Source organism: Emys orbicularis, chromosome 4, assembly GCF_028017835.1.
Source record: "Emys orbicularis isolate rEmyOrb1 chromosome 4, rEmyOrb1.hap1, whole genome shotgun sequence".
Classification (NCBI taxonomy): domain Eukaryota; kingdom Metazoa; phylum Chordata; order Testudines; family Emydidae; genus Emys; species Emys orbicularis.
The window spans coordinates 122,773,584-122,895,083 of NC_088686.1; the positions used below are offsets into that span (position 1 = coordinate 122,773,584).

General features: G+C 45.6%; 5 protein-coding genes and 1 long non-coding RNA gene across 9 annotated transcripts; 3 read left to right on the top strand and 3 right to left on the bottom strand.

Moving 5' to 3' along the window:
* The first annotated feature begins 16,191 nt into the window (after positions 1-16,191).
* Positions 16,192-19,432, top strand: LOC135877653 (uncharacterized). Its single transcript, XR_010561373.1, has 2 exons — positions 16,192-16,466; positions 19,207-19,432. It is a non-coding gene; the product is annotated as an uncharacterized LOC135877653 (long non-coding RNA).
* Positions 19,433-22,146: 2,714 nt separating this feature from the next.
* Positions 22,147-34,119, bottom strand: PSMD13 (proteasome 26S subunit, non-ATPase 13). Its single transcript, XM_065402371.1, has 13 exons — positions 33,912-34,119; positions 32,358-32,436; positions 31,265-31,299; positions 31,127-31,182; positions 30,683-30,726; positions 30,303-30,389; positions 28,999-29,170; positions 28,282-28,361; positions 28,068-28,193; positions 27,236-27,298; positions 25,275-25,355; positions 24,698-24,814; positions 22,147-22,935 (listed from the first exon to the last, which is right to left on the bottom strand). Exons 1-13 carry the CDS (start codon positions 34,004-34,006, stop codon positions 22,840-22,842), a joined length of 1,131 nt encoding a protein of 376 aa, XP_065258443.1. The 5' UTR covers positions 34,007-34,119; the 3' UTR covers positions 22,147-22,839.
* A 2,422-nt stretch (positions 34,120-36,541) lies between these two features.
* On the top strand, positions 36,542-44,725 carry SIRT3 (sirtuin 3). The gene is made up of 8 exons (XM_065403910.1): positions 36,542-36,617; positions 37,428-37,608; positions 40,057-40,257; positions 41,067-41,299; positions 41,458-41,558; positions 41,804-41,965; positions 42,611-42,820; positions 44,705-44,725. The coding sequence occupies exons 1-8, from the start codon at positions 36,542-36,544 to the stop codon at positions 44,723-44,725; spliced, it is 1,185 nt and encodes a 394-aa protein (XP_065259982.1).
* A 4,889-nt stretch (positions 44,726-49,614) lies between these two features.
* Positions 49,615-69,997, bottom strand: RIC8A (RIC8 guanine nucleotide exchange factor A). The gene is made up of 11 exons (XM_065403786.1): positions 69,902-69,997; positions 67,745-67,946; positions 59,262-59,309; positions 56,478-57,092; positions 55,653-55,747; positions 54,785-54,935; positions 53,553-53,648; positions 53,106-53,250; positions 52,280-52,424; positions 51,140-51,259; positions 49,615-49,735 (listed from the first exon to the last, which is right to left on the bottom strand). The coding sequence occupies exons 2-11, from the start codon at positions 67,826-67,828 to the stop codon at positions 49,615-49,617; spliced, it is 1,620 nt and encodes a 539-aa protein (XP_065259858.1). The 5' UTR covers positions 67,829-67,946; positions 69,902-69,997.
* A 1,745-nt stretch (positions 69,998-71,742) lies between these two features.
* BET1L (Bet1 golgi vesicular membrane trafficking protein like) lies at positions 71,743-82,462 on the top strand. 3 transcript variants are annotated; one of them, XR_010561369.1, is made up of 5 exons: positions 71,743-71,812; positions 73,591-73,682; positions 74,496-74,552; positions 80,193-80,581; positions 81,446-82,462. XR_010561369.1 is itself a non-coding variant. In XM_065402825.1 (4 exons), the coding sequence occupies exons 1-4, from the start codon at positions 71,794-71,796 to the stop codon at positions 80,358-80,360; spliced, it is 336 nt and encodes a 111-aa protein (XP_065258897.1). In that variant the 5' UTR covers positions 71,743-71,793; the 3' UTR covers positions 80,361-80,695. The 3 variants fall into 3 exon arrangements, 1 of the variants encoding a protein (XP_065258897.1); XR_010561370.1 differs by having other exon boundaries at positions 80,193-80,495; XM_065402825.1 differs by lacking the exon at positions 81,446-82,462 and having other exon boundaries at positions 80,193-80,695.
* Positions 82,463-84,497: 2,035 nt separating this feature from the next.
* Positions 84,498-98,570, bottom strand: CIMAP1A (ciliary microtubule associated protein 1A). Of its 2 annotated transcripts, XM_065404081.1 has the most exons (6): positions 98,462-98,570; positions 96,502-96,702; positions 95,973-96,074; positions 91,578-91,699; positions 89,991-90,128; positions 84,498-84,806 (listed from the first exon to the last, which is right to left on the bottom strand). In XM_065404081.1, exons 1-6 carry the CDS (start codon positions 98,568-98,570, stop codon positions 84,717-84,719), a joined length of 762 nt encoding a protein of 253 aa, XP_065260153.1. In that variant the 3' UTR covers positions 84,498-84,716. The 2 variants fall into 2 exon arrangements, with proteins under 2 accessions (XP_065260153.1, XP_065260154.1); XM_065404082.1 differs by lacking the exon at positions 89,991-90,128.
* Between the last annotated feature and the right edge of the window lie 22,930 nt (positions 98,571-121,500).

The window sequence follows — 121,500 nt, forward strand, 5'->3', positions numbered from 1 at the left end:
GTGCATGGCCAGCACTGCTGTCTGCAGGAAGAATCTTCTCTGCCCCTCTGAGAAAAATTTGGAAAAAACCTGAAACTAACCAGATGTGAGGCTTCAGCAGATTGCCCCGAACCAGGCTCCAAATCCTGGCCTAGAACGGCAACTCCGTCGCATGGCTCCAGGAGGCAGCCACCTGCCCTGCAGAGCTGTGCCATGCCCTGGCAGAGTGTCCTTACCTCCCCGACCCTGGCTGTGTTCTTGTAGCCCAGGAGCCTGCTGTCCTGGTGCCAGTCCCAGCACCAAAGGTCTTCGACCTCATGGATGTTCAGGTCTGGGAAAGAGAGAGACACACACACATTTGTCATTCTGCTTGCAGGGCTTGTGTCCTTCCAATCCCATTGGTGGCTGCACAGTGGGCAGAGCCCAACAGAACTGCGGGGGTGGTGGAGAACACAGAAAGAGATAGAGAGAGACTTATCCGCCAGCCGGGGTCACTCGGAGAGAAATTGGCTGGGGTCCCAGTCTCACTCGTCTAGCGGGTGCCAGTTCTCAGCCGGGTTCCTTACCCCTCTGGCGCAGCAGGAGCTGGTAGAGCCGGTAAACCCCCTCCCTGGCCTGCCGGCTGATGTCCTCGTCTGGGTCACCGACGAACAGAGCCAGCTGTGCCACGTGGTGACCCATCCTGGGGAATTCGGCTGAGTTCTAATGGAAGGGAGAGGCAGAGGGGACTCCATCAGCATTTTCCTGTCAGCTCCCAGTCCCCGCCTGGCCAGGACTCTCCTTCCCCTCAGCCCCTCTGCAGGAGATGCTAGAGAATAGGAGCTAGAGCTGGATCCTTAATTATCTCTGCCCGCAAGGGAGCCCGGAGAACAGGGATGTGGGCAGGGCCCTCCATGAGGATTTGCTTCCCCAGCTGCTCCAGGATGACAGGAAGGCAAGAACCTGGAGCATGCTCCCCTTAAAAGCGAGAGTCGCCACTTAACCAGGACAAGAAGAACTTGACTCAAGCCAGGCTCATTCTCTGCTCTGACTCTGCCTCCCCAAGAGGAACACTCCTAACCCACAGCCCCTGCAGCAGCAGATCCTCCAGCCCGTTGGAGCCAGCCCCCCTATGCCTGGAGTCAGGAAGCTGGGCTCAGAGGCCACTTACGTCAAAGTCAGGGAGGGAGATGACGGACGTGAGCAGGGCCGCGCTGCTCCTGATGGCCCTGGCTCTCTCTTGTGGCACCCTGGACACGGTCCAGTAGTTAATGTGCTGTGGGGAAAGGAGGCAGCTCAGGATTGATGGGGGGGGTGCATGTGTAGTGCTAATGGCCCCCCCCCATCCCAAGGGGGCTGAAACATTGCATGCGGTGGGGGTGGAATATCTGATTCATTGACTGCAAAGCTTTAGAAGGGGACCCTTGCCCCCAGGACGATGCTTGTATCCTGCAGGTCACAACTTGTCATTGTCTCTCTAGATTGGGACAATGCTCGGTGTCGGGGCTGGTCCCATCCTCCCTGAACTCCTGATTCCTGAACAGCTCCCCAGGAAGGAGACAGACCCCTCCCCCCTCCCTGGCTCTCAAGTGCTTGGCTGGGTGAAGGGACTGAGTGTGAGCACAATCCCCCCAGGAATCTCGGGGCCCGTCAGAGACAAGGGCTGATTCTCTGGGGCCCTCCTGTTTCTCTAGGAACGAGGCTGTGGCTGTTCTCTGAGGACCATCTTCTGGATCTCCCAGGAGGGGTTCAGACTCTCACTCCCCAAGCCAGCCGGGGGCCCTGTGGTTAGTGCTCAACAGAACCAGACAGAGCTCTGGCTTGAAGTCCCAGCTCCTTCCTCTGTCCTTCAAGGAGGAAGGGCCTGACCCTGCATTGCACTGACTGCCCTGACCAAGGATGGCCACTGGGGGCCCAGCTAGGAGGACAGACTGGAAAATGGATCTAAGAGTTAAGGTAAAATTGCCCCCACCCCCTCATCGGGCTCACCTCCAAGATGTAGTGGAGCTTGTCAGTGTCTGGGGTCTTTGCCAGCAGGTTCCCCAGCATGGCGTCCAGAAGGCCTGGTATGACCCTCTGCAGATCCTGCAAAGCAAGGGAGAGCCATGGGTCAGAGTTAGGGAAACTGGGGCTACACCTGCCACAGGATGGGAAGAGGGGTCTCTGGGAAGCACTGGTGAGACCCCCAAACACATATCCTGGCCTCTCTCATTCACATCCCACTGCAGGCAATTAGCAAGGATTCGGGCAGGATAACAGCTGGCTGATCTACCTGGACTTGATTGGTGTCCGTCTGCGTGCCCAGGGTGAAGACTGCGTGCAGGGCGGCGTGGAGGAGGTGGGTCTCCAGCTCCGGCTCCAGGGCAGGTGTCATGGTGCTGGCAAGAGAGAGGAGCCGGTATTAGACTGTGCAGTGCGGGGGTGGGACTGGCACCGACACAGACGTGAAACTGCAGGAAATAGGCAGAGGCTGGCGAGAATGGAAACTGAGGCACCGAGCCAGGGAATGATAAGGCGAAGGTTTCCCAGACAGACAGTGGCAGGGCAGGAATGGCGCCTGTTCCCTGGACCCTGCTGCCCCTCCTGTATCTGATCCTGGGAGACAGCCTCTCCCCAAAGCCATTGCAATGTGACTGGAGTGAAAAGAACAGAGCAGCCAGGAGAGGGAGTGACCCTTCCTGCCACCTCTACCAGAGGAGCCACCCTTGGGAGGTGACCTGGGAGTGGGAGGGGCAGTGACTCCCAGCCACGGGCGTGAGCAGCACCGGGGTTAGGGGAACCGGGCGGGAGGGTCTCGGAACCTGAGGTTGGCCACAGGAAAGAGGGAGTTGGCCAGGAGATGCAAAGGAGACAAAGGAGCGTGTGAGATTCGGGCCTCACTGACACTCCCCAAGGAGGAGATTACACAGCCAGCAGGATCCCCCCAGCTGCCTCCCGCTCCTCCGATTCCTGCCCACTAGTTCTCCCGTCTCCTCTCCCCAATCTTCAGCCCCAGCAATCCCTGCCCTCAGCTGCCCTCCAGCACCAGCCATCCCCCAACCATCGGCCCGGGGAGACCCCTGCCCCTCCCATATCTCTGTCCACCCTCCAGCTCCCGGGCGCCGTGTCTCACTCACCACAATCCTCTCCGCCACAGCCGCCTTCGAGCAGTGTGGCTCCAATGTGTAGTCCCCTCTCTCCTGGGCAGCAAGGCACGCGGGGTAGATGGCGTGCAGGAACTCGAGCTGCTGCGCCTTGTCCTGCACCCACCAGGAGTGGGGTTAGGGGAGAGAGAGCCAGTTAGCCAGGGACCTCCCTGCCCCAGCCACACCAGCTGCAGGACTTAGGCCTGAATGGGGGATAGTGGGGACCTGCCTATTGTTCAAATCACCCACGACTCCTCCCCAATCAGGGTCAGGAACTGGGACAGTGCCTGTGGGGGGAGGAGACCCCGGCTGGTGTGTGACAAACACCCCCATCTTGGGGGTCCCAGATCATGAAGGAGAAAGGTCCCCATTAGGGCCAAGACCTTCTGCAGGGGGTCAGGATGCTGGGAAGGAGCAGGACAATCTCAGTTCCAGCACAGCTGGGGAACGTTTGTACCTTTTCTCGGGCATGGAGCTGCTCTCGGATGTTCATGAGAGCAGCCTCCTCTGTTACCAAGTCTACCCCTTCTTCTTCCTCCTCCTCGTCCTCGGAGTCCCTGGCGGACGCTGTACCAGGGAGAGAAGGGGACAGGGTGACTCCTGCTACCACTCGGGGGAAGGACAGGGGCATGGTGGGACAATGTGTCCCCTTCCCACCTCCGGGACATAGGGCAGATTGGGCCCCACACTCCCCCCCTCAGTGATGGCATCAGCCCCCAACTCCTTCAGGAGCCCATAGCAAAGAGACCCTCCCCACTGTCCTGGACTCCCTTGAAGGTGCCTCCCCCCACCCTCGCCCAATGGAGCACCAAGGACCAAAATGGCAGCATCTAGTGTCCGTGGGGTTCACATGGCTCAGGGCAGACACCTGGGCTGGAGACCCGCCCCCATAGCACTGCTCGAGGGCCTGGGCCCAGGGTGTTCACAGCCCCCTCCTCACTCCTCCCTGAACCCAGCCTGGCTCCTCACCTGGAAGAAAGCAGAAGCGTCCGTCGGCCAGGGTGCTGTCCGAGTCGCAAGCGCTGCTGCTGTTGGATGGGGAGCGGCCCGAGCTGCTGGGGCTGGCAGAGGGATCCTCCACCTCCTGCCCTGGGGAGGCTGGAAGGTCCTCACTGACCGAGCAGGGCAATGCCCGCTCTTGGAAGTTGGGGCTGGGCTCCTGGGGCCGCTGCTGCCCACACAACAACAAGCCCCAGAGCCACCCTGCCCGGTTCCGCCCCTGGGCTGGGTCCTGCCTGCCCAGCCGCAGCCTGGCCCAGCTCCATTTTGGCCTGGGAGGTGATGCTCCCACCTCGGCGCCTGCGCCGGGAGTGGGTTTCCTCCGCCAGAAGGCTGGGCGCTTCCACCTCCTGGCACGGCCGGGAGCTTCTTCCCCGCCAGCGGGGACGGAGGGGCCGCTTCGCTCCTGGGGAAGATGGTGGCTGCTTCCCTCAGGCTCTGGGGCCACCTGCAGAGCCTTCTTCCTGAACATCCTCAGGAGCCTGGCCATCCTGGAACCCAGCGGGGAGCAGGCGTGAGTCTGGGGTCAAGGCAGCCTCTCACTAACCAGCCTGTTTGCTCCCTCCCCATCCCTGCCCCAGCCAGAGCAGCTCCTGCTCCCCCCACAGGGGTACAGGGAGGGCAAGCTACCCCCACTGGCAGGAGTTCATTGCATGATCTGCTCCCCCTCAACGCTCCCCCTCGTCATCCCTGGGGCTGCAAGAACTGGGGAGTCTCGTCCTTTTCGAACACTGGGGTCAGTCACAAAGAAACTGGTCACTTTGGACAAGCAGCTCCCTCCTGCGACCCCAGACCACACCCACACACCCCCACCTCCCGCCCAGGCTAGAGAAGGAACAGAACCCAGGCAGGGCCGGCTTTAGGTTGATTCGCCCGATTCCCCAGAATCGGGCCCCGTGCATAAGAGGGCCCCGCGCACTCACTCCAGCGGCAGTCATCTTCAGGAGCCCCACTCCCCTGGCCAGAGCGCCGGCCAGAGCGCCGGCCGGAGCGCAGCAGCCCCGCGGCCCCGCTCTCCCGGCTGGAGCTCCGGCGGAGCGTGGCAGCTCCGTGGCCCCGCAACCCAGGCCAGAGCGCGGCAGCCCTGTGACCCCGTGACCCCGTGACCACGGCAGCTCCACGACCCCGGCTGGAGCTCCAGCCAGAGCGTGGCTGCCCCACGGCCCTGCGACCCTGGCTCCAGCTCCAGCCAGCCCCGCGGCCCCGCAGCCCCAGCCGGACCGCAGCAGCCCTGCAGCTCCACGACCCCGGCCGGACCGTTGGCCGGACCGCGGCAAGCCCCATGGCCCTGCATTCCTGGCCAGAGCGCCATCCGGAGCGCGGCAGCCCCGCGGGGCCACCTCCCCCAGCCGGCAATCCGAAGTGCCGCAGCTACGGTATTCACGTAGCTGAAGTTGTGTATCTTAGGTCGGACCCCCGCTGCAGTGTAGACCTAGCCTAGAAGTCTGGATGCTCTAGGGCATTGCTGATCAACTACAGAGTCTTTCATCTTTAGGGCACCAGTTTAAGTCTTGTCCAGCTCTATAGAGATTAAGTCACATTGAAGTAAATGGATTACATCTTAGTCTGTTTACATCAGTGTAACTGAGCAGGATTTGGCCTCACATCTCTCCCAGATGGGTTTCCACTTCTTCAGTGTGTGCATACATATTAGCCAAAGGGGAAAGACTCAGAAATTGCAGTAACTTTAGGTTTTCTTACCTTTCTCTGTAGCCTTTCTGAGTTTAGCAGCAGAATCTCTCACACAGATCTTATAAAAAAAACTCAGAGTTGCATTCACTGCATCTTCACTATAGAATTCTATCAAAAGTTGCACAAGATCTGTGACATGAACAGCCTCCTCCAGCTGATGTTTGGAGATAGTCCCTTTTTCTTCAAAGTTAGTATATAACAACATGAATTTAAATTGTGTAAGGTTTTCCACTGAGAGATTCTCAAGAGCATTTAGAAGGAGTTCACCCATTTTCTTTGCTTGAGTTAAGGACACTAGAAATAATCTGGAAACATAGATAGAGGATGAGAATTAAATTACTTGAGGTTCACAAATTTTGTTGTTCACATAGGCCAACCTGTACAACTAGCCAGGACTTCAGCCCCACTATAGCTGGACCCCTCGCCCACCCATGCTGATCAGAACCCTATTGATTTGGGGGAAGGAGGAATCTGGAAATCCTGATTTCCACTAAAATCAGGCTTTCCTAGTTTTCAAATTTCTCCCCAAGCCAATAGAGTTCTGACCAGAGCAGTAGGATAGGGGTCCCAGCTGGGGGTATGGGGGCACGTTGGCCAGAGTTAGGGAGTGACAAAGGAAAATGCTGAAATTAAAAAATTCAGTAACACAAAATAATGTCTATCACCAAAACCAAGCATTAGCAGAGTTGACCTAGGGCAGAAAGTTTGACTCAAGGTTTAAGATTAATCTAAATAGTTCTGAAGGAGATTAATTTTATTTTCTATTGTTGATTACTGGCTTGTATTCTTGGGTATGAGAAAGGTTTAAAATGACAAAGAAAGGGAGTTTTGGAGTTAAGTCATGCAGCTCTTGGTCATCCAGTTCCTAGACAAGACCAGGCTGTGTTTGTGGGCAGCACTTCTGGGTGATCTTCAGTAAAACCCTTGTGCCTGTTTGTAGATGCACATCCATCTGTGTGCTGGTGGTGATAGGAAACCATTCCTTTTCAATCATTTCCCCTGCTGATCCACTATGCACAAGCAAAACTGATTTAGTTTGTGCCAAAAAAATCAGGCCTTGTAATTAGGCTATAATATATGCTAAGACAAAGCTGTAATGAGACTCTCCTTTCCAATTGGGTTAGCCAGGATGTTAATTACTTCTTCCTTTCCACTCTGCTACTCAAACCAAAAAAGGAACAAATTAGGGTTTGAGCCTGTAGTCCCTATTCACACAGCATTCCATTGACATTAGTGAGACATCTGTCTGAATAAGGACTTCAAAACTGGGTCTTAAGTTTTGAAAATGTTTAAACACATTGACAGCATGCACACAGAACAAGAACAGAATCAGAACAAGAACAGCATGCACACAGAATCAGAACAAGAACAGTGATTTTAGGTGTAGATTCATGACTAGTTCATGATTATTAACAATCTCAACCTATTTAATGTATTTTCAGTAGAAAACTTCACAGCAGATTGTCATTAATAACTTAAATGGCCCCGGCTCACCATTCCTCCCTCACATCAATTTTATACTGATAACATTGTCCTCAAAATATAAAACTAATATAAGTGTAGAAATACACTCGATATACTAATCACAATGATAAAGTACAGTATTGTATCCCATTTAGACGTCTGTTCTGAAAACAGTAGTTTTAACATATGCTCTGCTTTAAATAGAATCAAACTAGTTTTGTCCATCAAAGCCTTTATGTATTTGGAAGACCATAACATGAAAGTACATATTGCCTGTAGTAACAGTAGCAAATATTTATATTCAGATATTGCTCAAAAGTCCTGAAAGGGATTGGTACCCCATTCGCTGAATTTTACAATTATAAGCCTGGATGCAACAAAATGCTTAAGCACCTGCTTAACTTAAACCATACAAATAGTCCCACTGAAGCCAATCAGGCTATACGTGTGACTAAACATAAAGTATACGCTACATTTTAAGTACCAATTAAGTATGTTGCTGAATTTCAGCCTTAGAAAAGAGACAATCTCTGCCCCAGAGGACTTACAGTCTATAGGAAGGAAGTTGAGATAAAGTGAACACAATAGTTATAAATGTACCTCTTACTAATTTAACATTTCCCACAGTTATGGGGCACAATACTCCATGGGCACTCCCATCTCCAACAGATTCTGTAAAGTAATACATACCCCAACTTCATCGAATATGCACTGTCATGCAAAACAACAACTGTAGCCTCGAGTGTAAAAGCAGAATTACTTTCTAGTGACCTGACTGCTTGACAGTCAGATGTGCCAGTCTGTCGGTACAAGAAAGTATGAACCAGCCCCCAGATCCGAGAGGATAAACATATACAGTCACCTTAGATGGCCCTTGACTCCACAGCAAATGGCAGAGCTCGCAAATGCATCTTATTATGCTTTTGAGATTCCATATTCTCAAATGTAGTCACTATCTTCAGCAGTGCTTTGCCAAGTCCCTTTTTGTGTGTTGTAATCAGTGGTTTGTGATCAGTTTCTGCTTTGAAGCAATGGTCAGCAAGTGGTAAAATCTTGTACATCCGTTATTCCTGACCTAATCATTTTTTCAGTCTGTGCATATATTATCTCTGCAGCAGTCATCACCCTAGCTGCATTAGACTGGCACCATAATAGTCCTGCTGCCAGTGCCAGCCCTCCTTCTGAGGCATCTGTGGAGAGCTTGATGTCTTTCCATGGGTCAAAAAATTGCAGCACTGAAACGGATATCAGAAAGTGCTTTAAATTGCTCAACTCTTTTTCATGCTCTGGCCTCCATGCCCATTCAGTGCCCTCTGGAGGGGATGTCTTAAGTGAGTTGTGCGAGCTGTGTAGTTAGGTATGATCTTCAACATGCCTAGCAGCCTTTGAATTTCCTCTTTATCTTCAGGTCTTGGCATGTTCAGTATTGCCTGAATCTTTGATGCATCAGACCCTTTCAGGCCAGTCCGTCTCCCAAGCATGTTGTTTGAAGTTGACACTTGGCCTTACACAGTTTAAGGTCATCAGCTCTTACAATTTCTAATACTCCCCTCAGTCATGCCTGATGTTCAGTGGCAGTACTGCCCCCAATTTATGATGTTGTCAGTGCTCACTTTCATGCCTGCTAGATCTCCTCACATCTGGCTATTCTATAGTGAAACACTTCTGGGGCTGAACGTATTCCAAACAGCAGTCTTAGAAATACCAAATCACGTGCAGAAAGTGCAGATCTTGGTGCTCTCAGTGTCTAAAGGGATCTGCCAAAATCCTGCCAATGCATCTAATTTGCTGGAGAATTTTGCTCCTGCCTTCTCAGACAATAGTTCGCTTCTTGAGAGCAAGTGGAAGCATTTTCTTTTTATGGTTTTGTTCAGCTCCTTGGGGGTCCATACACAGATGTAGTCCCTGTCATTTCTTCTCTACAGTTATTAAGGAGTGAACCACGTGTGGTGGCTCTTCTATATGCCAAATTATACCATTTGCTGTCATGTGTCTTCTAGCTTCTTAAGTCTTGTGGAACTTTTTCTTTAGCATCTACCACAGGTTCTACATCTGCTCTTAATTGTATCTTGTGTTACTGGAAGGCACCCATTTCCTGTGCACACATCTTTCTACGAGGCTATTGATACTTTCATATCTGGTTCTATGTAGTATTTCTGTAAGGTTACCATACATCTGGGTTTTCCCAGACATGACCTCTTTTTTGGTCCTCCGGTCTCCATCCAGGCAGATTTTTGAAATAACAAATGTCCATGATTTTTCCTTGCTCGTCCTTTTTCTAACATCGATTCTTGTAGAACTGTGATTCCCGGTGTGCCATAATAGCAGTGTGCATGTTTACTGGCTTGCCACCCTTACTTCTGCGCTGCAGCTGGCTGTGGGGCTGACTTCAGAGCGGGGCTGCGAGAGAGCACTGTCTGGAGCGCTCTCAAATGTGCCTGGTGCTCTATGTCCCCATTGAAGTCTTAGCATAGCCGTGGAATAACATCATTTTACAGAGTCTTTCCACAGAGGAACAGAGGCAGCAACAGATCACAGCAGCTTAATAGAGACTGATCAATATGTGTACAACCACTCTGCTCTCCTTCCTTATGTTATTTTCCTTGTACTCTCCATCTCATACTGAACAAGCAGCTGATTAACAATCAAAGAAATATCCTATGACTAAATCCTGAGGAACCTGCTGTGATGGGTTCAGTTGGGGACCCCTTGGGGACTGTCACTTGATGTGCTGAGATACCACTGAGCCTACCTTTCTTCCTGTATGGGCACCCTTAAGTCTGTCTTGCTGAGCCAGGCCCTCCAGCACAGACCCAGGGATAGGGCCACACCCCTCTGCAGAATACAGATGCTGAGATCAGATCAGCTCTGGAAAAGCTCAGCTAAAGGGATTTGCCTCAGCACCCAAGTGCACAGCCCTTCTGGGAGCCTGAATCCTAGATAAATGTGTCTTATGCTGCATAGAAAACTATGCAGCATAAGCTCATAAGAATTCGCCCTTTCTCAAAGTAAACAGAGATATGCACAGACTCCTTGCCAACCCCCTCCCCCCCCCCCCCCCGGTAACAATTACTTACACTGGGTTTATTAATAAACAAAAGTGATTTTATTAAGTATAAAAGGTAGGATTTAAGTGGTCATAAACAGACAGAACAAAGTAGGTTACTAAGCAAAATAAAACAGACCATGCAAACTAAGCTTAATACACTAAGGAAACTTGTTACATGTAGTATCTCACCCTCACAGTTGTTCCAAGAATCTTTGCACAGACTGGATACCCTTCCAGTCTGGGTCCAGGGCTTGTCCCCAGTTCAGTCTTTAGTTGTTTCCAGCAGTCATCTTGGGTGGGGTAGCCAGGGAGCACTGATGACCAGGATTACTTCATTCCTCTCCCTTAAATAGGATTAGCATAAGCAGGAATCCTTTGTCTCCCAAACATGACCCCCTCCCTTCACTCCAAAAGTTACAAAAAGTCCCAGGTGGTGTTCAGTATCAGGTGACCAGACCATGTGACTGTAGTATCCCGGAGTCCATGAGTTAGCAGCATGGGACATCGGCAGGAAGGTAAGCCAAAATGTTTTCACAGCCTGTTGTACTAGCTGATGAGTCATTAGCACTGTCTGGCTTTTCCATTATTGTACCTGAAGTGTTAGCAGTGGGAGAGACCCAAAGCAGCAAATATGAAATACAGATACACAGGTCAATATTCCTAATTTCAGCTACAGAAATTATACATGCATACAAATAGGATAAACACATTCAGTAAATTATAACCTTTCCAATTATATGTTACATGAAGCATTTTGCATAAAGCATATTCCAGTTATGTCATATTCATATTCATAAGCATATTTCCACAAAGAATATGGAGTGCAACATCACACCTGCTTTTATTATTTTACATTTATAGTGTGGTAGTGCCTAGAAACCAGACAGGCTTCAGCCCCATTGTGCTGAGCACAATGCAAACATATAGTAAATGAAAGTCCCTGCCCCTTACAGATAAGAACTATGACTTGACTCATGAGCATATTGTCACCTGAGTTCTAATTACAGGGGATGAGGGCTATGAGCCATGTATGTAAGTGAATTTAGTGGTGGTGAAAAGTGCCAGATTAACAAACTGGGTGACCGAAGACCTATTGTTAATCTACAGAATTAGTACCACACCAGAACTGACCATACAATTTCCCCATGACACCATGTGTGTTCCCCAGCAATGACCTGGACATTACACCTTCAGGGGTTAAAGAACAGGTCATTCTGCATCCCCCATTCCCTCCCTGCTCTTTCTATGGAGAGTGTTAAAAAGGGGGATAATTAATGACAGTTGTAATAGTGGTCTGTGGCGTGGCCATCAGTCTGCTGGCCACGAAACAAGCCCCAACTAATGCATTTCATGTATGCTGCTGATCAGCCATCCCACTGTAACAGTCAGTAACTGAGCCACTGTACGCCATATCCCTTCCATCGCTCGGGGTCAGGACTGAACACAGCCGCTATAACCACCACCCACTGAGGAATCACCTGGATGGGGAGACTGACAATCATCCACTTTGCCACTGTCAGGGAATCCATTTCCCCCCCAAAATAGAACTAATCTAAAACCCAGTGAAGTGAATGGAAAGACACCAACTGATTTCTATGGACTTTGGCTCAGGCCCTCACTATACTAACTCACATGCCACAGAGATGAGCTCAGTCTAAGTAGACTAGACAGAAAGCCTAAATTTTCCATTTGGGTTCTTCCTCTTATCTATTGACAGGAAGGGCTCTGGCTTTTGTCTGCTCTTCTGGGAACTCCGCCTCCAGTGACTGAGCTGCTGCTAACAAAACCCACAGACAGATCCGTACATTTCTGCGAGCACAAATCATTCCCATTTACAAGAGCCCAATGCTGTGAGATGCTGAGTATCCTCAACTCCAAATGAAGTCAGTGGGAGTAGAGAGGACTCAATGTGCTTCAGGATCAGGCCAAAAATACACATTATAAAATATCTGAATTAATCAAATATATAGCACCCTATGAGATAAATGGTAAAATTGGATTATTAGCCCTTCTACTACTATTATATGAAAGGGTTTTTTGATGTATTGTATTGAAAGGGATGTAGGAGGAGTGCATATCCAGGGAAGGAGGGTGGCTAGGAATAGATTAGCCAAGGATGCTGAGAGACCAGAATGGAGATGAATTATCAATGTGGGTGGGTATAGAGAGGTTAACTGCAGTAGGAGTGAATTGTGAGAATTCAGATCAGCTCCCTGTGAATGGACAATCTCAGTAGCAAGAAGGGTGACCAGACAGCAAGTGTGAAAAATCGGGACAGGGGTGGGGGGTAATAGGAGCCTATATAAGAAAAAGACCCAAAAATCGGGACTGTCCCTATAAAATCGGGACATCTGGTCACCCTAGTAGCAAGGGTCAGATTTAAAAGTTCCTTTTAAATAAATAAAACATTTGAGCCCCATCTACAACCGTACTCACACGTACCACTCTTGGAAGTTCAAATATAATTACCCTAGTCACCATTAATGTTGTTTTTCTTCCCTTTGCACACACACATGCAGTCTTGGTAAATGGGGAACACAACCAGTGTTATTTTGGGTAACCAAACAAATCAATCACCAAACTAATTGATCATCTGGGTTGTGCTCAATTACCCACAATTCTGGTTCACAGCAAAGCACCAGCAGTGCCTCACCCTTAAATCCATCCCCATCTAACTCAAATTAATGCAGCAGGTCCGCTTTGCTGTAGATTTACTACAGCCCACTGATATTGGCTTCTTCCAGTTTGCTCAATTCTCCCACTTCACCTGTAGAGGGAACCAAAGAGCTCTCATTCCAACAACATTGCTAGCTCAAAGACAATACATTCATCTATTAGCGTTGGTTTTTAAAAAAATCCTATTTTATTGCAGTGAAAATTTTGTTAATAAAATCTTCCAGACAATTTTGATTTTTCAACAAAAAAATTAAATGAAAATTTTCATCTCATTTCAAATTGAAATGTTTGTTTGTTGTTTTGCTTTTCAAAAAACAAATTGAAATGAAAATTTACATGAAAAGCTAAATTACCGATTTTATTTAGTTTTGGTTTGAATATTTTTCACTGAAATACTGAAAATATAGTTGAAATTGAACTGTTTTTACTACACATTTAAATGAAACTGCATTTTTCAATGCAAAATCATTTTAACCAGCTCTCTGTTCTAATCTATCTGCGCTTGCTATTTATAGGGTGTCAAGCTGAGCCTTCCAGTGCTCTATGAAAGCAGCAGCTCTCTCTCTCCCTCCAAAGACAATGTACAAACATGTCCCACAAACTGCAGAGACAGAGATACCAGGAAATCATAACTGGTCTCCTAGCAGCTGTTAGGTGGAGGAGTTGTGCAAAGCAGAGGGTAAGGGAAAGTAATTGAAAACAGACTGCATTCTTGAGCCCAGAGGGGAGAGCTCTGTGTGGATTGTCAGCAGCTAAACAGACAGGGCTGTTTTGTACCTTGACTTGTTTTAACACCTCGCTGCAGTGGAGTGGGGAGTAGAAGACTGGGGATTGCCTAATAATCATATGCACTTCTGGCCTTTGAAAGTTACAGGGATGCTGTTCCCCTTTCTCAGCGATGATCTTTGAGTTTATAGCTTCCTTTCTTAATCCTAAAAGTGCGCAGGGACTAGGCTCGAGCCTGGGGAACTTACCTCCCCTTGCAGTGACTTCTGTAGATAGGTTGGGGGCCAGTGTGGGATCGACCCTGAAATCGCTAGCACAGCCTGGCTCAATGTGATTAACAAAGCAGTGCTTTTCCAGCTCAGTAACCAGAGTTCCATTCCAGTCTGAGCTCCCATTAGACAGGAATTTGAAGGGGAGGGTGCCAGTGGGGAAGGTGATAGCACGGACAGTGAGCAATGCCTCATACACACAGGGAGCCTTCACTGAGTCTGTGCAGAGAACATCACTTAGCTTCAAGCCTGAATGTTTCACTACTGTGAAATGCAAACCTAACACACATAAGGGTAGGAACCCGATACATGGAATGGCTAATGGTGACCATCATTATGGCTCTGGGGAGCCTGTCCCTGCTCAGAGGCCATTCAGGGAAAGAGGGGTCTGAAAGAGAGGAAAACCTCTAGGTCACTAATGACCAGTCGCTGTAACCAGCCAGTGGTTGGTTTTTGGCCAATAGGAATGAGTTCACGGGCTCAGTTTTTCCTAATGGAGCAGTGTTCACCTCGCTCAGTAATACCCAGCACGGCTAGCACTCGCATGCGAGGATACAACAGGCCTGGAAACTGAAAGACTCTTTCAGCCCACCAAGTAGTTCTGCAGCTCAGCACGTTAGCGGAGCAGTGAGGGGAGAAGCTCAGATTGCCACTGCCTCTAGGCTGTGCCCTTTCCGTGAGCACAGGATTTCTCAAGTCCAGCACGAAACCCACTTTTTAACCATGAAACATGGAAAAGGAGAAGAAATTCAGGGTAAGCCAGAGGAAGTGACAGCAGCATCCTGGACACAGACTTTCCTGTGAGTAAAGGATCAGCCTTGGACTTTGGCTTTCCGACTAGTCCTTGTTTACCCAGCTCCAGTTCTGAAAGTGCCTGTTCATCGTATAAACATCGAGAGTGCTGGCAAGGCCGAGGGGAAGCAAAGTTCAGCTGCAGGGAATTCAAGAGGAAGGGTGGTAAGTCAGCTCTCCTGGCAGTAGCTCAGGTCGTTAAAGCAAACAGTTCTGATCGGCAGCAGGGTGGGAAGGAAAATGGTGGGGGACTCCACCTACCAAAGCCTGGGTTGCTATGTGCTCCTGGCCATAAAAACTGGGGCTGGGCAGAAATCCAAGCCCTCCCCACCAGCCACATTAAAAGCTGCTGACTGACCCCCAACAGTGCACATTCACTACAGCATGTCCAGGGTTGCAGTACCATCGCGGAGATTATTATGTCACCAGGTTATACTACAACTGTCTTCCCACGGCGCCACATGAGAAGAGGCTCAGCAAGGGTCTCGCTGAAGGCTCCAAAGCCCCGGCACTCTGGGGCCTGGCCCAGCAGCATAAGCTGAAGGAGGATGGGTTCAGGTGCAGCGTGCTCTGTGGTCGACAGCTAAGCACTCATTTCCCTGTATCTACTCGCTCCTCCTAAAAACTGTACCTGCAGCGTGTTCTCAGCTAACTCCCTCCTGTTGACTCATTCACAGAAGTCAGGTTTCAGACACATCCCAGTACAACGTGCTCCTAACAGAGGGGTTTGTTGCAGAGAGCTCCACTGTGTTGTGGACCATATTTGGGTTTGGCACACAAGCAATATATTTAATCCGTAGGTCAGGTCCGTTTTCTATTGCTTTTTCCCATCTGAAACATGCTAACTCTGGTGCCGTTCCTCTGAGGAGCTCCAAGCACCTCACAAACATTGGTCAACCATCCCACCACCCCTGTAAGGCATGTAGGATTATCCCCATTTTACAAAGGGGAAAACTGAGGCTCAGTTACCCAAAGTCCCACAACACACTAATGGCAAAGCCAGGAACAGAACTTAGGTTTCCTGACTCCTAGTCTCCCCACTTTAATCACTAGACTACACTCTCTTTCTTCAGAAACATTAATTCTGTTTTCTGTTTTCTTTAAAAGGACTTTATTCTATTTCTGTAGGTTAAATGCTTTCTTTAAGCAGATCTCTCCCTCATAGAGGTGCTTTTCAAAGGTCTGCTCCAATGCACTCGAATGTTTCCATCATACAGCCTTTATTGTCCCCCTTTCAGCTGTGAAATAGCACTAATCTCACACAGGCAAACTCACAAATGAAGCAAATTCAGACATTGTCATCCAGAAGTCCCCCTGTACTAAACTTAGGAAACCATATGTGGCTGCCTGTTCTTATCAGAGGGTGTGACCAAGCAACTCCCCAGCCAATCAGAACAAAATTAATTCTGCAGGCATGAAGCAACTGAACTTGTTTATCACTTTGACATCTGGCACCAGAGCAAAAACTTGCAAATCTTAAACTGCCTTCACACAAGGAACTTGTGACACAGACAGCTGCAGCCTCACAGCCCACAGGCTTGGACTAGCTACACTCCCTACAAAGGGTACAGAGCCTGGATTGGAAGAGAACACAGTAGAAGGGCCATGTTGGGTTTTCAACGTGCATTCAGGTTGCTCAATGCAACAGTGAGGAATCAGATTGTTCCCAGAGCAAATATTGTTTCTGGAGCACCAGAGGAGATTGTCACTCCAGCTGTGAGTAACCTTTTGTTTAGGGGAATAGTGATCATCTATTATTGTAAATGTAGCAATTTATTGTCTTCTGGGCACTCAAAATTGATTAAAAATATAGCTGATATCATTGGGATCGCCTAAAATGACAAGTATCTCCTGTGTGTGACAGCAAAAAGGGGCTCTGATGGAAAAGAAAATATAAATAATGCAGCGAGAAAGTTAAATACTGACACATTTTTTTAAGAAAAGGAGAAACTTAAGTAAGTTTTCCTTGGGGTGGGGAAAGGAGAAGCTGCGACTGGTGTTTTTCCATTTGTTGAATTTCATTAGGACGTGAAAGTAAAAGTATAAAGAAAGAGGGAAATGATGAGTTTCACTCAGGAATAAAACCAACCCTTTTCTTACAAATTGCCGATGGTCACATGATGGATCAAATTCTGCTCTCAGTGACCGCAGAGAAGTCAATGGGGCTGTATGGCTGTAACTGAAGTTGACTCACTTTGATTCCCAGGGGTTATCTTTCTTTATACTCTACTTTTTTCTCTCATCAGTCAAATGACAGAAAAGGGCCTCTTTTCATCTTGTGGGCAGGGCAGAGACGTTCTGGGTGCGAATGCCCAGCAGGCCTGAGCCTGTAACAGGCCAAACCACAATCCCACTTCTAATCGCAGGGAGAGTGGGATCTAGACCTGCACTGTGTGGCTTGGGCTCAACTCTGCTCCACTCAGTGCCATCACAGAAGCTAGTGCTGCTCCTGATTTTGATAGGAAATGTTCTTTCCCTGCAGAGGCAGTTCCCTGCTTTGTGAACTGCTTTGCATAGTTGGTAAGGTGAAGACCCCAAACAAAGACCTCTGATCCTGCAGAGATCTCCATGGGTGATATTGGAATCAATGGAACATTGCACAGATGCAGGGATCTGCCTACATGGAGTTCACTGAGGGATCGGGGACAAACTGTGTGAACAGAGACAAAAATCTCTCTACTTTTTACTCAACTTGGCATCTACCGGGTTAAAAAAAGAAGCCTCTTTGGAGGCTGTGACAGTGGTTAAGTCAGAATCCATTGTTGGTCAGATCTGTTACACGTACCAGGAAACAGTGGTGATCAGTCACCTGCAGGCTGACTTATGGTGTAACTTTAAACAAACAGACAGTGGCAGAAACTAAACTCTGTTCCTTCCATTAAAATAACCCAGCTCCCTGTTTTGTGGAGCCTGCCAGGAGTGCCATGTTCATAGGTGAACATGGGCGCCTCTTTCTCAACAGGCCAATAATAAAAAGAAACTTTAAAAAAAAAGTCATATGGAAAGAAGTCACTGTCTCATTCTGGCTATAAAAAACATTCCCCTTGTTGGGGACAGGGCAAGAAGGGGTCATACTGCAACCGCCTACCGTTTTAGCTCTAGCTCTGAGATCTAGCAACAGGGCATCTGGGTGTCTCATAAGAGGTTGTGTCGCAGTTTGCTTCACTCTACTCTTGTTTTGTTTGTATTTCTATAGATACCGTCTAACCCCTCCCTCTCTGTCAGATCGCCTCCACGCCTCCAAACAAACCCTCATTTTAGTCAAGCCTTTAAAATGGGAATTTACCCAGTTGAAATTGCATCTGCTACTATCAACGTGTAGCTGTGCAGAATCCCCTGTTGTTTTCCTACTTTTCTCTCCTTTTCCAAGGGATTATGTGTGAGCTGGGGCCCAGGCCTACACTAAACTCAAGAGAGTCCAATCCTGAGATGCTGACTTGCTACTCAGTTCCCCATTCCTTACGCAGGAGCCTCAGAGAAGCTTTGCCAGAGTAAGGTCTAAATAAAAATTGAATAAGAGCCTCAAACTTTGGTCCAAAGTTTTATTCTATTAATATGCTTTGCTCTCAGGAACAGAGCACAAAGGGTTAATGTATTACAGCTGTATGTAGAGTTAACTTAAGACTGTTTGCAGACAGCACAGATAACTTGTTACTAGGTGAAACTTTGTCCAGGCCATTGCTACTGTTCTTGGCACCTCAAAGTGATTTGAAAGTCAGACTGATTGTCACTGTGCCCTTCGGGAATGCATTCCCAGGCCGCAACCTTCTTGCTGAATCTGAGGAGCTGGCGGGCTCATGGCACTGAGCAGTGACCTTGGAAGGCCGAGAGCGAGCAGTTATTGCTGGGCTGCTTTGAATACGTCCTACGCCTGGAACCTTGCCGAGACATTAGACCGAGCCCTGCATGTGTGGGCTGAATTTTATGGCCTGGGATTTTTTGAACTATGGGAACTAACCAAACCAGAACAGGGAAGCTCGGCTCTATGCCAGTAGGTGGAGCTGGGAGGAGTCCTGTTTTTCGAAGCAGGTGCTTATGAACCATGTTGTCCCAAACCAGGTCCCAGCTAATGGCAGGATCTGGGCTAGGGAGCTGGGTTACTTTGATTTCCATGCCCAAAATGAGATGCAGAAATACACAAACATGCAGTGACAAAAATAAATTGACATATCAAACCACATTTAGTCCAGAGCTAGTAGGAATCAGTGCATTTACCCATAGCTCCTCCTCCTCTCCCCATCTTTCTGTGAACCTGGCCCCTCGTTCCCTGTATGCCCAAACTTCTGACTGAAGTCAGTAGGAGTTTGGGGTGCACACAGAATGGAGACACACTGGAACCAGCTACACAGTTTGAATCCCTAAATCCCAGCAAGATGTCCCATCTCTAAACTGATCCATGACACATGGGAGGCTGCAGAAGACCCTATATGATCTCTGGTTTCTCTCCCATTGGCAGGATCAAGCCATCGCGCTGACTGTGATGTTTGCAACCTTCCTGATCCCCTCAGGCTGGGTTCTGGCACATATCGAGGACTACAAGCGCAAGCCTAGCGAGTGAGAGACAGGAGGAAGCTGCATCCAGCCTAGTTCAGGAGAATGGGAAGAGGAGACTATTGAACGAACCCCTTCATGGCAAACTGACCTTTAAGGATTTTATAATTAAAACACCATGAAAAACACAATGGGCTGAGCAGGTTTTTGTTTGGGTAGAAGAATTGGATTGTATATGCTGGTTAGGGTAGACCCTGATCTGTACTACACCCAGCACAATGGGATTTTCCTCTTAAGCCGGACATTTCATGCATCCCCACTCACCAACTTTACAGTGTAGCCTTAAGTCAAGTCCATGAGGAACAACTTACTATGCTCAAGTGCACTCAGGGTGCAAGCCCAGTCACTAAAGTGCAATAGAGCAGAGATACTGGCAAGAATATGCTACATGGCCATTCACTGTCCAGTGGGAAGTTAAGTGGGGGCTACTTCTCAGGGGTGCTGCACATTTATAGTTCACAGACTTTAGCTGTTGTAGGTGCTCTCTGAAAAATCAGGCCCATTGGCCCAGATCCACAACGCTATGTAGGATCCTAACTTGCACTGAAATCAATGGAAGTTAGGAGCCTAAATACTTTTGTGGATTTAAGCCACATGTTGTTTCTCCCCCCGTCCCCCCTCCCCTCCCCCAAATAGCTAATGGGAAATTGGGAGAATTAGTGCCAAGCAAACACAGCCAAGGCTGTTCCAGGAAAGCCGATTGCAAGGGTAATTCAAAAAGGGGGCAGTAACACCGCTTCTATCATTACAACCCGGTCACATTCAAACAGGGATTAGTTTCTTCAGTGAATATCATGTCTATGGAGCCTACCAGAGTTATTTGAAAAGGTTAATACAATAAAAGCCCATGGTTCTCTAGGACAGGGGAAACTCCCTAATCCACTTCTGTGGTTCCCCCCGCAGCCCCATCTCACACCAAACCTAGCCCTCACCACACTACTGAAAGGGCTGTAATGAGGTCTCCTGAGCTCCATTGCTTTGAGAATTAGGAACCTATTAAGTATTGCAATTAAAACTAAACTGCCAAGTGATACATTAACTCTGCTTTATGATGTTTGTTCCATTACTCTCTACTTTCCAGTGGCTCTCGGTCAGCGTGAACTAGTGAGGTTCTACCTTATTTTTAAAAGCCCTCCACTTAGCCCAACCCTGAAATATGACAGAAAATATATTCCTAACCATGGTTATTTGCTCCTTCCCTGTGCATCATAGACTAAATCATGAGAAGTGGCAGTACATAGTGAGGGTGTTTTAGGAATGAGGTTTATGAGCAGTCTTACATATATTAATGACTTGGAGCATAAATACGGGAAATTCTCAGATTGCACAAGGTTGGGAGGAGGAAATGGACCATGACACTTGCAAACATCACAGAATTATTTCAGTGGCTAAAACAAGGGAGGATGCAGAGACTCTCCAAATACAGTTTGACAGAGTGGCATGGCTAGGGAACATGATGGTAGATGTGAAAACAAGGGGCCACTTGCTGAAATTAAATAATTTAGAACCTATAAAGAAGGAAATGCTATTTATGCAGGAATTCCCTGCCAGGCAAGGTCGTTGAACTGAACACAGAAGTCAGAGACTAAAAGGATTAAAGTCATTTTATAACCAAACTACAAACTCCACAGGTGAAACTGGTGTACATCTAATCAAGTCTCACACCTTCAGATCTTCTCAACCTCTGTTCACCATTGTTGCACTAACATGCACCCTATTTTATGGTGCGCTTGTCACGAGTGTGAGGAAAGACTTGAAGACCATATGCAGAGCTACAACCGTGGGAAATCCTACTGTGGTGGCTGGAGTCTTTGTCTGGTGAAGAAATCCGACTTGTATACTTTGATGAAATATAGGCACAAGCACTGGTGAATAGCATGCCAGCTTTCAGAATAAGCCAGTCCTAGGATACTGTCCCAAGCACATGGTGCAAGAATATAAATATTGGACCTTACTGTTTAAAGCTAACTTTATAAAGCTTCCTGGAAGTTTGTCACTATAATTTATTTTTCATTTGACACCATCTGCCCAATTGACAGGTGCTGTGTGCAGCAGCAACCATGATGTGAGTGTCACACTCAAAAGAGCACCAGCCACCTAGTGGAGATTAAAGACCTGCTTGGGTATCATCCTGACTAGTGTTTATGCTCACACACCCCATTTCCTTTGGCGCTTGTACCATCATAGCCTAGGGCAGCAGGCAGCCATCTCCTTGATGTGGAACCTGTGCCCCACCCCCACAATTGCTCTGTTCATTCCCCCAGCTGAAGTAGCAGCCCAAGAAAGGTGTTTTTTCAAATAGACTGGTCATGGGCCCCTTTACCAGCTTTCTCTCCTGGCTGTATGAAAAATCCACCACCCCCATGAAAGACCCAACCTGGCCATACTACTAGTAATACTATGGAAAAGTGACTATCATTGAACTGAAAGACTATTTAACTAAACACTGGTATAAGAGGCATGGACAGTGCCAGAATACACAGGCAGACTAAACCAAAGCAATGAAGCTTAAACTGTATTAGAAAAACGTTCATTATCTGCAGCCTGGTTCTGTCACCTTTCCTCACAGAAAATTGCTACTCCACGTGAGTATGGGTGACAGAGTCAGAGATGTTGAGAAGTGTGTCAGAAACACAGCTCCTAACAAGACAGAACCTTGAATGCTGCTCTTGGCAGTCACCAATGTTTCAATTCATTGTTAAGATGTATTGATCTGTAATGAAGACTACACCTGGCATGCTGTGTAATATCTTACGTTATTCAATTAGATTTTAAAGAATATTTCAGTTCCCCCCTTAAACAGGACACAACCCAAGAGTTATCACAAGAGCATGTGAACAGAACTGTAGATGAAGGAAGGCAGAGAAGTTTATTCCAGCAGTACTGCTGCACTACACTTCACAATAAAGTGTTCATGAAAGACAAGAATAAACCCAAAAAGGATATAAAACCAAATGCACTAAATTAATGATTTTATTCCTGGCAAACCCACTGATGGGGTGAGCAGCTCCCTTTACTGCCAACTGTGGGGGTAGGGTGTCTTGGTAATGCTGCCTTTGGACTGTTGGGAGGAGGGGCTACGGGGCAGAAAGTCATGCTCTCTCAAGTCCAATCACCACATCAGCAATGCCTGATAGTGGGAATATGGCATCTCTCTCTAGCACAGTTTAGGACAGATGCACCCATCTACTGGGCTAATGACTCTACCATGTAGCTACCACCAGCACCCTCCAGTGCAATACTTTGACACTAAGACTGATTCAACCACCATTATTGAGCTCTTATCCCCTTGGTGACAGTAGGACAGGAGCTCCTATGGTCAGTGCTAGCAGACCGTTGGCGCACAGGGAATTCCTGACTTAAGCACCAAAGGGTTACACAGTAAAGGCCACTTACTCCTCTGTACAAGCATCAAAAAGTAGTTCTTCCCGACCTCCCCTAGCCCCCCCTTTAATATAATTCTTTACAGAGGCAGTGGTCTGAGCACCACCAGTTTCAGCAGCAGCAAGAGTTATTTGCTCAGGCAGTGCAAGGTCTTCTATGTTAGGATATCGTGGGCTTGGTGCTCCACCAGCATTTCCATGCTCCTCACATCTGTGCACCAGAACTCCAGACGGTCCTTCATCCCCTTGATCTGGAAAGCAAATCCATAACAGCTTTAGGAGCCTGGACATTGAAGGGGAAAAGTAATTGCACCTCCCCAAGAATGGGCGCTAGAGTGAGACTGGGCATGCTGCACACTGAATTCAACTAATTTGGAGCAGAAGATTTCTCACCACATCCACTAAATTTAAAGGTGGAACATGAAAGCAAACATGGCTAATTAGAGGCAGGGCCCCAGGAAAAGCATTACCAAGAGTGAAACCAATTCAACATGGGTAGGGCCCTACCAAATTCACAGCCATGAAAAACGCATCACAGACCGTGAAATCTGGTCTTCTGTGTGCTTTTAACCTATAGTATACTATACAGATTTCATGGGGGAGACCAGCGTTTCTCAAACTGGGGGTCCTGACCCAAAAGGGAGTTGCAAGGTTATTTTAGGAGGGTCACGGTACAGCTACCCTTACTTCTGCGCTGCCTTCAGAGCTGGGTGGCCAGAGAACGGCAGCTGTTAGCCGAGGGCCCAGCTCTGAAGGCAGCGCCCCGCCAGCAGCAGCAGAGAAATAAGAGTGGCAATACCATGCCAAGCCACCCTTACTTCTGTGCTGCTGCCTTCAGAGCTGGGCGGCCGGAGAATGGCACCTGCTGGCCGAGGGCTCCGTTCTGCAGGCAGCAGTGCAGAAGGGTGACAATACCATGCCATTCTTTCTTCTACACTGCTGCTGGTGGGGGCTCTGCCTTCAGAGCTGGGCTTCCGGCCTGCAGCCACTGCTCTTCAGCTCTGAAGGCAGCGCCACCACCAGCAGCAGCGCAGAAGTAAGGGTAGCAGTACTGCAACCACCCCACAATTCCTTTTTGGCCAGGATCCCCACAATTACAACACCGTGAAATTTCAGATTAAAAAAGCTGAAATCATGAAATTTATGATTTTTAAAATCCTATGACTGTGAAATTGACCAAAATGGACTGTGAATTTGGTAGGGCCCTAAACATGGGACATTAAGATCCCAAACTTGACCTCAAGTGTGGTGAGGATAGGACTATCATATGGTGTGATAGGACTCCAAGATTCTAAGTATGTGGGTTTCTGAGAAAGCTTTTAGAAAATGAGGATAATAAGGGAGGAAATTTTAAGGGAGAATCATTTTAAGTTTTATAAAATGAAGCAGTCCATCAGCTGTGATATTGTCTCATTAAGACAGCAACGTGCATTTCAGTTTCACTCAAAGCAAAGTCATAGGCCCCAAATGATGAGGTACCAACCCTGGGAGACTAGCTCTTAACCTTTCTTCCAAAGTCAATCCCTGTTAGATGTAAGGTCTCAGATATAGAGGATGTGCAACATGGCATAGTTATTAACCTGAAATCTTAAGTTTTCGCTTCATTAAATTTAAAATTTGTTATATTAACCCAAGTTTTTGTCAATTTATATGAAGTGTGCATGTGTGATGTGCCTATTGTTTGCATGGCCCTATTCTCAGAATCTCACAGACACTTATTCCATCCATCATGTTCCCAAGGAAGGCTTGCGAGTACAACTGCAAAGGTTAGTTATGGATATCTGGGTTAAAACCAAGGTCTTGTTATTTTGTGAAGGGAGAACTTTTCAAATAATGTTTTCCTCTGGAAGGGGAACCTTTGCTAACTCTCTTCTCCAAACCATTGCAAGAAATGGGTAGAGCCAAGGTCTGAGTACTACAATCTTATTAACAGCTCTCATGTCAGTATTCAGGCCAATCACAGATCGAAAAGAAGTTGAGTTGCCATTGGTTAAGTATTTCAGCTGACATTACCTGCTGTAAATCCAGCACACGTGGTTGGACCCAGGTCATGTGCACTTTCTTATCCACTTCATCAATACTGCCCTTTACTAACCCTACTGAGAGAGCCTTCATCACCAGCAGTTCCACCTGAAGATAGGAAGAAAGGGATTAAGAACCAGTCACTTTTCACAAAGACTCCCCAATTCTTTTAAATTGAGTCATTTTATAATCCAGTCACTAGACTGTTCGCCACAGCACAAAACGAAACTGAAAAGTGGCACAAGGCAACTATCTCCACGACAGATCACTCTGACCAAGCTGAGCAGCATTCTATACAAACATCTGGATCCACAGGAATTAAAACTGTGTGAGCTTGTTCTACTAAGGAATGCGAGGGCTACCTGTGTCTGAGACAGAGGGCAGGAGATGGCAATTCATTCTTCCTCTACAGCCAGAGGATTCTTTGCAGTTAATTCACAAACATTAATGCAGTGAATTTCCCCCCCCACTTTTTGACAACATATAGAAATGAATCTGTTCCTCGGATACTGTTAGGAACCTCACATTCAAGTTACTTATTGTCATCATTAGCATTAACACAACTCACCTCATTCACGGTGACTTTGGCACTTTTAGCAATCTCTTCAAAAGTGAGCTGTCTGTGATTGGCTGGTCGGGTGAAAGTCATCTAAAGGCAAGCAGAAAATCAGCACTCTTCAGATTTCTTCTCCCAAGATGTACTGAGTCTCCCTAGTACTGTGTCCTCCAGAAGCCATAGGGTATGTCAACACAGCAATTAAACACCCATGGCTGAACCAGGTCAGCTGACTTTAGCCCCGGGGGCTCAGGCTGCAGGGGTGTAAAATTGCTGTGCAGATGTTCGGCTGGGGTCTGAGCTCTGGGATCCTGCAAGGGGGGAGGGTCCCAGAGCCCAGACTCCATCCCAAGCCTAAACGTCTACACAGCAATTTTTAGCCCCACAGCCCAAGCTAGCTGACCCGGGCCGGCCACAGTCATGCCGCAGGGTCTTTTATTCCAGTGTAGATGTACCTGCAGACTTGAACCTCATCTCTACCTGTGCAAATCAGAGGCCCTGATAACAAAGGGCCAACAGCAGCTAGTTCTCCCTCTATTTTTTAAAAAAAGACTGCTTTATTGAAGATGCTAAAGTAAGCAGCAGTCACTTCCCCACCCCCACGCCCCATCTACCTCCCCAAACAGTAGGCTCCCTAGGAAACAATCGCTCAAAGACAAAGTAGATTTTAATCCTAAAGATGGAAATTCTCCATGCACATCATGTTATTGGCATAACTGCAAGTGCTTAAGGACCAGTAGACCAGTGGTTTTCAAACTTCTTTTCTGGGGACCCAGTTGAAGAAAACTGTTGATGCCTGTGACCCAACGGAGCTGGGGATGAGGGGTTTGGAGTGTGGGAGGGGCTCAGGGCTGGGGCAGAGGGTTGGGGTGCAGGGGTGAGGGCGGCGGGGTGGGGCCAGGAATGAGGAGTTCAGGATGTGGGAGGGGGCTCGGGGTTGGGGTGCAGGAGGGAGTCAGGGCTCTGGGCTGGGGCCAGGGATGAGGGGTTTGGGGTTCAGGAAGGGGTTCCGGGTTTGGGAGGGCTCAGGGATGGGGCAGGGGGTTGGGATGCAGGAGGGGGGCAGGGCTCTGGGCTGGGACCAGAGATGAGGGGTTTGGGGTGCAGGAGGGGCTCCAGGTTGGGGAGGGCTCAGGGCTGGGGCAGGAGATTGGGGTACGGACTTACCTACGGCGGCTCCCAGTCAGCGTTGCAGACGGGGTGCAGAGGCAGGCTTACCTCCTGTCCTGGCACCGCGGATTGCGCTGCGCCCCGGAAGCAGCCAGCAGCAGCTCTGGCTCCTAGGCAGAGGCGCACAAGCGGCTCCGCGCAGTTCTCGCCCACAGGCATGCCCCCCCCCCCCCCCAGCCAATGGGAGTGTGGAGTTGGTGCTTGGGGCGGGGGCAGGGGCCGCGCGCGGTATCGGAAAAGGTAGGCACTAGCCTGCTTTAGCTGGACAGCACCACCGACGGGGCTTTTAACGGATTAGGGTTACCCATACCCATTAGTGACAATGAAACCAGGCCTTGTACATGGAAGGAATGCCAGGACAAGCATTTCTGTGTCTTAGATGTTAAAGGATTTCCTTGCATGGGGAGGGTTTTCAACCCTTATCCATTTGAGGCGAGAATTTGGGTGTTCTTTAGGCAGTTATGTTGGGACATAGTTTAAGAACCATCCCTTCAGATGCTGTCTTTGGAAACAACCTTTTTGGCTCTTGCTGTCTCTTACTAGCATCTACTGGCACTTTCTTCCAGCAGCACTTGTCTTTGAGCACCATCAATAGGCAAAATCATGTAATGCCACCATTAGTGATTTATATCTAAAGAGCAACTATATAAAATAGCAGTAGACTGAAAGCACCATGCACACAGCTCTCAACTCACAAACAGAATCTACTTGGACACTACAGGGAAGTTAATCATGGGGACGCCTTCCAGACCCATATAACAGACAATTGGGGTGCCCTATCAGGGTCTCAGCTAGCAGCTTACCTCCATGAGGCACAGCAGCTGGATCTTCTTCAGGAGAAGAGCTTCATTTGCAGCCAGGTCTGGCTGTGAGATAACAAAAACATTAAGCAGCTGTCCATGAATAAAGTTAATTTTTCTTCTGTTTCTTTCTTTTTTTTTTTAAGTTACATCCTGTGCACTAAAAATGAGCCACACAGAGGGTAAATACCCTCTCATCTGTCTTGCTTCTCTGCTAAAAAGCCCTGGATTCAAACCCAGTACTGGCTGACCACTCCATATAGTGCTAACAAGGAGATGGCGTACTGTTAAATGCTATCCTCTGCATGATATGCAAAATCATGGTCCTTAACTAAGGGCTGTCTAGATGGACAATAAAGATCTCTGGGAGCTATTGCCGTATTGACAGCTTCCTGCATAATCACTGAAATATTAGTATTGACAATCATTACTTTGCAAGTGTTTCGGGAATGTGAGAGGCATTCTCTTTAGTGTTTTCCATAGTACCTTCACGATGATATTTAAGTGTGTCCCAGGTAAGTTAGATTGGCACAGCAAGAGCCCCAGCAGACCCCATGAAATCTTCCTTGGTTACAGAAGACTTTTTCTTTCATCCTTTATATTTACTTTCATGTATTTATTCTAATCAATCTAGTTATGGTGGGAAGGTGCTGTTAGAAACGTTATGGTGGAGATTTTACATGGACTGAAGTCAGGAAAACTAGAGTTATGGATTGTATATTATCCTCAACTCGGTCCCTTTGTACTCCCACATTATTTTATTATTCTAACTGATGTCTATGCATTTATCAGGGCACCATGAAGTTGTGTTGTGTTTCCCACCTCACTCACTCACCTGCTGACCCCAGGCAGTCTTCAGAGCCTGGAATTTCTCTACATTACCACTATTGAAGGCATAAAGTGTGTCAATCAGCCACTGTCTGTCAGTGTTTCTCAAGGACTCCAGCACAGGGTGCATGAGCTGTGATAAATAAGTCAGGACAGCGTTATTGACCAACTATAACCAATTTCCATCATTCAACAGCTGAGACAACCCAGAGTCTACTTACCAGCTCCCCAAAGTTATAAACTCCTTCTCCTAGGAGTCCTGCCAGCCCCAAGGTAAAGGCTCTCTCCTGCTGCTCTGACACTGCAAGGAAGAATAGTGTGTGTAAAGCGACAGCTTCAACCCTATTGCTCCTTCCTCTTTCAGTATGTGTATATGATCTCTCAGATTTTTTGGTCATCATCACCTCCACATTTACTCAAGACTGCAAACATGATCAAATCTAATCTTAATCCACGTAAAATGCAGTTCCATGCCAATACTGGAGGCTGCAAGAACCAGTGTGTGACAGAAATCCACTCCGGTGCAGCCTGAGGGTCTGAACTACTTGAGGTCACTGACCACCTCAGTGAGCTGCTTGCAGCAGAGCCCCTCCCCACCCCCGGTTGGAAATTCAGAGGAATACCATCATTTACCATATCAGCTATGCAAAGGAGATCACAAGAATTGGGAAACGGTCATTTACTCTCCCCTACCTTACTGACAGTCTCCCCACCCCCATACATCTTGGGTACAGTAGCCCTGAGATGAATGAGCAAGCAGAATTCATCTCTCTGGGTGGACTCTACTAGGATAATGGTGGAGTTATATAATACAACAATGCTGAGGAAAGCTGACTTCCCTACGTGCCTACAGCTGGACTACACTGGTGGAATAGGCCAGAACTGAATGAACATGGAAACTGCAGTTCCCTATATCTGGCACAAGGAGGCAGACTTACCTGGCAGATCCTTGACATCAATACAGCCCAGGAACCGCAGTGCATCCTTATAGTAAGAGGCATGATTCCCAATTGTCTGGTAGTACTTGCTGGAAAGATCGTAGAAACGGCTGTGAACAGATGTCACCCCAGGGAGATTGTTCAGCATCTCCTCAACATCCTCTATGGTCTCCTAAAGAAAGGATAAAGTCCAACTCTTGACACACAGACATTTTATACACACCTGTACCTTTCACCTCCGCCACTCACTATTTTAGTTAGTCTTGAAATTTACAGCTTATCACAAATTATATTCACACGTTTGGTACAGAAATCCCATCCAGAGTGAATCAGATGAGAGTGCAGATGAGAACATTAGTAACAGCATTTGAAATAAAGCAAGACTCCCCCCTTTCTCCCAAAAAGTCTCGTTCATATTTACAAACACTGGTCAGTGAGTGCACTTCTTGACCCTTGAAACTTCATATTTCCATTAATACAAGAACATGAACAACTGAAGGATCCCCATTTGGCTCACGTTGGTGAAAATAATATATCAACTTTGCCTAATAATAATAGAAATGTAGGGCTGGAAGGGTCTTTGAGAAGTCATCAAGTCCAGCCCTCCACGCTGAGACAGGATCAAGTAAACTTAGACCATCCCTGACAGCATTTGTACAACCTGTTCTTAAATACCTCCAATGATGGGGATTCCACAACTTCCTTTGGAAAAACCATCTGTCAAAGTGGATTCCCTCTTACCCTAACGCTCCAACCCCCAGTTATAATGTCAGTAAGCTCCCTCCCCCCCAAAAAAGGTCAACCAAGAAGCTAAATACAGATATACAATACTTCTTAGCTCTTTGCCAAACCACATACATGATGCTAAATTCGTAGAACCACCCCGAAGTTGCAGTCCGAGACACAGAAGGGTTAAACTCAAGGGTTTTTCTAGCCCTTCTCAGAGGCAGCTGCTGATTCACACCAGCTGAAGATCTGGCTTCATATGGGTCATTAGTGAGGATAGTCATACACTAGAAGTATATGCCACTAGCATCTCAGCTAAAAGAACAACACTAGAAGGAACAGCCAGTGTTATCAGAACTAAGCAAACACTTTCCAGCCTTCCAAATAGAGCTGGATTTCCAGGAGACCTGCCCATGCTGCCTAAGAGAGGTTACAGATGAACTTAAATTCACAAAATTCAACAGACACAGAAAGAGAGGGGCTGCCTCTAAAGGCTAAGCAAGTGCTGAAATACATGGGCATCCAGATGAATTGAGTGCGCTCAAACAGACAAAACCTAAATGCCAACATAATCTCACCTTTGTGACCTGTAGGTCGCCAATGTTTAACTTCAGAGCCCCAATGGCTGTTTTACATAAAATCACAGCCTCATCACTGCTTTTCACCTGCAACCACAAAACAGTTACACATCAGAAAAACAGAACTGTTCCAGCCACGCAGACAACTACTGACAGTTAAAGCATAACAAGTGCTAATTTAGTTAGGTTGTGTTTCTTGCTGTGTTCCCAAATCCAAATCCATGTTGGCTTGTTCACAGAGAATTGTATGTACTGAAGAATATGCCTTCTCCAATATAGACACAGATGTAAACATATCTACCTGCACAGACCTACAATAAAAAGCAGCAGCTATTTTATTTAACTGTGCCAACAGGAAAAAACTTGGATTTCACAAATACCTTTTCTCGAGTCTTTTCCAGGAAAGTAAGGGCCACATTGGGATCTAACATGGAGCAAGAAGAAAAGCATATTAAGGATCCAAACAGCAGAATATTTGAACCTACCACAAGAAAGTACCTTGATTGGCTCCACAGAACTCAGAGCCAGATTCTCAGCCGGTAAAAGCCATCATACCTCCACTGAAGTAAACGAACTATGCTGATTCACACCAGCTGAGGATCTGGCTCCATATGCATCAGCCATCTCTCCAGCAAGGTCCCTTCTGCAGCAGTAATTTCACCATTAGTTGTAAAATTCTATGAGTTTATGCTTTTTTACTTTCAATATTGTGCAAACCAGTTGCCTCATTTTCACATTGAAGTCTTGGCTGTTGCCATCAGCCAGTTAAACCCTAGGCCTAATAGCCCTAAAAAGTCACCATTAATACTAGAAAAGTTACTCACCTGTCATCTGTCTAACTACATGAAGAATGATCTCTACCAAGGACAAAGGGTTCACCCTGAAATGAACAACATGGCATCAGAACAGTTAAAATTAAGAGTGCACAAGCTACAAACTTATGTACAAGTAGTCAATCTCACCTGTGTTCAAACTCACTGATGAAGTTCTCATAAAGCTGTGGGCGGTAAAAAAAAATTGTGACAGCCAGTTAGTGACAGAATATTTCATTATAGTGAAATAGGCAACTTGCCCATCATTCAACATAAACTCCTCCCTCAAAGTAATTTTGTACCCATAGGTGGAGGTATCTAAAATGTACTGACACTAGACTACAGAAGCCAAAAATTGCTCATCTTATGGAGAGCAGTCTCCAGGATCTCCTCCCAACTGTGGAGAGTGATTCACCAGTTAATAGATTCATGAGACAAGACTAGTCTCTACCAAGAGGGGGTTACCTAGGTCTGTTTACCCCTCTCTGTTGTGAGGGGCCTCTATTCCACTAAGTATCCATATAGTCAATAGAAGCCTAGCTATTTCAGGTTTCTCTACACACCCCACTCTAAACATGTAGAGCATGTCCATAAGCTCAGGGCTTTCCTCACTGATGTCAATGTCTTTTTGGTGAATCATAATTTGATATAAAAATGCAAAGAAGAGGGAAATGAGCAGAAATGAATCACAGGAGTACCTAGATTCATGCAAGTTCAGATATTTGTGTGCTGCATTCTTAAAGATGACAATATGCCTAAGTTGGAAGAGAGGAATGAAATCTGCACTGATACCTGAGTTTGTGAACTCTCAGGAAAACCACTCTGCGCACACAGTTAACCGCTTTGTTGCCAAGACTGAAGAAAAGCCTTTTTAAAAAAACACAGGTGAACCAAACTAAGACCTGTGAAGACCTGAAACTCATCTCATTCCATTCCTTACATTACAGCACCATTATTTTACCTAACCCATTTCACGCTTTAGAATGTTTATAAAACATGGCCAAATTATGCCCAAAGTCCAATCCATAAACTTTTAATACTAATAAATTGTATCTATTTGTTGACATTTTTTATAAATATTCAGACCCTTCCAAATAGATGGGGTGCGGTTAGGAAGTTTTAAAGCATATTTTCTGATCCCACAATGTTTTGGCAGGCCTTTGCACAACTATTTTATATCAGCCCAAGAATGCTCACACTGTCATCTTTGCACTGACACTTGCTTAAGAATCAACCTATTCACCTTGATGAGGCCATCTCCTTTAGCAAAGCAGGGGTCCTGCACAAAGTCCAACACCTGCAGAGTCAGCTGGTGCCAGAGTCTGAAAAAACAAAAACAAAGAGGCCCCTGGCATCAGCAAGCATCAGTACAATAAGCAAAACTATCAGACAGACACCTACTGAAATACAGAGGAAAACATTATAAAGCTAATTTCAATTAATCCATAAGGACCAATATAAAGGATCATTTATGACTCAATTCAGCACTAGCTCTGAAAAAGTTAAAGACCTCAACTGGCCAGGACCATCAGCCTGGTGCTTATAACTATTCTAGACCAGACTTCAATTAAAAAATATAGTGTTCAACTTTTTCCGCATGTATAGTTCAGAGGAATAGTAAAAACTGAGTGCAGCTTTCTGCAAAAGATCTCAAAGCACATAAGAAGTATGAATCAACCCTCAAAACATCCTCCAAGGGAAAACACTACTTTCCTCATCTTACACATGAAGAAACAGGCAGCAAGAAATCACAGGGAACCACCAATTTCTAGCCTATTTCAAAACCCTGTCAATTATTTTTAAAAAGTTGAAGTATGGTTTCATGTTCTACATGCATTCCTCAATCCGTGACAATTTTTGTAGTTTCAACAACCATATTTTCCTATATTTTAAAATTGGGTTTCTCTCTGTTGTTGCTGTGAGCAAGGCCGACAAACAGGTGAAAATCACTAACAGAGAAACAATGAAACTGACTATGTATAAAGTGCGGTCAAACAAAATAAAACTGAAAAAGCATCTCAAATTTGCTATAATTATCCTAGGCGTTTTTTGTAGCTACTATAAGTAAAAGATATCAGATAAGTGTGGTTTTTAAGTTAAAGGTGTCTCTTCAATATGACATTAACTGAAGAGTACTGGATGGCATTACTACGAGGGGGATTGCATTTCTTGAGCACCATCATTTCCTGTAACCCAGCAGTTCTCAAACTTCATTGCACCCTGACCTCCTTCTGACAACAAAAATTACCAGGAGGGGGGACTGGAGCCCGAGCCTGCCCATAGCCCCAACACCCTGGGCTGGGGGGGGGGGGTGGCAAAGCCCAAAGGCTTCGGCCTTGGCCCTGGGCCCCAGCAAGTCTAGCACCAGCCCAGGCGACCCCATTAAAATGGAGTCACGACCCACTTTTGGATCCCAAGCCACAGTTGGGAACCCCTGCAGTGTAACCCATTTACAGTGGAGATGTCAGAGCAAAGGTGCGCTTCTGACGCTGCACTGAACCCCCCAGGTAAGTGCACCGGGGGTGGGAGGGCGGTCTGCACAGAGGTGCAGGATTTGCTCCCCTGGGGGGGTCTCCTGGCGGAGGAGGGCAGAGCCCCAACACCAGCTCATGGAGCAGCCCTCAAGCAAAGCGCTCGAGCCTCTCAGCACCGGGGCAGAGCGCAGGCCCCAGCTCGCCCGGGGGGACGGAACCACCCAACCCCCATCCCACAGCAGCGAGCAGCCCCCGGCCTCCCCGCAGTCCTCTCCCCCGTGCGGGGCTCCCCGCCCCGCTTCCCTTGGTCCCGGCCCGCTCACTTCTTGGTGTAGAGCTCCTCCAGGCGGTGCCACACGGCGGCCTGGCCCGGCCCGGAGCTCTGGCTCTGCTGCAGGAAGCCCGGCACGTCCTTCATGATGGCGGGCGGGGAAGGGGGTGAAAGCGGGGCGGGGGGAGCGAGACGAGAGAACCCCAAGGAGCAGGAGGCGAGGCCAGGCCAGGCCACCCCGCTGCTACCGCCGGAAATGCACACTCACTTCCGGTAACGACCCCCCGTCGCGTGCGCGCGCGCGGCATGACGGGTACCGTATGGCCTCGCGTAGTGCAGCCCCGAAACCCCGCCCTGGAGGGGGAGGAGCCGTTGCCTATCCTGGGCCCGCTGGCCTGGTGCGGGCGCAGGGGTGCTCGCTGGTAGCCATGGCAACGGGCGCGGCCTAGGCCTAGGTCCTGCAGCGCGGAGCAGTGATGGGAGCTGCCTGGAGCGGCTCTGACCCCCACAGCTCCAGGGAATGTGCCACGGGATCCAGGGGACACGAGCAGCCCATGCCCACGGGGCGGGTGTTTCCATCTCCAGCAGCCCATCTCCCCTCCCAGCACCATCACAGCCGCTCCTCCACGTGCCGCCATGGCATGGCCAAAGGGCCTTGCGCCAAGCGCCGTTGGCCAACACTATCTCGTGGCCCGTCCTTCCAGCGCGTTGCATCGAAGCGCCATGGCGTGGGGATGCCATGTCTCAGCGCCACGACATTTGGGAGATCTCTAGACCAGTTGGGACCATGTCACGGACACGGCTTTGGGGCTCTCGGGACTCCCTCCTCCCCCTGCTAAACACGTGTTACTGCATTCAACAGTGAAGTCTTCCTACCCTCCTTCCCCCAAAAGTGTAACCGTAGCAATTTGGAGTCACCACTGATTCTGTTTAGGGTAGCAATGTTTCTCAAAAGCCCCTGAAGGACGGTGCACCCACCAGTTCATACAATGTGGGAGGGGGTCACAAGGGGTCACAGACCTGCCCCCCTAAAAAAATTAAGCTGAGCTGCTGAGGATGGCCCTTTATGCACCGTCTTACCAAAGCTGCTGCTTCCAGATAATGATAGAGTCCCACTTTTTTCAGACCACTTTAAGCACTTCACTAAAGTACCCCATTCTCATCTATCCCTGCCCAATGGGCACCCTGCTCTGAAGGCCAACCACTACCATGAAGATAATTGAAAGTCATACTAAAATAAACAAATTATAGGGTTTTTACTTGAAAATCCACATTTCCCCAACTTTGGGGGAGGTGACCTCAGAGAAACAGTTAGTTGATTTGGCCTCCATCCCTTCCTTTGCTAAAAAGCAGGAAATCCTAGTGCATTTATTAACAATTTGATGGATGGAGGGGAGAGTATAGTAATGGCAGCAGTGGACAAATACAAAGATGTTTGAAAGGGCAGCAAATACTGTTGTATGACAGAATTAAAATAGAGTAAGAGCTAAATAATTTTTTTAAATGGCATAAAATCAGTAAAATGAGGTTCAGCAATTTCACATAGGGAGAGATAATCAAATACACAGGTTTACAGTGGGAAAATAATGGCTCAGCAGGAGAATTGCAGGTGGGGATCTCTGAGTAATTTCGGTAGATGATAAAATGGATAGGAACCAATGCAAGGGGAGCTATTGGGGCACTGATAAATGGATCAATAGGCTGCCTAATTTCAGGCCTAAATTAGGAATGGTGACAGTGATACCTGAATGATAGGAACAGTGCCCAATGCTACAGTATGAGGGCACTGAATTGCTGGAGCTGTCACCGTTTAGATAACATCAAGGTTCAGAGCACGCATGGTCATGAAAGATCCATGGCACATTTTGAAAGATTTGGTGTTAATTACAATGTCCTGGACACTTTCCCATCCAGGATATCGCCTCTTGCAGAACCTATATTCAGGATTGCCAACTGTACATGTTTGAAAATCATAAACTGGGCCCCCAAAATCATGAGATTGAAAACAAACCATTTTGGTTTCTTTTTAGTTGCCTTTTGCTTTTGGGGCTTTTACGGTGCTCTCAGGTCAGATGTTCAAGCCTTTCTCCACTATCATGAGGGCTAGAAATGTATTTGAAAAAAAAGCTGAATTTTCACCTCATCACTTGTCTCCAGCAGCTGGGACTGCTCAAATATCCCGAGACTTGCAATAAAATCATAGTCATTCCTTGACCTAAAGACACTGTTGTATAGTGTAGCTAGAGATGAAGGCTGCTGTGCTCTACTCCATTTCAGTGGTTAGGTTTACGATCCCACTATACACAGTTTGTGTATAAGTGACAGCAACTATAAAAATACAAGCTACGGTTATTCTAGTGTGAACTGCTGTGGGCTCTTCTATTATGGACATTGTGGTAAACCCTTTCAGCTGTTCTGCCTGGCTCAGGATCACCTTAAGCAAACAGGCTGGTGCTTTGCCCTGTGCCCTAGATCCCCCTTCTCCAGCCTCCAGGTCACTAGTGCAGCGAGTCCCAGGGGGATGCAGGAGACAGTGACCGCCCCGTGGCATGCTCCCTGCAACTAGACAGTCACTTAGTCGTCGGGGTGTGGGGAAAAGCAGGGAAGCAGCCACAGCACCTCACTCGTTCTCATTCACATCGCACAAGTCTCCACTTTCTGCTACAGGGCAAGGGCAGGGGAATGAGCCTGGGGTTACGGTTCAGAGTCGCGGCTGTTAGAAATGTGTTTCCTGCTGCGAGTCTTCATGGATTCACGGGTAAGCAGCATATTCGGGCTCGGGGGGGGGGGGTGAAAATGATCAGAGGGAAGGGGGCAGGCGGATTTGGGAAGACTTCAGATGAGAGGGAGGGGAACGGCAGGGTAAGTTGGCTGGCAAAGTTCAGAGGTGGCTGGGGCCTGCCTGGGGGAGAGTGGAGTGGCTTGGGCAGCAGAGTTCAGAGGGGACTGGGGAGAGCAAAGTACAGTAAATGAGTTTGTAGCATGTGGGGAGGGGAGCTTGCTGGCAGTGACATACTGTGTAAGGCAGAGTGTATGTTACATCTATAGCCATACCTGGCTGGTCTCAGGCTTTTCACCTGAGACTCAGGCTTTTCAGGGGTTTCTCGGTGATAGAGCCAGGCGCTGAGTTTGCATGGCATGGGCTACCGGCTTTGCTTGTACCAAGTGTGCCATTAGGAAGCTCTGTGGATTTGGAGGTGCCCTCTTTTAGATGAGATGTAAGAGTGATAGAGAGACAAGGTGCGGGAGGTACTTTTACTGGACCAACTTCTGTTGGAGAAAGAGACTAACTTTTGTGCCACATTGAGCTCGTCTTCAGGTCTCTTTCACCAACAGAAGTTGGTATCACCTCACCCACCATGTCTCCCTAATATCCTGAAACCAACATGGCTACAGCTATACTGCATGTAAGAGGGATGTCACTTGTAATGCCATAATTCCTGGTAAATGCACGGAGCTGACTGTTCTTTCCATAACTCTGGGTAGATTCCTTTAAACCGGTCACCCCTGGCCCTGCCTTTCTAAGGGACCGTTGTCAGCTGGTCCAGGTTGTTATGTTTTGTTTCAGCCTGGCGGAATCTCTGGATATGCAGTCAGAGAAATCATCCCAGGAGGCCTGTTGGCTCCATGGGGGGCAGAAATCTTCCCTTAGCTTCCTTGGGATCTGGCTTCATCCCCACAAGTGGAACTTCCCTGCAGAGGGAGCCTCTGGAATGCCATGGAGAGATGGCAATTGCCTGTGGAGCAAGGTACGGCTGTTTTCTCATTTTGTGCTGTTCCCTGTCACTCTCGAGCACAATCCTGATAATTCTCCACAAACCAGGGCTCTGTTATCTTATGGACTCATCAGACTCTCTCACTGTCTCAGAAATACTCACCCCCAGGAAGGAGAAGATGAGGCTGTTATAATTAAATTCACCAGATACTGTAAAGAATGCTGAGAGCTTGGAGCTAAGAACAGTGTTTACCATCTAAATGCACGGCTCTCTGTCTCTGTGAGCCACGCTGGTGCAGTATCTGCTACCATGGGAACTCTTTGCGAGTGGATCAAGCAGCAGAGAGGCTTTGAAGAGAAATATTGGCCACTGCTAGAGATGGGACATCTAGTCTTATGCTGCAAAGCCCATGCTCTTGTGAAGACAATGTTCAACCCATGGAGGCCACGTTCAGTGATTCTGTGACCTAATAATCACCACCACTAGGAGTCACCAAGAACCTCTGGGCTCTGCTCTCATGTCTGGATTTTGCCCTGATCAGAGTCAGTGCCCTGTGTGACGGGTTGAGTCACAGAAACCCTCTTGGGACTGCCACCTGATGTGCTGAGACTATCTCTGAGCCAGTTTTCCCTGCCAGCTTGGGACTTCAGTACCCTGTCTTGTTGAGCCAGACACGCTAGCTTGCTGCAAACACAGACCCAGGTCTGAACCACGTCCCCCAAAAGCTGCAGACTCAACTGAAAACAGCTTAAGAAGTGCTCCTGTCTCTAGCACCCAGACCTCCAGTTCCCAATGGGACCCAAACCCCAAATAAATCTGTTTTACTCTGTATAAAGCTTATACAGGGTAAACTCATAAATTGTCCGCCCACTATAACACTGATAGAGAGATATGCACAGCTGTTTGCTCCCCCAGGTATTAGTCACTAACTCTGGGTTCAATAATAAGCAAAAGTGATTTTATTATGTATAAAAAGTAGGATTTAAGTGGTTCCAAGTAATAACAGACAGAACAAAGTAAGTTATCAAGCAAAATAACATGCAAGGCTAAGCCTAATACATTTAAGAAACTGTTTACAGATGAAATCTCACCCTCAGAGATGTTCCAATAAGCTTTTTTCACAGACTGGACTCCTTCCTAGTCTGGGCCCAATCCTTTCCCTTGGTACAGTCCTTGTTCCAGCTCAGGTGGTAGCTAGGGGATTTTTTATGACTGCAGCCCCCTTTGTTCTGTTCCCATCCCCTTTTATAGCTTTGGCACAAGGCGGTAATCTTTTGTCTCTCTGGCTCCCCACCCCTCCTTCTAAATGGAAAAGCACCAGGTTTAAGATGGATTCCAGTACCAGGTGACATGGTCACCTGTCCTGTGAGACCCCAAGCCTTCATTCTTCCCGACCTGACTCACAGGAAGGCTTGCAAGTAAACAGAGCCGTCCACAGTCAATTGTCCTGGTTAATGGGAGCCATCAAGATTCCAAACCACCATTAATGGCCCACACTTTGCATAATTACAATAGGACCTCAGAGTTATATTTCATATTTCTAGTTTCAGCTACAAGAATGTTTCATTCATACAAATAGGATGAACACTCAGTAGATTATAAGCTTTGTAATGATACCTTACAAGAGACCTTTTGCATGAAGCATATTCCAGTTACATTATATTTACACTCATTAGCATATTTTCATAAAATCATATGGAGTGCAACATCACACCCTGGATGAGCAAACATTGCTTAGGTTGTTTGGGGCAATATTCTTCTCATGTGATGGATTGTAGATTCTCATTTCCTCTTCTGCACTTAAGGCTGAGCAGTGATTCAATTAGGTGTCTGCCATCTGCACAGGGACTCTACTAAGGGGGGGAATCCTGGATGGGATTCAGGGAGGGCTGAGGTTTCTTCAGTCCTTAAACTGGGCAGCCCTGTCAGAGTAGCATAGAAACACAATCCTAAGTGCTTTCTGGTTGCCAACCAGGATGCAAAAGGGGCTCCCGTGTACATTAGCCATGGGGAATCGTATACTAATTTGGAGATTAAAAGCTCCCTTAACCCCAGTGCCTTGTCCATAATCCACCCAAATACACACATGGTGGTGCTGTGATGCTTAATGTCTTATTTAGATTGAAAACATCTTTGGGGTAGAGACTGACGTTTTGTTCTACGTTTGTACAGCACCTAGCACAATGGGGTCATGGTCCAAGCCTGGGTGCTAGCACAATAAAACAATAGATAATAAATGTCTGTTAAGTGCTTTGATATCCTCGTATGAAAGGGGCTGTAAGTGCAAAGGAATATATTGTGCTCCTGGGGGCTTCATACTAGCTGCTACTATGTTTTCTCCCCTGAATTACCAAACAATAGCACATGAACCTACAATTGAAAGATTAGTTCCTGGCTTCCTAGGAAACACTTGGGATGTTTTTCTCCATCTGAGCAGCGTAAGTCCTTTTGTTACCTGCTGCGTTTCCTTTCTGCTCCTAGAAGGATCCAGGGGGCCAGACTGGTCTCCTTATCCACTGCTGCCACGGGCATCTTTGGGATCAGCCGAGGAGGAGATGGCAGTGGAAACCGGAAGCTCACCCTGCAGGACGTGGCAGAATTAATTCAGAAGAAGGAGTGTCACCGGATGGTAGTGATGGCTGGAGCTGGGATCAGTACACCCAGCGGCATCCCAGATTTTAGGTAACACCTCACCCCTCTCACAGATGCTTATTGGAGCCAAGCCAGAGCTGGAATTGATGATATTCCAAACCTAGGTAATACCAGGGGTCTGCCACTTACCGTTCCTCTCCCTCTCACTAGTACTGGGGGTACTGATCCCAGCTCCAGCCATCACCACCACCTTCTCATTAGTGCTAGTTTGTGGCATGCCAGCAGCATTCCAGACTTCATTAAAAAATCACCGTGTCTGCTGCTTCTCCTTCCCTGGCATGCTTGGACAATGCCACAGTTAAGATGAGTGCTCCCTTCAGCAGCTCAGACTCCATATGACACCTTGATCCAGATCCTCAGGCCCAGATGAGTTGTGCTTATTGCTTGATTTTGCCTCTGCACTTCCCCAGTTCTGGGGCTGTCCAGGAGCCAGTCTGGCCATGGCGTAAACTAGAGTTGAAACAGGGGCCACTCCGTCAGCCCAGGATCACTGGAGCACAGTGCACTTGCTGTGGCCCTTCCCATCCTCAGCAAATCCTGAACATGCCTCATACATCAGGGGATCTGGAGTTGGGTGGTGTAGAGCCAGCGATGCCAGTTTGACATCACCTGAGGGGTTTCCTCTTACATGCAAGGGAAATCCTCAGCTGCCCACTTAAGGCTCCTTTGCCCTGCCTCAGCTGCAGAAAGCAACCAGATAGGGCTCAAGAATTTGGTCATTCTCTCTCTGAGAGGTGTCATATGTCACGCTCTAGGGGTAGGTGTCTTTAGAAACATCTGTGCTGGGTTTGTTTTCCTGTGGCATTCTGACTGATAGGCTCCCTTTGTCCCCTCTGCAGGTCTCCTGGAAGTGGCCTGTACAGTAACCTTCAGCAGTACAACATTCCCTATCCAGAAGCCATCTTTGAAATTGCCTACTTCTTCCACAATCCTAAGCCCTTTTTCACTTTGGCCAAGGAGTTGTACCCTGGCAATTACAGGCCCAACTACTCCCATTACTTCTTGCGACTCCTGCATGACAAGGGGCTCCTTCTGCGTCTGTACACCCAGAACATTGACGGGCTGGAAAGAAGTGAGTGTCACCTTCCTGGCTTTCCTTGATGGACTGCAGGGAAAAGACAAGATGGGGTGGAATACGAGAGTGGGGCTGTTGAAACATCAAATGAATTTGGGGCCAGTAGGTTCAATTTCCTTGTACTGAGTTGATCTTCTCTCCATCTTGTGTTCAAGTTGCTGGGATCCCTCTTGATAAACTGGTGGAGGCTCATGGCACCTTCGCCACTGCCACATGTACCGCCTGTCGGAGATCCTACCTGGGTGAGGACTTCAGGGTGAGTGGCAGTTGCCGGGGCATCAACACAGAGACAACAGAAGCAAATTCAAAGGGATCCTGCAAGCCAGTTACCTTGTCCTCATGGCCGAGACAAGGTTCCTGTTCCAGGGCAAATTTTGTTTTGTTGCGATGTGATATGATGGCAAACCCATGTGTGCTTGTGGGATGGATGGAAGATGTAATGGTGGAGTTGCCATGCTGCCTGGTAAAGCATGTGGCTGCTGATGGGTTTTCTTGTTTCAGGGAGATGTGATGGCAGACAAAATCCCCCACTGCCCAGTCTGCACTGGACTCATCAAACCTGACATTGTGTTCTTTGGAGAGGAGCTCCCACACCGGTTCTTCCTGCACGTGACAGATTTCCCCATGGCAGATGTGCTCTTTATCATTGGAACCTCCCTCGAGGTCTGTGACATAGATCATGAGAGGGCTACGGGGATTCAGCACTTTGGGACTCAGGCAAATAGTGCAAAATTGAACAGGGCGTTGGGGGAAATGGGGGGGGGGGGGGTTTCAGGGATCAGGAAAATGAAGAGAGGAATTTGAGGACATAGGGTGAGAAGCGGAGTACTCGGACTCTGTGTGGGGGTATATGGAAACAGAAGGCAGCTAGACAAGGTCCATGGAGCTCAGGATAAGGATGTGGGGATGGACCTCTGGTGATGGAAGAGATGAGTTTTGTGGATACTTGAGGAGGTAATAGTAATAACTGGGGTGGACTCTGCTGGAGAGATGCCCCCTGCCAATTCAGTGATGTGCCAGCAGGGGGTACAGTAGATAATAGCTTTTGTCTGGGATATTCCTCTCAGCCAGTTTGCCCAGGTTATGAGATGCAGTATAAACTTTGTTATTAAAAGAGGGTCTGTGTAATACGGAAGAGTCAGGCTGCGAGGTTTGGGGTCCTCTGAGACCCTGCATTTTGAGTCCCTGAGGTTCAGTTTGTGGAGTGCAGTGAATTCATTTTGTGTGGGCTTTGGACTCCCCTGCTGACCTCCACTCCTTGGATGAAGCTCTCTGTTTCTTTGCTCCTTGTGGGGGGATTTTTTTTAGGTGCAGCCCTTTGCCAGTCTGGCAGATGCAGTCCGCAGCTCTATTCCTCGTGTGCTGATCAATCGAGACCTGGTGGGACCATTTGCGTACCAGCCACAGTACAATGATGTGGCCCTGCTGGGAGACGTGATCAGTGGGGTGGAGAAGTTTGTGGAGCTGATGGGCTGGAAGGAGGAGATGCAGGAGCTAATCCGGAGGGAAACAGAAAAGGTATGAAAGGCTCATGAAGGCCTCCTTCAACCTCGTTATTCTTTGTGTCAAAAAATATTCCAGTGCCAACAGGTAATAGGAATTGTGGGGACCAGAAAGTCACATAGAAGCCATCTTCACATCTACATTCTGTACCTCGAGGGAGGAAGGGAGAGCAAATTCCAAAGGATAAAAGAAGCCACTAGGGCATTTAACAACGAATGCAGAGAGTTTATATCGGGAGACAGGAAAGTAGCCAGGGTTGTTAAATACATTTTCAGCCAACATCAGACTTTTCTCAGCCAAGAAAAGAGAAGACCAAGACTGTGGAGTATAGTTCCCTAATGATGGAATGGTTTAACGGTATTTAACTGAATATCAGGGTGATCCTGATCTAGAATGATGTGGATATTTAAAAAGTACAAGCTGTTTTAAGGGAAGTCTGTTCTGTTTATTTACTGATGCATGTCCAGATAGACTTTTCAACCCCTAAAGAAGTGAAGAGGGTGATGGAGACCTGCCTAAGCCAGAGATCAGTTTACCAGAGACAACAGCTGGGCAGTTAAGAAGCATACAAAAAACAGAAAGGGTTAGGGTTAGATGCATTTAAAAGACAAATCATCACAAGCCTGATCCAAAGCCTAGTGAAATCAATGCAAAGACTCCCATTGACCTCAACAGACTTTTGATCAGACCCCAAGTCCAGGATAACATGCACTCCAGGGTGCAGACTGCAAAAGTTCCATAGAGATTCTGAAGGACTGGAAAGTTACCAGTATCACTCCCCATGCCAAGAGAAATACCCCTGCCGTGTGCCAAACTAATCTGCACACATTATAAACACAAAAAAGTGGTGGCTTTTTTCCTCCTCTCAGTTTTCAGAGCAGAGGCTGTCGTGAAGTCTCAGTATTAAACTTCATTCATTTTAGAATATTCACGGTGGGTCAGATCCTCAGCTGGTGTGAACTGACATCGCTCTCTTGATTTCAATGGAGAGTCAGTAGAGCTAAGCTGCTTTGTGCCAGCAGATGATCTGGCTCTGTAATTGTATTGATTCCTTCTGAAGTGTTACCATAAATAAAATTAACCTATAATTGCCAAAATAAATAACGTATTCTCTTTGCTTTTTCATGGGTTTGTTCTCTTATTTGCTGATTTACAGAATCATTTCATTCACAATGGCTCTCCCATTCATTTGTATGAAGTAATGAGGTTGTGCAGTCATCCCTGTTACTAACAGGAGTAAAAGCATTTGTCTAGTCTGGTAGTAATGAAATGCTAAGCGCCTAATCCTGCAAACCCTCGGTCCTCTGAGAAGTCCCATTGACACAGGTGGTCCTTTGAGATCTTCAGAAGAGAGATTATAAAAGAACAAGCTATTAATTATTTTATTTTACACTAACATTAATTAGGGACCATTAGTAGTAGTATTTAATTTTAGTCTAGTGGAGCATTTAACTCCATGGATCAAACTCTGCTGGTATAAATGGGTGCAGCTCCATTGGTGTCAGTACAGTTTTGCCCATTTGCACCAGAAGAGAATTTGGCTCTGTATTTTTAAACAAAGTGCTGTGAGAGGGTTGATGTAGTATGGAGATCCCAGACCCCATTTTAACATTGCGGTTTCATTTTTCACTATCAGATTATGAGTCACCTACAGAGAGGAGGATGAGTCATTTGTCAGGGGGGTTTCATGGTAAGCCGTTTGAGGGTAACACGAGAGCGCACAGCCCTTCAGGTCATGGTTGTGCTGCTGTAACTCAATGAAGCACATCCAGTTAATTGTGGCATGCACGCTCTTTCTCATCACCCTGGGCTTTTGGCCTGAGTGTCACCAGCTGAGCTGATGAACACTGGAACACGTGAATCACGTTGACGAGCCATGAACGTTCTTTCTATTTTTAGCTGGATGCAAAAGACAACTAGGATAGCTGCCCTCCTGCTGCTGGGAAATGATGTTCACCTTGAAAAGGGGTAGGTGTCATCCCCAGCGAGCTATGACGAGGTTACAGAAGAGAGCTGGGGAAAATGCTCTCCAGCTTTGCAGTGGCTACTGAGGACCCCTTTGGCTGTATCCGAGTGCCCTGCCGCAGTACAGAAAAGACCATCACACAAGACTCTTAGGAAGTGAAGACCGAATGGCAGGCTGTGGACTGGCTATTGCAGGAGACTTTCCCAATCTGACACCTCAGCCTGGCACATGTGCCCACTGAACGCTGTGACCGCTACCTTTTCCTGTCTTCCATTCTCCCAGATCACACATTTGGAGAGACTTTGCCTCTCCTTTTCTGTCACATAGATCCTTTAACAGCTGTATAAACTATCATCCAACTTTGTGATGTTCACTATTAGACTGGGCCAGAGTCTCATTTCCCTCCCACCAGGCATACTGGACTCCCACCAGAAATTCAGGATCAAATCTTAATAAGTTTCTTGTGAGTCTGGGTGTCCCAAGTTTTGGGTGCCCGACCTGAAATACCCTGGAGTGGCCTGTCAGAGGGCGAGAGCTCAGAATGTCCTGAAAATCAGGCCTATTTATAGTACTTCAAGTTGGGCACCCAAAGTCACTAGTCCGCTTTTGAAAATGTTAGTTGATCTGTCTCATTCTAATGCTGCTGGGATAAGTACCCAGCTCCATCAGACAGGTTCATAGAAAGTTTCCGGCTCCCTGAACCAGCTCTTCGAAAGAGCAGGTTTCGAATGCAAGCAGGGTTTTTTCAATTATTTGTTGCAAATTTGTTGTGTTTATTATATGGGTGAAATTGCTGCTAATCAGGAGGTGAAAGGTGTCAATGTGTCTGGAGATGATGCCTGGAAACCCCACTTCTGCTGAGCAAACAACCCTATGGGCCAATTTAAGCTGCTGTCTGAATGGAACGTGGTTTGATATCTGCACAGCAATAATAATTATTAATACTAGTAAGCTTTAATGCCTTTGCGGATGTCTACACATGGTATTTCAATGTCTGTTTCACACATTTCCCAGGGTCAATGCTTTGATTGCACTTCCCCCAATTTGGTTCATGCCCTTTGTTATCCTTCATTTCTCTTAATTATTCACTTAGCAACTATTCACCCTTTAAATGCTGGCTCAGTTCCTGGCACAGATTTACAGCTCACAGAATGCTCCAGTCATATGGAGCAATCAAGGGTTTATTGTCTATTCACTGAGCCTTATAGGGAGGGAATGTTTGCCAGGACACCAGGGTTATTTCCTCCTCTTCTCAAAAGGTGCCATGGGATATTTAATTTGCACATCACCAATGGGCAAAAGGGATCCATGTTTAATGTCTCATCAGAGAGCACTACTAATAGTGAGAGGCCCCTTCCCCCTCACACTAGAGAGCTATCATTGCAGCTGAGCCCAAGTCCCAGCGTAGGATTTGAAATCACACCCTTCTGGCCTAGAGGCGAATGCAGCAATAATTAGCTCGTCTATTACAATGATTTTTCTGGATGTGACCTTTGACCAATACTACGTCTAAAGAAGCACAACAGAGGAGATGTAAAACACCTTGCTCAATGTGGTTATGGTTAATATTTTGAAATGCACAAAAGTCAAGGAATTTGAATGTTAAGGCTTCCATAGCTACTGTAACTCTGCGTCTTTGTACATTTCTCTCCCTTTATATTGTGTTAACTTTTATGCCTTAATATGCATGTGCAATGTGGCTAATTGACGGTTGCGGTATGAAACCTACCTTTGGATTATCTGTCTTCTATGCATTTAGAAACTTCAGGCCAAATCCTCAGCTGGCATAACTCAACAGCACTCCATTGACTTCAATGGAGGTATGCTGATTTACACTAGCTGAGGATCTGGCCCTGTCATTCCTACCACTGTAGTAACAGAGTTTTTTGCCCTTGCACTTCTTTTAAATGAGGTCTGTGATTGAGCTCACATTCAGATGAACAGACTTGTTTATCTGAATGTGTGATTCAAATATATTTGAATGTTCTTACATGGCTGTGGGTTCAGCCATTGAAATAAATGTCATTTGAATTCATAGCCTAAATAAAAGCAGAAGTGTTTCTTTCACTTTGCAGCATTCCAGACAATTAGCCTAGCTGGAGTTCTGCCCATTTGTACACAGTTAACATTTTACTACAAAACAGCATACGTTGCTTCTCAACCGTATTTTGTTATACACGTCAAAGGTGCTTGTCCTGACTTGAGCCTCAATTCTGCAAAACCTTATACACAAGATTTACACATATAGGCAGCCCTATTAAAGTCAGTGGGACTACTCATATGTTTAATGTTGAGCACATGTGTGGAGCTTTTGTAGGATCAGTGCCTAAGTCCATTGCAAGCTTGAGTTTTAAACATGGCCTATTTCTGAGGAATTTGAACACAAGGAAATGGGCGAGAGGTGAGTAAAATACACCATGTTTTTCTTTAATTCCTTGAGCGGGCGAGGTTTCTGCCAGATCTAACACTTTGAAAAAGATCAGAGGTTTGCAGTGAAAGTTTACTATTATTTTTTGCCAACTTCTATCTTAGAAAAATAAATACAATAAAATGGCTTGGCCCAGAATCTCCACACTTGATTTCTCCTGTTCTCCTCAGGGAGCCTGCTGTCTATTAGTGAAGATTAGTGGGTTAATTTTTGAGTTATTCAATTTTTTTTCTCCTTTTAAACTCCTTAAAAAACTTCCACAAAGTTCTTCACTACGTGAAGAACTAAACATGCATTTTTAAAGAAGTAAATCTCTAGCCTTTTTCCCTTGCAGAGACAGCCTTTAAAATGTAAACCAATTGCTAAGTATATTTAGAATTGTTTTTCTCCCCTTAAAAATTCACAGTAGGAGACATTTTTAGGAAAAATCCCCAATTCTCCAGTCTCCCCAACCGCCCTCCACAGCTGCACTTCTGCCCGCCAGGGCTCCAACACCACCTTGATTTCCTGGACCACAACCTGTTCCGCGATAAGCCACAAGGCCCAACCCTTCCTGTCCATCCTCTCTGTACAGGAGAGAAACACCACTATGCTTAACCTACTCTCTCATTCAATATGGGTCAGAAATCCCACTATCTACATACAAGCAGGTAACCATTTTGCCCAGGTCCACTCCACAAACACTAGCTGAAAACCTCATTCTGCAATTCGGTATATGCCCTTAGATATTCTACACAGAGCAGAAAAGGGAACTAACATGCATGGACTGTATTACTTATTTTTAATAATTACAACCATTTAAAAAGTAATTGGAATACTTATGCTCCTATAGCTACAGTACATGTGGCGAGGGATGGGGGGCAGAGTTAAGGGTGTTAGTGGAATCCTAACTTAGAATTTCCTGAATCTCAGGTGCTTAGATGTTTCAAATTAAACATTCAGTGATGTATTGGGTTTTTTTGAAACTAAAGATAGTTTCAGCCTTAACTGTCTCTTAATATAGCCTATTATTTGGGAATAAAACTAATGTTTGGAATGATCATGGCTATATGACGGACCCCCAGAAACACTGGCCATTTTCTAATTTGCTTAGAGTTGTGACACCACTCAGATGAATCATTGACACGCACTCGTCTGTCAGAAGGTTTCCTTTATTCTAGTGTAATTCTTTCTATTTGTGCTAATATGTTCTGAAACTCTTGGTACAGGAGACAAATTGGAAGATAGTTTCTCTTCTTTAAACAGAAAAGTCTACGCCAGAGTGCAGGAGGGGATTTGATACCAGCCTGGGAGTGCAAAGAGCTGGGGATTTGTGGGAGCTGAAGCAGATGATTCAGCAAGAAACTACGCAAGGGGGTCTCTGCCTTTCGTTCAGAAAGCAGAATGGGAGAAGTTAGTCCAGAAAACTGAGGGTAGTGGAAACAGGAACACTGCACAGTGCTATAGACTACAAATCAAAGCATTGCTGGCAAACAGTCACCTGCAAATGTCAATCCTGCAGTCAGTGTGAGTGCTGAAAGTTTCTCACAAGAGCTATATTCTCATACCCCCACATGTGCTCCCCACACAGCACATGTATCCTAACATGAGTCCCAACAGGCAGATGTGCTTAAATATTACACTCACATTCCCACCTGTACGGTCCACAGCCACTCATGTATACACCCCTCACACGCCCACAAATATTATCTATATGTGTACCTAAATATTACATATGCCCATCTGTACATATACAATTGCATACACCCAATACACCCAGGCTCACCCATACAAGTACATACCATCAGTATGCAGACATGTAATGCCCACACTCTTCTAATCACTACATGTATGTCCCAGGCATATACTCCACTTATATATACACATTCACACACATCTCATGTTCCCAAATTCCCACATATGTTCTCTGACATAGGCATACCCTTGTGTGCCCTTACAAATGTATGCACGCTGCACAAGTGCCTCACATACTATAAACACACCCACACCCCATAAAAACACCCAGATGCGCACACAGTGATGTGCCTACACAGAAGTCAGCACACACAATGCTCCACATGCTACTGGACCCTGTTGGTGTAAGAAGATATTCCCTCCTCCCCCTTCCCAATCTTTCTTTATAAAAGTCCTACTGGACAATCCTGGGCTTGGGTTGGAGTGTGAGATCCTCAGGGACACGGAGGGAAAGAGACCAAGATGAAACCAAGCTGTGGCGAGCTCTTTGGGAAAGGAGAGGTGGTTATGGGACCGGAGAGGAGGTGGTTGTTATCTGTCTGGGCAGTGGACTCCAGTCCTGATTCAGATCCCACTGGGAAAGTCCTCACCCAGTACTATCCTCTGGATGCAGCACCAGTTCTGGAGGGAGAGTGGAGAGCCCACAGTCCTTGGGGGGAGGGGGGAGTTGAGAGGTGTGAATCAGTCCAACCCCAAGTCAGAGTCAGACGATGATCTCTCCTCCGCCAGCTCATGCACAGCGTTCTCCAGAGAGGTGAGATTGCCCCCTGGAGTCATCCCCATTGGCTGGATGACTTGCTGTCTGCAATATGGAGGGAAAGAGCAGAGTTAGTTTGGCAAAGGGAGTTCCCAGGAGAAACCACATAATGTTTCTGGAGGGGCTACAGAACTGGGAGTCTGGGGAACGCTCACATCGCTGAGCACTCGTGTCCATCCTCTGAGGGACCTGTGGGCACCTCTAGATGGCAGCCAGGGAGAATGCTTTGCAGGATACCAGCGCAGTAGAGGCCCCCTAGTTAAAGAAACAGGCCTGGTTCCAGCAACAACATTCCCATGCACCTAAGGAAGGAATAAACCTGTGAAAAGAACGAGGGGCTGATTTTCAGAAGTTCTGGGCATCCACAACTCACACTGAGCTCCCCACCTCTGAATATCCGGCTCTGTACTTCCACTTGCAAAGCTCCAAAAGGCAGCAGAGAGAATCCCACAGCCCAGCAAATCAAGTCCAAGGAATGGATTGATGCCTTTTCTCAAGCAACCCGAAGAGTGCAGCCCCTGGGGCAGGGCGTACTAGGGGTCCAGAACCCCAGTCATGTTGGAATTAGCATTGGAGATCCCAGGAGCCGCCACTCTAAGCTCCTGCTAGACTGGTTGGGTTCTAGAATCTCCTGGGCATTCCTGGCACCGTCCGGAGTAGCACTGGGCAGAGGCAGGGAGTGCTAGCTGAACCACTGTAGTGTAATGTTAGGACTGGCACCAGGATGAGTTTCTCTCTCTCTGACACACATGTGCTATCAGCATTAAATGAGCTGCCCTTTTCCTACCCATCTCGGTGCCTTCTGAACTCTCTAGGTAGATCCCGGACCCCTGTCTGCAGTGCCCCTGAATGATGGATGAGCGCCTACTGGAGAAGGCTCTCCTGTGGGGAAGGAGAATTGGTGCCACTGGCTGCCATCTGTGGTTGAAATGCTACTTCCTACCAGCAGCCACCCAGGGGCAATGCCACCATCTGCTAGAGAACTCCCAGGCTGAACTCTGGTGAGGTGACAACTCCCGATGCACTGGGAGGTGGAGAACACATTATGTGGTAGTTTCTTAGTCTGTTGCTGTCTCAATAAGGTTTGGCTAAGGCCCCTGAACTCCTTTTGCTGGGGTAACAGAATCCAGCTCTGTTAATTTATTCATGTGTTAAATCTTCCCAGCAATCATCCCAAGTCCATCCCCTATGACCTTCCAGGGCCCTGGACTGCTACCAAACACTCACTGCATGGAGCTGGGATTCCCCTCCTCCTCAAGGCATATACGTAGTTGTGTTCCCATTAAGACTATCCTAATGCACTGACCTGCCATAGTCATGACTCTATGACAAACCTGGGTCTCCCCAATCTCAGTGTCTGACCTATATTAGCCAGGACTTTTTCTTTTAGTGCATTCCCACTGCATCCCCAAACCACAACCGCACACGCTCCGTTCTCTCTTCTGATACCTGGACAGCTTGTCAAACATGTTAACCAGCTTCATGGCTTCATACTCCTTCTGCTCCTCAGTCATCCCTTCCATGGGGTTGGGGAGCTTCTCCTCCACACGGCCTGTCACTGGGTTAATGCTGAATGCAATAATGGGAACAGGAGGTAGAGAGAGAAAAAGAGACAGAAGAGAGAAACAGGTTAATTGAAAAGCAGGCTGCGTCTATGAGTTTACAATGGCATGAAAGCAGAGCTGGCCACAGAGCACATGCTCTCTTCTCTCCTTAGGATACTAGCGCTGGTGGTATCACAGAGGAGAGCCAGGTGCTCCTGACACTTGCCCATGCTCCACTGCATCACCCCCCACTCTCCTTCAGTAAGAGAGTCCTGCCAAGCCCTCCCCTCCTTCTCTGGCCACCAGAGTGGGAATACACCCTCTCCTCGTCACTTCCTTCCAGAGGCCTCCATCTGTACAGACCTCACCTCCCTCCTCTTCCACATACATGTGGTCCATGTGATTCCAGAATTGGTGGACTAATGCCCTGATTTGACATGGCCAATCCTACGTTCAATAAGAGCTCGGTAAGACTGGAGAGTCCCCTCTGTCCACCCCATCACAGCATCACTGCTAAGCACTACTGAGGAGAGAGAGGAACACATTCATTTTGGCTGCAGACAGGGACCCAGCAGCTGGAGGTGGGTATGACCAGAGCTCTAACCCAACCCTCATTATACACGCTACCCCATCTCAATGCCTCTCTGGAGTGGTGCAATAAGGGAATCTGTTCCACTGTAGATGATGTGCCCTACTGCCAGTGAGTGGATACGGGCACACTAGCAGCTGTCACGCGAGGGGAGCCATTCCCAAGGTGGGTGAGGCACTGGAGTAGGAAGTAGGTAATTTTTGGATGAAATGCATCAAATGAAGTGAGTAGTGAGGAGAGAGTGGGTGAAGCCCTGGGCAGGGGGATGCTGGGAGAGGATGGGGAAGAGCAGAAAGGAATAGGGTGAGAAAAGTGGGTAATGGGGTAGGTGAGAGCATAGGGACAGGATGGGGAAGGGAGCTCGTGAGCACAAGCCGGGCACGGAGAAAGGGATTTGTGAGCGTGTAGGGACAGAGGGACTGTGGGAAGAGGTGGTGGAGGGAAAGGGGTCCTTACTTGGGCTTAGCTTCCTTGTATTCCTCTGTGTCCGTGTCTTCATCCTCAGAATACTCTCCCTCTGCCCGCCCTCCTGCCATGAGGCCTCGTGCTGCCAGGAGCCCGGCTGCATTGCCATATCCCGTGTACTTCACAAATCGCGACACTGACGGGGAGAGAGACACGAGAGTCAGCACATCCTCGTGCTGCCCACCAGTCCTCCTGGGGACAGGCTGGAGTGACTGAGAGAAAGTGACCAGTTATAAACAAGAGGCACCAGCCAGCATGGACAGCCACTGAATAAATCCTCATGTGGAAGAGGCAGGTGGGAAATGCAGACTGTGGCATTGATAGTCAATACACCGCTCCTGAGTGCTCAAGCAGCAAGTTCAACTCCGGGTCCTCCTCCTGCAGACAAAATCCCCCAATACTAATTCTTCCCCTGGACTTTGTGACAGCGGAGCGGAGGGTAAAGCAAACAATACCAGATTTATCATCTGACTCCCCACACTGGGAGGGCTGAACAATGGATCAGCTGCATCTGTTGACAGTAGGTCTGAATGCCCAGTGTGTCTGTGAGGTGGGAAGGAGCTGTCTCCTTGCAGAGTGTTTCACTGACCACTGGCAACTCCGCCTTCCCACAGTGCACTCCTGTACTACCTGCCCCAAGCACCGAATGTCTGGACAGCGTGTCTGAGGGGTGGCAAGGTGTGTCCTCTAGCCTCGGAAGGTCTGATGTGGTGTAAACTCTAATTGGCTTTGACCAGAAATTGGATTCCATGCCCTGCCTCCCTGGCACTAAGATCCCAGAGGATCTCATCCGTCCTGTGACATTTTCGTTACTCACCGCTCTCCTTGCAGAGCACAAAGAGGAACTCGGCTGCGCAGTGCTTCACGTCGGTGTCAATGTGAGTCATCAGGCGCACAAGCTTGTTCCGTAGCAAGTTCCCCACCTCAGGGCGATTCTTCACGTCCCGCAGCGGAGGCAGCACCTGCAAAGCCACAGCAAGAGGGATGAAGCTGGAACAGCACTGGGATTTCCAGAATACCTTTGTGCCACAATGCAATTTACAGATTAAATAAATGAATAAACTATTGGGAGTGCAGCAAGCGTGTAGGCAAATGTTGCAGGTATTGTGGGGCTCAAAGCCGTGGATAGCAGAATCTATATACGGAGGGAGAGGGGTATCTGTTTGGAGGCTGGTGGTATCCATAAAGTTTGTATTATTCTTCTCTCACCTCAGAGGAATCAGGAATGAGTATCATTTGGATTCTCCCTACACCAACACGGTACCTTAGCTTTGAGGAACTTCCTCGTCTGGCGGTGGACACGGGCACTCTCTGTCAGCAGGTTCAGCACAGGGGTCAGGGTCTCCTTCAGTTTGTGACCCTGTGAAAGAGCCCAGAAGAAACAACAACAGGTCATCACAAGCTCACGTAGTTCTCATTGTCCAGTTCCTAGCAGAGACAGATCCCGAAAGCGCAGGCCTGCGTGGAAAGAGATGAGGACTGAGGATTCCAGTTCTGTGCCACGGCAGCTTTCCCACTGTGTCAGTGCTCAGAGCTGGCAGCCTCTCTGCATTCGCTATATGGCACGGGGCTGCCAGAAGCACACTGGAACACAGGAGTGACAGCAGAGAGAGCTAGGAAGTCATGCAGCCACGCTCAGAAAAGCTCTCAAAGTATTTCTAGAGATTGAAGACCACACCCAATGTTCTGCTGAGTTGGTGACGTTTTTAACAGGTTTGCTTCATATAACACTTTTCTGTTGAAAATGAACTTAGAATTTAAACAATTTTATTTTTGGCTTCAGGGAAAACTCAGATTAAGCTGCTGGAGTAGTAAATCCAGGAATTCGTGTGTGTGTGGGGGGGGGGGGGGGGGCTGGGTGTTAATCCCAATGATCTGCCTTAATGAAGCCCACAAAAACTCCACCAGCCCTCCACCTCAAAGTGAGATTGGTGACAATCAGTCCTCAGATCTGCTGAGTTAGTCACGGGAAAGAAACAGCTAACCAATCAATCAACTGCCTACTGTACAGCAACTCACACGGTCATATCCAAACAGCTGACCAACACACCCGGTAACTAACCAGTTCCAGGGTTTCCGATTCAATCAGCTGTTCAGCACCCTGATCAGTCAGTCAACCAACTCCCATCCAACGAATCTTGCCATGCAAACAGCCAATAAATCTATTACTTTTTAATCAACAAGTTAATCACCCTACTGTCCAGTCAACCAGTGAACCTAGTCAAACACCAACCATAATTTTTTGCCTCTGTCAGGAAAATATCTGCCACTTCTATTAAAGGTATAGCTACAAACTACTCTGGTGAATTCCAAACCAGCCCTCACTTGCTGACATTCCTGTGGTCTCCTCGTGAGGTGTTCTGGGGTTTTTTAAATGGAAAAAGTAGCTCTGCTTGTCAGGGATGGAGGGCCAAATCTGCCCTACAGTGAGAAGAGAAGGTACTGCATGGAAAGATGGTGCAATGAAAAACTCTGAACAGCATCTCCTCTACCTACCCTGTCAAGTCGTCGCTCTAAGAAATCCAGCAGGACACTGACTGCATCCATGTTAACGCCCATGTACTCAAGCGAGCCTGGCCGCACCTTCGGGGTCAACAGGACATCCAGACACATGAGAGGGAGGTTGCCCAAGAGGTTAACTGTGTGGCTGAACATACAGGGAGAGGAGGAACAAAGAGACAGCCAAGGCTCTGTATTAATGTAGATTCTTTTACTCTCCAAGGAGCAAGTTAATTTCTAAATTCTAGCAATATGACGCGCCGGAGGGTAAGATCAAAAACTATCATTTGCTGGGACCTGCAAGTGGACTCTTCTACAACCAAACTAATCAAAGGGTGTGCACACAAAGGTCAAACATGACCTGATTTTGGGAGGTCTCAGCTCTCTCTCTAATGACAATTGTCAATGTCAGTTGCACAACATGACTCAGGATATGGTTAGATATTTAAGGCCAGATTGTCAAGACCTTTTTCAAGTTGGTGAGCAATTCTTGCTCTGACAAGTTGTCCCATTCCCTTCAGCAGGACTACACCTCTACCTCGATATAACGCGACCCGATATAACACCAATTCGGATATAATGCGGTAAAGCAGTGCTCCGGGGGAGCGGGGCTGCACACTCCGGTGGATCAAAGCAAGTTTGATATAACGCGATTTCACCTATAATGCGGTAAGATTTTTTGGCTCCAGAGGACAGCGTTATAGCGAGCTAGAGGTGTACTTGTAGAGAAAGGTACCATTCAGCATGAGTCAGGGTATCAGAATCTGATCCTTAGTGTCAGGATGGCTTAGATAGTAGCACCTTCTCCTCTGGGTAAGAAGGTTATATGTGGGTTCAAGTCTTATGCCAGGATAATGATCTTCACCTATGAAATTCTTCTGTCCGGTCCTCTCCATCAGCTGAAATCATCAGGCAGTGACGCAGGAGAGCGCCCAGGCGTCGGTACAGAGCAGCATCTTCCTGGCCCCAAAACAGAAAACAAAAAACCTGATTATGAAAGGGAAGCACATCTCTGCAGTCCCTGAAATCCCAGAGTCTGTTTGCCGTTCTGCCGCTCTACTGCTGTTTTGGGAACAGAACACTTCTGTACATTGATACCAAGAACAACCAAATCTTGGTAAAGTGGAGTAAGATACAAATCATGGCAATGTCTCCAAAACTCTCTTTCGGCTTCCTGCCCCACTCATACACTTGCTTGTCCTTTATCTTGCTCCATATCCCTCCCAAGTCCTCCATCACACTACACGGTTAATCCAGGGACCAGCAGAGGCCACAGACATTCCCAAGAGTTAGCCATCTGCAGCCTCCATCACACCCATTAGCTAATATAGAAGGCAGAAAAGGGCCAGGCCTTGGCCATTTCAAGGGCGAGTTACATAAGCATTTTGCCCTCTTCCAGCACAAAGAAATTATTTTTAGTCATAAGAAAGATTACAAAAAGTAAGTTTTTAAAATGCTACAATTTGTTAAGTGTTAACAGTCTATAGGGCAGAGACAGCAGAGTTGTCATCAAACTGTTCTAGAAGTGAAGGCCCCATGGGCTGCTTCTGTTCCTACATATGTGTATGTAACTGTGAGTCCACAGACTGGAGGATGCACCAACATCAGATGCAACAGGGAAGAATTGCTAAGTGGAGGTGGAAAACCACAATCAAACCAAGGCATGGGCAGTGACTTCTGAGAAACTTACCTCATCCACCTCCCTCTTGCTGGAGTCAAATGTGATGTTGAAGAGCACCTTAAGGATCTCCATGGCACGCTCTGTCTCCTGGCGTGGCAGGGGCAGGGGAGGGCTCCCCTCAGTGGCTACCTCATGGGGGTCCAGCCATTTCACCCCTAGCGTCAGCTCCAGGGTGTCTGTCATCAGGCTGATGCCCCTGAGCTCCTGGGCCAGCTGCTGCCGGATGTCCACCCTCAGTGCTGTCAGCAGGAACAGAAGACGCAGGTCAAAAAACTTGACCTCATGGGGGAGGTTCTTCTCATTGTAGAGTTTGATGCGCTCCGTAAGACCCACCACGAGCCGGGCCTCAGCCGTCAGCTCTTGTGCCCGGGGACTGCTGAAAACGATGTTGCAGAGGCATTTGAGGGCCTCCAGGATCACATCTAGGTCTGGGACTTCCCGAATGAGCTCCTCTGAGTAATCAATGCCAGCGTGTCTGGCCAAGGTTTGCAGGCCTTCCCCGGTGGTAAAGGGGTCAAGGCAGCCTTTGTCCCGGGACAGGATGCGGATGCTTTCCAAACATGTGACTTGGCAGGAGGGCTGGAGCTCTCTCTCCAGGAACTTGATCAGCAGCTGGGCCATTTTCTGGGGAGTTGGAAGGGAAAAATGAAGACACGGCAAACAATGCCTTAGTTCTGACATTTCAACAGCTGTTCTCACAAGTGGGCACTGTGTAATGCACCGCGCTGAAACAGATAAGCAGTATCTAGAGATGGGCCTACCATAAAGTTCAGATCAAGACGTGAACTTTCCAAAGCTCAAGGGCATTTGGCTCCAGAGTGTGGGTTCTGACCCACATCTAGAAATAATGCATGGAAAGAAGTACAAAATTGGGGGTGGGGAGGTGATGTAATGGGAGTCTCAAGGTCAGAGAGCAGGTGATACTGTGGATGGGGGAGCAGGCTGAAGGAACTGAGGGAAGGATAATACAAGGTTAAGGGAAGGATGGAGGATCTAGCTGGGCTGAGAAGAGGGTGGGGAGAAGGGAAAATACCTCAGAAGGTTTAGATATCGTAGAATGTCACTAATTCTCACCAATGACTAGGAGACTCATTGGCCCAGACTCCCTGCTGGGGTAAACTGGGATAGCTCCATCAATACTGATTTACACCAGCTGAGGATCTGTCCCATTGTGAATTGCTGATATCTTGCAGATCAGCGAGTAAGAAAACAAAACAGCAAGAAGAGCAAAGGTACAACCCTGCATAGTTTTGTTTTAATGTGTAACACTTCATATGACACTAGTAAATGTTCTGCATATGTTGCATAAGTAATGATGCCACAGTAAGAGAAGACCTTACTACAGCTCGCTCGCTGCCATTCAATCTGTGATGAGAGGTGAAGGTGAGACAGTCATCTGCCATGTGAGTGAATTTTGGAGACTGTGGATCAATGGGGCATGAATCAGTGGGGTTTTGCAGTAAATCTTAAGCCTTTCTGGGGATGATCCAAAGTGAACTGAATGAGGAGGGGGCCTTGCAGAGATAGTCTTTATGAAGAATAATGGATATATGATCACTTCATGCTTTGTTGCAAGATAAGAGCTTCAAAGTCAGGATCCTTCTGCCACCCAAGAAAGGGTTTTTGATGAAGTTCTTGAAGCACTGGAGTTTTTTTATATTGTATATTTTTAAGGCTATAAAAACCATTTAGTGTAAAAACACCCCCCCTCCCCTGACAAATAGTGTAGCATCAAAACTCCACAGAGGGAAGTTGGGCCTCTCTAATGGAGTAGCTGCTCTCTTGCAGGTAGCTGGAGTCTCCACTGGGTCCTAATACTGTTTTGTCCTTTCGTAAGGCAGGGTGATGTATGTAAGGGGTCGTCTCTGGTTAATCAGATTGCTCCTTTTAAAAGCTCTTTGCCATAGGATTCATCGTTGCTTACTGCCACAAAATCCAAGGGTATTTGGCATATTTCTCACCCTCTATCTATGGAACACTTCTGTGTGTAGACACAAAAGACATTTCCATTGACTGAGGAGGTACAATCATTTTGTACCACAATACATTTCTCCACTGTAGATAAAGGCCTCAGTGTGTCTATGCAGGTGGAGAGTATTTTTCTGGCTACCTGGGTGGTGGCAGGTGTGTGCCTCTGTGTATATTACATTCTGCAGGCCACATTCAACTCTGGCATAATTTCATTGACTGCGGCGGAGTTAAAGGTGGCATGACTTTGGTTTGTGTGTCAGTATAGGTGGCAAGCGTTTTCCTGTATGGTATGTCTATTTAGGTGATGTTTGTGTGGCCGCGTGTACATGCATGCACATGGTGGGCATTTGTCTACCTGTAGGGGTGGTGGCAGGAGTGTGGTAGGGTGTGTATCCAAATCCAAAGTAGAGAGAGTGCAGGCAATGTGACAGAGGAGACAGACAGAGAGTGATTTTCTATTCCAATGTCTGAAATACGAGATTGAGGCAATAGCTTTTTCACACTAATTATCAAGAACCATAAAAGACGTCTTATGAAAAAGCATTGAGGAATAACTTGCGTGGCCCTGGGGAGGAAGGAGAGGGACAGTAGACGTGGCATCGTGCTATGTAGACCCTGCCCCTGGATCAGAAATGGACACTGCTGACAAACTGACTCAGGGGACCACTGTTCTAACTCAATGCTCCTCCATCAGTGACCTAGTCCCAGTGAGAGAGCACTAGCTTCTCTCTGGGATTTGCCATCTCTCACCAAGCCCTTTGGCATTCACTGCTCTGCATTCAGGTACCTCTGGATGGCCATAGTAAGAAACAAAGGACATACCTTCCTCTCCTCCCGCTCTTCATCTTCAAAGGTGAAACACTGAGACTTCTGTGAAAACAAACCAGAAATTACCAGTCTCAAGAGGCAAAAAACAAAATGAGAAAATAAATTTGCTCTACAGGATACAAGGAATGGTTCAGGGACAGCCATTGGGCTGCTTCTACCCAGCCAGACACATAATATGAGAGCTACGGGCCAGTCATTGAACTGAAAGGCAGCAATGAAAAAGGAAATAATTCTTCTTGCAGAGAAGAGCCAATTCATGGAACTCACTGCTGCAGGAAATCAGTATGGCAATGTTTATCAGAGGATATTAAAAGGGTTTAAGATATTTACATAAACAAGTAGAACACAAGTAGCTGAAGTCACTGAACCAGGCAAAAAGTTAACAGAGAAATCAGGATTGCTTGCAAAGTTCAGAAAATCATTTCCCCCCACGGTATAGCACAGTTGACTAGACTCATTATGGAGAGTTTCACCTTCCTCTGAAGTATCACGTAGGAGCGACTGAAAGAGGCAAGATACTTATATGCCTAGGAGACAATTCTGCTAGCACTCTGTTGCAAAACTGTTACCCAGGGTTATATATGTTCAAAGAGCCAACCCGCAGGCACTCCACAAGGCATGTTTCCAGCCAAATTAAAAAAAGCAACAGGGGGGAGCAGGAGTCACATGAACTGGATATACCATTACAAGTCCTTTAAATATGGTTGCAATTAGGGTCTGATCCAAAAGCTGCTCAAGTAAATGGAAAGACTCCCACTGACTTCAATGCACTTTGGATCAGACCCCTACTTCCTGGAGTTTGCATTACATTTTAAATGACCACTTACACACCCAGACTGTTCTTCAGACACTCCTCTGCTCTATGTCATCCGTCCTCCTTCTGCTTCCTGCCATCCATCCCATTAACCCTCCTCCCACTCCATGTTCCTGCCATTCCTTCCACGGTTTTGTGTGACATCCTTCTTCTTAAATCTAAGCCTCATTATTTCACATTTCTCTCCATTGCCCTGATCTCACTCCTTGTCTGTCCAAGCCATTCTGAGATTTATTAACAGGCATATTTGTACTGATCAGCCCCCGATCTCCTACAGGTGCTCTAGTTTTGTACCATTAACAAGTTTCATCCCTTCACTGCATGTTCCTTCTTTTAGGTTACTGAAATGTAAATACCTTTTTAGGATGACACCTCAGAAATGGATTTCTCTTTTGTTCTCTGTGGAGTTTTAAGATCCCGTAGCAATCTGTATATGCAGGTGGTTCCTGTATCATGTCTGCTTTACAAGGTCCTGGGCTTGATCCTCTGTGGAACCCGCAGCTCCCCATTTAGCTTGCTAACCTACAGCATGGGATTCTTAGGTTGACGGCCATGGGTTTCTGACTTGTATTGGGTACAAACATTTCCACACGTTGTTAAATTTGATGCAGGAATCACTGTGTGAAATTCTGTGGTCTGTGTTACACAGGAGGTCAGGCAGATGATCACAATGGTTCCTTCTGGCCTTAAAATGCATGACTCTATAAAACAACATGAAGAGTTATGGAAAGAACAGATGAGTAGGGATGAGAGCTGTCATGTAGGAGAGGCTTGTGTCCAGCGTTGCCAATAAATCCATTCTTTTCTAAAGTCTATTGTGATACCTTTATGTCTCCCACTGCTGTGTGGTTGTTTCTGAGCACTTCCCAAGCACTTAAATATAGAAACAACAATAACAAAAACTCTCTCTCGCCTTTTCTTCTTTCCAGGCCCGGGTGAAACACAGCTTGATTCATTGTTTTTTATTTGCTTGTGTGAGTGGGTGTGTTGAGTGTCTAGTGCCTTGATTGAAGTAGAGAAATGTTATTTCTTATGAGAATAAGCTGCTTCTGGCTCTTTATTCTGTGGCCTATGAGGCCATCCCGGATGTGAGTGATTGTCTCGGTGAACTAAGAGGATAATTCCTTGCAGGGAGAGGTGCTGTGTTCTGGGGTTGAGTGGTGGCCATCTGAGTTTGCAGTCTAGAAAAATTCTACGGGGCTTTGCTTTGCTACCTCCATAGCCAGGGAGAGGCAGGCTCTCTATCTCCCTCATAGCAGTGGCAGAAGTTGGTGATGGAAGCTGGCTGTATCAGAACATATTTTCCACCACTTATGCCTGAGTTTCTTCTTGCTTCTTCCATCACGGTGTGTCAGTGCTAATATCTATAGTCATAATCAGGAAGTGCTTAGCACTAGTGCTAGTTCTGAACCAACTGAGAGGCCAAGGAGGAGAAGGTTTTCAATAATCAAGTTTAGGAATTTGCCAGTATCCAAGAGATTCTCGGGATCCACCACATCCTCCAGTTTCTTAGTCTAACAGCAAAGCTACTCTGTAGCCCAGCTCCCTCCATCCAAAGGGCTTCAGCTGACAAGGACTGCTCCATGCTTTCAATATCCAAGCAAGCAACTAGCCCAGGACTTTGATAAGTTACCTTCTTATTTGCAACCCTGAACAAAGACCACACCCAGACTGTATAGCACCTTCCCTCTTCACGAGGCCGCTTCACACTGGATCAGAAATATCTGAGATCTGTCTAAAAAGGTATTTTTAACATTGTAAGTGACATGGGCATTTAGACTGTGGCTGCACTAGAAGTGCTTTACCAGTATAGGAATGTCAGCACACTACACTGGCAAAGTGCTGCTAGTGTGGACGCAACTTATACTGGCAAAGCTGTGCTTTGTACACTGTAAAAACACTCCCTACGAGAAAAACACCAGTAAAAGTGCAGTTTTGTTGGCATAGCTGCATCTACATGAGGGGCTTCTGCTATGTCAGTCAGGGATCAAACCTCTTCACATGCCTGACCAATGTAGCTATGCCAGCTGAAGACTGTAGTTTAGACATAGCCTTACTCTGCTCTCTTTATCCAGCTCTGTAGGACCCATTGATGCATGTGGACTGGCTGTAAAACATGCCAGGAGCTAAGCAGGCTTCTATTTTGCACATCTTTCTTTGAAGAGACCTCTCCCAAGAAAGATCCTATTTCTACAATTTTTAAAAAGATGTAAGCTGGGAAGGACCACCTCCCCAAACTGGGAAGGCAAGAGATACATCCCACACCTAATACAGAAGGCTGCTTGGCAGCTAGGTGAAGGCTCTTGGTCTTAACAAGGCACCTAAGGTGGGCACCGGTCACTTCGGAATTTACACACCCTGTTGCATCTTAAATATTCTAGGTCTTGGCCCTACTCCCTCTTCTTGGTGATATTTCCATTATCTCCTCCACAGCCACGTCCTATAGTTTCCTCGATCTGCTCTGGATTCCTTAATAGAGCTGTTACACTAGCTTCTCTCCAGCCCCTTTGTTTTCAAAAGGTTTAAAATATAGACGCATAAATTGCCCTGTCTCACTTCCTTCGTTAGCCTCATATTGATCCTGTCCCCACCCTTTGGTTTGCTCAGCTTTCAGATCTTCTAATTCTTGATTAGCTATTCCGGACATGATCTTGATTTTCAATATAATTTTATATGTATCCTTCATCCCACAGTCTAAACAAAATATACAGCATCACAGCTGGGTAAAAGAATGCCAGGCAAACAATCAGCACACTGCACGAAAGTGGGAGGTGGCTGGGTGATGTCTAGGGACTTAAAAATGGATTACTTAAGATCACTGAGCCATCCCTTCAGCGTGTCAGTTTCTCCCCTTGGATCCCAGGCAATTCAGATACAATCAATAAAGCGTATAGGTCTGTGTCTTGCTCTTGGCTCTCAATGCTATGATTTAGGGAACTCCCTATTCTTCTGGAACACAAAGAGCCATCCCTGAGGCCCCACAGTCTCCTTCATCTGCCTCTCATCCTTCACTCTGAAAACATGTGTGTTTTATCTTTCCTCTGCTTTTCATCCCTCTGGTTTCGGTTTTCATGGCAATTTTAATGCACGATTAACCCCTTCACTGTTGAACTCTGGTGCCACTTCTGTATGGCAGCTGAATGCAGCAGCATTGTTTCAAGTGCTAAGCTGGCAATAGATCAGAATTTCATTGATGGCATACCTGCTACAGCATCTGCAGCATCACTGGAGGTGCATTTTAACCAGGTACGTTAGCCAGCATTGAAGCAGCTAATTTCATTCTATAACCTTTCCATTCCTCTCCTGACCCTATTTTATAGCTCAAAAGTGCCTCCTCCTTACCCCAGATGATTCTGTTCCTTTCCTGAACAAACTGGATTTTTTTTTTTTTTTTTTAACTTTTGAGTGGCAGGCACACAGAATTTGTCCATTTTATTCTCCATCAGGATCCTTTCCATCACATTCAAGTTGTGTCTTGCTCCTCCATTGCTTCAACCTTATCAATTAACCCCAACTTTACACTCTCTTCCACATCTGGCTCTGTGAAATTCATTGTCCCTACATTCCCTCACAATCAGGTTAACTTCATTTACACACCAACTTAGAATTACTGGCACTGTTGCTTTGATATTTCCCCACCTCTATGGCTCCTGTCAAGTCCTCTACGCTACTCAAAACTAAGTCAAGACATTCCTTTCTTCTCAGCTCACTCTTTTATAAAGCGTGCAAGGAAGCCATGTGTTTACGTTTCATCTCTTTGAAGCTGGGGCACTGGGCCAGATCCTTAGGTGTTATGAAATGGGGGGGATGACACAGGTGGCTTTCCACCTCTACCTCTACTCCTGGAGGCAGAAGGGGACTGTTTTGGTCTCCAGTGCAAATTAGAGCAGCTCCAGAGCTGCTCTAAGGCCAGTTCAGTCAGTCCAAGATTGCCATGCCTCCTCCCCACTGGCACACCCACTGCACCCGGAAGGTGGTCCCAGGAACACGTGATACGGTAGAGCTGCCTAGGCTAACTGTCTGCCACCCAAGGATTCCCCTATGCAAAGGGAATCCTCAGCTACCCTGTTAGCACAACTCTGTGTTCCCTTTGCACTCCAGGAGTGGTACAGAGGGGATGAAGCAAGAGCGGAGAATCGGGCCTTCTTCTAATTGTCTGTAAAGGACCACGTAAAGATATGGCGCTGCATGATAATAAGAAATAGTAATAATGTCCATAAAATTCTGATTTATTCTTTTTGCTTGTTGTCCACATATGTATATAGACTTGAATTTTCAAACTACGGGTAAGTCATTTTAGCCTCTGCAGCTAGTAGCTCTGGGGTGATTTAAAGGCCCTGGGGCTCCCAGCCACAGCCGGAGCATCAGGACCTTTAAATCGTGAAAGGCCACGCCTCTTCCGGTTGAGGCCACGCCCCCTCTCAGGACTCTGGCATACCGGTAAATCCTTTAAGTTACTTTCACCCCTGTTGGTACCTTTCACGTAGTCTCTCAATAATACAGAGCCAATCTAAGGGTCTTATTCAGATTTTACTCAGTCATTTTCCAGCAAAGTTCTGCTGAAATCAATAGGAGTGTTAAGCGAGTAAGGAAGGAATAACTGAGGAAGGATCAGAGGGTTTGGCCCATTGCTCACCATGGCAGACGGATTAGAGGAATCCCTCTTGAACATCCAAAGCATGGCATTTCAAATCCAATCTTTTAAAGAACTAAACAATTTTCATACCTCGACATGATGCATCATTTAAAGGTTTGAGCCAGATACCAAGATGAGCCCAGTCTATGTAACTCCAAGGTCTCAAAGCATATTATCCTATTCAAATCAGGCAGGGGTTGCTGAAGCAGCTAAAGGAAAACACTACAGCACCAAACTGTGGCTGCACCCTGTGCTAATGGGCAAGGGGTGGAGGGTGCGCGTAGCCTTCTCTCGTTCCCCACCACCTTTGCCATACTGGATCAGACCAGCGCTCCGGAAGCTCCTGCTTCCAACAGTGGCCAATGATAGATGCTTCAGAGGAAAGGGTAAAATGGACAATTATAAACTAACATTTCCATGGGGGAAGTTATGATTTATGCCCCAACAGAAGAGGGTTTAAAGACTTTTATAAATGTTTTATCCTATCTAATGTAACTGCAGATATCCTTGTTAGGTATCTAAATGTCCAATCCTTGTACCCTCCTCAGCTACTTGTCTGAATTATATCTTGTGGCAGTGAGTTCCACAGGTTAATTATGCAATATGTGTGTAAAAAGCATTTCCTTTTACCCGTTTTAAAGGTATTACCTTTTAATTTCACTGGATCAGAGAGTCATAGATTTTAAGGCCAGAAGGGACTATTATGATCATCTAGTCTGACCTTCTGCATAAAACAGGCCAGAGAATTTCACCCCTTGGGCCTTTATGACAAGAAAAGGTAAGGATGTGCTCCTGACTGATCTGTCCTATAGCACTCATTATTTTATATACAGGACCTCTCTCACGTCCCCTCTCCAAACTAAATACACCTCCACCTCGATATAACGCTGTCCTTGGGAGCCAAAAAATCTTACCGCGTTCTAGGTGAAACCGCGTTATATCGAACTTGCTTTGATCCACCGGAATGCGCAGCCCCGCCCCCCCCGGAGCACTGCTTTACCGCATTATATCCAAACTCATGTTATATCAGGTCGCGTTACATCAGGGTAGAGGTGTAGTTCTGTCCTCTCTTCATATGGAACCACTTCCATGCTCCTAATCACTTTTGTCATCCTTCTCTGGACCTTTGCCATTTCTGTTATATCCTTTGGCAATGCAGTAACCAATACAGATTATAATAGGCCCTGAATTCTCTGCCGGGATAAACTGGCACAGCTCCATTGCAGTTAATGGAACTATCCCAATTTACACCAACAGAGAATTTGATCCACTGCTTAAGGCGAGGATGTCATCAGTGTACATAACAGTATTATCATATTTTTGTTATTAATCTCCATCACATTCTTAATACTCCCCAACATCTTTTTTGACCAATATTGTGTATTGCCCAGATGTTTTTATTGTGCTGCCTACAAACGGGGCCCTAGGATCTTTTCCAGAGTGATTTAGAACCTATCAACATGTATGAATAGTTCAAATTGTTCTTTCCAATGACATCACTTTGCACCAGTCCACAGTGAATTATTATTGCCCCCGTGTTGCTCAATTGCCTATTGGCATCTGATCCAGCACCCACTGAAGTCAGTGATAGTCTTGCCATTTACTTCAATGGGCTTTGGAGATCCGGTCTGTTGTAGGGTCCCTCAGGAATTCCTGACATTCTTTTGTAGTCTTGAGAGACTTACATAATTGTCTGTCATCTGCAAATTTGACCTCCTCCACTGTTCGCAATGTCTTCCAGATCCTTTATAAATGTATTAAACAGCCTGACATGAATTCTTCAGGCACCCTAATGTTAACTTCCTTTCATGCCCATTTGTTGAAAAGAATATATCTGGGGCAGGGATCTCCCATCATCTTCTGTGGTGAAGACTGACACAAAGACATTGTCTTAGCTTCTCTGCAATGTCTTATCCTCCTTTATTGCTCCCTGACAGTCTAGCCGACTTGCTAACTCTCTCCCCGGCTTCCGATATACTCTCAAAAAATGTCTTGGTGTTTGTTCTGCTATGTTTAGCTATATGCTCTTCAAATTTCCTCTTAGCGTCTTAATTCCTCTTATATTTCATCTGCCACGGTTTGTGTTATTTTTGCTGTACGTCACTTTATAGGGTTCTACTGTTTCTTAATTGAGACTTCCACTGGATTAAAATTGCCCGGTTGGAACAGATGTAGCACGCACAATTTTTTCCTGGAAAATGACACTTGTGCAACAATATTTGCAGCTTTCTCTGCTCACTTTCCACCTACTTCCGCGTGATGCAGAATGAGTCATGTAGGATCTGATGGGCCAAATTCATTCCTAAGGTGACTCCTTTGAAGTGAATTTCACCTGCACTTGCGTATTGGTTCCTGGGCTGAAAACGTCATGTGAGCCTATTCGTGTAATATTTTGAAACATTTCCAAGCTGGTAGCAGCAATCGCTCATTCCTAGCAGTTTGTTCTTTTCATGTCCTATTTTTGATTCCTCTTATCATCAACTTTCAGATGAAGCATATGTGGCAAATCCCTACTGTCAAAGTGCTTCCTTAATTATCTTTAATTGTGAACCATAATAATTCTGCTCCATCCATAGCTTCCTCCTTAGGCCTCATATGTTACCTCCAAACCTTCGTTTACCATAAAGGGCTCCTCCTTTCTATCGCTCACTATTTAGCCCCTGCATGGAAATTCACTTCCCTGCCATGTTTCCCTTGTACCCTTGATGCTAAAAATCCAGCCTGAGTGCTTTATTTCCAGTACATAAGTGAAGCAGGAAGGGGAGAGGTTTACTAGATGCTTAGGAACAGTCACTGTCAAAACATGCAGGAACCACTGAAGCTACAAACAAAAGATTTACCCGCTAAGCAGCTTAATGGCAGTTTTATTGAAGCGATGCACAGACAGATGTAGGTAGAGGAGACAGACGGGGACAGCTGGGTGGCACAGAAATCCCACAGCATGGCTTCTCCAGCCAACCTGCTCCCAGACACGTAAACAGGGAAAGCTGAGGACTGGCTCAGGCCAAGCACAAACACAACACTCACCTCCTGGTTGTAGATCTGCAGCACCTTGAGGATAGCATCTTGTTCCCCGCTTTCCACAGTCTCTACCACATTCTTGAGCTCCATTGCCCTAGCAGCTTGGATATGGATTGGAATGATATGGGGTGGGGTGGGCGGCCTTGCAGCGTTGCCGGATAATTACCCGGATAATTACCGATGCACAGGGACCTTGATACACAGACAACTGGGAGGGAGAGGGGAGGAACAGAGAGAGAAAAGCAAGTGAAATGGCTCACTGTTACATCCAAAGGGCAGAGCAGATGGATGACCCCTGTAAAATCAGGCACTAACTCCCTCTCTTTCTCTCGCCCTTTAATCCTCTTCCTCCTCTCTCTGCTTTCCAATGTTTAATAAATGCCCTCCCACCAACGCACTTAGGAACCCTCCCTCCCTTTCCCAGCCGGAAGATTAACACAGAACAGATAACTACAGCTCCCTGCTGCCCTCCTCCTCCACCCACTGTCCTGATTTCTGTTATCACACAGCAAAATCCCAGAAATGACCCTGTGGAGTAAAAGAGATGCACAATAGACAGACAGGCACCATCCAGGCTGGGTTAAGGTGGAGCTGCCCTTTAAGGTGGCATGAAGAAGTTCCTCAATTAAAAGCACTGGGATTTTGGTCTGTTGGTTCAACAAAGAATCTAGAATGCTGAGGCGCCTGTATAGCTCTGTAATTGGAGAAGATGGGAGGATATACCGAACGCACTATAAAAACTCCTGTCTTGAGGATAAAAGGCATCTATAGGCCAAAGCTTGTATCATCCAGGAAACCAATGTATTTTACAATGATATTAAATAATTAGATGTGTATTTATATGCAGATAATACTCAGATTCTTTGGGGCTAGGCATGTGTTTAAGGTTGTTTGTAAAGCCTTGTGTTGATACATGGTCCTGAGAGACATAATTAATAAATAATATAATACATTATTGAGTGCGAGTCCATAAGTTTATATTTTCTATAGCTAGATGTTAATTCTGCACTAAATATTGGTAGTGTAAAATTACACAGTAAGGCCATGATCCTGCGATGAGTCTCCTGCAAACCCCCACCCCCGACTTCAGTGGAGCTCCATCCAGAGCTCATTGCAGGGTGTGCACCGATTCTATGGCATTACCACAATAAAGCTGAAGGGTGCCTACTGACCATCCACCATGATGTGCACCCTGAAGTATGAGAGCTACTAATAGGGCCATTTAGGAAGACAGAGAGGAACACAGCTCTCAAGAAGTACCAACCGCCCCCCAATCCCACCCCCCTCAAAAGAACACCCTAAAAGAAATTCTATACAGTTGTAGATTTAAAGATGGAAAAGGTGGCTCATCTAATCCACCCCCTTTGGGCCATTGCAGGATTGTTCCCTACAGCGTATTCTCCAGCTCTTCGTCCAGGCCAGTGTGATGGAGCTTCCACCACTTCCCATGGGACTAGGGCATTTAGACCTCACTATTTGGAATTTTCATCCTGTTTTTCCATCTTGCATTTTTCTGTTTAACTCATGAGGAACTCATCCCATTAGTTTTAATTCCACACCCAGTACCAGTCTGTCTTTGATGCCCACACCCACCAAAAATATATAGAAGCTGGTCTTGTGCTCCTCCCTCTGGTTCTGCAAACATTTACACATGTGCTTAACTTTAGTTCTGTGAGCAGTCCCTTGAAATCAGGGGAACTGCATCCGAAGAAGTGGGCTGTAGCCCACGAAAGCTTATGTTCTAATAAATTTGTTAGTCTCTAAGGTGCCACAAGTACTCCTGTTCTTTTTACTCCTGGTAGTAAAGTTCAGCATGTGTGTAAGGTCTTTGCAGAATCGGGGCCTTAGTCTTTGTTTAGCCAAACTACACATGTGCATGTTTTTTAACCTTTCATAATAAATCAATCTTTTCAGAAATCATGATCATTTTGAAGGGACAGAATGGGACAAATAGTAACTATTTTACTAAAAGTAGGGCCTGGGACTCTGCAGCAGAGACAGAGGGCATAGAAGCAAAATGTCTGCAACAATTAACAATAACCATGCTAAATCAGTTGAAACTCCATCTTCCAGATCAATGAAAAAAAGAGTACAGTATAAACAAACATTAGGAGCTACTATATGTTAAATGATATAGATAGATAGATAGATAAAGCACATTACCTTTACTTTAGCTTTCCTTGCTCAGATTTCCTGCCTTATTTCCTGAACACAGCAGCTGTCCCTCCAATGCAACGTTTAGTGAGAGCACCTGCTTTGTTTTTAAACAAAAAAACTTGTTTTTTCAAGCTCGGACGCGGGAGTCAGGGTGGAATGCGGTGTCATTTGCCCGGCTGAGTTGCTGTTCCTAGGGCAGGGTAGGGGGAAAGAGAAGATCTTTCTCTCCTCCCCCTCCCCACTGTCCAAGGCGAGCGGGAAAGGGAGGGTTTGTGTGTGTGTGACTCATACGGAAGTTGTGACCCGTGCTGTTAACGCTGCATCCGATAACCGATTCAGAAGGGGTGGGTGGCAGCAGCTCGGGTAGGGAAGAAGACACAGACAAAAGAAAAGCTGCATTACTGGAGGTTTGGAATCGGGGGAGGGGCAGAGTTAACTTCCAGGGATCCGCCATAAGAATGTTAAACAATGGATGCTGAACACCTTTTTCTGGTAGGATTAATGACAAACAATGAAAAATCCTCTCCTCTCCCATTGTGTTTGAGACTGAGAGTCAGATGAAAAAAAAATTCCTAACGTAAAATAATCAAGCAGGGCTGGGCAAACCTGTTCTTTCTCTATGTTTTTCTCCTATTCGTTTTTTTTAAAAAAATATGTAATATTTAAAGCTATGAAATATAAAATAGCAAACATTATGGAACAAACAAGGCATGTGCTAAATATCACTGCTCAGTCACCGTTTTTCTGATCTCTTCCATCTCCCTATTTGTTCATCCTCGGTGTCCCAATGGTGTAAATACTTACTGCCACGCAGAGAGTTCCTCCCTGAGTGGTCCCGCTGATGGAGCTCTCTAAAGCCTAGATCCTACCAGCTGTTCCCCATCGCTGGAACCTTGCACCTCTCGGGGGCTCTGTGCAGGCGTCTGCTCACACGAATCAAATTGCAGGCTTAGAGATAAATAAATAACATTTTGTCAGTGTGAGAAGGAGACACAGGAAGTTTAGGCCAGGATGTTAGACTTTGTTAATTAAAATAAACTATAGAAATGTTTTCTATTCCACTCAAAGCTTATTTTTTTAAAATGTAAACATTCCTATGTTTCACGTTACAACAAGCCCAAACCAAACAGCATTGCAGTACTATCACTCAGGTTTAAAAACTGAACCCTGGGGGGATGGTTTGCAGCACTGAGGCCTACCACCAGGTGTGGCACTGTCTAATCTGCAAACCCTAAGCAAAGGGGAGCAGCCAATCAGGATGCTGGAATCTCTCCAGGATTGTCCTAGAGTCTCCAGGAGAAAAAGATTAATCTTTAATTAAAGCCTATCATGTTATGGGATGAAACCTCCAGGAACACCTGGCACCAAAACTGGCAACCCTAATGACCCAAAAAGGTGAGAGAGCAGGGTGGGTTACAGCCCTACAGGGACCCACACATCACACAAGTGTATTGCTGATGTAGACTTATATCAGCACGCAGGCCGGTGTGGGGCCCCATTGCAATGGGTCTAACACAACTAGCATTCAGCCATCAGACAGAAGAGGCGCATCCACCCTCTTGCCCATGGGTCGGTCCCCAGACGGTGGGGCACGACCCCGTACCCTGCTCGGCATGGGCAAGCCTGGCCTCCCTGCCCGGTCAGCCGAGGGACACCGGGGGACTGGATCGGAACTGTCCGGACAGAGGGGCCCAGTTATCCGGTCAGGGGGGAGGGGAGGCTGCTGGGCGGGACGCTCCCGGACCGGTGTCTCCTCCCCCCCCACAGCCGCCCGGGCTCGGTGGCAGGGGAGGCCCCGCCCCGGGAGGCGGAGTCACTGTGGCGCCCCGCCCCCGCCAACCGGAGCCGCTCGCCAGCGGCCGAAGCCGGATACGGAGGCACCGAGACGGGACGCGGCCATGGCGGACTGGGGCCGAGGTGAGACAGGGCCGGGCTTCAGTGCGCTGCCTCCTCCCCCGGGCTAGCGGGAGCCCCGGGCCCAGCCCAGTCCCGAGCTCGGGGCCGCCGCCATCAGTCCGGGCCCGGGCGCCCGGCTGGGGAGAGGGAACGGCGGGGCCTGGCTATGGTGGGGGTCTGGGAGTGAGGTGGGGCAGCGGGGCCTGGCAGTGGGGTGGGGGGCAGCCGGGGGCGGGGCCTGGCAGTGGCTGGGGGTTGCTGGGGTTTGGAGGAAACTGGGGGGACAATGAGGCCCATGGCACGGTGGCAGTAAGGCATGGGGTGGAGGGTGGGTTTGGGGTGGCTCTGGTGTGGGGAGGGACCTGTCAGTAAGATATTGGGGTGGGAGGACAATGCAGCCCATGTTGGTAAGATGTGGGGTGGGTAGTTGGTTAGGTGTGGGTCTGTGGGGCAGCAAGGGGCATATCAGTACAAAATAGGTGTGGATGGGGTTGGCTTGGTTTTCTGGTAGTTTTGAAGTTAGGGAGGGGATCAAAGGATACGACACTACGATCAGGCAGTCACTTTGGTTTCTTGTTTAAGTATCTTGTGCATGTGGGGTTTTCTAAATAGTAATTTCGTAAAACAAATTTAAAGTTAACATTCTAGGAAATGGGTTACTCCTCTACCTCCCTCCCTCCGGCAACCACTGCCATGGAGGATGCTCCAATGGGGCTGTCTCTTCTAGATCAGTGGGGGCCGTGAGTAGGTTTCGGGGGGTCCGCCAAGCGTGGCATCACTCTGCTTGCTTCCAGGGCCGGCTCCAGGCACCAGCGCAGCAAGCAGGTGCTTGGGGCGGCCAACGGAAAGGGGCGGCACGTCCGGCTCTTCGGCGATAGGTCCCTCAGTCCCTCTCGGAGGGAAGGACTTACCGCCAAAGAAACAGCGGCGGTAGAGCTGCTGCAGAAGTGCGGCCGATCAGTAATGGACTGAGGACTGGTGAGGGATGTTTTGGACTTGTGTGTGCATGCTCATTATGAACTACAGGCTCCCCTGCCACCCCAAGATTTCAGCAGTGGTTCCTCCATTTAAGTAATACTCCTTACTTAAGTTGGCACGACTATCTGGCTTAGACATCCTCATATGGAAATTGTTACAGAAGAACAAACTACTATTATTTATTATTGCATATGTACACAAACACACTCTCTAGCCCAAGCTTTTCCAAAATATGCACCTGTGCAGCTAAGGGCAGAATTAGGCATTTTTTTAGAGCAGGGACTCAGATGTAGAAAATGTCTTTGTCAAATGCCTGATGAATTTGCTTTTCATTTCAGACCAATGATACCTGGCACAGTAGTTCAGGGCTGAGAGAAACAGTTTCCTGAAATATTATTGCTCATAGTTGCATAACCTTCCATTTAGCATTTGTCTGAAAAGCAGCCTTAAAAAGAAGGCATTTTCCCAAAAGTAGTGGTGTGGTGTTTTTTCCGTAGTTCCTTGTAAATGACTCTTGCAAGTTCCATAAGGTTTTAGTAGTAATGTTTTGCAATTCTGTAGTACCTTTTCATCAAAGGATCTCAAAGTTCTTCACAGGCATTGATCTTTACAATACCCACATAAAGTAGGTAAGCATTATTATCCCCATTTTACGACTCTGCAAATGGAGGCATAGAAAAGTTAAGTGACTTGCCCAAGGTGTCAAAGCAAGTCTGTAGTAGAACTGAAAATAGAAATCAGAAATTATGACTCCATTCCTCAATTTTAACCAGTAAAATACATTGCCACTTGTTGTATCATAACCAATAGGACTTTTTCAGGTCAGAGTCCAAATGCTGTGGACGATATGCTAGATGTGGAGAATAAGCGTATGGCGGACAATCTAGCCACCAAGGTCACCAGGCTGAAATCGGTTAGTTGCTAACTTCACATCATACATTTTCTTTACTGTTTTACATGGATGTTGAGAGTACATAGTAGGTTACATGGGGCTGTCTTATTTATTCAGCTTTTGAGAAGCTTTTAAGTACATCACTGTCTATTACTGGCCAGGTAGCTAACTTTTGCTATTGGAATGTCCTGGGGAATTTTATGAAATCCTCATCCCTTGTTTGGGATTTAACTATGTTACAGGGTACAAAATTGTCTGGTTTTAGTGGCATCCAGAGAAGGAATTCGGTTTGGTAAGTGAATGGGGGGTGAGGTCAAGATATGCAAAGATATATTGTTAAGGGTGCCGTCTTTGGAAGGTCTCAATAAAACCATATTAAAAATATTCATGAGAAAGATGTGTGTGTGCAGTGTTCCCTCAAGATAATATTCCTGAGACTAAATCAGTTCCATTGGCTTGAAAAACCTTGATTTACTTACACTTCTTAATGCAGAGACCACAGTGTTAGCAGAATACTGGAGTCTGTTTTCCATTTTCACTTTTCCAGTATTTGCATGGTGACTTCATATACAAAAGTTTCTGTCTGTGGTTGGTTGTAGGGCAGAATTTCTGATGCTGGAGATATCAGGAATTTCTACTGCAACTATTGCTGTATAATAGACATTCAATTTTTTTCATTGGACTGAACAAACACATTGTGTGTATGTGTGGGAGGTGGTAGGAGTGGTGGGCCACTCTTGTTTGTGTGCTTGGAATTTCACCAGCTTTTAGTATGTTAGGAGTTGATCATTTCACTTGGAGACGCTGACACTTGCTTTCCTCTGTCTTGACTAGCTGGCACTGGATATTGACAAAGATGCTGAGGATCAAAACCGCTATCTGGATGGCACGGTAAGAAACTGATAGAAGTCCATAAGGGGTGAAAACTTCTGTGCTGAATCTCAAGAGTTGTCTTCATTGTTTGAGTTTCATAGCAGCCCAATAAACAGCACCAAATTAAATTCTAGCAATTGGGTTTGGCAATGTCTCAAATGCTGGGTGATAAATGTGAAGCTATTTTGTGTGGGCCTTTTGGTACGTAGTCCAACAGATACATACCAGCTGCTAATATCATTGCGTCTGATCAGACTAACACAGCTAGCAACTAGTAACAGGAACCATTGGAATAAAACGGTGTATTTTAGAAATACAGATGGAGATTATCTATTTATTGGGATTAAAACCTCTGCCTCTAAAGCTAATATTCAGATATAGGCCTTTCTTGGACATTTTTGTTTGTAACTTTGGAATTGTTTATAAATATGTCAGGATTACTTCCCATAATCTCTGAAACCCATAAAATTAATCAGGACTTCGTATTCACTACTCTTTTTGGAAGTGCAGAGGCTGGGACTCTGTGCAAATGTGTATCTACTCATGTCATCAAGTATCTTATTCCTTCCACTTACCACCTTAACTTTCACAGGTATTGTGAAAAACAAATATAATTTATAAAACAAAAATAAAATCTGGTTAGGTATTCTAAACTCTGGCTGCTGATGGAAGATCCAGGAACTTCAGGAAAGGCTGAAATTGCTGTGCAGTGTGTGGGCTAGCAGATGCCCTAATTTATCATTCTAGGGGAAAAGACCTTAATTTCTAACCTCCATGTTTTTAATGTCCAATTTATTTCCCCTTTATTTAACAAGCTTAACTTCACCCCCTATTGCAGTCTTAAATTGCTGTACAAATTGTATGGTAGCAACAGAGAGAGAAGATCTGTAACATAGAGCTTACCCACTGAGGTTTTTGGAAGAATTCTGAAAGGAAGGGAATCCAATGCAGATGTTTGAGAATGGGACTGAGGTGGTCATGCTGTTACTTCATGAGCGAGATCAGGCAGTGGCTTTTCTGCACATGTTGGAGTCTGGAGAAGCTGCAACATGGAGGCCATAGAGAAGGTAACTGCAGGATTGAAAGCAAGATGGGATGAAGATCTATATGAAGTCTTCAACGGGTGGGATCCATACATTCACATACAAAGTCAGAATTGGGAAGGAGAGGAGAATGGAGGTTGATGGTGAAGGTTAGCAGCAAGATTATGGGCAAAAGGCCTTCATCTGACTCTTAAATCAACAAGGTATGTTCAGGAGATGAATTTGTGCTTTTACCTAAGAGAAGCATTTCAAATAAATGTCTTGGAGGAAACTGGAGCAGAAGCCACAAATTACGTGTAATTAAGGAAGACTGGATGGAAGGATGCAGCATTAAAGTTATTGGATAACATGTTCACTTGAGTGTGGCTGAAAAACTATAGCAAAGGATAAAAATGGGAGCGATAAGATCATAATGGAGAGGGAGAAAGTAGATGGAAGAAAGCATATGGCCAATAACTGAGCCCTGTTAAGTTCTATATAGGAGGGTTCTTGATGCAGAAGAGAAACCACTACTAGTGACGAACAGCAGTTGGGTAAACAAGGGAACTGGAGATGCCTACACGTCTATGGAGGTAGCGTAACAGGAAAGAACGTTCCAAAGTCTGCATTGAAGTCAAAGGTGAAGAGGAAAAAAGAAGTAGTTATCATGAGAAAGGAGACAGTCATTGAACTAATCAAGGGAAAGTACATTCTGTGCTATATCCAGAGTCGCACTTCAGACTGCGGGACTTCAAGAATATGGTTCTCTGAGAGGTGACTGAGAAAATAGCCTTTTCTCCAAGCACTTTGAGAAAGGAAAGGTTGGAGGTTAAGAGAAGCTTTAATTAGAGTGAACAGCATTAGATTTGGGTAAGGAAAAGGAACTGCTGACAATGATAATTATGTGAGAAGGCAGAAACAAAAGATAGAGGAAAAGGGGGGCTTGAGAGGAGAGAATTTGCATTACACTAGGGTCTTTCATTATCTGATGACACAGCACTGAGCAATATGGTGTTCTAGTCTGCAAATACCATTATAATCTAATGGAAAGAAACTGCACCTTTTTCTAAACCTTTGGGCTTGTCTATGCATGGAGTTATCCCTGATTAACTGCACGTACGGGAAGTCTGATTCCAGAATAAGTTTCTACACCTGGAATCAGGAATAACTCCATGTATAGACAAGCCCTTAAAGATAGATAAGTAGCGTTCTGTATTACTAGCTATACTGTATGTGGTGTGTTGTATGACATAATTCAAGTATCAGGGGGTAGCCGTGTTAGTCTGTATCTACAAAAACAACAAGGAGTCTGGTGGCAGCTTAAAGACTAACAGATTTATTTGGGCATAAACTTTCGTGGGTAAAAACCTCACTTCAAATGCAAACAGATGGACATCATACCAAATGGACTGAAGGTAAAAAATCCATTGCAATCAACATACTACACTGACTATGGTGAGAGACTGTGCCACACACTGTCAAAGAAACTGAGGAACCACCTGATCAGCATCCTGTACAGCAGACAGGAGAAGATAAAGAATGAGCTCTCAAAACTGGAGACTCTCATACAATACCAACCTTCCACACAAACTTCCACGTGGCTGGACTTTACAAAAATGAGACAAGCCATTTACAATGCACACTTCACTTCTCTACAGAGGAAAAAGGACAGTAAGCTATCTAAACTCCTACCTGCCACAGGAGGCTACAACAGTGGTACCCTCAACTCATCTAACAACATTGTCAATCTTTCCAACCACACACTTAGCCCAGCAGAAGAGTCTGTCCTGTCTCGGGGACTCTCTTTCTGTCCCACCATCCCCACGAACACGATACAGTTCTGCGGTGATCTGGAAGCCTACTTTCGTCGTCTCCAACTCACGGAATATTTTCAACGCACCACTGAACAGTGCACTGACCCACAGGAACCCTCCTACCAACACTACAAGAGGAAGAACTCTGTGTGGACTCCTCCTGATGGTCGAAATGACAGACTGGACCTCTACATAGAGTGCTTCCGCAGACATGCACAGGCTGAAATTTTGGACAAACAACATCACTTGTCCCATAACCTCAGCCGTACGGAACGCAATGCCATCCACAGCCTCAGAAACAACTCTGACGTTATCATCAAAGGGCTGACAAAGGAGGTGCTGTAGTCATAATGAACAGGTCGGATTATGAACAGGAGGCTGCCAGGCAACTCTCCAAGACCACATTCTACAGGCCACTATCCTCTGATCCCACTGAGGAGTACCAAAAGAAACTCCACCATCTGCTCAAGAAATTCCCAGCTACAGTACGGGAACAAATCTACATGGACACACCCCCAGAACCCCGACCAGGGGTATTCTATCTGCTACCCAAGATCCATAAACCCGGAAACCCTGGACGCCCCATCATCTCAGGCAGTGGCACTTTTACAGCAGGATTATCTGGCTATTTGGACTCTCTCCTCAGACCCTATGCTACCAGCACTCCCAGCTATCTTCGAGACACCACCGACTTCCTGAGGAAACTACAATGCATTGGTGTTCTTCCTGAAAACACCATCCTGGCCACCATGGATGTAAAAGCACTTTACACCAATATTCCACATGAGGATGGACTACAAGCTGTAAGGAACAGTATCCCTGATGAGGCCACAGCACGCCTGGTGGCTGAGCTTTGTGACTTTGTCCTCACCCTCAACCACTTCAGATTTGGGGACAACTTATACCTTCAAGTCAGTGGCACTGCTATGGGTACCCGCATGGCCCCACAGTATGCCAACATTTTTATGGCTGACTTAGAACAACGCTTCCTCAGCTCTCGTCCCCTAGTGCCCCTCCTCTACTTGCGCTACATTGATGACATCTTCATCATATGGACCCACGGAAAGGAGGCCCTTGAAGAATTCCACCTGGACTTCAACAATTTCCACCCCACCATCAACCTCAGCCTGGACCGGTTCACACAAGAGATCCACTTCCTGGACACTACAGTGCAAATAAGTGATGGTCACATAAACACCACCCTATACCGGAAACCTACTGACCGCTATACGTACCTACATGCCTCCAGCTTCCATCCAAGACACATCACACGATCCATGGTCTACAGCCAAGCCCTAAGATACAACCGAATTTGCTCCAACCCCTCAGACAGAGACAAACACCTACAAGATCTTTATCAAGCATTCTTAAAACTACAGTACCCACCTGGGGAAGTGAGGAAACAGATTGACAGAGCAAGACGGGTACCCAGAAATCACCTACTACAGGACAGGCCCAACAAGGACAATAACAGAGCACCACTGGCCATCATGTACAGCTCCCAGCTAAAACCTCTCCAGCGCATTATCCATGATCTACAACCTATCCTGGAAAATGATCCCTCACTCTCACAGACCTTGGGAGGCAGGCCAATCCTCGCTTACAGACAACCCCCCAACCTGAAGCAAATACTCACCAGCAACTACACACCACACCACAGAAACACCAACCCAGGAACCAATCCCTGTAGCAAACCTCGTTGCCTACTCTGTCCCCATATCTACTCTGGCGACACCATCAGAGGACCCAACCACATCAGCCACACCATCAAGGGCTCATTCACCTGCACATCTACTAATGTTATATATGCCATCATGTGCCAGCAATGCCCCTCTGCCATGTACATTGGCCAAACCGGACAGTCCCTCCGCAAAAGAATAAATGGACACAAATCGGACATCAGGAATGGTAACATACAAAAGCCAGTAAGTGAACACTTCAATCTCCCTGGTCATTCTATTACAGATTTAAAAGTCACTATCCTTGAACAAAAAAACTTCAGAAACAGACTTCAAAGAGAAACAGCAGAACTAAAATTCATTTGCAAATTTAACACCATTAATCTGGGCTTGAATAGGGACTGGGAGTGGCTGGCTCATTACAGAAGCAGCTTTTCCTCTCCTGGAATTGACACCTCCTCATATATTATTGGGAGTGGACTACATCCACCCTGATTGAATTGGCCTTGTCAACACTGGTTCTCCACTTGCGAAGTAACTCCCTTCTCTCCATGTGTCAGTATATAATGCCTGCATCTGTAACTTTCACTCTATGCATCTGAAGTAGTGAGGCTTTTACCCGCGAAAGCTTATGCCCAAATAAATCTGTTAGTCTTTAAGGTGCCACCAGACTCCTTGTTGTTTTTGTATGACATAATTGAGGACCCTGTCGTAATGCATATGTAGACTAGGACAAAACTAAGGTTGCTCTGAGGACCCTTAATTCTGCATTTTCTGATTTGTGTGCAATTAAAATACCTAAAGTTGCATTGACATGGGTTGTTGTTATATTTTGGGGGTGTACATTGCATTTAATAGAACTTTACTTGCCTTTCAAATATCTAACTGCATTGAATGAACTGAAGGTAATATTCTGTCCCTGGAGCCTGAGTGTGAGAGTAGCAGACAGTGATTTCTTAACGACGGATTGCTGCTTGTATTTTGCTTTTCCTTTTTTATTTTTTTTTTATTTTAGACTTTAGAGTTAGTCAGTTCCCCCAGGCAGCTAGTGACTGAAATGGTTCTGCTTAAAAAAGTAGCACTCTCTAGGGAAAGCCCCATTTGTTTTATAATTTCTCCATTTCACCTTTCTGTCTCCCTCAGGACTCAGATTTCATGAGTGTGACAGGCCTGCTGACGGGGAGTGTGAAGCGTTTCTCCACCATGACACGCTCGGGAAGGGATAATCGCAAACTGCTTTGTTACGTTTCTGCTGGACTGGTGGTTGTCTTTTTCATCCTCTATTATCTGGTCTCAAAAGCACGGACTTGAGTGGGGTCCTCATGCTGGAATTTTTATGGAAAGAAAAACTTTGGTCATGATAAACAGAGACTTGCTCAAGGTTATCCTCAATCTACCCTTTCAAGAATTGTTGGGATATTCCTGGAGGACCTCTCTGGACTCCAGGTTACTGTCACTTTTCTAATCAGTCTTGGAGAGATTCATCAATTATTTTCATAAAATGAATATAGTTCATTTTGATCTTTTTAAATGTATGTATACCACAACTTGATCTCCTAGTTGGCACTTAGCCTTCGTTATTGCTTTATTGTCCATGACCTTTAGCCTTCATCTATTACCTGGCTCATAACCATGTCGTGTCCACCTTAATGACGTGCCGTGTTGTTAATGTGAAAGTGTCTGACTCAACCCATAGTAGCAATGTGCCTGTGTCCATTCATAAATGAGCAGAGCTGGGGAGGCTGCATGGTTTAGTCTGAATATGGGACTGGGAGGCAGGAGCTGTTGAGTTCTAATCCAGCTCTGTCATTGGCTTGCTCTGTGGTCTTGGGAAGTCAGTTAATCTCATTTTATGTTTTGAAATACATTATTACCAATAGCATCTCACTAGGCTAGAATTGTTGTACAACACTCTGAAGAACTGAATTGTGTGTGGCAGGTACTGAGTTGAGTAGTTACTACTTGTTACAAAAATCCATCAGCCATTCATGGTATCAGAGCAGGATTTTACCACCATGATAGCTTGGTTCTACCTGCTTGCTTGTCTTATAGCTGAGGATGGGGAAAGGCAGTAAAGAGATGGCTGGTGGCAGTAGCACAAATAATATGGCTCTTGTAACACATACACACGTGCTCAGTTGCAACTGTAGAAGACATGAGAGAGTTGAAAAACTGAAGAGGAGGAAAAATATTACTTTACAAAAGGCTTGGAAACTATTGTTTAAATAATCTAGAAGGGGAAGTTGTTTGTACAGTTGGTACTAGCATTCCCATAATACATTTCCACTCCATAGGTAAAGATGGAGTTAGATCTGTCATCTTAAGTGGTCTGATCAGAGGGATGATTTAAAATAGGAGGTAACCTTAGAATACCCAATTCTTTGTCCCCTCCACAGTACATCACCTGGTAGGTACGCTGCATGTCACTGGGTGACTGTCTGGAATACATACCTGAGCAAGTATTGTCTATTGTTTGTGAAGCCATCACTCCAGAGCTTGCAGCACTTTGAGATACAGTATGTACCCTGTTCTCTGATGATTCTACATAATTCTGTGCATTAGAATGCTGTGTGGATGAAGGATGTTTATGATCTTTCAGCACTACATCTTTATTCTGTACTGTATGCTGGTTAAGAATGCTCATTCCAAATCACCCTTCTCTCCCTTTCATTGACCTTGTCGCTTCCCCTCTCATTCCAACCCAAGTATGTTCTCCCATCTGAATTATTTATATCTGCCTCCAGTTATAATAAACCATTCTAAAAATACTGCTATTGTTTAAAAAAAATACCCAAAACTCTACACGTTATTTTAAAAGGCTCTTATGGTACAAAATAACTCTACCATAATTGTTTTGTAGTGTGTATTATTTGTTCCAAGGGCTTCTCTGGATTCTCCTGTAAGAATGCCTTGCTTGATGATTGGCTATCTCTTATTCCTCTTGATGTAGCCACCTCTCTAGGACCAAAGAACATATCCTCTATACAGTTATTCTCCCCAAACAAACTCATATTCCCTAATCCCTGTATATATCGTCTGACCCTGACAAATGACACTGTGTGACAGTGAAGAATTCCTCTCTTACAAGCCACAGAACATTGATCCTTCTGCAGATTTAGATCCAGTTTTCTTAATCTGCTTCTTACCTTGAATATTGATTTTCTAATGTACTAGTTGATGTACTGTAACTTGTGTCCTTATCCTGTTCCAAAGGTAGAATGTGCAATAGGGATGGAGAGAGAAGGATGCAGTGATGATCCACTCTGGCTCTTGGCTCAGTTGACTCAGTCCTGTTTGATTCTTTAGAGACTAACAAATTTATTAGAGCATAAGCTTAGTCTCTAAGGTGCCACAAGTACTCCTGTTATTTTTGCGGATACAGACTAACACGGCTGCTACTCTGAAACCTGTTTGATTCTTGTCTTTGGTAAGACTTGGCTGTTCTAAGCTCATTTTACATGCTTAAAAAATGTGGGTGGCTCACTTGACTATTCCGTCTGCTTCCCTCAAGCAAATCTTTCCTAACCAAAAAACTCCAAAGCACTAATTCTTGCCAGAGCAATTATCTCTTTATTTTGCTTTTAATGGTGTGAATAAACTTGTACTGTCTTTAGATGCTGCACCAGTAATGTTGTATGTATGTTCTTATCATGGTCCAAAGCTGTATTATACTAGCCAGTTTCCAAACATGTACATGATTAACTTTTTATAGAACCTATTGCCTTGGAACCTGCATTGATGCACAACATTAAATACATCAGTAATACAATACTCACTACAATGGGCAGTGGAGATTACATCCAAGCTCTAAGATGCATTAGACTAGAAGGTGTGACAAGATAGCACCCTATGGGATCTGCATGTATCCATAAAGAAGAAGAGAAATTGTCCCCCACTGACTTCTGTGATGAAGAGGAAAAATGACCACTCAAGTACAAATCACCCATCTAGCTCAGAGTCAATAATAGAGCTGGTCAGGAACTTTTAAACAATTTTTGTTGTTGGAAAATGCTCATCTGTCAAAACCAAAACTTCCCCTGGGTTTAAACGGATTGTTTGACACTTTTGTCCCAATTTTTTTCGTTTTTGGAATGAAGTACTTTGATTTTTTTATTCAAAATGACTTCTTGTTTTGAAATTTTAGTTTAAAAATATTTTTAAAATAAAGGTCAGCATTGTCCTCTGGAGTCCAACAGTTCGCTTCCCCATCACCACCTTCACACTAACCTTGCCTTGAAAGGCTAAGTAAAACTTTGAGAGAACAAAATAAATGGGGGAAGGGACTGTTGGGGTTCCCAGCTTGGTTAAGTGGGGCAGACAATTTGTCCTTCCCAATAATTGTGTTAACCTTCTTTGAGTGCCACAGCTGAGCCCAGGCACTGCTCGTAGCAAGGGATGGTGCAGAGTTGCACCATTTCTGCGTGGAGCTTGGGGAGGAAGCCTCACAGAAACAGGATTTTCCCCTATAATTCAGGAGGAGAATATCTACTTCTATACCACTTCAACAGGAGCAACTTCCCACCCCTGCTGTGTCAGGCCTGCTCCAAGTGGTGATGTGTAGCTGCAGGGTGTCCATAGCTCCACCTCCTCCTCTTTAGGGCAGTATACTTCTCTGGAATAGTTCCTGTGCTTCCTAAGTGCAGCCTGCAGTTATGGTTGGCCTGCATGTGGACCTTGCAAGGCGCTGCATGTTCACAGCCATCCGGCATACAGCATCTGAGAGAGCAAGAACAGCACTTCTCCTAGGTTAAGGGAATGTTGTTTGGCAATCTAGGCTTACTTTGTTTTAAAAAATTCTAATGAAACTTTGTTCTTAAATTTAATGAAAAGTTTTTTTTAATTTAGGATTTTAACATTTTCTAGCAATTCTAAAATGGCAATATTTTGCTAAGGCTTGAGAACCAGAAGTGGTTCTAATCATCTGCTCCCCATCCCCATTATCCAAGATTAGTGAAGAGGAAAATGTAAACTAGGAATGAGTGGTGAAAAGCCCATTTAAATTTTTAAAGTTTTGTTTTAATAAGCTAAAGATGTAACACATGTAAAAACTTGTTTTAACCACACAGTATCCCTTTAAACTTTAGTCTGTAACTCCATCTAAAGATAGATTGAAGTATTCAGCTGCTTTGACATGATAAATACTGACTCCCTGATTTATTTTCTTTACATGGTGATACTGCAATAGAACACAATAAAAGGGATAAATGACGCATACAGTGAGGGTCATCACAGGAGTAAACAAACAACAAAATAGCCCAGTAGTACACAATGGAGTGACTCTTTATGTCTACAGTTGTGAATTCCCAGGTTCTGGAACACAGGATCCAGATGCTGCAATGCACTAGTGCCAGGGTTCAGACTCTCAGCAGGTAGATGCAGCAAGATCCACACGCCAGGGTAATACTGCTAGCTTCAACATGTCCTCTTCATTAAGGGGGGATATGGAAAATTTCTTCATAGCCAGAGGCAAGTTAAAATATTGCAAGTGATCATTTTCTGAATATTCGTCATCCTTTAGGGCTAGAACTTGTAGAAACGTATTACTTGTTTGAAGATAGATGATTGTTAATTATAAGATAATTTGTATAAAAACTGGCAGCTTTAAAATATAAAGCAACATGATATAGAAAAATAAATGTAGTTTCTGTAAGGCGGCTTGCGTGAAGGTCAATAGACATCCACTATCAAAGGCATTGTATACTCAGAGTGTCGGATTCCAAAGGTAACAACTGGGGCACAAGGCTTGGTCAGTGTTATCTGGAGATGGAAAAGTAAATACAACACATCAGGATATTCACCATTAACTAGCATCAGGTTTGTTAGTTTCTACTTTCTATGCTACATGACCTCCCCAATCAAGTACAAGATCTGGACAGTCCAGGTCACCTATTGTCTCACACACACGCCCCTTTTACTAGATTCCTATCAGTGAAAAGAAAGTTTGTAACTGAAGGGGCAGGTTGGTGCACAGACTGTCTAGATCACACAGCCAGATTAGAATGGTTGAAGAGCAATCCGCTTCTCTGAACTCCGGGTTAGATGTTACAAAATTTCCTAATAAGAGGAGGGGTGTCTGGTGGTGTTTGACCTTTGATGTTGGCAGTCTGAAAGTGCAGCTTCTTCCCTTAGATAAGTAACCTTGTTGCTTCTGGATGCACCACACCCTGCATCAGTTTCTTTATGAAATACATTTCTCATAAATGATAATAGTTTGTGAGGTTTACTTACCCAGATACTCCTATAGATCCCACCTTGTCCACTTTATGCCTCTCTCCTTTTATTGTTGCTAGAATGTATTTAACTGTACCCATTAAGTTGGTATTTTTATTCTAACACCCTCTAATCAGTTGTTTCCATAATAACTTTTGACATTACCGCCATTTGGGTTAAGAGTTCCTGTGCTTTTTTCTTAGACCAGAGATGAGTATTTTAGAAATATTGGTGTAAAATCTATTCAATATCTCTTATTTCAATGGTCCCTTTTAAAACAGTTTTGTTTTTTATTTAATACCCCCTTCCCTTCCTCCCCACACACAATTAGTATTAGGGGTGAGCTGTGAAGTTGTAGTCTGCATTGGTACTTGCCCAAATTTCAAAATACTTCCAATCCTATATTCCAGCTTGAGCAGGCTTCTAATTGAAATATTTTTAATTATTCTTAATTATGTCCCCTTGTACATATAACTTGCATTATTGAAAGAAAGGGGTGTGTGTGTGTGTGTGTGTGTGTGTGTGTGTGTGTTATGATGACATAGCACAGGGCAGAGTGATATAGTAATTGCCAAGTGCGTCTTTCAGGTGAAACTTAAACTAGGGCTTTTCTCTGTGTGGTTATTAAAAATCCCACTGGCACTTTATGAAACAGTTTGCAATTTGCAGTATCTTGGCCACATTTCCAACTGGGATAATTCTGCCTTCCTCCTTGCAGTTTCAGTAGGGTACAGTATCTCTGACTTCCTTTTCTAAACTCTGCATTGATACAATATTATATGCTGTAAAAATAGTTGCCACATTTCATCATTAGGGGACAGCAGTGGCAGATTAAAATGATCCCCAAACTAGTTTGTAAATTTCTAAAGCTGCCACTTTAAGATACTTCAGGCACTTCTATATATAAGCAAATGTGATATATATTTGTAAAAAATCAATACAGGTGAAAGCTGCACTAATTTTGATGCTGTTCTTCAAATATGTTTGCGTAAATAAACTTGTGCATTTGTTTAAGTAAATAAAATCTATTTATTCATGTCTGAATATTGGTTACATCACAGCAGACTTTTCAGAAGCCGCCTCAATCCATCACTAGCTTCGAACACTCAGCAGCTGTCCTCTCACTGATCTGCCACATACCGTTCCTCCATCTCCTTCCCAGTCGTCCCCTATTATGAGGACCTCCCACCATTCCTTCCAGGATAACTTTATCAAGATTATTTCCATCTCTGTGCCTGATGTGACCAAAGGACATAAATTTACACCTGTTGATTTCCAACAACATGGTCGTCTTCTCTCTAATAATGCTGCTAATTTAAGCATTTGTCGTATTTTCCATCCAGGAGATATGCAGGAATCTTTGCCAACATCACATCTCAAAGGCTTCAGTTTTCATCTACTTGCCAACATTCATTACCCATAATTCACATCTATAGGTCGCTCTTGAGAAAATTAAGCTTTTCACCAATCAAACCTTCAAACATTTTAAGATGTCATGCTTTTTCTAAACTTTAGTGAGGGAGACCATCTACAATTTGACTATTAATCATGATGTCCACTTTCATCCTGTTTTTGTTAATCGTGTCAACATACATGCACTTAATTTTTACAGTATTCAGGGATAGTCTATATTCCTCACTAACTTTTTACAGATTCCAGCATTCATTACATTCCACCTGTGGTTGTAGCAACAGGTATTGTCATTGGCATATCTAAGGTCAGTTAAGAGGGGTTCCACCAATGGAAATCCCAGCTCCTTCCACTTTATCAAAATCTTCCAGGTTTGTTTCATTCTGCATACCTCTTGAAAAAGTTTGGGACAAAATACACCCTTGTCTCGCGCACAGCCCAGTGAAAAACCACTAGCTATTGCCTGCAGCAGTGTCGTCTGTTGTTGAAGGTAGAGACTTGCAAATCTGCCATTATCCTCCAAAGATGATCAAGTTGGACAGTATTGAACACTTTTGAGTAGTCCATGAAACACATGATCAATGGGTGGTTGTACTCCCTGCATTTTTCAATTATGTGACTGACGTTCACAGTTTGATCACGTGTGTCTTGTTCCTCTCTGAAAACAAGTTGTGGTGGTGGTGGTAGTTCTGCTTCTGTCATTTGCTTCATGCGATCCTGGATTATGTGGGGCAAAACTTTGGTCAATTGTGATATCAGGCTGAGGATACAATTGTTATTCTCTGTTATGTCTCCTTTCTTTGGTAATGGCAGACAGACTCCCTTTCATCTAGTTGTCTGGCCAATTTCTAGTCGTCCATACATGGTTGGAAATTTTCCACACGAGTCACTTTAAACAGTTCTGCTGGTACTTTTCCTTCCCATGGTGTTTTCCCTGGCTTCATTTTCATAATAGTACACACCACTTCCTCTTGTGGGATTGATGGCTCTGGCTCTGTACTCTCTCCTTTCTGTTGCCCTATATTCTGAGTGGCTCTAATGAACCATAAAGATTGGCAAAGTAATCTCTCCTTCAGAATTTGATATCACTTTCAGTGAGGATTCTGCCATCATGATCTTTTGCTATGTTCAATTGCAGGGAAAACTTTTTGGTAAGAAGTCTAACCTCTGTGAACAAATTTTTTGTATTATTACTCTCTTTGTGGTTCGCAAGTTCCATGCATTTTGCCCTGATGTATTCACTGTTGTCTCATCTAATCTGCCTTTGGATCTGTTTAGTTCCTTGTACTCTCTCTTTCATTCTTAAGTCTCTAAGACATTCTTTTTCATTCTGCATTATTGTTCCACCTGCTCAAGCCATTTCTCAGTCATCTGTGGTACACTGCGACACTTAGTTTTCAGAATGTATAATTTGGCAGCTTTGAGCATGATAGTTTTCATGTTATTCCAAAGTTTATTCAGGTTGTTCTCTTTTACCTGTGACAATCCCTCAAACCCATTTTGGACAGAAGTCATGTAGTTTTTGTTGATTCTGAACCGATCCAAATGTAGTGGACCTGCTGAACATCTTATCTTTTTCAGTTTATGTTTGAGGCTAACGGTTGGTGGTCTCCCAAGTGCAGACTGGGAGTCAGTCTGTATCCATTGGATGCTCTATCTCCAACATTGCTGTATCATTACATAGACAATTTGGTTCTTTGACATACTTTCAGGTGACTTCTATGTGTTTAAATGTGTAAGGTGATGGGTGAAGATGGTGTTTGTAAAGACCAGGTGATGAGAGCAGCAGAATTCAACTAAACGCCTTCCTTTCTCATTTTGTAAACAAAAAACATTGTTTCAGTAAGCTTCATGAGAGCTTACACTTCCAACTTCACCGTTCATAGAACCCTTCCCTGGGCACTGCACCTTGGCATGGTGGGAAGGCTTGCATATTCCAATGAGCTTGATAACTATGCCAGCAGGAGCTTTATCTCCTGATAGAGCCACCCAAGCTGGACAAGTCAAAGGGTAGGGACCAGACAAAAAGTAGTCCAACTGGCTGGTGCTGGGTGCAGAGTGGCATTCAAGTAACTTGGCACATTTCATGCCAGTGTTTTGGCTGGATGAGTGCCTGGGGAGGGTAATGGAACCCTGATGGAGGAAGTGCCATCGGAAGGTGGAAAAGTTCAATCAAGTATTTAATCAACAGCAGCTAAAAACTAGAGGGGAGTCAACAGGAAACCACCTTCTGTACTTCCATGCTAGAACAAAGGCGAAACATTAATCTCCATGTGGTGCTGGATGGCAAGACCCCCAGGTTAGAAAGCACAACAAACTATACTGGGGGAGGAGGTTCTGGCCATTAAGAGTACCAGTTGCAGCTATGATGGTTCTGTACCAAATCCTTCAGGATAAACCTGATGTTTGCACCAAGGAAGAGTGACTTGAACCTTTGTAAATGAATGATCAGAGTAGACACATGGAATGTGAAGAGTATGGGTGAAGGGAATCTCTCCATGTTGACCAAAGAATTGGAAAGATATAAGAAATATGTGGAATCTCAGAGCTGTGATGGAATGGTTGTGGCCGTTTCATTATAGGGGATAGATACGCAGTGTACTACTCAGGATCTGAGAAAATGGGGTCGCAGTTATCCAAGGAGACATCAAAGTGTGTGCTTGGATATAATTCAGTCAGCAATAGAATCATTATGGTTTGTCTTTGAGTCCACGTATCAATCATACAAGTTTATGCTCGTACAACAGCAGCTGACAGTGAAATGATTGAGTTCTATTTGTTTAAACCTTTTTCTTTAATCCCAGATGCACAAATATAATATTTTGTATTTTTGTACATGTGCTCATGTAGGCTCAGATATCTGATGAATACATACCCAAACAGATGGAATGAAAGATCCTGCTGGAATTGATATGCACAAGGATTTCTCAAAGAAACCTGTCCAGTTTCTTGACTCTCTGCAATTAATCTGTCTCAATAATGCATTAATATTTTGGGATGTGGTTTTTTAAAATTTAACTTTGACTTGTTCCAACATGGGCTCTTCGGGGCAGTAATTAAAACATTAATTGTAGCTCTTCCATGCAGATTGATGTCCCTTCTTACCAATACTGATCTTTAATGCATTGATATATTGAAGGATCTTGTCCTTGCTATATGAATCTGGATTTTTATATGCTGAACTCTGCTGGAAAAAGTTTTCATGATAGCTCTAAATCAAGACTTGTCAACTCAAGGAGTTTAAATACAAACCAGCCCTGTTGCCTGTGACTGTTTGTCCTCTGACTCAAGTAAATTACCCTCTAGATTTCTCTGCCTTACCTTTCCGGGATAATAGTTTCCTGGTCCAGGATGTCTAACAGTTCCTGCAGGCTTAGTCCGGGAGCTCATGCTGTACTTGGGGGCTCTCTTTTTGTACACATCAACGTCTGTCTTTTTATATGCAGCTGGACCTGGGGTCTGTAAGAGAGTCAATGGAATCATCCATTGAAAATCGCTACATTCAATATCCCCAATTTCCTATGAGAGGTGCATAGGTTTATCTGTAACAATTTTTTTTTATTTTATTTTGGTTTTTTTGCAGAAGGGCAAGTTTCCCCTCTCAACAGTGTCATGTCCTTTAGAAGTTTACACTAGATGTCTGAAATCTTATTAGCCTGAGCCACTTCACTTTTGACAGACTGCAAGGGGACAGTGGCTCAAACTGAAATGAAAGTGCCATTGTTCTGTCTCTGCAAGCGTTAGGCACCTGTGACCTTCACTGGCTTTTATATATGGCTTATAGTAAAAGATTTGTTTAAAAGCCCAGTGTTTTCAGTAGGTTTTAGATAATTAGCAAGAATCTGTACATGATCATTTTTCATCTAATACAAAAATAATCATTTTGTAAATATGTAACGTTCCATGGTATTCAGCTATACAGTCTTATTTCACTTAGTATGATATCATCATAGGCATGAAATCTGATGATTAGTTTGGTAGGTGGCACTAGGAATGTTGCTACAGCCTTCTACCTAGAGGGATCATTATTTCCAGAAAATAAGCTTGAGCAAGATGTCAATTTTATTTTCCCACACCCCTCATTGTTAAACACAATGCTAATCATTTAAAAAAAAAATCATGTTCCAACTCTTACCACACAGCAGCATCTTAGACGTAACAATTATTTGCTCTTGTAAGAAAGCTGTGGTCCTTCAGATGCTGCTGTGTTTACTGCGGGCAATTGTTGACTTTTTAATGACTATTACTGGGTATTTTAGAAAGACTTTTTACACATAGTTATTATCTGGGGACATGGATCACTGTAGGTATTTCAGTAAGAAAAATTCTTTGGAGATGGCAGAGAAATTTGAGTTTGAAATGTTGCTACTGCATATGCACAATAAGATGTCAAAATACTCAGTATCTATAACACTGGAGCAAAAGATTTTTCCTCTAGAACATAAAAAATATATTGCAATATGTGTGTCCTGATGTGAAATTTCATATCTGAACTTCTCTTACTTAACACATTTCTTGTCCTCATCCCAGTTCCAACTCCTCTTCCAGATGGAGTTCAGGCAACATGGTGCTTAGGCATAGCACAAGAACTAGGCCTGATCTGAAAACTATGGTAGTCATTGGAAAGATTCCCATTGATTTTGATGGGTTTTGGATGAAGCCCTTAGACAGGTATTTGCTGCAAATACAGTTAGAGCCCTGACTTGCCAATGATTCAGTTACTAAGAACAGCCATGTTTGGTGCCAGTCTTCAGCTGCAGCACTTGTATCTGTTCATGCTGCAGAACACTTATCTCCAAGTACTAGGAAAGAACCCATCAATGCTTAGAGGCCTTCAGTCTTGGAGGCAGTGACTGACCACTGGTTGTCAATGAGAGCAGCTGGAGAGGAAATGGAAAAGCAGCTTACCTTATGGAGATCCTCATCAAAGCGACCAAGCTTACTCTTCCATTTCATGGAATAACAAGGGCTAGCAGTTTTGTCCACTGTGTTGGGTCCCATCACCCGAGGGATCGTGTATGCGCCAGGACCTGGGGGGGGGGGGGAAACCATGATAGTTATGTACAGTGTGAATCCTCAGGGATTAGAGGGAGCATCATATGGGAGAGAGGCTTTCAACAGAGGCTGGAGAGAAGGAGGGATATTTCTTTTTCACATTCCCTGGCCCTTTTCTGTCCTGGAATAAGGGTAGGCATCTGGAGTCTGAACTGCTCGTGCTCATGGGTGGTGAGGCTGGCATGCTGAATGAAACAAACAGAAAAGAATGGTTACTTACTTTACACTAACTGCAGTTCTTCAAGATGTGTCATCATCAACTACTGCGTCTTGCCTGAATTTTCTCAGAGCCCTCAGTATCGTAGGAATTGGCAGAAAGGTATATGTTCATCCCAGTGTCCAGGAGCCTAATGCCTGATGTTTTGTTGCTCTGGTCTGTAGCAAACACATCTATTTCTGGGAATTGCCACATGTGAAAGATGTTCTGCAGAACTGAGTCTTTGATAGACCACTCCTGGTTGTTTGAGAACTACCTGCTAAGTCAATCTGCCACGATGTTTTGAGGGCCAGGAAGGCGCAGCGCCACTGGTGTGATTTGATCTGGAATGTACCCAACTCCACAGTGGAGACAGTCTTGCTCCCCCTGTCTGTTGACATAGTAGCTGTGGGGTTGTCTGTCAGCACTTGGATCACAGATTCCTAGAGTAGCAGTAGGTGTACTTTGCATGAAGGCAGATAGCGCTGAGCTCTAGGATGTTTATGTGAAGATGAGCTTCCTGGGGACATCATAGGCCCTTAGTCTGAGGGTGATTTAGACGAGTCCTCCATCCCCAAGTGAAGGTTTTTATCGCTAATGTCTTGGTAGGTAGATGTGCAGAACAGAGTATCCCCTTGCATACCTGGATTGGGTCTTATCACTAGTTGAATGGGGAGAGGACTTTTTGTGGGAGCATGTGGTGTCTATTGAATAGATACTCTTTCATGGAGCACAAGTGAAGTCTGGCACTGAGTCATGTATCCTACCCCATGTGGCCGGTAGCACACAGGCTGATATGAGTATAGGTACTAGGGAAGGTGGCACCAGGAACGATTTTCCCTATGAACATTAGGTCATTTCCTGCTGTTCCTTACACATACTTCCTTAGAGTTTCTTCGTGGCTCCAGTGGCATTTCCAAAGCAGTGGAAGGAGAGTGCATAGGAGAGGAGTCCCTGTTATGCCCTGATGGGGATGAAGTAAAGGAGTACATTTCTTCCAAGGGAGGGGCTGTACTGTCAGGAACATCCTATCCAGCACAGGAGAGCACAACAGAGCCAGGAAGTCAGGTCGGTACTGGAGCTGTCTCCTTTACCTGCTGTACTGATGCGTCAGTAGCTAGTGAATCCTCAGCCACTCAAGGAGAGGAGACTGGTACCGAGCCACAGATAAATCATACAAGTACTATATATGCCTTGAGTACCAGCACACTAGGGACCTGTGCTGGGCACTGAGGAACATGGTTTCAAGGTTGCCTATACAGAAGCACTGGTTGCTGAAGGATCATTACAAAGAAAGATACTGTCTGCAGGTTTAATGGCTAATATTGGTGCTCTTTTAACAGTCAGTACAGGCGTGCCTAAAAACCAGAACCTGACTGAAATCGGAACTTTTTGGTGTGTTGCCTGTGGGCAACAAAACAAACACGATGCTGCAGAGAAGCAGGTGGACACAGTGGGGGTTCATTCTCACTGCCACAGATAAGAAGGAAACGAGAGACTCTTGGACCTGGTTCACCACTTATGATTTATGCCCTTGGGTTAGGGGCACAAGGGAACTGAGGGTGCATGTGCGGCTCCAGCAAACACTGCTGGGCAAAATAATCTGAGATCGTACACATAGGATGCATGTGCACCAAGAGTAGAATCCATGTGAACAATCACTCAAAGAACAATGGAATTAAAAAGCCGCCTGCTCCATCCAAGGATACAGCTTGAAGTTTAGAACTCAGGCTGAGTTTGTGGGGCTAGCAGTTTAAAAAAAAAATCACAGCTATTAATTGTGGGCTGATCTAATTTACACTGGAGTCCCTGGGACGCTATAGTGGCTTTTGAGAGTAGAGCGGCACTTTTAAAGCTGCCCCCAATAACTATTCTGGGTATAAGAGGATGTACTTCACATAACATTGAAAAATAATAAACATTATACAATTTAAAGAGAAGTTATTACAAATTTTATGTAATCATTACAAATTGTTCTACCATAAATCTCAGGTCCCATCTACACAACAATCCCAACTATGTTGGGGCAACAAATGACAAACCTGCTGTGGCTTAATGGGGCTGTAATGCGGTTTGTTTTTTGCCTCTGTGAACAGGACTTATTTTGATCTTTTCAAGTTTGTAACATGATCATAATCTTTTGCTGTTGTACAGATCATTTTCCTGGCTTTGTCCATGCCACCTCTCTCTTTTCATCCGTCCTCTTTCTCCCCCTTCTCCATCACATGAAACACAAACTACTTGTCTTCACTTTCAAGGATGTTTGTGGCTTTTCTCCATGCTACCCATCATTTCTCATACGCTATTGATATGTCTAACGACGCCCGCCTCTGTTCTGCCAATTATACCAGCCTTTAATGCTCACGTGTAACATTTTCAAACGAGCAATTTTGTGTTTCCTACCAGCCTGCCCATCATGCCTGAGGAGATCCCTGTAAATATCTGCCAAGCCACCTCTTTGTCCTTCTTCAAATCCATCCTTAAAACTATCCTTTACTGTTATGTCCACACACAAAAATGTGATAACAGATGGTGTGCTGAGGTGATGACTATCATGCCGACTAATGTCGTTTCCTTGTGCTCCTCATTCTGTCTGTGTCCACTTGTTGTCTCTCATCTTATACTTAGATTGTCAGCTTTTTGGGGAAGTGACAACCTTTTTTTCTCTGTTTGTACAGCACTCAGCACAAGGGGGTCCTGTTCCATGACTGGGGCTCCTAGGTGCTATCCCAGTAATGTTTGGGTTCTGTCTATGCAAAGAAAACCAAACTGTATTATACAAGGTTTGGGCACATCTATTTTGCAGTTGGCACACAAACATTGTTATGATTGTAGACAGGGTGTTAGCTATCTGAGAGAACCAAAAGTAATAGAGAAACAGTTGCATAGTGATGATATGTAGCCATTGCTCTGAAAGTGGTACAACAATAAGTATTATGTTGTTTTGGATCTGTCTAAATGATTGATCCGTGGCCACTATTTTTGATCAACCTGTATCTCTTCTGTCTCATCTCTGCATGTTTGATACTTTTCTTGCTGATGAAGTAAACCTAACCCATCTATAGCGACCTGGGTTTTTCAGACATTTTTTCATAAAAGAACACTAACACATTTTTCCAAAACTATACTCGTATAATGGGACATTTTTTAAAGACCTATTATGGAGTTTGTCATGTGATGACCTCTATTGATTTTAATAGTTGTGCTGCTAATTATTTGCTGATATTTAAAGTGTAGGTAAAAGGAATTGCATATGCATTTCAAACAGACATAGGACAATAAAGTTAGGTCATATTTTGGCCTACTAATCTTGATGATAGTATGTCTCAAAGTCTGGGTGTAACACTGACTTCTAGTGAGCTTTTATACCTCTGTGCCAAAGGAGTTCTTCTCAATTTTGAGACATAAGCTGCCTGGCTGTGGTATCAATGTCTAGTAACTCTGAGAGTTGTCACATGAGCATTGAGTGTTTTCAGTATTTTTTTTTCCTCCCCTGGAAATATTCCTGTTGGTTTCTGTCCCCCATTGCCCCTTGTTAATTGAGAGGAAGAATTTAGTTTCTTCAACTTTCACCTCTTTTGACACTGAATCAGTTAAATTGTCTCTAAGAGCCCATCTCCACTACAAATACAAATGGGATACAGTCTTGTTATAACATGCATGTCCATTGACTCGTTTAAGACATGATTTCTGTTTTAGTGTAGACAGGGCTGTCCTTAACCATGTACTGTAACTGAGCGAAAGCTTTGGATGTGAGCAAGTCTTAAGCCCAGTTACAGAACACTGTTAAGGTTCCATTTGCACTACAAATTGGAACTATATTGTAACCAGTGCAGAGGACAACCATATTAAGCTCAGGACCATCTCTAGTTCATGGCTTTTAAGAGCCCCAAGTTCAAACTACACATGCTATTACCAAAGCTTTCTTCCTTCATTATAATACTTTGCTGTGGAGTCAGGCTCAGGAATTTCACTTTCTTTCTGGCTTTTAGGTCAGGTGGCAACTACAGGACTCCTAGATTGGTTTCCTTTATTAGTTGTTGGATTTTTACCTGGAGTGCTGTCTACACTGAAGCTCCTAGTCCTGAATGACATGGAGTGCACAGGAGCAGATTCATAAACATGCTTTTTTGACTTCTCTGGTGAATAATCGCCTAGACAAGAGATGAGCAAAGCAACAACAGTGATCCTTTCATGCCAAACAGGTGGCTTGGTCTGTAGGTTCAGTCTGTGCAAAATTGCAGTGTCCCAACTGACCACATCATGCTGCATGGCCACTTTCCCCCTACATCCCATCCCCATCGTCCTGCTTTGCCAGTTCTCCTCCATCCTGCTCCCACCCCCTGCACTGCTGTTCCCCTCCTCCCAGCCCTGTGGCCCTGCACTGCCCTTCCTTGAATCCTGAGTCTACCACCCATGTTGTTGTTCCTTCCACATCCTACCCTCAAATGCTGGAGCTGTTACTTTCCATTTGAAAACATCTATACCTCATTTTGCTGTGGTTTATATTCCCCTAATGTAGGACACCCATAGGCACATTATCCTCACCTTGAATAAATGGTTGAAAGAAATATTACTCACTTGGGCCAGGTGTGACCTCAGTTTTCACCTTGGGGCGCCCACACATGGTATAAGCTGGGGCAGCTTCCTTTCCCTTCCTGGTCATTGCGGGTTCCACATAGTAACGAGGACCCGGAGAACAGGCTTCACGGAGCAAAGGCCTTGCCCCCTTAAAAGTGTAGGCAGGGGCTTTCCTTTTGGTGGGGTTGTGCTTCAGGTAACCTACGAAGAAGGGCTACATTTCATATGCATGTGTCAAGTTTTATTTTAATTCCCCTTTGGGTCTTGTTGCTAAAGTCGTTTTAGAGCTTTTGGACCATGAGATTCATTTCTAAGACGCTGGCTTTACTTTTGGTTTGTAGGATGGACATACGGTCATTATTATTGCCCATTCATCTCAGTTTATGGGTATGTCAGAGGTTTCTCTCTTGTTATAACCAAGCCTAAGCTGTCGCCTTCTGAGCAGTTCTGTCACTGGACAAAAGGGGTGAATCACTAACAAATGGCAAAACTCATTGATTTCAGTGGGGCCAGGATTTCATCCACGGATTGCAAAAGTGAGCTGTACTGTCCTGTTCTTATTACAGAGACTAAAGCTTGTCTACCTCAGAAAACTTACCAAAATAGCTATTCAGGTAATAATTATTCCAATAGTTCTTTCAGTATAAGCCCTCATGTGGACGCTCTGATTCTGGAGCTTATACTGAAACAACTATCCCTGGAATAATTACTCTGGAATAGCTATTTTGGTACCTTTCCCAGCATAGACATACCCTAAAGCCAAGAGAATTTTCCTGCAAACTACCTCGTAATATAAGAGATTCTAAAAATTACTTCCAATTACACAGAAGAGTAACTCCTAAACAAAATTAGTTTGAAATACTAGTTTTAAATAATTTGGGATCAAACAAGAAAACTCGGTCTTAACAATCTGATGCCTAGTACGACTGAAAACGTTGACTTTCCCATGTGAAAACACTGGTGATTAGAGTATGCCAAAGTTGTTGTAAAGCAAATTCTGGAACTACAAAATACTTTGGTTATTTAACAACCAGCTGTTTAAAATAACCAAAATAATAAAAAACACCCAAACTCAACCGTAAAGAACACTTATTACTTACCACTAATTTTAAACCTTGTTTTCCAATGCATTCTAATGGGGATGCTACCTACCATGTGTCCTGCTGCTGGGAAGTACAATACAGTTGTTCAAATGGCAGCTTCCCAGTGAGAGTGACAACAACCTCCTAGTGACATTATTTCTAAAAATCTATATTGAAAATTCCTTCTGAATTTATATTCTTATTGATCGATGCCTTAAAAATGTGCATAATACAAATAGTTCAGATGGTGATATAATTCCTTAGCTAAATATTGACACTTTATTACGAGGAAGACAAAAGGTATGCAGCAGCAGAAGTGAGAGGTGATGTAAGAGTCAAGCTGCCTCTTACAAATGTCTGACTGTCATTTGCATCACAGTCAGACATCTAACACCTTGCTCTAATTTTCTGGGGAGTTACAGCCATAGGTGGTTGGCAGTGAGGTTAAGCACAGCAGAGATATTCTTTATGAATTTCCCAACAACTTCTCCTTTTTGTAATTTCTACTCCAAGGAAACGTGTTTCTAGTTCATCTTTGTGATGTCATGAAAATTTACCAGCCTACCGACAAAATCTACTCGCCACAGAGAGATTTAAAATAACGATTGATGGTAAAGAAAACACCATTTGAAATGGTTCAGCATAAGTCTGTACTAAGCAGAGTCACCCTGTCCTATTTCTTAGGTTATAATGAAAATTAATAGAGACATCCTGTAGGAGGGTTTTATTAACTTTCACATCAGAGAAAGTGGAATTATTTGAATAGAATATGTGAGAGTTTGTACTAAATGAATTGTTTGAACTGATCTGGATTTAGTGTGTTTAACTCATGTTATCAACTGTGTTTCTTGAAACTCTGTATCTTTCTGTCCTTTTACCTGTTGTCCCCTGTATTGAGTACTTTGGTCCTGGGCTGGTAAAGTGGGCCATTATTGGGCCCCTTGGACGATGAGGCCTCCAGGTCCCCACCCAAGCGCTGTCACCCATGGTGGGAGCTGGTTACAAAGCCTAAAGGGAGAGTAGAAAAGTTAATAGCAGGATTCTCTTAAAGAAGCAAAATTCTATTTCTTTTTTGCATTTCAGTGAAAAATTCTCAGTCTGGCCCTGTAATTGTACTACACCTGAAGCCTCATCTGCTGAATCCAGTCTCCATGTTAATGGAACTGAGAGACATAATGTTTTATAGATTGCATTGTATCAGGAATAAAGGACCCCTGCTCATATAATACATACCTAGTTTATTTGCTTCTTTAGGCCATTGATGCTAACGCATTCAAACTCAGTGGTCTACTTGTTTTGCTAATCTGCATTTTCTTTTATACCCGTTACCCTGTTTATGGTATGGTGAGGAGCAGGGAGACATCAAGGTGTGAAGCATTCTATCAGGACCTCCTCCATTGGTAGCACTGCACAATGGCTGGTGAAATATGCTCAATAGGCTAATATGGGAGAGGGTGTGCATTCTTGTGAAGCATCAGGTGCTAGCCCTGATGGAGGCAAGATATTCAGCTAAATGCACTGGACTAACAATCTGCTCCAGCATGTCAACTCCAATGTATAAGCAAACCCATTGAGACAATGGATATAGGACAGTGAGCAAGTGTTGACGAAGTTACTCCTACTACAGTACTGATATGCTAGTATCTTGGAAACCTCTTGGTATCTGGGTGTCTGCTGCTGCCAGTAGCATGGTGGTACTGAGGCACTAAAACAGCTGTTGGAAGGGAAATTGTAGGTGTTTTCCATCAGTGTGACTTGTCGTGTTTACCAGAGGGAGAATCCTCTAGGGAATAGGAACAGGAAACCGGACGCCTGTGATATTAAGAATCTTTTCAATGCAGTAGACAGGGCAAATCCCTGAATCCAGAATAAGGACTCCTCTGACATTTCAGAGGGTCTGGTTTTCTCCCCTATCAGAGAATTGTTATAAAGCAGATCCTGGTTTTATTTGGTCACTGCTAGTGACCTTCACATCCTGTATCCACAGCAATTGTAGGATCCTCCCTCACAGTGTCTTTGCCACTAAGATTTTCTTGTCAGAGTTTGAACTTAATAAAAATCTCAGGTCTCCTACAGGTTGTTCATTAGCCAGTATCTCAGCAGAGCCCAGAATCCCTCAGGCTGCAGTTCTGTTCTACTCGGATAGGAAATATTTTCTGCTATGTGCCTATCCCTAAACTTGTACACATACTAGGGGTGAAATCCTGTCTTTAGTGAAGTCAATGGGACTTCTGCCATTGTCTTCAGTGGGGCCAGGATTTCACTCCCATTCACTAGTATGTGCACTTAGCCCTCTGCCTCCATTCCTTTAGCTATATATCTCCCTATCTCACATGGTGTCATGGGACTTTTTAGATTACACTGCTCTCATCTGTAGGACACTTTTTGAATAACTGGGCTGTCAGGCCCTCAGGTAAGCTACCTTATTATCCCTGTTCAAATTACTCTCCTTTGCCTTGATGCTTACAAAAAATTGACAGCAGTTAGCCCACCAGTGTGCTGAGACCACTGCCTATTCATGCTGACCAATATTATCGCATAGTTTCCTTGTACTCTTCTTTGCTTGTCTGTATCTATCTGTTGCCTCTTGTCTTTCTGTTCTCTGTCTGTACAGTTTCTCTCACAATGAGGTCCTGGGCTCCTAGGCACTATGGTAAGAAGGAATTGCTAGAAAACCGCTCACTCTACCTCTTTCTTCTGCAGAGTCATTATTGCACCTGCTGGTATCTCACTCATTGGACACCTGAGCTTCACCTGTACTTGCTACTTTGGTGCTTTAAGCATCAGCTGTGTGACTCTATTTTCTCTGTATCAGCAGCAAAACTTGCTGTGCTTTGAGTCGTGAACCACCCCGTCTACTGCTGTTCCTTTTTAAATATGCTATGACTCAGGAGATTTATTTTAAAACAGTTCCTGGTCTGGACTGACACAGGTGCCTGAAACCCAAAACATAAGAGCTCTTCAGCAAGCTGGATACAAGAATGAAAAACGAAGAAATAACATTAGCATAACAACGTACTTGCAGACTTAAAATAAGGAATTAACCAAACAAACCTGGAGGTTCAGCTGTTCTCTGTAAGAACTGCAATTTTCCTCTTCTGTATAGGTCCAAGAGGGTTAAATGTGCCTCACATACATTATGTGTACGTATTACACACTTTAAAATGTGGTTACAGAGAGAACAGTGACAATGTAAAAATGACACTCTTTGCTAACTGTCCATCTTTGATTTTTATCTCCTGGTATGCTGGGAGATGCAAAATGTTAACTACAGCTGGCATCTCAGAGCCATTATAGTTACAGAGAAGGGAGCTGAATGTTATCCTGCCTCTCCAACTCAGCTAAGTTCCTACTGCAGAATCTTTTGTTACTGGCGATGATGTACAGGAAGAGGCAGATCGTAGGTGCAGTTTGCAGCACTGGATGTTAGAAAAATGATTTTTCTTTGGGTTTGTAAACTGACCCAATATGCTGTGAAAGCCACTGGATATAATGGCCCCATGCTGCGCTCATAGAACTCCCACTGATTTCAATAGGACTCCTGTGTGAAGAGTAATTGAAGGATCAGACCTTAAACATAGAAGACCATGATGCCATTTTCCATTCACTTTTCAAAAAAATATAACATACTAAAATATTCCATGATAACCTATAACCCTGATGCTATACACGTTGGAATTTAACATGCAGGAGAAACAGAGCTAGTTTTGGCTTATTGCTTCTATAGGGAATTCTCAGCAGGTCGAGTCTGAGGGAAGCACACTTCTTCCTAGCAGTTCCAAATTCCATGTAAAGCCATCTCACTATCGGTACACCAGCCAGGGCCAGCTCCAGGGTTTTTGCCGCCCCAAGCAGTCAAAATAAATAAATAAATAAACAAAAAGCCGCGATCGCGATCTGCGGCGGCTATTCAGCGGGAGGTCCTTCGCTCCGAGCGGGAGTGAGGGACCGTCCGCCGAATTGCCGCCGAATAGCTGGACGTGCCGCCCCTCTCCGAAGTGGCCGCCCCAAGCACCTGCTTGCCAAGCTGGTGCCTGGAGCCGGCCCTGACACCAGCAGTCCACCAAAAATGCTCAGCGTGTCAATTGAAATGCTAGACTGTCTGGTAGAGGTTTGAAGACTTGCAAAGAGTTGTTTTTTGTGGACCGCAAATGCTTTACAACTATGTTATAAAGCTACTTCTCTGACGCAGATGGTGTCCTAAATAAAAATAATTCTGAGTCTGCACAATGAAGTGTCAGATGTTAGCAGATTGTGTTTGGAATTTGGTGGGTTTGGACTTAACTGTGTTTTCTTGCGTACCCTACCTAGCAAATTGCAGCAGTTTACTATAGGACAGCTGACAGTTGTGTGAGTATAGCATTTTTACACCTTTTCCATGATTTTTATCTTCTGCAACACCTTTTTTTGTTATTACTATTCTATATTGAAAAGAAAATACATTAATGCATTATTTTAAGAAAACAGTTTTAAATATACCAGCTTGGAAATATTAAAGCATTTATGGTTTAGAGAGAAAATGATTTGTTAAAATTATCCCGTTAAGCTCAATTTGCAGTAAAGGGCAAAGACTGGATTCAGTCCTGCTCCTATAGTGACAAAACACGAGTTTCTGAATTAAATCAGATTCAATATAGCTAACTATAGAACTAGAAGCTGTACAGAAATGAAGATGCTGTGAAATCTCCAACTAGATAAATAGGAAACAATTCACCTTTCTTGTCCTTTGAAGCCTAATTATAGGTGAATAAACCCTGTCCTCTCTGCTGCCCTTCTCACTTTTCTTTCAGTAATAGAACTGCAGAGATTTAGGAGAAGGTGGAATGCTGGCAGGGCAGGCTTAGGTTTCTCCCTCCATGTGGACTTGGGAAGAACTTTCATGAAATTGTCATAGAAACTCACAATTACTTGTACAGTGGCTCAGGAGGTTCTAGAACACTGTCCAATATTAGGATTCTAGCCCCTGGTGTATGTGTTTCATGAATCATTCCTATAGCTTTGGCATCATAGTGCTACTTTTTGACCTTCAGATCTGCACAAGGACTTTGTGCCCACAGGGTAGTCCAGTTCAAACCGCAGTGATAAGTCTTTCTGCCCACTTCTCTATCGTCAGTGCTGATCCATCTCTTCAAGTGATACTAGTTAAATAGTCAAATCCTGCTTACCTAGTGCTTGTGGCTGCTTTGTGTATACATTGAGCTCTTCCTATGAAATTCCAAAAAGAGTGCTGTCAAGGCTGTATCCCTACTTTGAACTTTAGGGTACAAATGTAGGGGCCTGCATGAAAACTGCTAAGCTTATCTACCAGCTTAGCTCTGGTCCCGCTGCCACCATTCTCGATGGATTCCCTCCCTGGGAAGCCTTGAGAAACCTTTCACCAATTCCCTGGTGAATACAGATCCAAACTGCTTGGATCTTAAACAAGGAGAGATCAATCAGGTTTTAAAAAAGAAGGCTTTTAATTAAAGCAAAAGGTAAAAATCATCTCTGCAAAATCAGTATGGAAAATAACTTTACAGGGTAATCAAACTTAAAGAGCTCAGAGGAATCCCCTCTGTCTTAGGTTCAAAGTATAGCAAACAAGATAAGCACTTTGGTAAAAGGTACATTTACAAGTTGAGAAAACAAAGTAAATCTAAGACGCCTTGCCTGGCTTTTACTTACAATTTTGAAATAAGAGAGACTTGTTTAGAAAGATGGGGAGAACCTGGATTGATGTCTGGTCCCTCTCAGTCCCAAGAGCGAACAACACCTTAAACAAAGGACACACACAAAAGCCTTTCCCCCCCCAAGATTTGAAAGTATCTTGTCCCCTCATTGGTCCTCTGGGTCAGGTGTCAGCCAGGTTACCCGAGCTTCTTAACCCTTTACAGGTAAAAGGATTTTGGAGTCTCTGACCAGGAGGGATTTTAGTACGGTACACAGAGAGCTGTTACCCTTCCCTTTATAGTTATGACACGCCCCCCAAATCACAGATAGTGTTGGACGTTTGGTTCCACACTGGCTGTGATTTCTTTCCTGGAGCTCTAGGAGAAAACAGAGTTAATAAGACACACGTACCTTTAGACATACTACTGATTATATAAAAACTAACAATATGTTTCATTACAAGAACAATTGTTAACCAGTTAACTCTGGGAAACTTTCCCGGGAGAGTGCATCAGCCACTTTGTTAGAAGCTCCCGAAATGTGTTGTATTTCAAAATCAAAATCTTGGAGAGCTAAACTCCACCGAAGAAGTTTTTTGTTATTCCCCTTGGCGGTATGAAGCCACTGTAGCGCAGCATGGTCTGTTTGTAGTTGGAAGCGCCGTCCCCAAACATATGGGCGTAGCTTTTCCAGCGCGTACACAATGGCGTAGCATTCCTTTTCGCTGATTGACCAGTGGCTTTCCCTCTCAGACAGTTTCTTGCTGAGAAACACGACAGGATGGAATTCTTGATCTGGTCCTTCCTGCATTAAAACTGCTCCCACGCCTCGCTCGGAAGCATCTGTGGTTACTAGGAACGGTTTGTCAAAGTCTGGGGCCCTTAGCACAGGGTCAGACATGAGTGTTGCCTTAAGCTGGTTAAAGGCCTTTTGACACTTATCAGTCCACTGAACTGCATTTGGCTGTTTCTTTCTGGTTAGGTCTGTCAGCGGGGCGGCGATTTGGCTGTAGTGTGGTACAAATCGCCTATAATATCCGGCCAAGCCTAAGAAGGATTGGACCTGTTTCTTTGACTTTGGAACCGGCCACTTTTGGATAGCATCCACTTTGGCCTGTAGGGGATTTATAGTTCCTTGACCCACCTGGTGCCCCAGGTACGTCACTCTGTTTTGGCCTATTTGACACTTTTTAGCCTTAACAGTTAGTCCTGCCTGCCGGATGCGCTCGAAGACTTTTTTCAGGTGCTCCAGGTGTTCTGTCCATGAATCAGAAAAAATGGCCACATCATCGAGGTAGGCAACTGCAGATTCTCCCAATCCTGCTAGGAGACCATCTACAAGTCTTTGGAAGGTGGCGGGTGCATTTCGCAACCCGAAAGGGAGTACATTGAATTCATACACCCCTGCCTGGGTGACGAAGGCTGACCTTTCCTTAGCGGGTTCATCTAGTGGTACTTGCCAGTACCCTTTGGTTAAGTCTAAAGTAGAGATGAATTGGGCATGTCCCAATTTTTCCAATAGCTCATCTGTGCGTGGCATTGGATAGTTGTCAGGACGAGTTACAGCATTTAGCTTACGGTAGTCCACGCAAAAGCGTATTTCCCCATCTGGTTTGGGAACTAGAACCACTGGAGATGCCCATGCACTGGTAGAGGGGCGGATTATACCCATCTGTAGCATGTCCTGGATCTCCCTTTGTATAGCCGCTTGGGCATGAGGTGACTCCCGGTAGGGTGGGGTTCTAATTGGGTGAGCATTACCTGTGTCAATGGAGTGGTATGCCCGTTCGGTCCGTCCTGGAGTGGCTGAGAAAATCGGTGCAAAGCTTGTGCACAGCTCCTTTATCTGCTGTCGCTGCAGACGTCCCAGAGTCGTGGAGAGGTTCACCTCTTCCACGCCACCATTCCTTTTTCCTTCATAGTAGACACCTGCAGGCCACTCCGCGTCATCAGTTTCCTGGGCTGTAAACTGGCAAACGTTTAATTCTCTAGAATAAAAGGGCTTAAGAGAATTAACATGGTATACCTTAGGCTTTATGTTGGAGGTGGGGGAGGCTATGAGATAGTTAACAGCTCCTAGGCGCTCCTGGACCGTGAATGGTCCTTCCCACGACGCTTCCATTTTATGGGCCTGGAGCGCCTTTAAGACCATGACTTGGTCTCCTACTTTGAAGGACCGTTCTCTGGAATGTTTATCATACCAGGCCTTTTGCTCTTCCTGAGCATCCTTTAGGTTTTCTTTAGCAAGGGCTAAAGAGTGTCGGAGGGTGTTTTGTAGGTTGCTTACAAAGTCTAGAATGTTAGTTCCTGGAGAAGGCGTAAACCCCTCCCATTGCTGCTTCACCAACTGTAATGGCCCCTTAACCTCGCGGCCATACACAAGTTCAAATGGTGAAAACCCTAAACTGGGATGTGGTACAGCCCTGTAGGCAAAAAGCAACTGCTGCAACACTAGGTCCCAATCATTGGAGTGTTCATTTACGAATTTACGTATCATGGCCCCCAAAGTTCCATTAAACCTCTCCACCAGACCATTGGTTTGATGGTGATGAGGGGTGGCAACCAAGTGATTCACCCCATGAGCTTTCCACAGGTTTTTCATGTTCCCTGCCAGGAAATTAGTTCCCGAATCTGTAAGTATGTCGGAGGGCCACCCTACCCTGGCAAAAATGTCTGCTAATGCCTGGCACACACTTTTAGTCTTGGTGTTGCTTAAGGGTACAGCTTCCGGCCATCGGGTAGCAAAATCCATGAAAGTCAGTACGTACTGCTTTCCTCTGGGTGTCTTCTTTGGGAAAGGACCCAGAATATCCACAGCTACTCGCTGAAATGGGACCTCAATTATGGGTAGTGGCTGGAGAGGGGCTTTAACCTGGTCTTGGGGCTTTCCCACTCGTTGGCACACCTCACAAGACCGGACATAATTAGCAACGTCCTTGCCCATTCCCTCCCAGTGGAAGGACTTCCCCAACCGGTCTTTGGTTCTGTTCACCCCAGAATGGCCACTGGGATGATCATGGGCTAAGCTCAAGAGCTTTACCCGATACTTAGTGGGAACTACCAACTGTCTTTGAGGATGCCAGTCTTCCTGGTGCCCACCAGAAAGAGTCTCCTTGTATAAAAGTCCTTTTTCTACAACAAACCGGGATCGGTTAGAAGAGCTGAGAGGCGGTGGGGTGCTCCGTGCCGCTGCCCAAGCTTTTTGAAGGCTGTCATCTGCTTCCTGCTCGGCCTGGAACTGTTCCCTTGATGCTGGAGACATCAGTTCCTCCTTGGACTGTGGACTGGGGCTTGGTCCCTCTGGAAGCGATGCAGGTGCTGGGGCTTTTTCCATTGACTGTGAACCGCTGTCCGCTGGTGCACTATGTGGTATTTCAGGCTCTGGCTGAGCCTCTTGGGTAGGGTTATCTGCTGCTTCCGCCAGTTTAGGCTCGCTGGTGCCCTCTGGCATTGGAGTTGTAGACGGGGTTGCAAGCGCTGGACTCAGTGCTGGCAATGGTTCTGGTGCTGGTTGCGTTGCCAGTTCCGGTTCTGGGACTGGCTTTGGCTGGGTCTCTGGGATTGGATTCACTACGGCTGTTGCAGTCGTTGGCAGGGGATCCGGTTCCACCACCTGTGTTTGGGTCTCCGGTAACACCGACGGGGTCCTGGTGGACGGCTCAGGAACAGGGATGGGGGTGAAAGCTTGCTTAGCCTGGCTGCGGGTGACTATTCCCACCCTCTTGGCTAGCTTCACGTGGTTGGCCAAGTCTTCCCCCAGCAGCATGGGAATGGGATAATTGTCATAGACTGCAAAAGTCCACATTCCTGACCAGCCCTTGTACTGGACATGCAACTTGGCTGTAGGCAAGGTTACAGACTGTGACACGAAGGGTTGAATTGTCACTGTAGCCTCCGGGTTGATGAGTTTGGGGTCCACTAGGGATTGGTGAATAGTTGACACTTGTGCCCCAGTGTCCCTCCAAGCGATAACCTTCTTTCCGCCCACTCTCAAGGTTTCCCTTCGCTCCGAGGGTATGAGAGAGGCATCTGGGTCTGGGGTTCTTTGGTGTGATTGGGGTGTAATGAACTGTAATCGGTTGGGGTTCTTGGGGCAGTGAGCCTTTATATGTCCCAGTTCATTACATTTAAAACATCGCCCTGCTAAGGTATCACCGGGGCGATGTTGGTTGCTGGAGACTGGTGTGGTGGGGTGAGAAGGCGTCTGGGGTTTCCCTGGGGATGTGGGTGGGGCCTTGGGTTGTCCCCGGTGATAAGGTTTTGTTTCGGCTTGCCCCTTCTGATATTCGCTCCAATTGCTACTAGTTTTTTTCTTTTCTGTCACCTCCACCCATTTGGCTCCAATCTCCCCCGCCTCGGTTACAGTTTTGGGCTTCCCATCTAGGATGTACCTTTCTATTTCCTCAGGAACACCCTCTAAAAACTGCTCCATTTTTACTAGGGAAAGCAGATCTTCCAGAGATTTAACATTTGCTCCTGATACCCAGGCATCACAATTTTTGTCAATGTGGTAGGCATGCCGGGTAAATGACACATCTGGTTTCCACCTTAGGGCTCTGAACCGCCGACGGGCATGCTCGGGTGTTAGCCCCATTCTGAGTCTGGCCTTGTTTTTAAAAAGTTCATAACTGTTCATGTGTTCCTTAGGCATTTCAGCCGCCACTTCTGCTAAGGGTCCACTGAGCTGCGGCCTCAGCTCTACCATGTACTGGGTTGGAGGGATGTCGTATCCAAGGCAGGCCCTTTCAAAATTTTCTAAGAAGGCCTCAGTATCATCGCCTGCCTTGTAGGTGGGGAATTTCCTGGGATGGGAAGTGGTACTTGGAGAGGAATTGTTAGGATGGTCTGATGCATCCTGCTTAGCACTTGCTGCTTCCAGTTCATGCTTCCTTTCTTTTTCTCTCGCCTCCTCTTTGGCTTTTTCCAGCTCCATCTCTCTCTTGTGGGCCTCCTCTTTGGCTTTTTCTTCTCTTTCATGGGCCTCCTGTTTGGCTTTTTCCAGCTCCATCTCTCTCTTGTGTGCCTCCTGTTTGGCTTTTTCTTCTCTGTCTCTCAGCTCCATCTCTCTCTTGTGGGCCCCCTCTTTGGCTTTCTCCAGCTCCATCTCTCTCTTGTGGGCCCCCTCTTTGGCTTTCTCTTCTCTGTCTCTCAGCTCTATCTCTTTTTCTTTCAGCTCCATAGCTCTCTTGTGGGCCTCCTCTTTAGCTTTTTCTTCTTTGGTAGTCATTTTCCTGGTTTTCTTGTGCTGGGTCTCACCCTCTGCAGTTGACTGAAACTGGGATGTATTTAGCTCAGGCTCCTGCTGAGTGCTGCTGAGTTAACAGAGAGTTTCTAACTAGCTACTTCCGAGGATGTAAAAAAGAAAAAAAACACAATTCACCTTGTAAATTATCTTTACCAGTTGTTTGCTCATTAATTGAACCCTTCTCTTAACAAAGGACCTTGTTAAAAAAAACTTAACACCTCTGCCTTCAGGCAAGGAGAGATAAGATATGCATCTACCTTCAGCTCTGCTTTCCAAGCAGCTAGAAGGGGAAAAAAATCTTACTGGCTTTTGGGTTTAAAACGATCCCACCGCTGTGCCACCATGTCAAGGCTGTATCCCTACTTTGAACTTTAGGGTACAAATGTAGGGGCCTGCATGAAAACTGCTAAGCTTATCTACCAGCTTAGCTCTGGTCCCGCTGCCACCATTCTCGATGGATTCCCTCCCTGGGAAGCCTTGAGAAACCTTTCACCAATTCCCTGGTGAATACAGATCCAAACTGCTTGGATCTTAAACAAGGAGAGATCAATCAGGTTTTAAAAAAGAAGGCTTTTAATTAAAGCAAAAGGTAAAAATCATCTCTGCAAAATCAGTATGGAAAATAACTTTACAGGGTAATCAAACTTAAAGAGCTCAGAGGAATCCCCTCTGTCTTAGGTTCAAAGTATAGCAAACAAGATAAGCACTTTGGTAAAAGGTACATTTACAAGTTGAGAAAACAAAGTAAATCTAAGACGCCTTGCCTGGCTTTTACTTACAATTTTGAAATAAGAGAGACTTGTTTAGAAAGATGGGGAGAACCTGGATTGATGTCTGGTCCCTCTCAGTCCCAAGAGCGAACAACACCTTAAACAAAGGACACACACAAAAGCCTTTCCCCCCCCCAAGATTTGAAAGTATCTTGTCCCCTCATTGGTCCTCTGGGTCAGGTGTCAGCCAGGTTACCCGAGCTTCTTAACCCTTTACAGGTAAAAGGATTTTGGAGTCTCTGACCAGGAGGGATTTTAGTACGGTACACAGAGAGCTGTTACCCTTCCCTTTATAGTTATGACAAGTGCAGTGGGTGTTTTGTAGGTTGGGGCAAATCTTTCAGTCACCTGAATGATTCAGAGCCTAAGCCCTGGTTTCAAGAGTGACATAGACACTTACAGCAAGATTTTCAAAGGTAAAGATGGAGGTAGGTGCCTTGTGAGATTTTCAAAATTGCCTAATCAGGTTAGATGCCTAATTCAAATAGATTTCAAAGGAAAAGTCAATGGATAAGTGCATATGTCACTTTTGAAAATGGGACGTAGGCTCCTAGGTCACTTAAGTACTTTTGAAAATTTGACCGTTAAGATGTAAAACCCAATGAACTTGCTTTGGAAGTTACAAGAACAAAACAAATCAGCCAGATTTGCTCCTTCCATATGATTATATGATAGGTCGCATGGTCTCAACATTGATCCAGGGCAGGTTTGTCCAGGGATAGACAGATGAAAAATGTGAATTACCTTTCTTCTTTTTCCTAATGATTTCAGTAGGAATGGAACAATGAAGCATTACATTTCTATAGCAGGGATGGGCAAACTACAGCTCGTGAGTTGTATGCGGCTCTTTTACAGTTAAAGTGCGGCTTGTGGAGCCCCCAAAAGCGCCCCCCCTCCATTCTCCATCTACCAGATGGGGGGAGCTCGGGGCTTCTGCCCTGCGGCGAGCAGTTGGGGCTGGGGTAGGGTTGCCAACTTTCTCATCACACAAAAACTAACACACCTGCACCCGCTCACTCCATCCCCTCTCCCTCCCTCGCTCACTTTCACCAGGCTGGGGCAGAGGTTTGGGGTGCATAGGGGGTATGGGCTCTGGGCTGGGGGTGCAGGCTCTGGGGTGGGGCTGGGGATGAGTGGTTTGGGGTGTGGGAGGGGAGTCCGGGCTGGGGTCAGGGATCGGGGGGTGTGAGGGCGCCAGCTGGGGGTGGGCTGGGGATGAGGGGTTTGGGGTGCAGGAGGGGGCTCAGACTGTGTCAAAAGCTTCACTGTCACACTGAATGCTTCCCACCATCCACTAGGCTGGTTACCCCATCAAAGAAGGAAATTAGATTAGTTTGGTGTGATTTGTTCTTGGCAGGTCCATGTTGGCTATTACTTATCCCCTTATTATCCTCTACATATTTACAAACTGATTGTTTAATAATTTGTTCCAGTATCTTTCTGGATATCAAAAGTTAGGCTAACTGGTCTATAGTTCCCCAGGTTCTCATCCTCCCCCCCCCCCCCTTTTTTTAAATATCGTTATTATGTTTGCCATTCTCCAGTACTCTGGGACCTCATCCATCTTCTGTGAGTTCTTGAAGACAATTGCTAATGTTCAGAGATTGCTTCACCTAGTTTCTTAAGTACTCTAGGGTGAATTTCATCAGGCCCTGATGATTTGAATACATCTAACTTTATCTAAATCTAACTATTCTAACTTACTTAAATATATATAAAGATCTTTGCACTTATTGTATATCACATTTCATCTAATGATCTCAAGGCATTTCACAAATATTAATTAAGCTGCACATGTTCCCAGTACAATAAGTATTTTTATCCCTGTTTTAACAGATGGGGAAACTGAAGAGAGAGGATGACTTGTCCAAAGCCCTCAGTGGCAGAGCTGAAAGTAGAATCCAGGAGTCCTAATCCCATCTGCCAGACTTCCCTGTGTTTGCCTGTATCACATATTAGCCAAATGATAGTTGAATTAAAATATTCAGGAACACAACATCTTGAATCTTGTGCTAGGCTGCAGTGGCAATACCTAAACACACAATCAGTGAATTACCAGAAGGTTGACAGGGGCCCTTACATGTTCAGCAGAAAGACCATCAATACTTTCCTTCAGTGCAGCCAAAGCTGCTTTAGTAACGTCATCCGTTTTGTACTGGGAAAGTAGTCCAGCATAAAGCTGTTCAAGCCCTTAAGAAGTGTCCAGAGACAGCCAGGAAGAACCTCTCCAGCAGAAGCAGTCCCTGAAGCACAAAATACACAAAGTTTAGCAAGGTAACTAAAAAATATTTTAAGTTATTCATTTTTCACTTATTTGATGCAGTGTTTCCACAAGAGTGTCAAACCCTACCACTGCCCCCAAAATCTAATTCGGTTTATGCTTATTTTAGATGTAAGCTATTTCAGTGTCAACAATTTTCAACTTTCAAAGAGATGCAAAATAATACAAAACACTGAAGTCTGCTCTTAGTTATATAAGAAACACCAGTGGTTTCAGTAGAGTTACTCCAGGTTTGCACTGATTTAACTGAGAATTCTTATACACTCCGACTCCTTTGGGCCTAATTACATCCGCTTAATAACAAACGAATGTAAGGGTGTGGAAGATGGTGTAACTTACTCATTGAGGGGCCATAACAAGTTGTGAGTGAAAGTAGGATGTCTGTTATAACTTACATGTTCTCATCTCTAGTAATTTTCTTTCCTTTATTTACTTTTGTCTTCTGACCCTTCAGTTTATGTATTATTCCAGTGTAGACTCCTTTCATTCCATATCAGTGAGCCTAATTTAGAGGCTCATTTAAAGAGGGAAGGTTGGGCTCTTCTTTATTGTTCTCTTGGGAATGGAATGGTCTGAAGAGTTAAACATCTCCAGTTCTTGTTATGTAAAGGTGCAGCATGTGCACTAGAGATCAAGAAAAGGGCAGGAAAGAGTCACATGTTATGTAAAGAACAGCATGTAAAGTACAGTTTGTTTGTTTGTTTTTAAATTAATGGAGATATCCTATCTCCTAGAACTGGAAGGGACCTTAAAAAGTCATCGAGTCCAGCCCCCTGCGTTCACTAGCAGGACCAAGTACTGATTTTGCCCCAGATCCCTAAGTGGCCCCCTCAAGGATTGAACTCACAACCCTGGGTTTAGCAGGCCAATGCTCAAACCACTGAGCTATCCCTCTTTCTTGTCCAGCTGTAATTTCTATGAGTCTGCAGTATTTGTGTTAATATTTGGTTTGATACAAATAAATGTCCCCCTAAGTTACTTGTATTGCCCTCCCCTAACTTAGTCTGATGACAGAGCAAACGGCATGTGCAAACTGAATAGCTTTCTACACTTTCAGAGAGACAGGTGGTCTCTTAAGATACCATCTGCCTAGATTCTCACTCTTGGATCTTAACTCCTTAGCAGGAGACCAGTGGAACTCCCATGGTTCTTAAAAAAAAATGTTGACCTCTGAGCATAGCTGTAGCATGGTAGAGGGTGAGCCACTGCCCTCCACTCCCTATAGGTATAAATGCTGCCTCTGAACCAGGGCCGGCGCAACCCATTAGGTGACCTAGGCAGTCCCCTAGAGCACTATGATTTGGGGGGCAGCGACCGTGGCGGTATTTTGGTGGCGGGACCTTCCGCCGCCTCTGGGGGGGGGGGGCAGGATTTCGGGGTGGGACCTTCCGCCGCCTAGGGCGGCAGAAAAGCTGGCAGCGCTCCTGCTCTGAACATTCCAAATAGTTCCTTCTTGTTGTTAGAGGAGCTCCCAGTTTGTTGTGCTTCTGCATTGCTCCAGCTCTTTCTATTTCTCTATCCTTTACATGATTCATGCATCCTTCAAGATAGTTTGCTAGGTTGCATGAATTCTGATACCTTGGCCTCAGCAATCCTGAATATTTTTGTAGCACTTCAATGCTTGTTTTGCCTGGTGCTCTGGATTCCACCCCAGAACATCTACTCCCACACTTCCTTCTTCGTCTTAGAGCACTGCTTCCTCCTCTGCATTTTTGGTATGTGCCTCAGTCTTTCTTGGTGCTTGTACACTTTTACGCTTGAGTTGCCAGAGTTTGTTCCTTTCTGTTTTCCTCACCAGGATTTGACTTCCAATTTGTAAATGATACATTTTTGTCTCTAACCACCTATTTTACTCTGCTGTTTAGCCATGTTGGCATTTGTTTAGTCCTCTTACTTTTTTTTTTTTTTTTTTTAATTTGGGGTATACATTTAGTTTGAACCTCTATTATGGTGTTTATAGATAGTCTCCATGTAATTTTCAGGCATTTAATCCTTGTGACTTGTTGCAATGAGTTTTCTGTTGTTGGGGTGGTGTGTGTGTGTGTGTGTGTGTGTGTGTGTGTGTGTGTGTGTGTGTGTGTGTGTGTGTGTGTGTGTGTTTTATACAGATTAGACCATTCATGTTCAGACTGGACTCACGACATCCATGGAAGCAGATCTGTATCAGGAGAGGACAAATGTATGTAATCTCTGGTTGAAGTTCATGATGTACTGATGGAGGTTTGAGCAGTTACTGGTAAGCTGGATCTGTGACTCTCCTGGCTGTTCAAATCAAGTAGACAGGTATTGTCAACTATTGACAATGAATTCCTCAAGAAGAGTATGCTGCTAGCAACCCTCAGACAAGCCTTTGCTAGCTCCTTGCTCAAAAGATGCATCTTGGATTTGACACACAGACTGACTTGGTTGTGTTGGCAGATGGTGGTGGATGAAGACCAGGTGTCAGCTACCAGCTGCATTTGATACTCTTGATCATGAGGTGTTGGCTCTCATATGGCCCCTGGAAGGATTAAATGGAGCTGTGTTAATGTAGCTCTGTTCTTTTTTTCTTGGAGAAGCCATGCGGAGTAGTTGTTGGCAATTGCTCTGCTTCCCCAAGGGCCCTCAGATATGAGATGCTGCAGGCAGTCATTCTGTTACCTATCTTATTTAATATGTAAGTAGAGCCATTAGGCTGGTTAATGATGAGGCATGGGGTTCAGTCTATATCATAGAATCATAGAATATCAGGGTTGGAAGGGACCTCAGGAGGTCATCTAGTCCAACCCCCTGCTCAAAGCAGGACCAATCCCCAGACAGATTTTTGACCCAGATCCCTAAATGGCCCCTTCAAGGACTGAACTCACAACCCTGGGTTTAGCAGGCCAATGCTCAAACCACTGAGCTATCCCTCCCTCCCATATGGAGTATGCTGATGACACTCGGCTTTATGTGTCTGCTTAATCTGACCAGGACAGTGCAGTTAAGCTCCTTAGCAAATGTCTGGTTGAGATTTGGGCATGGAAAGGGGCAGGGTGGCCAAGACTTAATCCAGATGAGTGTGAGGTGATGATGGGAAAATGGGAGAAGCAGCTGAAGGACAAGGCAGAGGTAACACTGTCCCTGTTGACTGTGGGTGTTTGTCCTCTATTGATCACCTGAGTTCACCGTTTGGAGGTGGTGTTAGATCCCCATGGACATATTGCAGCAATGAACAGGAATACGTATTTTCATCTACATCTGGCCAGCAGGCTGTGACCTTTTCTCTCTCCTTTCTATTGTTGTGCAGGCCTTTCTCACCCCAAGAAAAGACTAAACTTGCATGAGTTTTCAACCTGGGGGTTGCAAACCCTGAGAAGTTCGCAAACAGCTTACAGGGGACCACGACCACCTTCTCTTTCTTTATGGCTAGATGAGAGGGAGCATGACTCAAACTGGGGGTGGGGGAGGGAGTAATGATACCCACCCATGGTCCTCCCCCAGGCCAGGCTCCACCGACTTGAGGTGCCAAAAAGAGATTAAAGGCTTTATGAATCATCCGATATCACAAATATCATGTGTCACATTTCACATCACACACATCACAATACTGCCCTTGCAGTGAAAAAACTTCCATTGCCACTGGGAGAAGCGTTAATGACAGGCCCATGAGCTCTGTCTGAACTAAGCACCACCCTTCTCTGCAGTAGCTCATGCTCACAGCTAACTCAGACAAATTCTGCTACCCTTTTTCTCATTCAGCAAGGTCTTACTCCACAAATAGTTCAATTTAAATCAGTACTCAACATAAGGTGGCAGAATCTTGTCCTCAGTGAGGAAAAGACATGCAAGAGTGTGTTACTATGTCCACATCAAAGATAGTAAAATGTGAGATTTTCCTCTCTGCTTGTCTGAGAATGTGTTATACTTGGTTGCTGAGCTTCCAGATATGTAAAACTTAACCATGGTAGAGAATTTCCTTCCTGAATGGAACTGTGTGGCTCAGTAGGCCAACAAGCCTCTGGATGCCATTATCCTCCATAGTGCAGTATGGCTGCAGGGATAGGCAGGCATTTCTGTTAATTTCCACCTCCCTGATGGTATTGGATGATGGGAGGACTATTTCCCTCCTCCTTTAAACCACATGTAATATAAGTTGTCTTTTCCCATCTCATGATAAATTCTTTCTTAGCGGTGAAGCTCTGGGTGGAGTCGTGCCCATGCTTGTTCCGATTCTTCATGCTAGATTGCAAAGCAGGACTGGCTCCATCCTCAATCTCCTCTTCTCTTGCAGCACAAGCTCACCTGGGCTGCATTACAGCCATCCTGCGGGTGTAGAAGCAAGTTCAGTGTTTGTCTGGATCACGTGGAGGTCCTTCAGCCTCTGTACTATGAAAACAAACTACATAGCATGGATCTTCACCCTTGTGGTACCAGTGAGCCCACAGAGCTGAGGGCTTCTTTTGGAGAGAACTCCCTGATGTTGAGGAATAAAATAAGGACACAGAACATGATTTAGTTCTTGTTCACATAGGTCAAATGGAACAAAGGTGTGCTCCTTAGTCCCCAAACACAGCATGGCAGGTTTTTTGTTTGATTTGGATTCAGAACTGTTGGGACAAATCTTCTCTTGTCTACACAGTGTAGGGTGACCAGATGTCCCGATTTTATAGGGACAGTCCTGATTTTTGGGTCTTTTTCTTATATAGGCTCCTATTACCCCCCCTATCCCCTGTCCTGATTTTTCACATTTGCTGTCTGGTCACCCTAATACAGTGTAAATCTGAAGTAACTTCATTGAAGTCAGTGGAGTTATCTGGTCTTACATTGGTGTAGCAGAGCAGAATTTAGCCTACTGGAGTACTGGCTGTGTTTTGGCCCTTTCCCTGCATGATGCTAGCTTCCATGTGATCTTTGCAGGTTTGGGGAGCATCATGGTGTTATTGCTGAACCAAATTACTCCAGAGTTCCCAACAAAGCGGTAATATAGTCATCTTCAGTATGAGATTGTGCCAAAGTTACTTCAGTCCTGTGTTTCGGGGTATGATTCTTCTCTCATTTACATTGCTGAACATTCAGCTAAGTGCAATGGAGCTAATTCTGATTTACACTGGGTTAAGCGAGAGGAGAATCATGCCCTTGAATTTGTTCTTGCTCTTATTTTCTAGCTGGTTTAGAGAGTTTACAGATGTCAGCAGCCTGTTACAGAGGCGTCTGACAAGCTGTGAGACATCTTTGCCAGGTGGGCTTTAATAAATAGCAAATGTTGACAGTCTGCAATCTTCATTGTTTCACGTTTAATGGACCAGTCAAAGATAATGCATTTGGTAACAGCCATCCAGACTACTAAAATGGTTTGCAGGTGGTTTACCATGAAAATCAACCAGTTTCAGAGCGATGAAGACAATAACATTAGCACTTCGCTAGCTTTCATCTAAATGCTAATACATTCTTTGATTTAAGGCTAATTAAGCACAGGATACAGACATGAAAAAAGACATTGCAACAACAGGTTAATCTGGCTACTCTAGTATACATTAAACAGGATACATATGCAATGTAAATAGCATTTAGCCAGTTACAGACACATGTAGGCAATAATAGACAAGTGAATTGGGACACTTAACACTGCTTTGAGGAGGTGATCTGCGCTCAGGTAGTTGCTAGTGCCACAGAGCTAGAAACTTGTTTATACAGCCTCACATGAAGATCAGTAGGTCCCTGGTTCAAATCCAGGTGCTCCCTTGTGAGTTGTATTAATGCAAAAGTATTTTCATGGAAGATAGGTCCATCAATGACTGTTATCCAAGATGGTTAGGGTTGCTCCTCTGTGCTCTGTCAACAAGTTTCAGGGGGGGTAGCCGTGTTAGTCTGTTTCAACAAAAACAATGCGGAGTTCTGTGGCACCTTAAAGACTAACCAATTTATTTGGGCATAAGCTTTCATGGGCTGGAATGTCTTCATCTGACGAAGTGGGTTCCAGCCCACGAAAGTTTATGCCCACATAAATTGGTTAGTCTTTAAGGTGCCACAGGACTCCTTGTTGTCTATGCTCTGGGAGTACCTAGCCTCTGACCACCAGAAGCTTGGAGTGGACAACAGTGGATGGATCATTCAGTTGATTGCCTGTTCTGTTCATTTCTTCTGAAGCACCTGGCATTGGCCACTGTCAGAAGACAGGATTCTAAGCTAGATGGACCATTGGTCTGACCCAGTATGGCTGTTCTCATGAAATGAAGAAAATATTCTCTGTGTGCGTGCAGAAGAGGCTACTGTTGACATAAGCTGGTTGAAGTCACTGGCTAAGCACCTGCAACCAGAGATCGTTGACATGCTAACCCAGGTTTTGTCATCACTAGTCTCTTCTACAGGCACACAGAGAATATTTTCTTCATTTCAGTTTATTCAAGTAGTTCAGTTCAATGACTGCTTCATTCAAAGTTGAGAAACCGATTGGGAGTGGAAAAAGCAAGAAAGTTTGTTTTCCTCTTCAAATCTACAAACAGAAATGAGGTTTGAGAAGATGAGATCTACTAACTCTGAAATCTTGGAAGGACATGGTGACCACAAATAATATGTTCAATTCATTAACTACAGATCTGGTTGACCTTGTATGCATGGGCAGCATGTGAACCCCCCCCTTTGGGGAGGCTAGCCCCACGACCCTGCCTGAGGCCCTGGCCCTACCTCGCCCCTTCTGCCCCCTCTGTGTGCCGGAGCCCCAGCCAAACCACTCCGAGCACCGGCCCGCCCGCCCCAGCTACCCTGAGTCCTGGGCCACTGGATGGCCTGAGTAGTGGCCTGATACCCAGGCCAATGTGAGCAGCCCCTGGCCACTGACAGGATGGCCCAAGCCACCTGCTGGCCCATGCCACCCTGAGCTCCAGGCCACTGCCGAGCTGAGCGCCCACTGGCTTCGGGGGAGAGGGGGAGCAAGGGCGGGGCCTCTGGGTGGAGTGTGGATGGGCCCATTAGCCTCCCCTGACCTAGTATACCCACCGCACATGCTTGCATGCTCTTATATTTGTTCATTCAGAATAGAACTCTTTTCATGCTCTGCTGCAGAAACTTGCACTTTGTTTTAAAAAGTTTTTTTATTGAACTGAACTGTTGTGTAACTCAGCCTTAACTGTAGGGCAGCTGTCACACCATCCTCATAGCATTATCATAGTGCTAGGACTCTGGAAAAGAAAACCTGTCACACTTCCACAAGAAGTGGAAAATTGGACAAATGACCAGGGAGGAGTATAAAAATATTGCTCAGGCATGCAGGAGTGAAATCAGGAAGGCCATATCACACTTAGAGTTGCAGCTAGCAAGGGATGTTACGGGATGTTAAGAGTAACAAGAAGGGTTTCTACAGGTATGTCAGCAACAAGAAAACAGGGAAAGTGTGGGCCCCTTACTGAGTGAGGGAGGCAACCTAGTGACAGAGGATATGGAAAAAGCTAATGTACTCAATGCTTTTTTTGCCTCTGTCTTCACGAACAAGGTCAGCTCCCAGACTACTGCACTGGGCAGCACAGCATGGGGAGGAAGTGACCAGCCCTCTGTGGAGAAAGAATGCAGGACTATTTAGAAAAGCTGGACGAGTACAAGTGCATGGGGCCGGATGCGCTGCATCCGAGGGTGCTAAAGGAGTTGGCGGATGTGATTGCAGAGCCATTTGCCATTATCTTTGAAAACTCATGGCGATCGAGGGAGGTCCTGGATGATTGGAAAAAGGCTAATGTAGTGCCCATCTTTAAAAAAGGGAAGAAGGAGGATCCGTGGAACTACAGGCCAGTCAGCCTCACCTCAATCCCTGGAAAAATCATGGAGCAGGTCCTCAAGGAATCAATTTTGAAGCACTTAGAGGAGAGGAAAGTGATCAGAAACAGTCAGCATGAATTCACCAAGAACAAATCATGCCTGACTAACCTAATTGCCTTCTGTGATGAGATAACTAGCTCTGTGGATGAGGGGAAAGCAGTGGACGTGTTATTCCTTGACTTTAGCAAAGCTTTTGATACAGTCTCCCACAGTATTCTTGCTAGCAAGTTAAAGAAGCATGGGCTGGATGAATGGACTATAAGATGGATAGAAAGCTGGTTAGATCATTGGGCTCAACGGGTAGTGATCAATGGCTCCATGTCTAGTTGGCAGCCGGTTTCAAGCGGAGTGCCCCAAGGGTCGGTCCTGGGGCCGGTTTTGTTCAATATCTTCATTAATGATCTGGAGGATGGCATGGATTGCACCCTCAGCAAGTTTGCAGATGACACTAAACTGGGAGGAGTGGTAGATACGCTGGAGGGTAGGGATAGGATACAGAGGGACCTAGACAAATTAGAGGATTGGGCCAAAAGAAATCTGATGAGTTTCAACAAGGACAAGTGCAGAGTCCTGCACTTAGGATGGAAGAATCCTATGCACTGCTAGAGACTAGGGACCGAATGGCTAGGCAGCAGTTCTGCAGAAAAGGACCTAGGGGTTACAGTGGACGAGAAGCTGGATATGAGTCAACAGTGTGCCCTTGTTGCCAAGAAGGCTAACAGCATTTTGGGCTGTATAAGTAGGGTCATTGCCAGCAGATTGAGGGACGTGATTATTCCCCTCTATTTGGCATTGGTGAGGCCTCACATGATGAGAAGGATGTGGAAAAATTGGAAAGAGTTCAGTGGAGGGCAACAAAACTGATTAGGGGGCTGGAGCACATGATTTATGAGGAGAGGCTGAGGGAACTGGGATTATTTAGTCTGCAGAAGAGAAGAATGAGGGGGGATTTGATAGCTGCTTTCAACTACCTGAAAGGGGGTTCCAAAGAGGATGGAGCTAGACCAGAGGTGGGCAAACTACGGTCCACGGGCCACATCCGGCCTGCGGGACCCTCCTGCCCGGCCCCTGAACTCCTGCCCCGGGAGGCTAGCCTCCGGCCCCTCCCCTGCTGTTCCCCCTCCCCCGCAGCCTCAGCTCCCTCCGCCGCCGGTGCAATGCTCTGGGTGGCGGGGCTGTGAGCTCCTGGGGCAGCGCAGCTGCAGAGCCTGGCCTGACCTGCTGCTCTGTGCTGTGCGGTGGCGTGGCTGGCTCCAGCCAGGCAGCGTGGCTGCCTGTCCTGGTGCTCTGGGTGGCGCGGCTGTAGCGCCACCAGCCACCGGTGCTCCAGGCAGCACGGTAAGGGGGCAGAGAGAAGGGGGGGTTGGAGAGAGGGCAGAGGAGTTCGGGGTGGTGGTCAGAGGGCGGGGGTGTGGATAGGGGTCGGGGCGGTCAGAGGGCCGGGGACCACAGGGGTTGAATGGGAGCAGGGGTCCCGGGGGGGGCAGTTAGGAAGGAGGGGGGGGTTGGATGGAGTGGCGGGGGGCAGTCAGGGGAAGGGGTTCTGGGGGCAGTCAGGGGACAGGGAGCGGGGGGGTGGATGGGACAGGGGTCCCGGGGGGGGCCGTCAGGGAACGGGGGGGTTGGATGGGGCAGGAGTCCGGGGAGGGCTGTCAGGGGGCGAGAAGCAGGGGGGGTCGGATAGGGGGCGGGGGCTGGGCCACGCCTGGCTGTTTGGGGAGGCACAGCCGCCCCTAACTGGCCCTCCATACAATTTCCGAAACCTAAGACCAAAAAGTTTGCCCGCCCCTGAGCTAGACTGTTCTCAGTGGTAGCAGATGACAGAACAAGGAGTAATAGTCTCAAGTTGCAGTGGGGGAGGTTTAGGTTGGATATTAGGAAAAACTTTTTCACTAGGAGGGTGGTGAAGCACTGGAATAGGTTACCTAGGGAGGTGGTGGAATCTCCTTCCTCAGGGTATGTCTACACTACGAAATTAAATTGATTTTATAGAAGTCAATTTTTAGAAATGGATTTTATACAGTCGATTGTGTATGTCCCCACTAAGCGCATTAAGTCGGCGGAGTGCGTCCTCACTACCGTGGCTAGCATGGACTTATGGAGCATTGCACTGTGGGTAGCTATCCCACAGTTCCCGCAGTCTCTGCCGCCCATTGGAATTCTGGGTTAAGCTCCCAATGCCTGATGGGGCAAAAACATTGTC

Bases quoted from the DNA above. Each gene is read 5' to 3' on its own strand.
- PSMD13 (XM_065402371.1), bottom strand. From the start codon at position 34,006: ATGAAGGACGTGCCGGGCTTCCTGCAGCAGAGCCAGAGCTCCGGGCCG. The intron at 32,437-33,911 runs GTGAGCGGGCCG...TTGTTTTTTCAG, and splicing joins GAGGAGCTCTACACCAAGAA to ACTCTGGCACCAGCTGACTC. The intron at 22,936-24,697 runs GTAATGTCAGCT...TTTGCTTTCCAG, and splicing joins GTGTGCTGGATTTACAGCAG to ATCAAGGGGATGAAGGACCG.
- BET1L (XM_065402825.1), top strand. The intron at 73,683-74,495 runs GTTAGTTGCTAA...TGTCTTGACTAG, and splicing joins AGGTCACCAGGCTGAAATCG to CTGGCACTGGATATTGACAA. The intron at 74,553-80,192 runs GTAAGAAACTGA...TGTCTCCCTCAG, and splicing joins ACCGCTATCTGGATGGCACG to GACTCAGATTTCATGAGTGT.
- RIC8A (XM_065403786.1), bottom strand. From the start codon at position 67,828: ATGGAGCTCAAGAATGTGGTAGAGACTGTGGAAAGCGGGGAACAAGAT. The intron at 59,310-67,744 runs GTGAGTGTTGTG...TTGTTTTCACAG, and splicing joins TGCAGATCTACAACCAGGAG to AAGTCTCAGTGTTTCACCTT. The intron at 57,093-59,261 runs GTATGTCCTTTG...CCAACTCCCCAG, and splicing joins AAGAGCGGGAGGAGAGGAAG to AAAATGGCCCAGCTGCTGAT.
- SIRT3 (XM_065403910.1), top strand. From the start codon at position 36,542: ATGAGCCTGGGGTTACGGTTCAGAGTCGCGGCTGTTAGAAATGTGTTT. The intron at 37,609-40,056 runs GTACGGCTGTTT...TTCTGCTCCTAG, and splicing joins GCAATTGCCTGTGGAGCAAG to AAGGATCCAGGGGGCCAGAC. The intron at 41,966-42,610 runs GTCTGTGACATA...GATTTTTTTTAG, and splicing joins TCATTGGAACCTCCCTCGAG to GTGCAGCCCTTTGCCAGTCT.
- CIMAP1A (XM_065404081.1), bottom strand. From the start codon at position 98,570: ATGGGTGACAGCGCTTGGGTGGGGACCTGGAGGCCTCATCGTCCAAGG. The intron at 96,703-98,461 runs GTAAAAGGACAG...CCTTCTTCGTAG, and splicing joins CTCAATACAGGGGACAACAG to GTTACCTGAAGCACAACCCC. The intron at 96,075-96,501 runs GTGAGTAATATT...TCTCTTGTCTAG, and splicing joins TGAGGTCACACCTGGCCCAA to GCGATTATTCACCAGAGAAG.